We start from the raw sequence: 144,179 nt of genomic DNA, 5'->3' as shown, positions 1-144,179 counted from the left end.
CCTCCCCTCAAACAGCAGTTTTGTTAGTTTTATTTTTAATTAACAGAATTTATTTTTTAAAGCGGTTTCAGGTTTACAGAAAAATTGATTGGAAATTGCAAGTTCCCATATACCCTCGCCACCCCCCATCCTGCGCAAATACACAAACATTAGTATTAAACATTTGTTACAATTTATAAGCCACTAATGATACATTATTATTAACTAAAATCCATAGTTTACATTAGAGTATACTTTGTATTGTACACTCGGTGAGTTTTGGCAAATGTATAATGTATCCACCATTACATGTATAGAATACATTCAACATTACAGTATCATACAGAAGAGTTTCACAGTCCTAAAAATCCCTTGGGCTCTACCTATTTGTCCCTCCCTTCTTCCCTCGAAACCCTGGCAACCACTGGTTATAAATTTGCCTTTTTCAGAATGTCATATAGTTGGAATCATACATTATGTTGCCTTTTCAGATAGGCTCCTTTCACTTAGCAGTATGCACTTGAGTGTCCTCCATGTCTTCTCATGACTTAATAGCACATTAGTTTTTAACACTAAATAGTATTCCATTGTTTGGATAAACCACAATTTATTTATCCATTCATCCAGTGAAAGACATCTTGATTGCTTTCAAGTTTTAGCAATTATGAATAAGGCCACTTTAAACATGTGTGTGCAGGTTTTTATGTAAACATGTTTTCAACTCATTTGGGTAAATACCAAGGAAAGGAAATGCTAGATCATATGAAAAGAGTATGGTCAGCTTTGTGAAACACTGCCAAGTTCTTCCAAAGTGTTTGTATTATTTTGCAACTCCAGTAGCAATGAATGAGAGTTCCTGTTGCTCCAGAACTTCACTAGCATTTACTGTTGTCAGTGTTTTGGATTTTAACCAGCTCAAAACTGTATAGTAGTAACTCATTGTTTCAAATAGCTGTATTCTACTTTAGCCAAAATTTTAATTGTTCTCAGTTTAGAAGTATTGCTAAAGCAAGCTTCTCCAACATATGAAACAAGAATTTGAGACTTGCCCTCTCAGATCCTAGGGTCAAAATTTTCAGAGAAGAGCACTGATGGGCCCTAGTAGACTCCAGTGCCCACTTCTTTCCAACAGTGAAAAAGATGATAATCAATTCAAACCATGTGGTCAAAGTGGACTAAAGCACTTCCTGGAAGAAAGGAAGGGAGCATTTCCAAAAAGTGAGAAAGAAAGTTGATCACTCAAAACAACAGCTATCTAAATACTATAATAATATGCTTAAGAGGCTTTTTATTTTTGTTTTGTTTTTTAAGATTATTTATTTATTTGATAGAGATCACAAGGCTGGCAGAGAGGGGGGCGGGAAGCAGGCTCCCCGCTGAGCAGAGAGCCAGATACAGGGCTCCATCCCAGGATCCTGGGATCATGACCTGAGCCAAAGGCAGAGGCTTTAACCCACTGACCCTCACATGCTGAAGAGTTTAAACTTTATCAGCTTCACCCTTAACCTGCTAATATACCCTTAAGACAGTGTATTGGAATTTTCCTGAATGAAACAAAGAAATAATCATTCTTTTGAACATTATCTGACAATTCTAGATGGCTTGCACCATAAGTTACTTATAAAAATATTTTTAAAACATCCATGTTTTTAAGCATAATGTCATATGCATTTTTTCACTTGTGAATGTTTTAATTGGTATTTATTGTTCTATGAGTTTGTAACCATTTTCCTTAATAATCGTGTGTATACTATGGAAATTAAGGACAGTCTTTAGAGCCAAACTGTCTGGGGTCAACATTTTTGGTCTCAGGTAAGTTACTTAATTTTCTATGTCTCAGCTTCCCCATTATAAGTCAGGATACTACTACTACTTGCTGCATAAGGTCATTATAAGAAGTTAATATATGTAAGGAGCTTAGAACAACACCTGTAAGTCCAAAATAATATTTATTCATATTTTCCAATTATTAGATACACATTTTTTGGACCCTATGTTAATCAGTTCTGTTTTTATTTTCCTAATTTACACTTTAAAAAGTTTTCCTTTTCCTGATTTCCTTAAATTTATTTCCTTTTTGTCTTTTGAACTTCCTGGAACAAATATCTAGTTAATTGATTTGCTTTCCTCCTGTTTGAAAATGGGAAATCAACATTATTATTTTAATTTATCTCTGATTACTGCAGGTCTTTCATTATTAATCTTCAAATATCTTATAACTGAAGATTTGTTTCACTGACTGGAGTCATTTAGTAAAATAGTTTTGTTTTATTTTAATTTCTACATGCTTTTCATCATTATTAATTTGTATCTTTGGAGACCAGTTTCTAGTTTTATTTTGTGTAGTCTAGGAGTATTTTCTGTACATTTTCTATTTTGCAGAATGTATTAAATTTGCTTTGTGGCCTAGCATATGATTTATTTGTTAAATTTTCATAAGGAAGTAAGTGATTTTCTATTCAAATACATATGATTTTTATACATAACTATTAAGTCAAATCTGTTATATAAGATACTTAAATCTTCTGTACCCTAACTGATTTGTCACTTGCTTGATCTGATAAGAAATGAAAGGCAGGGTACTTGGGTGGCTTAGTCAGTAGGGCATCTGACTCTTGGTTTCAGCTCACATCATGATCTCAGGGTTATGGGATCAAGCCCTGTGTGGGTCTCTGCACTCAGCAGGAAGTCTGCTTTAGATTTCTCTCCTTTCCCCTTCCCCCTCATTCGCTCTCTCTCTAAAATAAATAAATCTTTAAAAAAATGAAATTAAAGGTGTTACTATTTTCTATTGCGTTGTGATGTTTCTCCTTGCATGAAAGCTATGTTGTTTGACATATACTTTCACAATGTCACATCTTCTTGTGAATTTTGCTTTTATGGATATAAAATGAGCTTTGAGTCCTTTTTAGTGCTTTGTGATTTGAATTCCTCTATCTAAAATACAAATGCAAACTCTTTTTTCTATGATTGTATTTGCTCTTTCCAGCCTTTTATAATTAGACTTTATTTTTTACATAGGCCATTATAAGTAACCTTTTTAATGTGGGAATTTAAGTCCTTAAAATTAGCTCTTATGATGATATGTATGGTCTTATACTTGTTATAATGTTTATTTTTCTTTGTGACTTCCTTCATTATTTTTTACACAAATTTTCCTCCAATAATTTGAAAGGCACATACAGTGTTTTAAAATTATGTCTTCAGTTATTTTTTAATATGTCCAAAACATATTTGAGTCAACTTTCATCTCCCAGCTTCAAGAATAAAACAAAATCTTTCAAATATCCTTCCATGTAAAAGGAGATAATTAGCACACATTTTTTTCACATCACGTCACATTTTTTCTCCTCCTCCTGCCTCTTACTTCTCTCATATTTATCAGATATTAAACCCAAGTCTTTACCTTCACTGATGCACATTTTCCCATTTTACTTCCATTTCCTGAAACACTCTTGTCAGGATTCATAGTGGGAGAAAAGTTAGAATACAGTGTGAATCTTTTCCCAAAGGGCTCAATAATACTTTATCTGAAAATAATTACTTTACATACATAAGTTTCAAAGGATGTGTGATGTTTCTGTGATAGGTTTTCATTGCATCCTAGCATTTAATGTTTTGTTTTGTTTTGTTTCCATGTATAAGATATACCTCCAATGAAAGAGATGATGAAAGCACTTTAAATGTCAAATTATAAATCTTCTTAAGTTGTCAGTTTAAGAACGTTATTCAAAATTTAATGGTGTGATAGGAATGTAAGCTTTTTAGAAATCTGTTCTAAGAATCTCCCAGAGGCCAGCATAAAAGGAAGCTATGCTCATATTATTGCTAGAGCTCTATATTTAAATTTCAAACAACAGCAGTCCGAAAGCTATGAAAAGCATGAGATTCTCTTTCTTCTTAAAAAGGGAAGAGGGCATTGCCTACTTTTGATTTGAAGGAAAAACGGACAATAGAGAGGCCAAAAGGCAAACAATAGAAAGGCTAGTCCACATCTCTCCTCAGATTGGCTAGAAACAGATGAAGAAGACTTTCTTTAAAAAGCAGGCAAGCTCTGGGGGTAAAAATTGACATCAGCTTAATTCAAACAGGATGACTTATGAAGAATCCTTCCAATTAAGGCTGAGGATCCACTTAGAAATAAGTCGATAAGAACAAAGCCTTTTTTTTTTTTTTTTAAGTTTTAAATTGTGCCTAGAAGCATATGTCTTTAAAATGAATTCCAGGGGATTTTTTCCTGTTAAATGATCCATTCATCTGTCTTTTCCAACAAAAGTTTTCCCAGTCTTTTTTTTTTTTTTTTTTTTTTTTTAAATGAGTCACAACTGAGTGGATTCTGAGAACTTTGAATGCAGGAAACTTATTAGGGAATGCTCAGGATGAAGAGAGGGAGGGAAGCAGGATTGACCAGAGGGAGAACTTGAACTGTGATACGATCTCAACAAAGCCCTCAGACAATCTCACAAGTACCTGTGAAGCCAGGATGAACTTTCTTAGTTGTTTTGAATTCAATTGCAGGTGGACACCCTTCTCCAAGAGAGAAGGAACTTGGGCAAGGGGGCTCTTCAGCCAAGGGCAATTCCTGGAGAGGGCTAATAGCTAAGGCTGTCACCCAACACGCAAGGGGCAAAAGACCTTCAGTCCTGTAGGGGGACATAACTGGACAGCACAGCACCCACCACAGGCTTTATCAGCGTGAGGCTGTCCTCATGCTCCCTCTCTTGACAGTCACACCTGTGACTTTAAATACTGTTCCTATACTGGTAACTCCTAAATTTATGTCCCAAGCACAGAGATTTGTTCTGGACTCCACACCCATATATATAACTGTTCCCTGGACATATCCATTCCAATGGATGGGCACTTGAATCTGAGCATGTCCAAAACTGAACTCCTGATCTCTCATCTCAAATAGTCACCTCCTCTGGCTTTGCCTCTTGGTGAATTGTGCCATTATCTACCCATTATCCAACGAGAAAACTGACAGGAATTCTTGACATCTTATTCCTCACTCCTATATCTAATCACCAAGTCCCGATTATTCTCCCTCCCACATTTCTCTCACATCAGCCCACCCCTCTCTCTCCATGACTCCTGAGTCCACTCAGTCACCCCATCTAACAATTCTCCTTACAACTGTGTTTTCCTCCCCACCAAGCTATTCTTTATACAGTAGTCCGAGCAATTTCTGTAAAACAGAAAGTCTAGTAATGTTATTTCCTTGCTTACAATTCCTTAGAAGGTTTTCCTCTTCTTCTTCTTCTTCACCCCGCCTCCTTCTTTTTCAAGATAAAGACCAAAATCTCAAACTCAGTCTGAAAGGCTCTTTATAGTTTGTCCCCTGCCTATTCCACAAATTTCACCTCCTGCCACCCTTCCCCTTACAGCTATGCTCCAGCTTCCCCGACCTCTCAAACACACTCCTTCCCAAGCCAGCGACTTTTCACATGTTTCCTTTGTGACTCCCTCTTCAGGGAGTGCTCTTTCCTAGTCCTATAATAATTTCTTATTATTCTTCAGAGTCACTTTAATATTACCATCTCAGAGAAGTCTCCCTGAAACCCCAGACTATATTTTACTCCCCCTTGTACTTCCTGAAAAATAGGACTCTGTTTTCCTATGTTGAAATACCTATCAGTCTTAAAAATTATATGATTATTTGTGTAATCATGGTTTAATGAGAGTAGGGATTTAGTTCTCCCAACCTAAACATCAACAACAAGGAGGTAGATGGGTAAATTTTAGTTCACATCATATAATGAAATCTTATGCAGTCGTTAAAATAATGTCATATAATTTTAGGTAACATGGGAAGTGTTTATTATGTTGAATAAAGAGAGGAAATCAAAATTGAAGAGACATTATGATTTTGACTATGTGAAAATATAAAGACTGAATACCAACTAGAAAGAGAAACAACCAGGGCATCAGTTAAGTATCTGACTCTCTTGATTTCACCTCAGGTCATGATCTCAGGGTTGTGAGATCAAGCCCCATGTGGAATTCTGTGCTGGGCACAGAGCCTGCTTAAGATTCTCTTTCAGGACACCTGGGTAGCTCAGTTGGTTAAGCATCTGACTTCAGCTTGGGTTGTGATCTCACGGTCCTGAGATCAAGCCCTGCATCAGAGTCCCCAGTGTGCAGGGTGTCTGCTTGTCCCTCTCCTGTTGCCCCTCCCCCTGCTTGTGCTCACTCTCTCTCTGAAATAAATAAAATCTTAAAAAAAATTGTCTCTCTCCCTCTCCTTTTGCCCCTCCCTCCTCTTTCTCTAAAACGAAAAATAAAAAAAAGAAAGAATAATTGCAAAATGTGACAGAGGTGCTAATATTTCTACAATGGCGATCATATTACAATATATGAATGTATCCAATTAGCATGTTGTATACCTTAAATTTACACAACGTTGTATGTCAAATTATATTTTAAGAAAAAAGATTGAAAGACATAAAAATGTTTATAGGGTTTTTCTGCAGGATTTTTGGCTGATTTTCATTCTCTTCCTAACTCTCCCTTCTTTGTTCGTCTCCCCCAAAACATTACTTATTTTTAAATCAATAAGGAAAAATGAATACTCTTCTGCTAAAGAAAAAAATCTACTGAGTCTAAAAAAAAAAGGCTTAAAAAAAGTAATTTATAAGAGATAAGTAAGTTAACATGGTGAAATCAGATAGTTGAGTATAAGTTCACTAGATGTTACGAACACCTTTGGAAAATTCTTTTTATTCCTCTCTGACACACCAGAAAGGATTAACAGGTTGTAAACATCTATTGTTATTTGTCTTCCAACCTTATTGAAATATAATTAATAAGCATTATAAATATTTAAGGTGTACACTGTGTTAATATGGGTATACACCGTGAAATAATCACCACAATCAAACTAAAAGACCCATCACCTCATATAGTTACCACTTTTTTCTATGTGTGGTGAAGACATATAAGATCTATTTTCAGGGCACCTGGGTAGATCAGTCAGTTAAGCATCTGTCTTTGGCTCAGGTCATGATCCCAGAGTCCTGGGGTTGAGCTCCTCTGCAGGGAGCCTGCTTTCTCCTCTTACTCTGCCTCTCTCCTCCACTTGTGCTCTCTTTCTCTCTCTCTCAAATGAATAAATAAAATCTTCAAAAAAAAATCTACCCTCACCAAATTTCAAATATATGGTATGGTATTATTAACTACAGTCAGCACACTGTATATTAGATTTCCAAAACACATTTATTTTGCATAACTGCAAACTGCATCATTTTGCAAACTTTGTATCCTTTGAACAGCATCTCTCCATTTCCCCCACTCCCCTGCCCCTGGACAGCATCATTCTACTCTCTGCTTCCATGAGTTCAACTCCTATAGATTTCACATATAAATGAGATCAGGTATATTTGTTTTTCTGGGCCCGGCTTAATAACTTAGCATAATGTCCTCTAGGTTTAATCATGTTGCTATAAATAACAGGATTTCCTTCTTTTTTTAAGATTTTTTATTTATTTGACAGAGAGAGATCATAAGTAGGCAGAGAGAGTAGGGGAAGCAGGCTCCCCACTGAGCAGAAAGTCCGATGCGGGCCTTGATCCCAGGACCCTGGGATCATGACCTGAGCTGAAGGCAGAGGCTTTAACCCACTGAGCCACCCAGGCACCCCAGGATTTCCTTCTTAAGACTGAATAATATTCCATGTATGTGTATGCATATATACAGCTGACCGTTGGACAATTCAGGGATTAGGGGCACTGATCTCCCACACAGTCAAAAATCTATGTATAACTTTGACTCCCCCAAAACTTAATTACTGTACTAACAGTCTACTATTGACCAGAAGGCTTACGGGTAACATAAATAGTTAATTAACATATATTTTTATGCTATATGTATTATATACTGTATTCTCACAATAAAGAAATGTTAGAGAATGTTAGAGAAAATTTCAGGAAAATCATAAGAAAAAGAAAATAAACTTATAGTACTATCCTGTACCTCCCTCCTTCTTTGGCCTTAGGACATTGACCTCTGCAGAATGTTCTTACAGTTTTTTTAATGTATCTGCATGTCTGACTTCCTTACTTCAGGTTTGTAATTATATATTACCTTCTACGTGAGACCTTCACTTCACCTCCCTACTTAAGACTGCATCCCTTGATACACCTTCATCTCCTTTATTTTTCTCCATTGTATTTTTTAGCATTGATTTATTTTATTATCTGTTTTACCCCAAGGACAGATATTTTTGCATGTTTTGTTCACTTCTGTTCCTCCAGAGCCTGGAACAGAATCTGGAACATAGGTACTCAATAACTATTACATAAATAGAGTGAATGAATGAATGTCCCACTAAAACCTGACTCAGAAAGGCAGAAGACTTCTGACTAGATGTCACTGCACCTCCACAACCTCTGCCCTGGGCTGTTACATAATTGAAGACTCCCACCTTCAGGCAGGAGTGGGTAGTACACATTTGTTAACTGCACTACCTTTTGTTCGGATAATTCCAGTTTTCATCTGGTCTCTGTCTCTTGACATCCAGAAGATCCCATTTCAGGGTGATTGTTTAAAACAAAAACAAAAAATTGCATAAAATATTGGGACTAATAGTCACCCAAAAAAATATTGGGACTAATAGTAACCCAAAGTCAATTAGGTTATTTCAGGTTGTTTGAAAAATATATCTGAACTTCACAAGATTCCTGAAATAATAAGGTCCAATGAGGACACATTAGGGTCACAGAAAGGCCAACATGACAACTGACATTTAAATGGAGTCATTTGAGATTCTACTGGAGCACTTTCACAAATATAAAAAACCTCCCCATACTCAGATTCTTAGAAAGTATAGAATAAGGTAAATGATATTTCTGAGGCAGCACCGGGTCCTTCAATTTGATAATTGGTTGATTAATTGGATTTTATTCTGTAACTTTTCTAGGAATATAAAGTATTTTTATATACACAATCAGGTTTCTGAAAGCATAGAAACCAGAGAACTCACTTAGGATTATTATAATTTATCATCAATAAAATTAAGCAGATTGAGCAAGTGGCCAATGTATTTATAAAAAGGCAAAATAAAAAAATCTAGGCTCAAAATGTGTTATTCCCAGAAATGTGGATATTTTTCCCACTTTACTTAACTTTTTAAAAGGTACAGAATAAAACAAACCACAATGAAAGTCAACAATATACATGAATATTAGCAATGTGTTAAAAAGTAATATCAATATAATATTAAAAGTCCAAAAAAGATTATATGCAGCATGTCCTCATTAGAAAATTAAATAATTAGATTTATAATACAAGTTTTAGGGGATATGATTATAATAAAACTATAAAAAGGAAAGTAGTCCTAGGATCATAGACACAGGAACAGTAAGATGGTTATCTTGAATAGGAAAGATAGGGAGGATGGGTTGAAGGTATTGAACAATGTGATTAGATATAACTAAATTTCAAGATACTGTTGTGGGGGTATGTTCACAGTTGCTTATTGTATTATTTAAAATAACTAAAAGCAGACCATGCACTGATCAATGAGAATGACATGAATCAAAGATTAGTCATTAATGAAATGTATATCCTTGAAATCCATAAATTTGATAGGGGACAGACATGGTGATCAAAATTTCATGATGGCATAAAATTAAATATAGTCAAGAAATAGTCAATGGCCCAAATTTCTGGATTCAGCTTAGTATGTACTAGAAAGAGCATCACTCCCATCTCAACCACCACAACAACAAAACAAAAGCTGAATATCTATAAAAATCACAATTTTTCTTTAACCCATCAGAGTGCTGAGGTTACAGTGCAACCAACTTACCTGAAAGCTAAGGAAAGACAGGCATGTGAGCACTTGATTACCTGGGATAGATGCCAGACACTGCACAAGTTGCTAAGAATAATTAAAATTTAAATGGATTGCTAAAAGCTGAATTTGAGGCAGTATGAAAGTATGGAATCCCCAGGAACAACAGACATGAGAATTTTCACCCACTCACAGGTACTCTCCACATGTTTTACCATGTGCTCACAAGAAAGAGTGTGGAAAGAGCAAAAAGCTAGAGAAAGCCTCCTTCATGGTGTAGAACTTGGATAGGAAAATAACAGCACTACAGAAAAGGCACAAACTTATGTTCATGTCTCTTTTCCCTATCTCTAGTAGGAAAGGTTGACAACATGCATAACCAAATGAGAAATTTCATCAGAAAAATTAAACATTTAGAAAAAAATCAAATGAAAATATTAGGAACAACAAGAACAAAAAAGTTAGAATACGAAAATGTTAATGCTAGTAAACAGAGATGAAGAATATCCTCTGAAGGCTCATCAGCAGACTTGAAACAATGGTGGAAAGAATTAATGAACTTGAAGATATATCAACAAAAATTGCCCAAACTGAAACAAAAGATACAGAAGAATGCAAAAAATAGAACATTCATAAGCTGTAGGACAATATGAAACATCTAATAAATGTGTAACTGGAATACTAAAAGGAGAAGAAAGAAAACATGAAATGGAAGAAATATTTGAACAGATAATGGCAATTTTTTCAAAAGTAATAAAATACACCAAACCAAATATCCAAAAAGTTCAAAAGACACCAGGAATAAAAACAAAAACAAACCAACTGAAACAACTTAGGTCAGATTCAAACTGCTGAAGAACAAAAAGAGGGAAACTCTTAAAGGCATCCAGAGACAAAAGAAACTTCACATACAAAGAAGTATGTCAGAAATAACAACAGACTTCTCATCAGAAACTATGCAAGCCAGAAGACAATGGAGTGTCGTCCTTAACATTTTTTTTTTTTTTTTTTTTTTTTTTTTTTTTTTTTTTTTTTTTGTCCTTAACATTCTTAAAAAGAAAAAGTGCTATGCAGGGAAAAGACTCTCCAAAAATAAAGACAAAATAAAGATTTTTTTTTTTCAGAGATACAAAATAAGAGTAATCATTACCAGCAGACATGCACTGTAAGAGATGCTAAAGGAAGTTCTCCAATCAGGATGATAGCAGATAAAAACTTGAGTCTACACAAATAAATGATCAATGGATATGGCATAAATTAAGGTAAATATAGAATTCATTTTAAAATTATTTTTAATTGTTCTAAAAGATTATTTGAAGGCAGACCAAATAATTTAAGATGTATACTGAAAACATGAAAGAGACCACTATTTTTTTTAAATTTTTATTTAAATTCTAGTAGTTAGTTAACATACAGTGTAATATTCATTTTGGGACTACGATTCAAAACAACACCCAGCACTGATCACAAGTTCCCTCCTTACTACCTATCACCCAATCTAGGCCATCTTCCACCTTTCTTCCTCCATCTACCCTCAGTTTATTCTCTATTGTTGAGTCTCTTATGGTTCGTTTCCCTCTCTCTCTCTTTCTACCCCCATTTGTTCATCTGTTTGATTTCTTAAATTCCAAATATAACTGAAATCATATATTATTTGTCTCTCTCTGACTTACTCATTTCACTTAGTATGATATACTCTAGCTCTATCCATGTCATTGCAAATGGCAAGATTTCATTCTTTTTGATGGCTGAGTTATATTCCTGTGTGTGTGTGTGTGTGTGTGTGTGTGTGTGTTATCTATTCATCAGTTGATGGATATTTTCATCTCTTTCCATAGTTTGATTATTATGAATGGTTATATACATTGGGGTGTGTGTACCCCTTCAAGTCTGTATTTTGGTATTCTTTGGGTAAATACCTCATAATGTAATTACTGGATCATAGAGTATTTCTATTTTTAACTTTTTGAGGGACTTCCATATTGTTTTTCAGAGTGGCTACATCAGTATGCATTTCCACCAGTAGTGCAAGAGGGTTTCCCTTTTTCCATATTCTTGCCAACACGTGTTGTTTCTCATATTGCTAATTTTAATCATTCTGACAGGTGTGAGGTGGTTTCAATATGTATTTCCCTGATGATGAATGACATTGAGCATCTCTTCATGTGTCTATTAGCTATCTGGCTATCTTCTTTGGGAAAATGTCTATTTATGTCTTCTGCTCATTTCTTAACTGGATTATTTTTGTGTGTGTTTGTGTTGAGTTTGATAAGTCTTTAGATTTTAGATACTAACTCTTTATCAAATATGTCATTTGCAATTCCATTCAGTAGGCTACCTTTTAGTTTTGTCAACTGTTTCCTTTGCTGTGCAAAAGCTTTTTATCTTGAAGTCCCAATAGCTCATTTTTGCCTTTGTTTCCCTTGCCTTTGGAGATGTAATCTAGACAGAAGTTGCTGTGGTCAAGGTTGAAGAGATTGCTGTTTGTGTTTTCCTCTGGGATTTTGATGGATTCCTTTCTCATATTAGGTCTTTTATCTACTTTGAATTTACTTTTGTGTATGGGATAAGAAAGTGGTCCAGGTTCATTCTTCTGCATGTGGCTGTCCAGTTTTCAACACCATTTGTTAAACAGACTGTCTTTTCTCTGTGGCACAGTCTTTTTTGCTTTGTTGAAGATTAGTTAACCATATAGTTATGGGTCCATTTCTGGGTTTTCTCTTCTGTTCCACTGATCTATGTGTCCACTGCTCTATGTGTTTGTGCCCATACCATACTGTCTTGATGACTGTAGCTTTGCAATATAGCTTGAAATCCAGAATTGTGATGCCTCCAGTTTTGCTTTGCTTTTTCAGGATTGCTTTGGCTATCTGGGATCTTTTGTGATTCCATACAAAATTTAGGATTGTTTGTCCTAGTGAAAAACTGTTAGTATTTTGATAGAGATTGTATTAAATGTGTAGATTGCTTTGGGTAGTATGGACATTTTAACCACTAAATTCTTTTAAAGAGGTAATACAAAATAAGCTATGGTAGGCAGACTTCTAAGACAAGCCCCTAATGATCTCCTCTTCTGTAATCACTTCTTCATGTAATTGCTTCCCCTTGAATATGGGAGGAAACTAATGACATGTTTCAAACAAATTTCTCAAAATATAATTTTATAAAAGTAATGTAATATCACTTGTGTGATTTGTTTATAAAAGACCGTAACTTCCACATTGCTACAGACTCTATTTTGGAGAAGCCCAAATGGCAAGAAACAGAGGGTGGACATAAGCCAACAGCTAGCAAGAAACTTAATGTTGTCCATAACCAATAAATAAACTTGAAAGTAGATCTTTCTCCAGTTGAGACTTCATACTAGACAAGAAATACTAAGCTGATACTTGGAACACTTGGAAAAGACCAGGAAGCAGAGGATTCAGTTCAGTTGTGTCTATATTTGACTTGTAGAAATTGTGATAATAAATGTATGTGGTTTTAAATTACTAAGATTTGGTATGCAGCAGTAGATAAATAATACTTAAGCTAAGAGTTTAGATTAAAAGGAGTAATAAAAAATACCCAATCCAAAAGAAAACAGAAAAAAAGAACCAAAAGAGACAGAATCAACATAATATAGATATCTAGGTGTCAGAATTTAATCCAACTGTATCAATAACTGCATATACTGTAAATAATCTAACCATACCAATTAAAAAACAAAACTTACCAAATTGGATTTTTAAAATGATAGGCTTTCTACAATAAATGGACCTTGAATATAAACACAGACATATTAAAAGTAATAGGATGGAAAAGGATACACCATGCAGTGCTAATCAAATGGATGACAATACCTATGTTAACATCAAAGTAGACCTCAGAACAAGGAATATTACCAAGAATACAGAAAGACATTATGTAACGATAAAGTTGCCAATTTGACCTTTATCATAGGTCACAACAATGATTTATGTCTATATGTGTATGCACCTAATAACACTGCATGAAAATATCATTACCTTGATACTAAAACCAAACAAAAATTACAATAAAACTATAAACCAATATCCTTCATAAATATAAAATATGAATATAAAAAATCCTCAACAGAATAACAAATCAATTCTGATCATACATATATATGATCAGAATATATTTTATACACACACACACACACACACACACACACACAGTCACAACCAAGCAGGGTTTACTTCAGGAATGCAAGGCTTACTTAAAGTTTTATAATCAATCAATATCATTCACCTTATTATAGCTTCATGCACTTCTTTCAAGCCTCATCCACTCCTTAAAACCTAGAACCCACTAATTTGTTCTTTATTTCTATAATTTTTCCATTTCAAGAATGCTACATAAATGGAATACAGTATTTTGTGATTGGCTTTTTTCATTCAGCACAATTCTCTGGAGATTCATTTAGGTTTTTGTGTGTATCAGTAGTTTGCTTCTTTTTATTGCTGAGTAGTATGCAATGGTTTCGTGACCATGGTTTAATTATTCATCCACTGAAAGACACCTGAGTTGTTTTCAATTTTTGGCTATTACGAATAAAGATGAGGGATGCCTCTATAGCTCAGTCGTTAAGCGTCTGCCTTCTGCTCAGGTCATGATCCCAGGGTCCTGGGATCGAGTCCTGATTTGGGCTCCCTGCTCTGGGGGAGCCTGCTTCTCCCTCTCCCACTCCCCCTGTCAAATAAATAAAATAAAATCTTTTTTTTTTAAGATATTTTAAGTATTTATGTACCTTATTTGATGAAATAAAACTTACCCACTTTGAACTCTTTCCTTAATTCTAGATCATTAAGAATTTCTCCTATATTTTCTTCTAAACGTTTTTTGGTTTTATACTTTGCATTTACATGCATGATCCATTTTGAGTTATTCTTTTATATAAGGTATGAGGTTTAGATAGAGGTTCATGTTTTTCACATGGATATCCAGTTGTTTCAGCACTGTTTAATGAAATGACTACTTGTCTTCATAGAACTGTCTGTAAATTTCCTTTGTAAAGTTTGAATTGAGACTTATGTTTCTAGGAAAATAAAATAGATATACTTTTCCCTATTCCTCCCACTAAGTATTAAAAACTAAAAACCTTGGATATTATATATAAAACAAACAGAATACAAATATGTAAAGAAGAAGAAATATCAGCTAAGGACCTCAAGGCCCAAATAACAACACAGTGGTAAGTTTCTGGAGTTTTACTTTGTTTTTTGGTCTCAAATATATATCCTGGACTTGCAGCAGACTGGAAATGCCAATGGGCACAAACAAAAAAGTCCCAATAAACACCTGCTCCATCTGGAAAAGGATAGCCTAGAAAGACAGAAAATTTTACTAACTTCTCTTCACCAGCCAAACACCACAGAAAAAAACTGGATCCTAAACAACACTCATAGCAACAAAGGCTGAGTGGGGAACCCAGACTTCCAACTTTCCCCCAAATCAAAGTGCCCCCATAACCCAATGAGATTATGTGAGAAAAGGCCAAATAGGGAGCCAGAATTCTCCACCCTATTGGCAAGTAATGAGCCGTATCTTTCTTCCCCCACTCCCTGACCACCCCTACCATTACTGACTCAAGTGTCAATGGAGATCACATGAGAAGCAGGACGGCAGGAAAAAGAAAACAGAGAAATGAAGAAAAATTAGAAAACATAAAATGAAATGGAAGAGTTAAACCCTTATATATCAATATCAAATATAATGAATGATACAGACAAATTGAAAGTGAGAGGGTGGAAAAAATATATTAAAACAAAGCAGAAATAGTTATATAAAGATCCTATCAAGTAGACTTAAGAGCAAAGAAAATTACCAGAGACAAAGAGGAACACTATATAATTATAAGGGGTCAATCTACCAAGAACACATAGCAAAACTAAATATGTGTGTACCAAATAATATACAAGATATGTGAAGATAAAGCTGATAGAACTTAAAGAACAGACAAATTTACAATTAAATTTAAAAAAAAAACAAAAGTGCAACATATCAAAATCCGTGGGGTAGTTAAAACAGTGCTGAGAGGAGAAATTATGGCACTAAATACATAAGAAGAGAGGAAAAGTCTCAAATCAATAATCTAAGTCTCCAGTTTAAGAATCAAGAAATCAATCAATAAATAAACAAGCAAACACAAAGCAGGCATAAGGAAAAAAATAATAACTGAAATTTAAAAACTGAAAACAGAAAGACAATCAAGTTCCTGGGTAGCCAATGATGACAGGTAGCTAACATCAACTGGTTATTATTCTTAGTTGTTCAGTGTCTCTTCTCATGAGTATTAGCATGTGAAACAAAAATCTTCACACTTTGTCCCTCCCCGTATGTCCATCCATATACCTCTAATCTATACCTTACCTTCTTGTCTCCAATATTCATCTTTCTTACCAAGCTCTAGATAAAATGGCCAGGCCACTGAAATTCCCAAAGATTTTCACCTTGAGACACTCCCCCTATACTACAAAGTGGATGACTAGGTGTGTGGCTTGCAACACCACACGTGTCCCTTTCCAATGTCTTTCAGGGCCACTCTGGAACATGGTCATAGTATTGCCACCATCTCTATTGCTTTGTATGCACAATTGAGCCAATCCATTCATAAACCAAAGCTCGGACTTTTCCTCCTCTTTCATCCGATTATATGGGACTTCTCATATTGGCCATAGGTGCAAGCAAGGGGAGGCGAGCTAGTATAGCAGATGTGGGTAACCTGAGGATTGGACTATCACCTCACATAGCCTACTTGTGTTCTCTGGTCCTACTTAGGAACCTCTTGCTGGGAAGGTTTCCTTCCCAGATGTACTATTTTCACTTTATGGCAGTCTGCTGCTGGTTATTTTGTTGTTTGTTTGCCTCGTGGCCAAGTAAATTTCTCTCCACCAGAGCCCCAAAACATGTCAAAACTGTCTCTCTAACGGCATTTAATTTTATGTTGTGAACAGCATAGCCTTGATTTGTAATTCCATTATGGGGTCTGTGGTTGGCTTTCTTTATATAAGCTTCATACTACATCTGTTCCTCTTAATGGTATCTCCAACACCATAGGGTCTTCCCAATTCATATGACTCAAGCAGCAGGACTTATACCCCAGGATGAACCTACTGCAGAGCCCTTTCCTGCACTGCATCCCACTCAAAGTTGGCAACGTTCTGTGTCACCTAACATAAGGACCTGGCCAATATTTCTAGGTGAGGAATCTATTGCCTCTAGAACCAAAGAGATCTACTATACATGTGCTTCAATTTTTGTGGTAAAAGAATTCAGTATGCATGTGAGGTTTCTTTTTGTTTTGTTTTATTTGCCTTTTTCATGGGCAAACCTCTTTTTGACTTCTCTTCCTAAGTTTTCAGTTCTACTTAAGCCTTTAATACAATTTACGGAGAGAGACTGCATCAACAAAAAGCAGAAAAAAATGGTCTAGGCAATAATTGACTACTACTTAATACTGAGTAGAAAATAATGGGGCTCCACTAAGAAACATTTCTAAATTATTTTCAAAATATTAAATCTCTCATTTATTGACTGAAAAAAAAATAATGTGTCTAATAATTAGGGGCTTGGAAAGGAAAAGAATGTTTCCTCTGATCTTTGCCTCCAAATTTTCCTAAAATACTCCATATTACAATTGAGAATTTGCACAAATTTTCTATTTTCCTTAGGATGAAAAGATGGTTTAAATAACCATTAGTTTTAACACCCAAAATAATCATCACTATGTAAATTGTAGATTTTTATGATAAAACAACTGAGAAATTTAGAAAAAGGAAGCCAAAAACAATTTAAATGGAATCCAAGTTTAATTTAAATCATTTACATCTAAATGAAGAATGAATAAAGTGGTGGTTGCAGACTCATTAATAAAAGGGAAAAGTTGGCAACTGTAAATGCCTGCAATTATACTACTATTTAAATTTAAATTTATAGTAAAATTTAAATTTAATGTATAAAATTAATTTTAAAAGATATGGAATAAGTATTAATTCACACTTGAATAAGATCTACGTAACACTTGTGTGCATATGATAATAATATTTAACAAAAATTTGTATTAACTTGCAAGGAAATACATAATTTACTTATAATGAAGGTAATTTTTCTATTCAATTATGAATTTATAATGAAGGTAGTTTTTCTATTCAACTATGAAAGTCCCAATTCCAACAAAACATGCCAAAATTAACATATAATTATGATTCAATTTAAAGTTCCATCTTTAAACTCTTCACAGTCTTCTTAGGTAAACAGATCCAAAGATAGGTTAATCCTAAATAAAAGATGACAAAATTGAATCTCATTAAGATAAAATGTTATGGTCAATAGTCACTGAAATATTTTAACATTTCTAAGACTACTAAGCAACAATTAGCCACATCCTGTATTTACTGTTTTGATAAATTTTACTTTCTCTAGTTGACCATAAAAAGCTTCTAATGCACTCAGTATATAACTCGTAATTTTCTTCTCCATTCCAGCTCCTGCCAAAAACCTTGATGACTTCAATAGCTCCATTTACAGAAACTGTCACAAAAATACTGTATCATAGTCCTCTATCTCCAGGTCACTTCAAGCCACTCACACATGGGTTATTGTTTTGGACAATGTCATCCGTTGGCACTTTTGCTTAACTTCTAGGTGCAGACTCTTAAATTGTTCCTAGCTGAAGTATTTCTATACTCCCACTTTTTGTATCCCTACGCTCTCACTGAACAAGGACTTTGCAACCCTTTAAACTGCCAAGCCCCTTCTTCTGTAAGCTTTGTTTGTATCCCTATCATGACTTCTGATTAAGCTCCTACAATCACTCTTTGAAACTAAGAATTCCTTTTTATCTTAGACATCACCAACATTGCGTTCTCAATCCTCTACTCCCCCAGCATTCTCACATTGAGGTTTCCATGCACATCTATTGCCACAACTACCTATGACCTTCACGCAACATAGATTGTACAATAGCTCCAAAAGGGCACTTCCAGCTGTGCACCTGGAATTTTCACCTGAATATATCACTACAGCTAGAATTCAACACACCAAAATAAAATTCAGTAGCTTCACAAAACCTGTTCTTCTCCTGACTTCCTTCTTTCTTATCTACTCATTTGCAGAACTTGGGATCCTCTCTCTTATCCCCCACAGCAAATCCTTTGTCTCCTCTCCACCTACTCTGCTACTCCCATTTAAGTGCATTTCACTTTCACTTGGACCTTATCAGAATTCCCAGTTTTTTCACTTCCTGTCTTGCCTCCATTCTAAACCTTTCTACAAAATAACATCAGATTCTTTCTAAAATGCAGATATAATCAATCCACTGCTTTAAAATGTTCCATACGGATGATGTACAAGGTATTTGCAAGGTATTTGCATAATCTTTTATTATGTTTCTATAAAATACTTATTAATTACAAAGGAAAAATAAATTTTCTGAATTTGATTGTTGTGTGGTTATATAAAAGATACCTTTGTCCTTAGGATATAGACACTAAAGTATTAAGGGATTTACATATATATATATATATGTATATATATATATATATATATACATAATTATATATTTTTTTTTTTTTAAAGATAAAGAGCTTGCAGGGAGGGGCAAAGGGAGAGGGAGGGAGGGAAGAAATTTCAAGCAGACTCCATGCTCAGCATAAATACAGACACAGGGCTTGATCTCACCACCCTGAGACCATGACCTAAGCCAAAATTAAACCTCAGATGCTTTACTAAGCTGCCTAGGCACTCCTTAAGGAGTGATATTTTATACACACACATATATATATACACAGAGAAAGACAGTGTATTTTTTCTTAGAAAGTGTCTAAGAATGAAAAAGCAAATGTGACAAGATGTTAAAAATCAGTGGAACTAGGTAAAGGGTGTGCTGGAGTTCTTTGTATTATTCTTGCAACTTTTCCGCTCATTTGTAATCATTTAGAATAAAGGGTTAAGAAGATGTTTCATGTTTTTTTTATTGCCTATTTAATGGAATACAAATATTACTCACATGAGACCCTCTGAAATACAGTCTCAGTATACTTTTATACCTTTCTTCACAATGAATACCATAAACAAGTCTTGATCAAACTACATTCCTGAACATTTTCTTAGACTCCATGAACTTGCTCATGGCCATATCTAAAATATACACCCCCTCCCCCACATTCCCATGTAGAAAATTCTGATTTCTCTTTCTCAACACCCAGCTTATTTTTCTAGTATTTCCCAAACCCCACCAAACTGGATATAATCTCTCCCTAGAAATTCAATGAATCCAGGAAATTAGCAAATCAAGGCACAATTAAAATGAAAGGAGAGATGATTCACTGATTCAAAACATGTAATTTTTAAAAAATAACTGTAGAATCGCCTAAAGACATTCAGAGGTCAAAGGTAGAAGAAAGATTTAAGGGTCATACACACAGAGTAACTGAAGCTATAAAAATGGTATATTGGAGCACCTGGGTGGCTCAATTGGTTAAGCCTCTGCCTTTGGCTTAGGTCAGGATCCCAGGATCCTGGGCTAGAGCCCCAGGTCTGGCTGCCTGCTCTGTGGGGAGCCTGCTTCTCTCTCTGCCTCTGCCTGCCACTCCCCCTGCCTGTGCTTTCTCTCTTTCTGCCAAATAAGTAAGTAAGTAAATAAATAAATAAATAAATAATTTTTTTTTTTTAGATGTGTATGTTAACTCAGAATAAATATGTAAAGAGAGAGCAGAACCAAAAATTACTCTCAGGGCAGCATTTGTTATTCAGTGGTAGCAAAAGGGACAATTAAAAAAGACACAAAAAATATGGTCAGAAAAGCAGAAAGAAAACCATGTCATATCCTTCAGGACACTAAGAAAGAAGAAGAATTGAAAGTAGTAATAAGATAATATTAAATGTGACAAGTTCAGAAAGAAAAGTGAACCAGGAAATATAAACAAACAAACCCACAAAAACAAAAACCATGGATCATGGAAAGAGTAGTTTCAATAGCACTATGAATATAGGGCTCAAATGAAGTTTATCAAGTTTCAACAAATATTTAATGAGTGCTTACTATGTGCCAAACACTGGGTTAAAGGAAGGAAACAGGCTGGAATCAGCAATGGCATACACTAAAGTTTGCAAAAGGTAAGTGTAAAGGGGAAGTAAATAAAACCTATATTTTATAACTGTTATATAAATGAATTCTTACCAGAAGATAAGATTTCATCTTGTGTAATTTGAGTCTAGGAACAACATAAAATATACAGAAAATTCAAGTTGGCCTTTAACACTGGTATTACCATTAATAAATACATATTATTAAGAAATAAGAATTATAATACATTTCTAAAACAATATTATCAGTTTTTGTAATCTGGTTGAAAATTGTAATGCAAAATAATAAATTACAAGGGTTCTTGTTTATAACAAGCTATTTCTGGAAAACACAGAATATTATTTTAATTTGCCAAATAAGCCTTATAAGATTACTTGATGGTTAGTAGTAAACGTCACAAGAGAACTGACAAGTTCGAGGTATGGCCAGAGCAGAATTAGATGTAATCTGTCTATTAAAGTAACTGGATCTGGATTAACACTTAGAACAATGTCCAGGGTTTGTGTGCATTGCTCTATCTATTCAAACATCCTTTTCACCTAAAAAACCACAGACTATTGTTTTCTTCCTAATCCTGCCTCATTCTCCTTCTTAACTGAATAAATAGAGTATCACTAATCTGAACATTGGTTTATATGTCATCATTGCAAACAATTTATGCCATTATTAATGCAGTATTACACAAACAGTAATGATTTTCCAGTGTAACGCTGTGTACAAAATGGCATTCTATTCTAATTATCATCTTATGAAAATGATCTTCACAAAACTCAATTATGCAGATTTACTGTCAAAATAGTAGCTGTCATTGAGTGACAGTACTAAAAACCTATAAGTGTTCAGCATGGTGACATGAATATTAGAACAAGTATGTGAAGAAAAGGAACTATATGATCTATCAATTCATGTGGCATTATTAGTTACATAAATTTAATCCAAGTTGAGAATCCAGAACTTCCTATTACTTCAGTAAGTATACAAGATTACATCTAATTTTGCTCTGCCCACAATATCAATTCAATATTGATGCAGCTTTAGAACCTGGTTTAATTTATGAGTTGTTTTCCAGGAATGAATTAATGACATCAAGGCCATAATTCAAGGGCAGTTTTGTCAAATGCATTAGACTGCAGCATCCATGGAAGGAAGTAACAAAGTGACACAGAATATATCATTTTATATTGCAGTTAAAATGTTTTTCTTCATCAATATGGATGAGTTTTGTAATCGTATTAAAAAGCTGACATTAAAATACAGATTTAACAGATAAGTGTGTTCCTTTTGCTCAGTATATTTAGTCAACATTTACCTTCTACGCCCCTCCACACACACCTACGCCTGTGGTCTAGTCTATAGCTCAGCTTAAAACGTTTTGTACTTTTAATTATGATGAACAGTGATAATATGGTAGCCACATTTCTGTAGTCCTGTACACTGAATGTGACAATTAGGAGAAGTACTAGACTAATGTGACCCAAGGGTGACTAAATAGTTAGGGAAGCCAGTCTTCTTTAATACAATCAAAAACTGTGTTAACTTACTTTCACAGGATAGTTGTTGGTATTTCAGCCTGAGTCTATATTTTTCATTTTCTTCAAGCATTCTAGAAATGACTTTGTACACTCTATTCCATACTGAAACCTTTAAAAAGTAAGCAGAGTTAAGGAACACTTAGCAGAGAAGCAGGAATACATTTTGACAAAGGCAACTGGCAGTGACTCAACCGTGTTGCCTTGTCAACGGGTATCATTGAAAAACAAGAACAGCACTTAGAGACCTAAAACTTAAATGTAATTGTTTTCCTACAATCAGTCATCTCTTCTGGTAACTTCCTAGCATTTCCTCTCTGTAGTATTTACATTAACTCTCCTGGATGAAGGCAAGATCTATAAAGTCCTACCTAAGTTGTTCCAACACATCCAATTTTGTTTTTAATGGTATTTTTTTAAATTTTCTTGCAGTTTTTAATGTATTTTATTCTAGTTAAGAATTAAACATTTCTCCTAGGACACACCAAAGCAAAAATACCAGACAGTTCTCCAATGAGAACTATGGAAGCAAACAAATCTAGGCTCAGATTCTGGCTTTGCCACTTAACAGTTGCTTGACGTTGGGAAGTATTTTACATCTCATCTAATAATAACTTCATATATTGAATTATTAGAATTAATTAAAAACATATATAAACATATGAAATATATATAAAGCACATACCCCAGTGTGTGACATATAGTAGTTATAAGTAAACATTGGCTAGCGCTCTGTTCTCCTCACCCAAGGGGAATTGGTTCTTGGAAGAAATAGTTCTTAGTATAGTGGGAAGATGAGATGTACACTCAAAATACATTTAGGGTGAATCTCCTTGAATGTTATTTTATACAATGCATGGGTTGTAACTCATACAGAGTCAAAGTGCAGAAATAATACGATTTTATATGTCATTATCACTAATAGTTTCTTTAAACCAAAGTGTAAAATATATGGTAGAAAACAAAGATTTGTAGAGCTAGTGATCTTGAATATGTTTAAAACACTCTAATTACCATGATATGTGGACAACTAGAGGTGAAAATGGTTCAGTAGTAAAGGGTCATCACTGTTAGCTTTTCTTCTACAAACTAAATGTATATCCCTTGTCTTTTAAAGAACAATATGACACCAATACAGATGTTATTCTTTTCTGTTAAATCCATGATTTTCTCTTTATATTATACTAACTATTGAAGTTTGCTATATTCTATGAGAGATACATTTTCATGCTTTCAAAAATCTCCCATTACATTTTGATTAAAATGTGTTTATATCTCTAAACACTGGAAGGACTGTTCTCTAAAGTTAATAAATATTTCTAAACCCAATTCCATTTCTGCTAAATTAATTCTATTTTCTCACTTCAGTAAATTAAACTTTCAAAAAGATGGAACTATTTTTACTGTTGAGTATCTTCACACATTTGTATTTAGAAAGGTTAATCTAGAATTCAAACACTGCTCATTCTCCTTTATAATATACCTTTTTCTTTTTCTTCGCTACTTTGGAAGCTTCTTTCAAAGGGATGGGGAAATCAAACTTTTTAGCTAAATTCTTCTGGGTTAAAGCTAATTTTAAAAAAAGAGAGAGAGAGAGAGTGAAAAGGTAAGAGATCAAGGCTGGCACATATTTTACAGGATTCACTATCCTGATAACAGGCACAATTATACATGTCTCTTGAGCTGTCTTTGAGGATTTTTATACTTGTTAGTATATTTCTATTCACTAGATAATACCAGGTTACAAATAAGCTAGTAATATGCTGGAGGAGAAAACCAAGAAACTACCTTGGAAATGCCTAGAAAATCTCCTTTCTTTACTGATTTCACAGATGAGTCCCAAAAATTCAGCAACACCAAACAAATACCAGAAGCCACATCTTGACCCAGTGCATCTCTATATTCTCCTTTCTTCTCCATTAAACTCCAGACACACATTATGATTTCAACTGTCCCAAATACCTTTGGTTCCTCAAGTGCCTTTGGTTCCTCAAATGCCTTGTTCTTATACTTCCCAGCCTTCGCATATGCTGTTCTATGTGGCTAAAACACTCTGTGTACATGCATGCGTGTACACACACACACACACACACACTCCGGCCAGGCAAATTTCTACGTGCTATTCAAGACTCAGCTCACACCATCACCTCTCTACAGTGCCTTGCACAGCACTAGCTCCAGGAACACCAAAGCCACATCACTTAGCACACTTTTATATCACATATTTATAATGTGTTTCCTCCACTAGGCTGTGACCTCCCTAAGGGCAAAGCTATGTATATATTTGTCATTTTTCTACCCACACTACCAAACACATAGTAGGTACTAATAAAGGTTTGTCAGAGTGAGTAAGTTTCCTTCCTCTACTCACTAAACCATGCTGCCTTCCCAAATATTAACTGTTAGAAAAAAACACAAGGACTTGTGTGTCCAAAAACAAAGGCATAAAACAGTGAGCATGTGCTCCCTGAAAGCCTTTATATTTGTCTGTAATCTGCCCACCCAAACCCTTACCCACCTTATCCCTGCCCTACCACTACCACTCTATACCTGGCTTTCTTCCCCCCATTCAATATTTAGCTTTCCAGGAACTTTCTCTGATTTCAGAAAGCACCCTATGCTCAATTACCATGAGATTTTTCATGTTGTTAACTTGGGAAGTGTGTTTTATTCTTTATTAGAGATCCAGTATCTAATACCATAAATATTAGATAGGCAATAAGTACTACTTTTGCTAGTGAATTAGACTATTCTAAAATGGCATTTCCCAATTTGTGAGAAGCGTGCCACTGATTCTAGGTGGGGCACAGACCTGGCACTAAAGAACTTAAATCATACAGTGAGAAACTCATTATCTGTCCCATTATTTTTTAATCTGATTACATCAGGGAGAAAGTCTGAGTTTGGAACTAGTATGTCATTATGATTTCTCTGAAATTTGCTTCTCTCTCTTTATGACTACAGACAACATTTGTTAGACAAGCTATTTGGCTAGAATTTAATAATATTGCTTTGTCTTTATTAGATTGCTTTTAATTAATTTCTATTTGTGGCAAGCTGTACAGGTTTGTCACTGAGATAATGATGTAAAGTGTTCTCAAAAGAAAATTAGTTGAGAGGAAAAAATGCAAATATTTAAATAAATATATTAAGTAAATGATAGTGCAGATGATATGCAGATATAGGGTAGGAAAACAACTCAAGTCTAAGAATCTCTGTTCTTCATATACCCAGATGTACCTTTTTCTCTAAATGCCAACACCTTTGGAATACTGTACTTGCATCATTCTCAAATGCTTTCCATTTATAAGTCTTGCCTAACCTAGACATTACCCCTTAAGGTCAGGATAGGAGCCATCAAGTCTACCTGTAATTACTGGGGATCTAAAATATGTCAAGGAGTAGAGAGGATATAAGAAAGAAAAAAGACAAAATCATTTCTCCTACTTGTTTTGCAAACTTCACTAAGGGGAGCTCCAGTCTACACCAAAGACTTTGTCCCAACTTAATGTTTCCAGTCTTTCTCTAGCCTTCTTTCTACACACTCAAAATACACTCCTACTTCTTCCCTAATCACTCTCTGTTACAGATCTATACACAGGGCTATGCTCACACAATTTTTCCCACCAGTAATTCCCTCCTGGCTTAGCAACATGTGCGACTCTCAGGGAGCTTCAATCACCATAAAACCTTCCCTGATTCCCTCACCCTCAAATTATTCACCACTTCCAAAGCAATTTTTTGTACTTCCACAAGAGCACTTGTCATCCTCTATTGTATATAAATTATGAATATATTCCCAAGTTCTGTGAGAATTGATTTATTAGTCTTGCTTAAAATGTTAAAAGAGTTTCCTGATTTTCCTGCTCCTGGATTTCTAAACTCCACTACACTTTACAAAAACAACTTCAAGTATATCTTACAGAAGTGTACCTGTCTCTGATCACTTTACTCCACCATTCAAAAATCTTCAGTGACTATTAAATTACAGTCTCCAAGGCATTCTACAATCTGGTCCAAAACTTCATTTTCATTCATTCAATATTATTCAGGCTTACTATATACTACTCACTGGGATAATCCCTCCCTTTCCTCCAAACCATCTCTGTACATTTATTCTATATCAAACACTGTGCTGGGTACTCTGCATGCATTCTGTACTTCTCCTAGTCTTTGCAATAACCTGTTATGGTAAGAACTATTATTCCCATTTTACATATAAGGAAACAGAGAATCAGAATAGTTAAGTTGGCCAATATTACACTACTAGTAAATGACAGAGCCAAGATTATATCTTTCTGATTTCAAAGCCAATGCTCTTGATAATCTCAACCTTCCACTAGCAATTTCTCCATTTGTGTCCCTTTATTTCCTACCTTTATGTCTTTCCTTTCCCTAAACTATTAAAGCCTTTGTAAGATCTCTCTCTTGCAGCATTCCTATCTACTAGCTTGTATTCATATTATTCATTTAGAAGTTCCCTGACAGCAGAATATTCTGATTCATCTATGTCACTAGCACCAAATCTAGTTCCCACAGTGCTGAGTGTTCAATGTTGTTTAATGGATACATAATTTGCCTACTCCCCATAGAGTACCAAGCATAAGTATTTAATAAACATCCCCTTAATATTAATATTAAATATACCAAAAACAGAGAAAAACTTAAGCACTTCTGGCTTGGTTTAAATATAAATCTATGACCCTATTCCTGGTCTCACAAGCACAGCAAGGGGGCTCTGAAGTTAATGGCTCCATCATCTGCCCAGCGGCCTAGTGCATAAACTTCAGAGTTGGCATCAAAACTTCCTTCTCCATATTTTAGTCAGTCATTGATCCTGTGCATTCTATATGGTCGCTACCTTAGGTGAGACCTTTTATCTTTGCATTGGACTACTGTGACTATCCTCTAACAGGACTCTGGCCTCCAATCTCTCCCAGCCCAAATCCGTACTCCATATCAGATCATGTTACCCCTACTACAAAGGAGCAGCAAAAATCCCAAAATTTCAAAACCAAAATTCAGGGCAAACTGCCCTATTTTCTTTTCCCACCCCAGCAGAGAAACCAAGCATAAGAAAGTGATCCTAGGTCTGCACCGCATAAAGTTACAACAACACAACACTAGTTTTATAATCTCAGCTACCCAGTTACTCCTAACTGGCGTAGGTGGTGATCTCAAGCACGAATTCATGCACCCCTTCCATTCCACCCCTCTTTCTTCCAGAAGCTTCTTCATCCACTTTCAGTGTTCTTCACTTTTTAATCTGCTATCTTGCTGATGGACTATTATTTGTCCTTTGATTTGTGGCACTAAAGCAATATAGGCTCTCAATCAAATCCACTGTATTTTTTCCTGGTTTCTTGCCTAAGCTGTAGAGCTCCTCACCACCACTACCACCACCACCATCATCATACTCTCTTCTTTTCCTAGAGTAAACCTTTTATCCTGTTTTGACTATTCAGAGAAGCTGGAAACCCAGGGCTAAAGAGTCTTATACTACCCCTGGATTTTTCTGATCCTTGGCAGAGGGGCCAGAATAAAACAAAACAAACCAAAAACCTGAGGGCCTTTTAACACTAAGGCCATTAGAGGGGCTTGGAGTCCAAAATCATGGCCCTGCTTAGTATATCTGAAGGCTTCCTGCCACAGCTCATTCTCAGGAATCAAACATGTCAGACAGAGTACCATCTTATACATCTAAATTATCAAAGTGAATTTAGTCTGGAAGGCTAACAAACAAAATATTTATACATTCCTCAACTTGGGCTTCAGTCTTGCCTGCCTCCAATTCAATCTCCCTTATATAGCATGAACCAAGTAAATCTAACCCTATCACTTCTCTCTTTTTAAAATTTATTTACTTGAGAGAGAGAGAGGGAGAGAGGAAGAGGAGAAACAGAGGGAGAGGGGCATGCAGATTTTGCAGAGCACAGACCCGATGTGGGGCTCAATCTCACAACCTTGAAGTCATGACTTGAGCTGAAACCAAGAATCGGTCCATTAACCAACTGAGGCACCAAAGTGCCCCTTACTTCTCTTGTTCAGAAACCTTCAGTTTGGGACTTTCTGAGTCACTGAAGACCATGGGAGATGTAGAGTAACTGCATTCCCAAAATTTCACACCAAACAACTTCACATTTTGAAAATTCTACACAAAACCACACCCTCAGCATTACTTAAGGACAGAAAACACTGAAACTGCAAAATAACATTGAAGTAAAATAAGAAAAATCATTCAATTACAGAGCTATGATCCTATATGCTCCAGCTCCACCCAAGCAGGGCTTTGTGGCCACCAGGGAAGAGAAGAGGGACATCAGAAAAAGTACCTGCAGGAGAGCTGTAGCAACCAACAGAAAGATTAAATCCACCCTAAATATGAAAATACTAAAATAACACCAGAAAGATTAGAGCACAAATGACAGAGAAGGGATTTCAATGTGCAATTTAAAAGGCCAGACATCACATAAAGTACGAAACATGTCATTTAATGGAACTGACTGAGTTTAAAGGGCAAGCTGATTTAAAGGGACAGTCTTCCAATTGCATGGGTTCCAGGGGAGAAAAAAGAACAAAACGGAAGGATCATAAATTAGGTCACAAAGAAAACATCAGTAGCACCCGTAAAAATGGAGACCTTACAAACACTCAGATCGAAATGCAACAAAATAGGGGCAGCTGGGTGGCTCAGTAGGTTGTGTCTGCCTTCGGCTCAGGCCATGATCTCAGGGTCCTGGGATGGAGTACCACATCGGGCTCCCTTGCTCAGCAAGAGCCTGCATCTCCCTTTGTCTGCCACTCCCCCTGCTTGTGCTCTCTGACGAATAAATAAAAAAAAATATTTTTTAAAAAAAATAATGCAATAAAACAGTGCACTAACGAAAACAAAACAGAAAATTCCCAGACATTAAAAAAAAAAAAAACCTTGACTCTATTAAGTAACTCTAGAATGAGAAGGGTAATACAAACTGAAATTATACTTTTAAAGAATAGTGACAATGGAAACACTGTGTATTAGAATCTATGGGACTTAAAGTAGTAGTTAGAAGAAAATGCATCACACTAAACACTTATCAAGAAAAAGGAAGAATAAAAATAAATGAATGAAATGTCCTGCTGAAAAAAAAGTATAAAAAGAACAAAGTAAACCAAAAGAAAGTACATGCAAGGAGATAATAAAGTTTCATCTTTTTTATTTTTTAATGAGAAAGAGACTAGAAAAACAAGATGTCTCATTAATAAATTGAAATCTTGTTTTTAAAAATTTAAAACAAAACAGTAGCTAACTTGATCAAGAAAAGGGGGGAATACACATATATACAGAAAAAAAATGACAACTGGGAAATAACTATTGAAACACAACAAATTTTTTTAAAATTATAAGACACTACTTCACGCACACTACTTCGCGTACTTCTACGCAAATAGATTTAGAAACACTGATGAAACAGATAATTTCCTAGGGAAATATAGATTACCAAAATTCACCCATTAGAATTAGAAAGCTTAAAAAGAGCAATTTCATAGAAGACAGAGAAAAAGTTGTTAAGGAATTATTCCACAAAAAGCACTAGACCCAGATGATTTCACAGAATTCTACAAAACCTTCAAACACCAGGTAGTCCCACTGTTCTACAAATTTTTCCAGAGCATTGAAAAAGAAGAAAAACTTTGTAATTCCTTGTATTAAGTAAATATAACTTTAACACCTAAACCAGATGAGTACAAAAAAAGAAAAACTATAGATCACGATGTAAAATTCTAAACAAATTATTAGCAGAGTTCAAGCTACTTTAAGAAAATAACATATCATAACCAAGTAGGATTTACTGCAAGAATGCAAGGTTGGTTCAATATTGAAAATCCATTTATATTATATACCACACTAATAAATCTAACAGTAAAATGTGTTTATCTCCATAGGTCTGAGAAAGCCTTTGACAAAATTCGATACCCATTTATGATTTGAAAAAAAAACTGAAGAAAATAAAAATTGAGGAATACTTTTTAAGATTTTAAATATGTATGCCTTGGTCCTAAACCAGTACCTTATTTAGTGATGAATACTAGAGGCATTTCCTCTAAGGTCAGGAATAAGGCAAGGATGCCCACAATCTCCACTACTATTCAACACTGTACATGAGGTAGTAGCTAATGGATGCAGTAAGACAAATCTACTTCAGGCATAGAAATGGGTAAAAAAAAGAAATGAAATTTTCTCTATTTGCAAATAACATCATCATATACCTGGACAATCAATATCAATGAGAAAACTAACTCTAATAATAAAAGAATACCCTGAAGTGCTAGGATCTAAAGTTAACACACAAAAACCAATATGCTAATCCAAAGAAGATAATCAGGAAAGCTCACATATTGTATGATGTAATTTATATGCGATGTCCAAATCTATCGAGACAGAGAGTTTAGAATTTGCTTAGCAGTAGGGTTAGGGTTAGGGGTGAGCAGTCAGAGGGAATCCTGAGCGTTAATGGGTACAGGGTATGGTACAAATTACAGGTTTCTCTTTTGGGGCATTAGAAATGTTCCAAAATCGAGTATGGTGATGGTCGCACATTTCTGCGAAAAGCACAATTGGGCGCTTTTAATAGATGAGCTGAATGAACTCTTAAAAAGCACAGGTGGGGGGGGGGGGGCGCCTGGGTGGCTCAGTGGGCTAAGCCTCTGCCTTCAGCTTAGGTCATGATCCCGGGGTGCTGGAATCAAGCCCCGCATCGGGCTCTCTGCTCAGCGGGGAGCCTGCTTCCTCCTCTCTCTTTGCCTGCCTCTCTGCATACTTGTGATCTCTGTCAAATAAATAAATAAAATCTTAAAAAAAATAAATAAATAAAGCACAGGTGGTGGGATAAGCTCTCAAAAAAGAGGAAGGGCTTTTCCAGGAAATAGAAAGGCTCTGTATCTTCATTGTGGTGGTGTGTTACTAGAGATATAACTTTATCGAACCCCCTCAAAATGTATATAAAACCAATCCTAAATACAGTTGAATTTTTTTTTTTAAGAGATCAAGAAGTGGGGCTCCCGGGTGATACGCTGCCTGAGCTTCTCAGTCTTGATTTCAGCTCAGGTCATGATGTCGGGCTCCTGAGGTCTAGCCTCACCGCAGCAGAGTCTGCTTGTCCCCTCTGTCTCAAGGACCTTCCTATATACAAACAATAAACAGAGGGGATTACGGAGGAGGAGACCCCATTTTCAACAGAAAATCAAACACCTAGGAATAAATTTAACAAAGAAATACACAAACCCTATGGGAAAATTTCAAATCTAGAACATTCCGAAAAGACAGAAAAGCAGTCTGAACAAATGGAAAGTCGTTCCCATTTTGAGAGAGGAAGTGCCTGGTAAAGACGTCAGTCCTCCTTAAGCTAATATATAAATTCAGTGGCCAATAAGAATACCAACTGGGGATAATAAAAAATAAAAAATTAAAAAAAAAATACCAACAAGCACGCCACGGGCCCCCTCATTGTGCAGGACGCAAGTGGCTCCAAGCAGTGACCCTTCCTGTCAGTCTGGCGGATCTTACGTGGGCAGCACGTGCCCTTCGGCGCCCTTTCCAGGACCCATGTAAAGCCAGGGACATGTGGGGGGCTCCTGTTTGGCCCTGCACACGCCGGGCTGACGGGAAGCCGAGAGTGGCCGCCCGCGGCCCCCAAGCCGCGGGTGGCGCGGGATTACCGAAGCTGGGAAGGCTGACAGAACGCGGAAGGGAGGCTGAGACGCCCACCGCTCTGAGACAAGAGGCTCGCTCCCGCCCGCCCGTCCGCCGCCCACTAGGCGCCACCTGCTCCCGCCGCCGGCTGGGGACAGCTCCGCGCGCTCGACGCCGGAGGGGAAGCAGCCGGGGTCCGGGACCTAGGGCCGGGGGCCAGCTCCGCGCCGGCTGGGGCCGCCGCCCACGGCTCCTCAGGGCTGCAGCCCACCCCGCGCCTGGTGCTCCCGCGGCCCTGAGCCCGGCGGCTGCCCAGCTGCAACACGCCGCCGCACCGGTACGAGCCGAAGCGTGTCACGTAAACGAAGCGCGCCACGTCCCGTTTGGGCTCCCGGCCAGCCGCCGCCATCGCCGCCCTGGTAGCAGAACCGCCGCGGAGTTTCCTCAGGACCCGCGAAGCGCACAGCCGGGACCGCCCAGCGGGGGCGGGGGCGGGGGCGGGGGCGGGGCCATGGTGCACGTGCGGAGGGGAGGGGCGCGCGCTGCCGCGGGACCCTGGGGCGGGGCTTGAGCGGTAGGTGGGCGGGGCGTGGGCAATGGGGTAAGCGAGGCAGGAGGGACGCCCTGTGGTCAGGGGACAGACAGCGTCTGGGGTTGACCACGCAGCAGTCAACCGGGGGGCGGGAAGCGTTCGGTTGGGGAGATGGTGGACCACTCAGCTGGAAAGTGGCCGTGCGGTTTGGGAACCGGATCACTGGGGATAGAGAGCAGACTATGGGGCACAGCCCTTTGAAGAAACGAGCTGAACCAAGAAGGGGTGGGAGGAAAGGGAGCAGGCCATTGGGACACCCCTCCCCGTGGCTGGGTATGAGGAAGGTTTCAGAGTGAGCGGCTGACCCTGGATTTGACCAACGTGGAGTGTCAGTCAATGAAGTTGGGGGCCTGAGGGAGGGGAGAGGAGACAGCACCTTTTGCTGCCAGAGCGTTCCAGCGGGACGCTGGTATATGTTGTGCTGGGCCATCAGCCTGAGGCCAGCTTCTTACTCACACCTATTTGAGGCCCATCATGTTTCCCAGCTGGATTATTTGGGCAAGCTACTTTTCTTCTCTAAGCTTCCAGTTTCCTCAGAAGTAAATTCAGGGTAACTGGGTTGTTAAATCAAAATAAGGCATGTCGGGCATCTGGCACACAGAGAGAGTTCCCTTAGACTTAACTTTCATGTCACCTTTATTGAGTACATACCCTATGAAGTATATGTGGCACTATCTTTATATTTATACTTTACAGATGGTTTTCCCATAGACCATCCTTTTAAATCCATGCAGCATTTTACAGCAGAGGAACTGAGGCTCCAAAACGAATAACTTCCCTCAAACAGGCAGTGACAGAGACATATTTTCTTAAAATGAATCTTTTTAATTGAATTATAAATATGTGCAGGAAAGTGCCCTGATCATCACTATACAGATGGATGAATTTTCACACCCTGAATATATCCATGTAAGATCCACCCAGGTGAAGAAATGGTGCACTGCCGAAGCTCTTCATGTCGTCGCCCAAGTTCAATCCCTGTGCTTTCTTCCTATTCAAACAGCATCAGTGAGGTTTGCCCACGGTTCGACTTCCTTCACTCAAGCTATGATTGTGAGATACAAGTTATTATATGAATTTCTACATCATTTGATTATAATACCATTCATTCATCTATTCCGCTGTTGATGGACATTTGGTTGTCTCCAGTCTAAGGCCATCATGAATAGTGCTGCTAGGAACATTAATGTATATCTTTTGATGAACATTTATTAGCAGGTTTGTGCTTTATTGTGGAATTGCTTAGGGTATTCACAGGTTCAGCTTTGGTAGCCACTGAAAAACAAAAAGCCACTGAAGGGGTCGTACAAATTTCCACTTCTGCTAGCAAAGCACGCGAATTCCAGTTACTCCATGTGTTCAACACCACTTGGCCTTGTCAGTGGTTTTCATTTTAGCCCTTGTGATGGATATGTGTATTAGGGCTTTCCAGAGAAAGAGAGACAATAAAGATGTGGGTGTGTGTGTGGGTGGGGGTGTATGTATGTGTGGAGAGAGAGGGAGAGGTTTTAAAGAATTGGCTTACAAAAATATGGAGGTTGCCAAGTCCAAAATCTTCAGGATAGGCAGAAGGTTGAAGAACCAGGGAAAAGTTGATGTTGCAGTTCAAGTCTGCAGACCATCTGCTGGCAGAATTCCCCCTTCTTCAAGAGAGGTCATTCTTTTTCTGTTAAGTCCTTCAAGTGATTGGATGAGGTCCAACCATACTATAGAGGGTAATCTGCTATATTCAGAGTCTACCCATCTAAATGTTAATGTCATCAAGAAATACCTTCACAGAAACATCTACAGTGATGTTTGACCAAATATCTGGGTACTGTGGCCAAGGCAATTTGACATATAAAATTGACCAACACACTGTGGTGTTGCTTTCTTATAATTTGCATTTCCTTCATGACTTAGGAAGTTGGGCTTATTGTCTATTGGGATATCATCCTTTGTGTTTAAATCTCTTGTCTAGGTGCACCTGGGTGGCTTGGTTGGTTAAGCATCTGACCTTGGCTAAGGTCATTGTCCCGGGGTTCTGGGATGTAGCCCCACATTGGGCTCCCTGCTCAGTAGGAAGTCTGCTTCTCCTTCTCCCTCAGCCCCTTTCCCCCACTCTGCTCTCCTTCTCACTTGGTCTCTCTCTCTCTTTCTCAAATAAATGAAATCTTTTTAAAAACTTTAAAAGCTCTTGTCTATTTCTATATGGGGTTTTCATTCTGTTCTCAATCATTAAGAGGAGGTTTTTTAATATATTCTATATATTAACTATTTGTTAGTTGTATGTATTACAATTTTTTTTTCTAATCTGTGACTTACCTTTTATTCTATGAACTCTTAAAAGTTTTTTTTAACTTTAAAGTAGTCCAGGGGCACCTGGGTGCCTCAGTCGTTAAGTGTTTGCCTTCGGCTCAGGTCATGATCCCAGGGTTCTGGGATGGAGCCCCACATCAGGCTCCCTGCCCTGCAGCAAGCCTGCTTCTCCCTCTTCCACTCCCCTGCTTGTGTTCCCTCTCTCAATGTGTGTCACTCTGTCAAATAAATAAATAAATAAAATCTTATAAAGTAGTCCAATATATCAATATTTTTCTTTAGAATTATACTTTATGAATTTGGTTTAACAAATCTTTGTGTATTCGTAGATATTCTCCTGTTGTTTTCTAGAAGCTTTATTGTTTTATCTTCACATTTAAATATTTAATTCACCTGGAATTGATTTTTATGAATAGTATGATGTAGAGAGTCAAGATTAATTATTTGTTTATATGGATATCCAGTCCACTTTGGCTAAAATCTCCAATATAATTTGTGAATACAAATGATGATAGTAAATATCCTTATTTCCTATCTCAAAGGGAAGTTTTAGTGTTTTATTATTAAGTATAATATTTTCTGTAAATTTGTTTTTTATCATAATATTTATCAGATTAAGGTAGTTTCCTTCTATTTTGAGTTTAGTTTGGTGTTAAATTTTATCCAGTACTTTAGCTATAATCTATTGAGATGATTATATAATTTTACTCCCTTATTCTGTAAATGTGATGAATTGCATTGATCAAATCCTAATGTTAAACCAACCCTCTGTCTGGGATAAATCCTACTTACTTGTGACATACTATCATACTATATGATTGTTATACCTCTAAATATGGTTTTTCAAGATTGTTTTCTTTAGACTTTTCACTTCTATGTTTATGAGAGAGAATGGCTTACAACTTCTTATGTATTTGATAGTACTTACTGATGAAGACATCTGGGCATGGGGTTTTCTTTGTAAGAACATCTTTAGTTGTTATAGGATTATTCAGATTTTCTATTTCTTTTTGGGTCAGTTTAGTAAACTGTGTTCTTCTAGGATTTGTTCGTTCCTTCTATCATTTAAAACTGAGTAACAAAAATTGTTCAAATATTTCTTCATTTATCTCCTTAATGTCTCTAAAAGCATTGGGATATCTCCTTTTTCATTCCTGATATTGATAACTTATGTACCGCTTTTTATCTGATTAGTTCTCAACAGTAAGTTACCAATTTTATTAATCTGTTCAAAGAATCAACTTTTGACTTTGTCAATTCCCTCTATTATTCACTAATTCCCTTTATAACATCCTAAGATAGATATTTAAATCATTGATGTTGAGACCTTTTTTTCTAATGCAGGTTGTAAAGCTATACATTTTCCTCTGAGCATAGCTTTAGCTGCATGCCACAAGTTTTATATGAGAAATTTTTATTATTCAATTCAAAATATTTTAATTGTAATTTTTTAGGCCTGTGGATTTTGTATAAGTATACTGTTTCATTTCCAAACTTTTGGGAGCTTTTCAACTTTGTTATTTATTTTTAGCTTAATTACATAGTGGTCAGTGACCACACTCTGAATGAATTTCAGTCCTTTGAAATTTTCTGAGACTTGTATTAGAATGCAGCATATGGTCTACTTTTGGGAACTAACTGTGTGCAATTGAAAAGTATGTTGGGACCAGTAATTGTTGGGACCAGTGTTCTATATATGCCAATTTGATCAGATTTGTGAAGTGTCTTATCTAGATTTCTAAATTAATGTATCTTGTTGATTTATTTTTATCTAGGTTGTATTTTCAACTAAATTAGGTCAGACTGTTCTATCAGTTACTGACAGAGGTGTGCTGACAATCATCCTCTGTAGCTCTGAATTTTTATTTGTTCTTTTAGTTCTGTCAATATTGCTTAGTATATCTTTAACTGCTATTAGGTGACTACACATTAAGAATTGTTATATCTCCCGGGAACTTGACCCTTTGAGTTTTATGAAGAGTTTCTCTTTATTGCTAATGATACTTCTTGGCATATATTCTGGTGGTTTTTGTTTCATGGTATGTCTTTTTCATTATTTTACTTTCAACCATTCTTCCTTCTTCTGTTTATAATATCTGTTGTAAGCAGCATATAGATTATTTTGGTAATTCTACAATGTATTTTAAGCATCGTGAGACATTAAGTTTATTACTGCTTTAAACAGTCACTATTCATTTGGATTTACTGATTATGGATGTATTTACCATTTCCATTGTGTTTTTATTCATTCCTATGTATCCATTTTTCCAAATGGGATTATCTTCCCCCTACCTAGAGGACAACCTTTACATTTTACATCAGTATGTTGTAGTGGTGATGAATTCACTTAGTACTTGTTTCTCTGATGTGTCTTTTTGTAACAATATTTAAAGAACGCTTTTGCTGGGAATCAAATTCAAGGCTGCCAGCCATTTTCTTTCAGCACTACGAAGAAATTCCATTGTTTCACAATTTCTATCTCCTTTGAGAAGTCAACTGTCAGTCATATTACTGCCCCTTTAAAAGTAACACATCTTTTCCCTTTGCTTGTTTTTCAGGTTTTCTTTTTGTCTTTGCTTTTTAGTAGTTTTATCATGAAATGACTCAGTATGATGGTCGTTGCATCCATCCTGCTTCTTGAATGTGTGCTTTGATATCATTTATCAGATTTGATCAATTCTAGGCTATTCTTTCTTCTGGTATTGCTTCTGTTTCATTCTTTCCCTTTTCCTGTGACCACTACATGTTAAATCTTTTTACTCTGCTTCGTTTATCTCTTTTGCTCTTTTCTGTGGTTTCTGTTCTTTTTTCTCTAGATGTTTCTGTCCAGTTCTTTTCTACTCATCTGTAAGCCAATCCACTACTCCTCTTTTCAGTACTATCTAATCCTCTTTCCTCAGGTGTCCCAGCTTAACATCTAGGGCATTTACGAGGGCCTTCTGGGTAACCCTGAACACTAGGCTACCACTCATACACTGGGTGGCATCTGTGGGTGGAGGAAAACTATAGAGCCACCTTAGAGCTTTTCTTGTCCCTGGAATCTTGACAACCTTGAGGTCCTCTCACTTCAGCCCAAGCTCTCCAGTCCTTTTGAACAGGCTTATTTCTCCTCTTTAATCCAGTGTTTGAGGATTTTATTGGCAGGAGAAACAATGGATCTGATACAAAGTAATGCCCTCTGGCAACAGCAGGAATGGGGCAGATGCAGGGAACAGAGGAGACCAAGGCTGCTGTACTTCATGGGCATATTTTGGCCCACTCACATGCAACAAACACGGATTTCACTCTCGCTGCCCCTGTCCCCTGAAGCCCACCCAGTGCTCCACTAGCAGTCAGTGGGAATGGCCACTGACAGGACAACAAGGGGGGATGTCAGGAGAGCCTAGCAGGTGCAAGGAGTTCACAAAGCCAGAACCTTCTCAGAGTTCAGATCTCATCCCAAAGGACCTTCCTGAGAGCAGCCCTGGGTCCCTGACTCCCTGTCCCTAGTCCCTTCCTTACACATTATCTTCACTGCAATCTGAAAGTATCTAATTTAGTGGCTTACTTCTTGTCACGCCACAAACCCTACAGCTGCTACATGAACGCAGGACTTTGACCTTTTTGTTCCCGCAGCATGTACCCAGGCACTTAACACAGTGTCTGACACACACAGGGCATTCCATACTCGTGTTGTAACTGTAAAGAAATAAGTAAATGAATGATTAGACACATTAGAAAAGGCCAGGAACAGAAGGAAGTTGCTCAGCTAACATCATCCACCAGGTGGCAGTCACAGCTCCCTTATAAAAAAGAATCTCTTTTCCACACCCTTCAAAAAACGACTCAATTTTTATTTTTACCAAGAGTTAGTAGCCTGAATTCATTTGGGATTTTTGAAAATAACACTTGGAGAAAATGCATTTCCAGTCCCTTTGCCCTTGTGGGGTGAGTGGCCCTGGCAGCAGGTGTGGGACGGTGGGGGGCGGGGGGGGGGGGGGTGCGCTGCGTAGAAAGACCAAGAACAGTTGTATAAGATGTCATCTCAGCCCACAAAAGAGATGATTTGCTCCTCCCTCCCTCACCCCTTCATCAAACAGCTGCAGGAACTGAGAGAAAAACCAACGGATGCATATTACTAGTCATGAATTTCATTTGGCCAGCTGTAGGCATGGGACATATGGTCCCCCAAGGAGACAGCCGCAGATGACTGTCAGAAAAGGGCCTTCCCACCTCATCTGTGCCTGAAGTGCTGTTCCTTCACTCTCCCCTGGTTCTGACAAGTCCTTCCTGCCGCTTCTACAATGTTCCCGGGAATATAAAGTGTGGGGATCTGGAACCAACCCTGCTGCTAAGCCAGCCCCAGCTTTCAAAAAGCTAACCCCAGGGCTTCTTGAGAAAGAAAGGGGCCCAGGCAATTTCATTTCAGGGGGAAAGAAGCATGAGGGAAGGTACATTTTTTTCACATGAAGAAATTATGATATATTTAAAAATGCTTGCAGTAAAGAAATAGAGCTTTTACTCCCAAAATACAACATAACAGAATTATGTGTTTCTCAAGAAATTATAGGTGTTCTTTTTAAAGACTGGATTCTTTATGCGTTACAGACGGAGGTTGTGATAATGGTGCCCAAGCTTAAATGGGTATGATGGTTCTATTCTCACACCCATCAGCGGATCTCTATGGCCATCGTTTAATCTCAAGATAATGTCAACTGACTCCATTTTACAGACCCTTTGTGAATGAGAGAATTTAGGGCCCCAGGGGAATGAATGGATGGGAGGACCCTGCCCTGTGGGGAAGGTAGAGGAATTTCTCTAGACTTGGTCACAGGAAAATTGAGCATTCCCTCCCTCTATTGCTGCCTCTCCACCACCAAAACACACATTCTCACATGTACACACACGTGCACACATGCCTCATCCCCTGGTTATTAAGCCCATCTCTAAGATTAATTACATTGTCTGTGTCAGCCATCTATCTCATCTTCCTTCCATACAACCCCTCCAAATTAAAATAATGCTTAATCAGAATTAGCGCCTGCTCAAGGCATCTAAGTGCCACTTGCTCTTATTAAAGATGGATCTCTCGTGCTCTTTCAAACAAGCAACAAATTTCAATGAGATGTCCAAAGACAGGGAGGGGAATGTGGTAAAAATTTCCCCTTCTAATCAATCGATATCCTCCTTTTGAAGCGTCTGTGTGTCTAGGTAGGATTGGAACTGCCTTGTTTCCTCCTGTGGTTCCACGGAGGTTTTGCTTTTGCCCCAGTGTTCCAAGGGAGTAGGATTAGTACGGCCTGGTAAATTGTGTTTCCTCCAATAACAGCACAGCATGTGGGATTTTGCCAAAACCTAGGTCATTCTCCTGTATCTGTGCCTCCAACCTGAAGCCCTAACGTGCTTACCTCTCTCTGTTCTGCCATCATCTTGGCCCATGCCATCGGCATCTACCAACATCCACCGTCCTCACTCCCAAACACGTGGCCATCACTTCTGAAGTGTTCTTCTGTTCCCACTCTTGCTCCCCATAAGCTCTTTTCCACACCATCATGGCGATCCTAACTCAGTTCCCGTCCTCCCCCTGTGGCTGCTGAATCTTCAGCAGCTCTCCATCTACTTTAAAACCCAGAGCCTCTACTGTGGCTAACAGGCCTCTGCCTTCTCTGGCCCTTTGGCCTCTCTGAGCTCATGTCATGACCTCTTCCTCTTGTCACTGTCTAGCTGACCTGCTCTTCCTTTCCTAAATACGCCAAGCTTGGACCTGCCTCAGGACTCCTGCATGGGCTATTTTTTCTGCCCAAAGTACTTTTCCCTCAGATTTCACCATGGCTTTTTTTCCCTCATTCCTAGGGTCTCGACTTAAATCTCAACTGTCAGATATGTCTTTTCTAACCTCCCAATTAAAGTAGCCGCACTTCTAGTCTCACCAAATTATCCTGTTTTATTTTCCTCATAACTCTCAGAACACTTTGTTGTTTATATATGTGTTTTCTTGTTGATTATGTGATTTCTCCCTCCAAATGTGAATGACAACAGGACAGAGACTTCGCTGGCTTTGCCCCCACAATATGCCCAGAGCCCAGAACAATACAAACACTTGGATGAATGATTGAATGAACAAGAAACCCCTTCAATGTAATTCTCTTTTGCTGATTTCTACCTTTGGTTAACAGAGAGCAAGTTCACAATTCACATGAGTGGTTCTGTACATAATAAGAATGCATGATCTTTGTCAGAGGCTATCCCCCAGCAACTCCCTATGTTGGGAACTGGCATCATATTTTACCAGGGCTTGAAAGTCCAAAGGACTTACCCAAATTTCTCTCTCTCTCTCTCTCTCTCTCTCTCTCTCTCTCTCACACACACACACACACACACACACACACACGGTCTCAAATCCAGGTCGTTTCCAGGATGTTCATGACAAGAGGACAGAGACTTTACCTGTCCTGTCCCCACAGTATCCTCAGGATAAATAATGTGCAGATATTTGCTGAAGAAATGAGTGGATAAATGAATGAGCAAATTCTGGGATAAAAATATCTCTCTGGGACTAAAGGCACATCCTAAATAACAAGATTCCAGTCTCTCAACCCCATCTTGCTGGTCTGCTCTGGCATTGGGAGGATACTCTTCCCCTCCTGGCCCTGGGTCCTGGGTCCCAGCAGCTTCCAGTTCCGGAGATGCACTCTCAACCCAGTCCAGTTCTGCTTTCCCAGCCACTACGCTGCCCCTGTCCTCGGTACTCCAAGGTTTAAAAATCCCAGGTTTTCATGGGGACTAAGTTCTTGCTTCTCCTCGTGGTCTGAGAAGCAGCAGCATGGGGTTCCCCTGAGAGCTTGTTAGAAAGGTAGAGTCTCAGGACCCCAGATGCGCAGAATCAGACCCTGCATTGGAACAGTATCCCCAGATGAACTTGGCGCCCACGAGCACAGCAGGGCTCCCAGCTACTTTTATCTGGCATTCCGATCTCTATTCTACTTGTGAAATACCTGAGCCTTGGGGCCCCATTAGCTGTCAGCCTCCCCCCTTCCCTTTCTGAGGCACAGATCCTTTAGTGGCTGTTTTGAGAACAGGTCTAGGAAAGAGAACTAACATCTGGATCCTATGAGTCACTTGTTCAGTAAACATTTATTAAACACTTATGATGTGCACCACGCATGACTGGTCCTGAGGACCCAAATATGCCTAAGACAATATTTATCTCCTATACCCAGGAAAACCAGGTAAACAAATTATATATAATGCTAATTACACATTGTAAGAAGTACTAGTCAGAAGGACTGCTTCTGATAACAAAGTGTGATGCGGGGGTGGGGTGGGAGGGGGTGTTTTAGAAAGAATGACCCAGGAAGTTCTCAGACGTGATGTCTAAGCTAAGTCCTACAGGGCAAAAGGGGAGTTGAGCTGAAGCCTGAAGTCGGGGAAACAGGGCTGAGAATTTCTCACTGAGGAAACAATCTGGGGAGGGGGATAAAGACGCTGCCCTAGGAGAGGGGCTTTGTGTCAGAGGACAGAGAGGGCCACAGTGTGGCTGGAGGGCACAGTGGGGAGGAGGGCGGGGGGAGGGGGGATGGAGGCCAGGGCAGATACTGCAGGGCCTGTGGACTTGAGAAAACGGATGGAGATTTCTCTCCAGGGCCATGGGAGGGTGTTGGAGAGTTTGGCAAGGCAAGGGTTTGGCAAAGCCAGATTTATGTTCCACTCCAGCTAAGGACTGGCAAGCAGAGAGCACATGGCACAGCGTGGGGGCAGCTGGGGGAAGGAGAGGTGGGGTGACAGCAGGGAGGCTCTGCGGAGTCTGGGCAGGCCAGGGGCACTCCCCTGACTCGGTTCTCATCCCACTTCTGGGAGATGGGTATCACTGACTCCTCTGTACAGAGACAGTGAGTGTGGCATCTCAGGAAGAGAAGGGAAGGGACATTCCCAGGGATGCTGTGGCCTGCAGTGGCTGGATCTGGGACAACAATGGTGATGATGATAGTCTCCACAATGGCCTCATTGAAGCCTTATGGCAACCTGATGATGGAGATATTATTTTCTGCCCCTTCTGACTAGTGAGACAACGCATATTCAGAGGTTACCTAATGTAGCCAAATTCACTCGCTCAGGGGTGACAATGGGACATAAATCCTGGGGGCTCGCCCTAGAACTATGTCCCTAGCCCCAGAGACCCCTGATTTCAAAATCCAAGTCACCTCTTCTCTCTCTTGCCATGCCTGGGTCCACCTTTGCCTGCATTTTGCCATTTATAAAGGCAGAGGGGAAATAACCGAGAAACTAAAAAATCAGATTTCCTCGAAGGCAGTATAATTGAACTGTCAGCTGACAACCTCCAGGTTGAATCTCTAGCTCTTACCTCTCTCTTCCTGCTTCTTTGCCTAAAGAGATTCTCTGCTCATCTGAAACTCTGCAGAACTGAAACTGACCAGGGTTCCAGGGCACAGTCCCTGGGAGTTAGTGTTCAGATCAATAGCCCAGACACCTGACCCTCTGCTGCGGTGTATGGTCTCCCACTGTGGGAGGAATCCCATCCCCAAAGAGCAAGGGAGACAGCAAGAACAGGGCGCAGCCCAGGCAGGCACTTGGCCTGAAGCCTCCACACTTCCACCGTCACCATGGCAACTCTTACAGGCTGGATGGGGCAGAACCCAGAGAAGACATGGAGGGGAAATGACGTAGGATGGCAGCAGCAGAGGACTTCTGCCAGCCACACGCATGGTCACCCTGAAACCTGCTCCTGCCTCCAACCCAGCGCAGGGACCGGCACTTTGTGTCAGAGAACAGCAACAAGAATCGTTAGGATGCTCATAGTAATAGTTAACATATGCCAAGGGCACTAACTGCTATCAGAAACAGATTAAGACATGCACAGACCCCACTTCTGAAGGTCATGGAGCTGCGCCCTCCCTATTAACTCAGAGGGGAAAGTACTATAAAATAAGCATAATGAAAGCCAAAAAAAAAGATTCCAATTTTCTGCCATCGTGGGTGACTACTGCCATCATGGCAAAATTTCCTCATTCTGGGAAAGAGAGGAGACAGTGTGGAAGGTTCTGGCCCCAGCTGCTGGCTCTGTGTATGGAGGGAGAGCTACAGATTTCTGGCACAGAACTGTATTTGATAACTGAGTCCCACTCCCCCTCTCCTGTCCTTCCCATTCCCCCTACTGTCCACCTTCACCCGCCCTCATTCCCTGGACCCTGGGACACCCCTCAGGGAGGGCTACTGATTCTGACTTAAGTAGGACACCTTAGGGGACCAAATTTGAGTCCCCCATTGTATGTCTTCCAATTTTAGAATGTCGTGTTTGGTCTTTGTTAGACTTGAATTCTTTGGGTGGCAAAGAAAAAGGAAGTTGCTGACAACTGTATTTGACTGTGGCCTTATTATTTCCCTCAGAAGGGCATTTTGCTGCAAATCTATGTTCAAACATTCTAAGTTGGTTCTTCTAGGCTCTATAGCATCACATCTGATCAGGAGCAGCAGTCTGGGCTGCAGCAATGATCAAAGCTCTGCACTCTGGAGCTCCAGAACTCTAAAAATGGCAAATACTTCTCTTTCTCTTTCTATATATATATATATATATATATACACACACACACATATATATGTATGTAAATACATATATATTTATATAAAATCAGGAAATATGTATAAATATATATTCTCTGCAGAAATCTGTTTTAATGATTCTGACATCTCAGTCCAAAAGCAAAATATTCAAGTGCTGTTTAAAAATTCACCAGGAAAGTTCAGCAGTAAGAAAGTCTCTCCCTGCTCTTTTAGATTTCAGAAACTGCCTTTGCAAGATGACAGCGACTTTGCAGCGTCTCAAAGAATGAGATGCGTGAGGGAAGGCTTGATTTCTATACAAAGAACGTGTTCATTTATAGCTCTATAGGAAGAAATAAAACCCTTTCTCCCGGCTGGGATTTTCCTTGAATTCCAGCCCCCCCCCCTGCAAAAAATGGGATGTATAGATATATTAATATGTATGTCAATCTGTCAGTCTATCTGCCTACCTACCTACTGATCCACCCACCCATTCGTCCATCCATCTCGCTAGATATCCTTTCTTGGCACCCATGTGATTCGGTTGGTCGCACCACTCCTTGGTTCTCTCAATTTAGGAGATGACATAACTACCACACAAAAAAACAAAGAAAAGCTATCATGTTATTGTTGAAGCCATCCTCGTCAGACAAAATAAAGACAAATGATTTTTCAACTTGTAAAATGGTATCCTTTCAGTATAATGTCTTGGTAAAATTTTAATGAAATTCTTCTTTGGTTGGGTGGAAATTCAAACGGGCCAAGGTAAAATAGGACCTAATATCTGTGTGCCTAGGCTTCAATCCTGGATTTGCGGGTTAAACTTTCTGAAGTTTAGCCACCTGAAAGTGACCACGCTAAAGGCACCTATCACATGAAGTAGTGGGATGGTGGAGATAGAAACGAAACACCTCTAGTGAGCAAAATGGCTGGCACTTGGTAAACATGGTGTCCATGCCAGCTGTTTTGTCATTGTTCTTCTCCCTCCCAGAACTGCTTGTGGTTGTGGGATTTGATGGTTCATAGTACTAGAGAAAATCGTCCTTTTTATTTGTTTCCTGCTTTAGACTGATTTGTCTTTCACTGGTGGTCAAAGAGAAAAGATATGCATTAAGAAGTTCCTCAAAGTTTAAAGAAATGACACTTCCACTCCCTTGCCCCTACTCCTGGAATGATCGGTACACCAAGTCTGGCCGCTGAAACACAGACACGCACATAAGCCAAGCCAGCAGACAGACAAGATCCACAGAGGTAGGCAAAGCCATCCAGTCTTAATGATGGAAGAAGAGCTTCCATCTGGCCTTTCTACCTGGTCTCCACTACCCAACTCCATGACTTTGAGTGAATCCCTCAAGCAAGAGTCAGTTCTTTGGAAGCAAGTAGCCTCATGTTAGCACTCACAATCCAAACTCCCATTCTCTCCTGCAACTTTTGTTTCATCTTCCTGTCTCTATACTTTCAAACGTGATACCTAGCACCCAGATTCGTTTTAAGAATGAAGCTTCTGTTTTAAAAGTAAATAGAAGGGTTCCCCTTTCTCCACATCCTCTTCAACACATGTTGTTTCCTGTCTTGTTAATATTAGAGAGGGCATGTATTGCCTGGAGCACTGGGTGTGGTGCAAAAACAATGAAAACTGTTATGCTGAAAAAAATAAATTAATTAAAAAAAAAAGTAAATAGAAGGGGGCACCTAGGTGGCTCAAGTCAGTTAAGCATCTGCCTTTGGCTCAGGTCATTATCCCAGGGTCCTGAGACTGAGTTGGCCTCCCAGGGAGCCTGCCTCTCCTTCTGCCACTCCCCCTCCCTCTGCTCAGGAGCACTCTTTCTCAAATAAAAAAGCTCTTTAAAAAAAAAAAAAAAAAAAAAACAAAAACCAAACTGAAAAAAAAAAATCTGTCCATTGCTATTCCCCTGGCAGTGAGGTTTATAGAAAAAAAAAAAAAAATGTGGGGTTTGATGGGTGAGGACTAAATCCAGCCTTTACCACTTACTAGCTGTGTAACCTTGCAAGCCACCCAACTTTTCCCAGAGATCTGTATTCTGTTCAGTACCTCACGCGGGTGCTAACTATGCTAATGTATGTAACTGCCTGCCCAACCAAGGTGGTCACCAATGACTGGTTTCCTCTTCCAGAACCAAACCAAACTCTCAGGAGAGCTGAGAGTCACCTGATAGATGAAGCCATTCCATAACGCCATCCCCACCGCGGGCAGGTCTTCAGAATCCCATCTTCAACCAGTGGTTAAACACACAGCAGCTGCTTCCCTTTTCCCTCAACTGTGAGAGGTGAAGGACACCTCCATGCATTCAACTAAGGAGGCTCAGGTCCGTACTGGACCCTGCCTAGAACCTTCGTGCGGCTTCACAGATTTCTTTTTTTTTAAGTTTTTTTTTTAGATTTTTATTTATTTATTTATTTGACAGACAAATCACAAGTAGGCAGAGAGGCAGGCAGAGAGAGAGAGAGAGAGAGAGAGAGAGAGAGGAGGAGGCAGACTCCCTGCCAAGCAGAGAGCCCGACGAGGGGCTCGATCCCAGGACCCTGGGATCATGACCCCAGCCGAAGGCAGAGGCTTTAACCACTGAGCCACCCAGGTGCCCCGGCTTCACAGATTTTTAATACCCCCAGTTCTCATCTTGGGTAACTCATTTCAGAACAAATTTTAAATGCCCTGTGTTGCCCTTAGTAAAGGTTTGCAGCAAGGTGGGGGATGGAAGGGTCATCCCCTTCCACTGGGTGTGTTTGGTTCTTTTCTCTCTCTTTTGGTGTTGGAGGCAGGATGAGAGAGGAGCTGAAAATAATCGCTTTAGAATGGTGACATTTGCTTAATCACATTGACATTTTTTATGGTATCAAAGCCCCGCTTACTGAAATAGAACTCCAGTGAAGAGGATAAAGAAAGCTCAAGCTTGGCTTTTGCCATTTGTATTCACTGATTCACCACTTTCCAGGCCCCCATCTACCCACCAGCAGTGTTTCTCTGACACTTAATCACACTATACCTAATAGAACGCACTGGTGGCTGGCGCATGCACTGGATTTGAACGCCACTGTTCATTTTTAACTTCCTTCAGACAAACTGTACTTTTCCACCTCTGGTCACCACACTGAATCACAATATGATACTTGTCCCAGCCAGTCAACAATGACACCCAAACTGACTAGAAACAGACTCGAACTTAAAATATCCCAACAAGATTCAGGGATGCCAAAGCAAAATGTTCTTTAATAAGAGAGGCTGCATTGGTGCTGCTGAAGAATTCACAGTAGGGCACAAATGTTCATTTTCTGAATTCTTAGATTTATTCAAAGCCAGCAGTCCCTGTTCTCAGAGCATCAGCAGGGGTACAGGGGGACAATTTGCAAGGGAAAATTTTCCAAGGAGGGAAATGATATGTGTGATCAGAAAGATAGCATGTCATTGAAGGGCAAATTCAAACAAGTAGTTTGTCTGAAGGTGTACCTGGATTGGCCCTCATGAGAAATAAAGGCTGATCTGAGCCAGGGAATGGCACAATCCAAACAGCTTTGCAAGGTGATGGTTCATTCCGTAAAGCAATGTCTCTCTTCTAGAGCTGGGAGCAGAGGGAGGGGAATTATGGAGCTGAGCTGGAAATGGTGCAGGGGTTAGAAGCAAGGCAACTATGTCGAAACCCTGTAAAATTAAATGTAGACAATGACAACAGCCTTGGGTATGACTAGGGAGGGACAGGATCAAGAGCCCTTGTAGAACAAAAAACCAGAGAGAGATTCTCTGACTTCCTGACACCAGTAAACATACCAAAATGTAGAGCAATGTATCCCAAGTATGTCTCATGGGACCCACATTATCTGCAATCAGAGACTATGGGCAAAGTAATTTGGTGGTGGTAGGGGAAACACTTCAAACAAAGAAAAACAGATTTCTTCAACCTTTAAAAGCCTTAACGAGCTAGTTGCATATTTTGATTCTTTCTGAGCTTACTTAATGACAGAACTTTAATTTTTTTTCTCTGTTTCTTATAAAGGACCACATTAGTCCTCTGAAGATCACAATCTGTGAAATATTAAGAGTTTCTTGTTTCTCATTCCATCATTACATACTTCAAAAAAAAAAAAAGAATTACCCTTTAAATGTTTTTAATTTATTAACATCTTCACAGTTCTTAAATTTTAAAATCAGGAGTTTACTTTCCCCCACGACTTCTGACCACACATTAAGGGAATATTTATCAAACTTAAAAAAAAAAACCTCCTAAAAAAATGATTTTCCTTTTGAACTGAATGTTAATACAAAGCCATTACCAAAAGAGGTTATGAAATAACTCGATTGTTACGAATGGCTAAGAGTGGGGTGGAGAACTTTCCTTTTTAGGCAAGTTTGGGTGAACTACCAGGGAATAAGGAAACACAGCCTAGATGGCCTCTCACACCCTTTTCAGATTCACTGTTCTGTGATTTAAAATACCAAAGTAGTGTATCTACATATTATTTCAAGATTCAGTTGTTGCATCATTTACAGCTGATAAGCACTTGCTTAAAATAAATACTTCTAAAATAAAGAAACACAATCTACTCATGTGTGTGTGTGTGTGTGTGTATTTTCTCCTCAAATGCTTAAACGAACCCAGAATGCCAAGAGATGTTATAGAAGGTAGCAACCAAATGGCACCCACATGTCCAATGTCCCCGGGGCTTCCTTAGGGTCCGTCCACTGAATTCATGGGCTGCTGGTTCAGCCCTCAGGTACTCCCTACAGTTTACAGAGCTATATTAAGGAAAAAACAATTTAGAAGCAAAAGACCTCTACAGTCCATTGGTCTCAGGAGAACTGCTTCTTCCAGGCTTAAGAATACTATACTCAAGGTATGAAAGAACAGAAATCAAATCTGACAAAACAGAATATCCTCCATGTCATACTTTATGTCATAATAAATCATTAAGTTAAAGTTTGAAAATGCAGTTTAAAATGTAAATAATAATACATCACAGACCCGGTAGTCCACATAATGAATGGACCAAATCAAAGAAAACACTTTCAATTCTTGGGCTATAGAGATTATTATCCCAGAGGCCATACCCTATGTTAGCAACTGGCTCAAGTCAGTTAAGCACTGAAAGTCAATGGGTTGAAAATCAAGGCTTGATAACCATGATCCTCTTATACGATGGCCAAAAATCAAGGGTTGAAAGTCAAGACTTGCTAACCGTGATCCTCTTATACAATGGCCAAAAATCAAGGCTCTTCATTAGCAAAGACCACAAACTAAACCTCCAGATAGTGACCTTCTCTATGAAGATGCATGTTCCCTTACTTTTGCTGGACATCTGGACTTAAGCAGGTGACTTGGCCTTTAGCTTAGATCCTGACTGAGGCCTCACACACATGTACTGAAGGCTACAAAAAAAAAAAAAAAAGAAAGAAAAAAGAAAAAGAAAGAAAAGAAAAGATAAAAAAGAAAAAGAAAGAAAAAAGATTCTGCAGGGCAGTATGTGACTGAATAGTGCAGATCAAAGACAACAACCCACCAATACTTACAAACTTACGTAAACAATGCACACTTGCCACTAGTACTTAAATGACTGGACACCTTTTCATGTCAATTCGTTCTGCCTTGGCCCAAGAGTATACACCTAGTACTTTTTAAATGATACATTCCTAATCATGGAAGCATAATCTATTTATGTTCACAATAAAGAAGTATATTAAAAGAAAGCTGAGTTAAAAGTTTTATTCATTCAACATCTCACATTACAAATATTTAAAAATTATATGCATACTGGTATAAATAGTCATTTGCAAACTATTTAATAACATTAATTTTCCACTAGCACTTCAACAAATGAACTCTTTTAAAAAAGGAACTGTGTTATATAACTTAAGAGTAGAACATACAAAAATAGGAACTTAACGTGAAAATGACTTTAATAAAAAATGAATTACCCTTATTTAAAATGCTATAATAAATACTACAACCTCCCCATACACAGTAAAAACTATATGGAAATTCAGCCAAGTAGTACAATTAACTGACATACTTAAATAACTTTTCCTTCTGATAATATGAGCAATACACTGGGAAAAAAAACATTAGGGATTAGTAAAAACTAGACACCCACTTGCTAAAAGTTTCACTTCCAAAAAATATAACAAAAATCTGATGAAAATTATAAAAACTAATTATACTTTAAATTTTAAAAATATAAAAAATAAAACAGTTGAATACAATATTGTCCCAATTCTTACAATGCTATCAATCACAGTAGCTTTAAAATAAGATAATAAAATAAAGCAAATGACCAAAACCTCTTTTATTCCATTTTTAAAAATAATCTCAAATTTACATTAGTAGAAAGATTGATTTCTGATTCTTTTCTTTAGAAACACCAGCAAGAAAGAGGATTACTCTTAACAGTAGAAAATGACATTTTTAAATGTCTGCAATTAAAAACAAAGAATTACACTGCAAAGATCTTTCAAAAGTTTGAAATAAGTATTGCACATAACTTGAAGTTAACTTGCCACAATTCATCACATTCAAGTTTTAAATCACCTTTTAACAGAAGATTCAACTCTTCAAAACAAAAGGGGTGAATTATCAAGTCTTTCCAACAGCACTCTCATAAAATGCTAAATTCATTCACTGCAAGTTTTATTTTGCATTCTGCAGAGGTCTGTGTATGGAGAAGTATATATATTATACCAAAGCGTGGGGACCAGAAGGGGAAGGGAGAGGGTTCCTTTACATAGAAAATAATCAGAAACACTTTATTTTACATTGCAAAAATAACCATGTAATTACTCTGTAACTACATTGTAAGTACATGGCTGGTGCCATGCTAGTGCGCTAGAACTACATGCTTGGTAAATTGCAGTGATACTCTAAAGTCTGTAAACTAATTACATGTTAATTATGTTTTGAGTTACATGGTAACTCCCAACTACAATCCCATGTAATCTGAAGGACATGTAATCAATAAAGTTCAGAGTAATAGATAATAATTGTTTATGCCCTGTAAATTGAAGTGTAACCAAATAATCTGTAAACACGCTTGTCACACAATCACAAGTAAATATTAGTAGAATAACAATTTCTTACATTAGTCATGCATACTAACATTACACACCTGTCCCATGGCAGGCTATTTTTTTTTCTTTATATATAATTAAAAGAGCAGACATCTCTGAATCAAACACTTAACATCAATTTATTAATATTAAAAATGGCTAAACATTCACCAAGAATGTCTGCATTATGAATAATTTGAAAAACTTAGTAAGAAGCTGTAGACAATTTTGTTATTTTAAATTTCTACCCTATGCTTATGCATTTAATTTTTTTTTTTTTCTTTTTAGGAACTACAGTGTTATCTGTCATTTTCATGCGAATTTTTTTCATTAATTTGTGACTTTACATAAACTATTTCTTAAATTATAGGTACACCAATAGCTGGTGCTGGGGAAGGATGTTTAAGCAACATGCTTTCTCTTCTCTGCAGACTCTAAAATAGCATTGCCAGTGCACAACATTCATAATTTAAAATGTATGCAGAGCACTGAAATGTATAAAAAGCAGAATATAAGAAAATAAAATTTATTAAAATTATTTATATTAAAAAATGAAGTATATGAAGATCTCTCAGTAATAAAAGTACAAAAAGCTACTCTTTGCAATATGAAAAATTGAGGTATTGCATAAAGAGATATCCCGTCAGTGAAAAGTGTGCCTAAAAATGTTCACTGTTGGAAAAACAAGATATACAAAAGTAGTGCATAACAAATATACATTATGTGCATGACAAAATAAGTTAGCTACAAAAACACTGTACCGAAATTCAGCAGGTCATGTACAAAGGGAAAAATTATTATTCAAAGCTAGTTCTCAAACAGTGTTATTTCTTGTTAACTCATCACACCTGTTTACTGAGTAGGAACAGCACAATAGCACACCCCAAGCCACCTACAAGCATTTAAAAGAATAAAAAGAGGCAAATGAACATTTCAATTAGAATTATGTAGTTCAGGAGAAAAGAAAAAAAAGTCCCTGACCAGCTACACAAGAGCACCCTCCATTCGCATGACTGCTTTCAATATTTGCAGGGAATTCTTTAAAAGCAGCTCCCTATGTTTGACCATTAGACAGCATATGCCTCCATTTTGACCTTTGGAACTTAACAGGTATATACTTCATTAAAGCCTGTATTAAAAATAAAGGACTGCTTTTCCTAACGATAATCGGTAGGGGTCATCAGCCAGGTGGTTCCACCGTAGTGCTGGGGCAAGTCTTTGGTTTTGAAGGATCCAAGATGGTACTGTTAGGTAGCACAACTAGCAAGACTGACATTAGATTTTGATTTTTGTGTTTTTAACGTTTTGCACACTGGTAATAATCCTTTTAATGGTGGGTAGGGCATTTGATAAGAGAATGTCGATTAAAATAAAAGTTACTTCCATGACCAGGGCTTCAAGAGACTATTTTAAATTTACCCCTGAAGCATACTGCTCAACACATAATAACGCCTTTCAAAGCTAGAATTTTATTTATAATAAAGCATGCATTACTTGATGAAGTTGGCACTTCAAACACTGACTATGTCCCATGCTAAGTTCTGAAACGGTAATGTTATTTTATTTTATAGGAAGAGTAAGATAAACATACGTACCTTTGCACAGATTTACACAGTTACTTAGTTCAACAGTGCAAAACACTTTGCAACTACTTAACTTTTTTTTAACTTTTTTTTTTTTCATTTTCTATGTTACAACTAAATTACAGATACCCAAAGTAACTTTAAATCGAAAAGTAAGCCAATCAGCAGCCAATTTGTATATTGGTTTTCATTTTCCAGTTTTGGCTACAATTGTACTCTAACACAAAATCAAAAATTATATCCTTGAGGTATCTCTAGATCTGTTCTGTTTTGTCTCGTTTTTAACGTCAAAATGGAGAGCAAAGGCTGACACCTGATGAGTGTTAGTAAATTAGGATATAGAGTTCATATATAACATCAAAAATAAAATTTATACATTTGTTCTTCAGGAGAGGAAATGCTAGTTTTCCCACCAGTTGTCATTAATTCTAGCTTTGGTAGGTTTCCTGGGGCTGTGACCAGATAAAGAAGTTTAAAAATAAGTAAGTGCACTCCCCTCAGTAGTAAATTTACCCAATTTTTACATTCTAAAGTTTTTAAAATGGTTGAAAAGAAAATAAACCTAGCTCTGCCTACTTTACTATTTTTTTTTCTGATGCGGTAGTAACTCTGAGGCGTCATGAAATTCTATTCGGCCTCTAAACCCTTACAATTTGTTCTAATGCTGCTTCAATCTTGCTCATGCATTTGTGTTTGCTTTAACATGCTCTTTCCTGTTAATAATTGTTAACTTCCTCCACTGCTGTTAAATGAATAAAAAAGGGGGATGGAAAAAAGAGAGGAAAGGAAGGAAAGAAGGAAGGAAGGAAGGAAGGGAGGGAGGGAGGGAGGGGCAAAAGCACTTCTCTGGGGGAAAAACTGTCAGGACAGACTGATAGTGTTATTGGTGCATGGTTAATTTTAATAAAAGTATTCTTATATGTTATATTATTAACAATAATTTAATTAAAAACCCAAAATACTCTATTGTTTCATTTCTCTTTTAATATTTCTCTTTCTCCTCTAAGAAAATGTTACAGGAAGTTTGGATCCTCTTGGTCTCCAGCAAAACAAGAGAACAAAACTTCCATGCAACACGATGGCAATATGAAAAAGGAGTTCTTACATATTGTTTTCAGTGACACAAGAATCTACAAAACACCTATATTATAGGTCATTCTTTTCATTATACTATTGTTAAGTTACGGGCTGCTACAAAAGGACATGCCAGCATGAAGAGGTTGAGGAAGGGGTCAGAATTAACAGAAGAGTGCACTTATTCTGAGGCCTGAAAATGAGCACTGTAGTTACCCTTTAGTTCCAGCGGAATGAAATATGTCGCGGACGGTCACCGCCTTCCTTCACCAGGGGCTTGTGGAATTCCCTGCCAGCACGAGAATGAATAGCAGCCCAGCAATATTCACAGTAATACTGCAGACAGGTAACATTAGCACAGAAAAATGGAGCAAATTTTCCCCCACAACGGGCCCCCTGACATTCATCACACAGCTGATCATCCAAGACATATGGCTTAACTTCCACCTGCAATCAAAAAGAAAAGAAACAAGTTTACATTTTTTAGTGAATGGCCCAGGCAACTCTGACTATGGTGTGTACATTTCCATCTACTGTCCTAGTGAACATATGCCAGGGTGCTGCAAAACAAGAGTCAATAATTCTTTTATTGAAATTAAGATAATCCATCTTCTACGAACCTGGCAAGGCTTTCATGCCCATCATTTTACATTTCTGTCTAATTAAACAGCCACTTTTCAAAGGACAGTGGGATTCTACCAGAAATAAAAAAGAGAAGCCAACTGTTTAGAACATTATGAGATTAAACCCACATGTGATTATTTATAGACACAAACTGTCACTTTAACTAGTGGATCTGGATTTTTGTCATACGTGGAAATATAATTTAAACAAACCAACTAAGAGCTTCCCAGTTCCACAAAACAGCACTTCAATATTCACATCAGAGGGAAGATCTCCGGCTTCTGCGGCAGAAACTTCTAAGTTGTAATAAAGCCTGGGTCAGGGTTTCTATTTACAGTGTACATATCTTGGGTTATAATCACAAACTCAAAACTCTGAGAAAACAAGATGCAGCCATAGTATTCACAATCTAAAACCCTGCTCAGTTGTCAGTGAGAATGGTTGACTTTTATCTAAAAGTGAGAGGTGGATTTATAAAACTGGGTCTGTTCCAGTGTTCAGTAGGCCAACCTATCAATGGAGTCTCTCAAGCATTAAAAATAACCTGGCTATTAATTCACCAGTGAGAAAAGAGTTGGCTATTTTTAGTCTTGGAGAGGCTCATGGTTAAATTCCCTTATACCAGGTCATCACTACCTCTGGTGCCATCCAGCTCTTGTCAAGGAATCCTGACAAAGGTTAGCCGTGAACTAAAGAAGATGAGAGACATGAAGACAGGAAGAGCAGAGGAAACTAGAGCATCAGCCTTCTGGCCCCGAGGCCATTTTCTAACATGGAAGGAGTGGCAAGAACACTGGTCAAAGATCTGATCGCAGAGGAATACAAATGAAGTCTGCATTTCCAATAACTAACCTTACACTTCTGACACCTTTGTTGGGATGAAGCAGCGAGGCAGAAGACACTGCACATGTGGATGTAGATATTTTTTAGTGTGAACAAAAAACAAGTGGGCTTGTTTAATGTATTCTGCAACTTGTCTCGCCCTCTTCCTGTGTTTATAATAGAATCTAGACCTTTCTGTTTAAAGATTCACAATATACTATGATATCCACTATCATCTTATATTTTACACTGACACTGAAGTAGAATATACATGAAATGAAACATAAGCAATAAATGTAAACCACTATTGACTTGATAGTTTCTACATAATGAATTGAGAACAGCACAGTACAATCAATCAAAAAAGACTTTTTTGAGCACAATGCCTCAGAGTGTTGATATCAGTCAGTCCTAATGAAAGTGCCAGTCTCCCATGAAATAGGAAGCTGACACCAGAATATAAATCAATGTATTGCTTCTATCATCAAGAGGGTCTTTCTACGGGGAGGAAAAAAAAAAAAGTCAGCTGAACTAAACATTATGCTTACTAATGTAGCTGATTCACATTCTGGTGTAAATTCCTATCTTACCACAAGCTAGTAACCATTTGCTGCTGGCACACTTTGAGTAGTTTTGGTATAGGATACAGTTCTATCTATCAGAACATAAACTGAGGACAGAGACTTCTTGTCCTAGGGGCTAAAACATTTGCTGAATGCATGAAACGCGAAGATAAGAAATAATCTATGAATGCAAAGAAATAAGATGAATACAGAGTTTCAAAAACAGTACCTTAGAAAACAGAGGAGGATACTATCTCTGAGGTTTTCTTCAGCTTTTTAATTCAGAAGCTTAACCAACAAAGAGGAATTTAAAGTGCTAAAAATAATGCTAATTACTACCTAATTTCAGGTGGTAGAATACACTACAAATAAAAAGATGATTTCTTCTATTTAAACTGTTATAATGAAATATTTCAAAGATATGCAGCCCTACAAGTGAATTCATTCAGTGATTTGTTACCTAGTGCACTGGAAAAATAGGGCTTATTGAGGTATTCATGATTTTTAAAAAAAAAAAGTCAGGAGATCTCAAGGACATTGATGTTTGTACTTGATATAATGATATTTACTGAATGATTGACTAACCAAATAAATTAATGAATAGAGGTGCTAGTTTAGGAGATTAAATTGCCCCGAGTAAATTGATACAGTGTTGTGTTAGGCTACACAAAACACTAAGGGATAGAAAAAATTTGTAGGAATCCTTAGATGTATTACAAAGCACACACCTAATTGGTCATAGAGACATACTGTCAGCTGCTAATTTTACTGTCATATAAAATCCCCCCATTCCAATCTTGGTAATGACACACTGAGGGCCATTCCTAGAACTCCCCAAAATATAATCTAGGACTTACCCGTTTATCTATCTCTCCATGCTGCAGCTGAACAAAGCGGGCACTGATAGCAGCTATGTAACTCTGTTGATTAGAGAATGCGACTCGCCCAGCTCCTTTTGGGTATTTCAACTCAGGGTCGGTATCAATCCCAGCATAGCACACACCTCCATACAGACGATCCATTATCATGGCAAGCTCCACTAAATGAGATAGGAGCAAATAGGTTACTGAAATCAGGAAAATCCATCTAGTTCACCAAAGGTTTCATTTAAAGCAGTTCATCTGTATTCTGAACTCACGACCTTATAATAATTAATAAATCAATCATTAATCTTTTAAGTAAGGACAGGAACTCTACTGGATGTTTCACATATGTTCTTTTTTTTTTTTTTATTAACATATGATGTATTATTTGTTTCCAGGGTATAGGTCTCTGATTCAACAGTCTTACACAACTCCCAGCGCTCCCCATAGCACATACCCTCCCCAGTGTCCATCACCCACCCACCCCATCCGTCCCACCACGCCCCTCCAGCAACCCTCACATATGTTCTCTTTTAATTTTCACAACAACCCTAGGAAGTAGGTAATAATTTCCTGGGGAAATCGAGCCACAGATGGTTAAGTGATAGCGCTGGGCTTGGCACCCTGGTCTGTCTGCTTTATACCATGTTGCCACCATATATTTACGGTTAATAATATATTACTTAATATAAACAATCATGTGAACGCTAGAAAATGGATTTACAGACCTTGTCTGGAGGTCCTTCTAGTTGATTTCCTTCAAACCTTTGTTACCTTTCCCTAGAGTCTAGCTATTCACCAATTTTTTATGTTAAAACCTGAAATAATGAATGTATCATCTTCTCCAGAAATGTTACAATTTTAAACTGCATTCTTGTTCATTTTATGTTCTTTTTCTCACTTATACCAATAAGCCTCATTTTACTTTAAGTTTGGGATGAAATTTCACCTGTAAATACTACTCTAAAAAACACGATACACTGCTGCTAGAAAACCCTACTATATTCCAGAGCTCAGTAAAGAACTGGTAAGCAAATGAGGCCATGGGAAACAAACCCTAAAATTCTTGACATAAAATCTATTCTTGAAGGGTTTTTCCAGACGATGATGAGAGTGGTGCTCTCTAACACCACACAAAGCACTTGGCACCACTTTTTCCCACTTAATCCTCAGAACAACTCTATATGAAGCAGATACACTTACTACTCCATTTGACTGATGAGGAAATTGAAAATTAGAGGAAATAATTTGTCCAATATCACTCAACTTTTAACTGGGAGCAGAGCACATGAATTCAAACCCAGATACTTTGATTCTAGAACTCTCGCTCTTGGACATTAACTCAAATGCTTGTGGAGAATTTTTCTTAAAAACCTTTATAAGGTATTTCTTATGCTAAAAGGTGAAGAGGGTAGTTCTGTTTGTTTCTTACCAGCTCGTAATGGTCGAGGAACACCACCGACAAATATAGTTTTTCGTGGGTCAAGAGGCTGTGAACCATCCATCACGAAGTCACTGTCACTGAGATTCCAAGGCCGAATCTGTACCTAGAGAGCAGATAAACCTTAATGTCTCATTCTTAATGCAGACAGTTTATGAGGAAATAAGTTAAAAATTATTGTAGAGTATTTTATTCTAAGAGCAACAATAATCCACACCATTATAAATCAATAAAAATTAGAAGACTTACATATAGCATAGCCTAACCCTTCATCTCATTTTTTATTTTAAAGATTTTATTTATTTATTTGAGAGAGAGACAGTGATAGCATGAGTGAGGAGCAAGGAGAAGGTCAGAGGGAGAAGCAGACTCCCCATGGAGCTGGGAGCCCGATGTAGGACTCGATCCCAGGACTCTGGGACCATGACCTGAGCCGAAGGCAGTCGTCCAACCAACTGAGCCACCCAGGCGTCCCCCTTCATCTCATTTTTAAGAGCAAGTGATTTTTTTAAATGAACCATTTTTAAGTGAATGAAAGTTGAAAATTCAATTTTTATTATCTATTATAAGCTAAATCACTAATATGTCCTTAATTACTAGTAAGTTAATTAGCTGTTTCTCAAATTATTTGGGCTTCTATCCTACTCAATCCTCCAATATCCACATAATTTAAGTTATCACCGTATTTAATGCTGATCAGAATACAGTGCTAGGATTATGTGCCCAATCCTACAAGTGCAAACTACTCCTGATACTAATAAATCTGCTGCATTATTTCAAAAAGCATTTCAAAGTAAAAATTTTGATATCTACACTAAACTTATGATAAAACACTTCAATGTGTCCACTGCTTTAGTCAACCAAGAATCGTGTACCTTATTTTAATTGTTTGCATTTACTATTACAAATGCCCAAACCGAAGGCTACAGATGGGCTCGTAGTAGGATATTCTTAATATGCACAACAACAAAATCCTAAGCCAGAGGTCCCACACTCAAATACCTATGGCGACTGCAAGGGAACATAAACAGGTCAAATATAATTACCATCTAGGCCATGGGAACTCTGGGAAAAGCATTCCAGACTTAGACAATCCCAAGACACCAAGAGGAACTCCATTAATTATTGTGTGAGCTGAACCCACAGGCACCTCCATTCTGAACTGTACCCCATTACTAGATCTGGCTGAGTGATAATAAATTGTTGATTTGTCAGATTTGAAAAAACAGGCTGGTTGCTACTATTCCTAAAGACTAAATTTTATGATAAAGAAAAACATTTTTGGGGACGCCTGGGTGGCTCAGTTGGTTGGGCAGCTGCCTTCGGCTCAGGTCATGGTCCCAGAGTCCCGCATCCGGCTCCTTGCTCCGCAGGGAGCCTGCTTCTCCCTCTGCCTCTGCCTTCCACTCTGTCTGCCTGTGCTCGCTCTCGCTCTCTCTAACAAATAAATAAATAAAATCTTAAAAAAAAAAAAAAAGAAAAACATTTTTGGGGCGCCTGGGTGGCTCAGTAGCCTTTGGCTCAGGTCATGATCCCAGGGTCCTGGGATCGAGCCCCGCACTGGGCTCACTGCTCAGCAGGGAGCCTGCTTCCTCCTCTCTCTCTCTGCCTGCCTCTCTGCCTACTTGTGATCTCTGTCAAATAAATAAAATCTTTAAAAAAAAAAAAACTTTTTCAAGAATAAAAAAGAGTATGCCATGTACATTTCTGTATATGCATAATTCACTTTATTTTGGGAGAGTACCAAGTGCAAAAAGTTAAGGATAGTTATTGGGTAAGATCTTGATCAAAGAGAAGAAGAAGACAAACAAATATCTATTTGTGATTTGGGGGTTCTATTATTCAAGGAAATTCAGCTACTTTATCAAATGCGTTATCAAGTTAAATTTTTTAATGGTAAAGACTTACCAATATCTTAATTAACCAAAAAATTCAAAGTAAGATAATGTGTGTAAATAACATAGAATGTCAATGTTAGGTTGACAACAATAGCAGTTTGTAAGTAGGTTACGAACATGTCAATTAAAAGATACATCAAGATGTCTGTGGGTTTTCAAACAAAGCAGAGATGACAGCAAAAAACAAAAAGCTATTTTCATGTTAGACAGCACTCACTGGCTTATCTTTGATAGTGGGACTTGACACACACAGGTAGAGTTTTCCATCTTCTTCAATACATGCATCAATCAGAGCCTGAACAGAGCTTTCATCTTGAAAGAGCAGGAATGCATAGCCTGATAAAAAGGAGAAAAAAAGGCTTATTTGTTCCCTAATTTTTTTTTTAATTCTTCAACAGAAAGGAAGTATATAAGCTGAAACTAAGGAAGTATATAAGCTGAAACTAAGGGAAAGAGTAAAAAAAGGTTAAGAAAACTTACATCTTCCTACCTGATGTAGGAATAATGTTGATAGGATCAACATTAAGTTCAGTTTGGTATCTTGGAACATCTTTTGAAGTCAAATTAAATTTGAACCAAAAGTATGTATTAGGTATAAATTTCAAGGGCACATTTGGGAAAATATAAGTTTAACAATGAAAAATCTTACAGCGAAAGTAAACATTTATGAAAAGGCTAAACACTAAACAATATCAGGACACACTGTACATGTATATTGAATCATGAGGATTACCTTTAGGAGGAAAATAGGATTTGCTCTCTGCTTTATGAGGCCAATCCACAATCAAAGGGCCAAAGCGACGAAAACTAGCTGTGATCTCATCTAACGAACAACAAAGCAAAGCAAAAAAAATAAATAAATTTAAATATTTTTATAATCATTTTGGAAAGTAGTTTAGAAAAAACAGTTTCAAAACCACTATTTACAAGAGTAATATAAAGAACTCCTAAATCCCTTTCACCGAGATCCCCCAACTATTACTATTTTACACACTGGCCGGCCTTCCCCTTCTTCCTTCTTTCTTGCCCTTCTTTCTATCTCTATGCATGCATGAATCAACCTACCTATCTACCTATCATTTTTTTTTTCTTACATGACACTCTATAATCCAGAAATACAACCACTGGCACCTGCTCAAAGCAAGATCACTTCCTCATACACTATCATGTAACCCTCCCAATCAGGAAACCAGTATTCATACACTATTACCCCCCAATTCACAGACTCTATCCAAATTTCAAACTATCCCAACAGTATCTCTTTCTCCTTTCTCAATCAGAATCCTATCCAGAACACATGATACACTTAGATGTTCTGTCCCTAAGGTATCCGTATTCTTCGGTTTTGGAACAGCCTCTCATTTTTTCCTATCTTTTGTATCTTTGACAGTCCTAAAAGTATAGAGACCATTCATTCCGTAGGACAACTCCCAGCCTGTACCATTTCCTCATGACCGGATTCATGAGTAGACTATAGGAAAAATAAATTTCCGAAGAACTTCTGGAAGGAGTAGGTAAGCATGTATAGATAGGACCTGGGAGGAGGGAAGGACAGAGGAAAAGAAGAGATCGTAATGTGTTCAAGTCCCAAGATGGTAGAACTGTTTGTCTCTCCTCCAGATTGTGAAACAGTACAGTCTGCTCTGCTCTGCTGCCCATTTCTGTAATATCATCTGGCTCATGTAAGAGAGACTGGTAAATAGTGGAATGAAATCACCATAATCTGGAAGTTGTACTGGTTTGCAAATCACTGTTCCTGGGGAAGGTGAACTAGTGGGAGTAGAATTTTAACATTCATCAAGAAAAGAAAAAGCCCCTAGGCTTGTCTGATATGCAGGCAGCCATGCTCCTACTCTCCCAAAAGAAAATGAAAAATGAGCACAACAACCAGGGCTCCCACACTAGAGAGGCACAATCCCACCTGTGCAGGGCTCTCATCTCCTGGGAGTGTGCACTTCCTCACATGCTCCCAGGTCCAGTTATATCTGCACTGCCTCCAAGCCTGTAAGCCAGCATTTCTGCTCTGTTGGTTTTGTGTATTTTCAGTATTCCTTAAGGCAGCCTCTAACCACACTGAGCCACTTGCTTAAATTGTCCAAGTCATTTCCAAGGTATTAATTCTTTTTGTTAATGCTTCCAGTACAAAGGTAATTGGGTTCTGAATTATTTGCTTCCTACCCTATTTCTCCAGAAACCTTATAATCTTTAGTGTATAATTCTTCAGAACACAACATTCTCCAGGAATACATCTTGCACATTATAGTAGAAAGATCTGTCTACTTAAATTGCTACTGACTTATCAATATGCTTGATGATTATCATTTTTCCCATTAATTTTGCTGTTTAAACCATCTTCTTTGCCAGACTAGTCATATTTACCTGTGCCTCTAAAAATTTTAGAAATTGCACATTTAAGATTGCTCAGTAATTTTCCAAAAAGATAGAGACTATCTGGGCCAGAGAAGGACTTTACTCCAGGCAAGGTCAGACAAAATTCAGTCTTTGCTCTCTTTTTGTGTGTAAGCATATAATTCATTCACTAAACACCATCTGTGCTAAAGATTTGACTTTCAAGGGTCAAAGACCCAAGAATCCATAGCACTAAGGAAAATGAGGATTCCAGGCAAAGAAAAGAATAGGCCGCACACAGGAGCTTATTAGAGAGGCCAATACTGTGATCACATGGTCAGCCCAGCATGAACACTTTGGAAAGCTAGATCTTCTGAGAACAGGATGAAGACTGATTCAGTCTAGCCTGAAATCCCAATACAACTTCCACCCAAGATAATTTTTCATAGATTAGACAAAAGAGAGCTGTGTTTAGTTCAATCTTTGATTTTTGAAACCTTTTTTTGAATTAGTCTTCCAAAAGATTGACCCTTTTAAGGAAAATGAAGTGACTCAATACATTTAATCTAAATTGGAGCTTATTAAACATTATTATTAGACCTTATAGATTTTTAGAGAAAACTATTCTATTCTCCGTAACATTAACTGGTTTATTGTCATTTCCATTTAGGAAACCAAGGCAGAAGAGATTAGGAAAACAACCATTACCACCAACAGTAAGGATATATGGTTCCTATACGGTCTGCTACTTGAATTTTAGTCTGAACTTGAACTGGGGTCACTTAGACCCACAGACGAAGAAAATATTGCTGAACAACTAATCCTCTAAATCTCTGGCTGGCTCCTAATGCAGGCCTCAGCTCAAATACTACTTCCTTAAAGAGGATATCCTTGGGACACCTGGGTGGCTCAGTTAGACATCCAACTCTTGGTATCAGCTCAGGTCCTGATTTCAGGGTAATGGCCTCAAGCCCCACGCTGGGCTCCATACTTGGCATGAAGCCTACTTTATCAAAAAAAAAAAAAAAAAAGAGGCTTTCCTTAATCACCTTATCTGAGAAGATACCCTGAATCGTTATATTTGTTATATCACAAAATAGTGCAATATCACACTATTTTCTTTTCAATACTTACTCTCTGATATTTTCTTGCATGATTACATACTTTTTATCTGCCTTCCACTACTAGAATTGAAACTCTATGCACACAAATACTTTCTATCTTGGTTATACTGTAAACAAGCCTAAGAACAGTGTGTGACTTTTTAAAAGCCTGTAAATATTTGACAAGTGAAAACAAACTCAGAAAATGATAAAACTCTTAAGATTTCCTTTCTTGTGGTACAACTTAAGGGTTTATTTTTCCAAAGTTCATCTTTAAGATTTCAAAATTCAATTAACTACATTTCTGCAGCAGGTAGGAAACAAGAAAACATACTGAATGGGGCTAAGGCAGCACCCACAGACAAAACCACAGTAAGCACTACGTGTTTGGCCACAACAGGTCCCTTGAGACGGTTTCCCAAGGACAGTTACTCTTTTCATTTAGTCTAATCACTAGCTACAGCAGGTTCCCCAAATCCCAAAATCCTGCGCCCCATCGTAAACGAATCTTACCTGCCGGGATAGAAAGATAAGACAAGCTAACAATGCTATCAAAACTGGATACTTGGAGTCAGATCAGATTGTTATTTTAACAGCAACCACCATCTATGAGTTAGGACTGTGCGCCATAGTCCAGGCGTTATGTAATTATTGGGTCTTTGTAAATATACCTTCATCGATGTCAGGAGGTAATCCGCCCACAAACACCTTTCGAGAATATCGTTCCACTCTTTCTCCATTCTGGTGAGTGAAGCAGTGAGGTGAACCCAGGCCACTATGAAGAGGTTGATCCCCACGGCCATCATCCAAGAATCCATCTTCCATTGGAAACAGTGAAGACTGACCTGGAATAGAAAGCAGAAAAAAAAAGCTAACAGCAAATGTTCCTTGCCACTGCTGAGCAGACACAAGAAACAAGGAAAACGGCAGATTCAATAAGACTGCTTTTATTTTTCTCACTGAATAACAAATCACTTAGATATGCTCTTGAATTCCCATCACTTTAAAGTCTCCGTGGAGTCAGAGAGAAAGTGCATGGTTAAATAGAAGGCTGCTCAACTATCCCCCTGGGATCCAGACACTTCAGTGAGGTGAAATGGAAGTATAGGAGGAGGGAGCATTCTCTGGAAAGCAGCTGGCAGGAGACTCCATTGCCTTGGCAGGGCCCCCTGGCCAAGGGGCAACCTAGACATGTACACTAAGCATTAAATTCAGATGTTAGATCACTTAATTTTTTTTAAAACACAAAATAATATAGTCTACCCAATTTACTCTAAGACTGTCCTTAAAATAAACAAGTCAATTTTTAAAGTGAGCACTCATCTTGGTCTACCTTAATGGAATATAATCAAAACCCATTTAATGCTGTTATCCAACTTCACAATCTAGTCTTACAGAATTTAAGATTTTTAGGCATGGCAAAGATATATTTTCTTTTAGTTGAGTAATTAACAGCTGCCACTGGTGCTATCTAATTCTAAAAATGAGACATTAAGTTTGCTGTCTGAAAATCCTATCATACAAAATATATAAGCGAAAAAGACCAGAGATGCCAATGTGGTTCATATTATTCCTGTATTTACCTGACAACAAAACATGAACTTTGGAAATCATAAGCAAAACACTGAGCTACAAATAACTAGAATTTCTCAAGCACTGTTTTGTCACTTTTCAGACGGCCAATTTAATTCTAGGTACTACATAAGGAGTTTGTTAATGGCTCCTATAGAAATAGAGCTTCAGTGCTCTTCCTTTACTGAAATACTCCAATATCCTTTGTTGCCACACTTGTTTTCCTTTCAACTTTCTGAACTAAACACAAATAATAACAATATATTTGTTATGAATTTACCCTACAAAACTACACTCAAGAGTTATAAAATGAAGATAAAAAATACCTACAAAATTAGAAGTTATTCCCGAAATAATATTTAAAAATCACTTGCATTTGAAAGTTAAGCTATTTGACTATCTAGCTGACTTGCCTGTAAAAAGGCAAAGCTATCACAGTTGGTAAAAATCAGGTTTATTCAGGAACCTCTAAGAAATGATTCTTTAAAATTCTCTAAAATTTCTAGAGCTTTCCCCCCCCAGTGTTTGAAATTTATAGGAGTAGTCATTTGTTTAGCTAATCTCATTTTAAACCAAATGTATTATGCTGACTTAGTAGAAAAAAATAGACATAAGGTATTCAAGTATAATTGAGCTTCCAATATAATCAAGTATTTGAGACTAGTCACACCGTATTTTCCCTTTTAAAGATCCTTAATTTTTTTTTTTCTTCCAAGAAATTCCTTTCAGAAAGAAAAAGGTAAAATAAATCTTCAGATATAATTAAGCTGAGTTTGAGTTTATAATACAGGGACATTATCAATTCAAATTCAAATCCTACCATTCTGACTCCTTCAACTTAGAAAGTCTATAATCTTAACTATGACATATAAAGTATGTATGGATCAAAGCTACATTGCATTCCCCCCTCCCCTTCTTCCCCACAAGGGTAAGAAATTGAGCAATCTTGGGTCCTCTCCAAATACAACTGGTACATTCAAAAGTTAGAAACAGTAATGTTACCTCTCCTTCGCCCATATGTCCTTGCTGCATGTCAAATGAGAAAAAAAAAAAAAAAAACAACCTTTCAAACATTGTCAGAAGAATCAACTGTGATCTTTCATCTACCAGTTTTTGAAACTGAAAAAAAATAATTGACTATATTCCTCATTTCCTAGTAAATGTCTCAAAAACAAGGAATTTGGATGGTGAGAGGTCAATTTAACGCACTTTTTTTTTTTTAAGTTCTTCGAGGACACTGTAAAGCTGTACTGAATTTTACTTGTGGTAAGAGAAGTAGTTGCCTGTAACTGTCACCCAGGATCCAGACTAGTATGATACTAAGGTAATATGTAATATGATCTAAACCAATTCCAATCATACCGATCTTAAATGCTCCCAGAATTCCCTGCCAACTAGCATTTCAGTAAATATTTCAATACTTAATTCATGACTCTTTCAACACTACAAGATAAACAGCAATTTTATACCATGGCTTTATGATTAATACCTAACAAAAGAAATCATAACAAATGAAATCTTTAGGCAATTTATCAATTTCCTTTTAGCCAGAGAAAGTTTCTTATTCCTTGCCAAATTTTCCACCACATCCCAAATGCTGAAAAGTAAAAGTTTGGCATTTTATTGCCAAGTAGGTTACAGCTAAGAAGAGAAGTATATAATGTACTTATATGTATTTCCCTCGATACTTGACAAGTGGCAGCACAAACTTGAAATCAAGAAACTTTTGAGAAAATGTCTTCCCCGAAACAAACTGGCACTTAAAAGCCCAGCTTGTCCAATTACCTCGACCCTATTCAATAAACATTGCTTAAATGCCTGATCTTGCTAGGGACTATGGATGAACAGTACAGGGCCCTGACTACATGGAACTAGCAACCTGAAACGCCAGACAGCCACATAAGCAAACAATGACAATGCAGCATACCTACTGCTATTGGTGTTAGGTACAACAAGAACAGAGGAGAAGAAACTGGCTCAGATAAAAGAATCAGAGAGGGGGGTGTGGCATTTGAGGAGAAGATCAGATGGCATTTAAGACTTTAAGGAAAAACCAGAGGAAAGGGCATTGCAGGCCTGGCAATGTAGCAAATTGGGGTGCTGTAATGTTCAGGGAAAGATGCCTAGAAAAGAAGCACATGGGACAAGTGAGGGCTTGGCCAGTGTGTTCTAACAGGAAGCTGGGATAGATTCCTGAGTTAGAAGGTGTAGCACCTTTAAGAAGTCATTATACAGATTGCTCAGGGTTTTAATTCTTAGCCCACTAGATAAATGCTCAATATGTGCAACTCAGTTACAACTGAATTTATAACTTAGAAATACCATACAGGTATTTTCCAAAATGAAATTGTCTCATACCAAAATACATTTCTCCCATTACTAGATACATTGGATTTCACCAAAGTACTTGAACAAATGGATTAAAACCACACAAAATTTCCTTCAGCTAGGATTTCACTTTGCTAGAGGTCTTAAATTTGGGGTTGGGGGGAGGTATTTTCTCAGTCAACCTGACATAGGCTAAAAAGACAAAGATATCATAAAAGCAGATGCTTAAGAACATTCTATTACTATGACTGCTTCAATGATAATGGAGTTTGGGAAAATTAATGATTTGAAAATCTTGGTTCTGTCAATCTTAAAAAGTTGATTGATGCTGCTTAGATTTCCAAGAAAAGAGATATTTGAAGAGAGCAGACTTCTAAAATCTACAAAATTAACATAAAATTCTCATAGCTTCCATTTATCAAAAATAAATATAGTTTCAGTAAGGGTAAGTGCTACAGATTAAAGGCAAAAATCAAATAAATCTCAAAATCTTTAAATGTGTACTTTCAATCTTTGATCTTGTACCACAAAATTAAGCTGGTTAATATAAAAGAATTCATGGTTAAATTCTGAAAACTACCTAGAAATGTTTTCCCACATTAAGAGAAAATAAGTTACAGGTGTACAATGCTTACAACATAAAAATTGCCGAATCAGAAAGGGAAATTAGGGGCGCTGGGATGGCTCAGTGGGTTAAAGCCTCTGCCTTTGGCTCAGGTTATGATCCCAGAGTCCTGGGATTGAGCCCCACATCAGCTCTCTGCTCAGCAGGGAGCCTGCTTCCATTCCTCTCTCTCTGCCTACTTGTGATCTCTGCCTGTCAAATAAATAAATAAAATCTTTAAAAAAAAAAAAAACAGTAATATTCTGGAACACAGAAAAGAGTGTTTAATTTTTTTACTTCTACTTATTATAATGCTGTTAATAATTATATATTATTTTTAACATAGATTTTGACATGACATGCATACAGAAAAGTACACAAACCATAAGTATAGAATTCAATGAATTTCCGATAACATGAAGCTGCCTATGTAACCAGAACCCAGACAGTAACAAAATGGTAAATGGTGCCCCTTCATCCTACCCGTGAAAAATGTACTAACCACCTTTTTCCCAACTGTTTCAAATTATATTTGGCTTAAGATTATTATGATGCCGTACCTGTAACACAGATCTTTACCACTTTACTGAGGAAAATGTCAGACAGATTTCCAATCTCATGATTATCAACTGTCTCATTATTATTTGATAGTTCTCAAACATCCAAAGAAGTAGAAAGTTAAAAAAATAATTCCCTTTAAATATGTTTTAAGAAATCACATTTTGGAAAACTTCTAGCTAAGTTGCTGAAATAAACCCTGCCCATATTTTCCCTTTAATTACCAAAGAGTATACTGTTAAAAACATTTCCAAAAAATGCATGCTGTTATTAAATACAAATCTTCTAGTACCCATAGGGTTTTAAACGACTACTATTTATACCTTTATCTATTTTTATTTTTATTTCTTGGTTTTTACTTATAAGTCCTGAATAACTTCATGATTAGTACTAGTATGATTCAAGAAGGTTCTAAATGGGCTAGAAACATTCTAGCTATAAATTTTATAATTTCTGGATGCATGTTGTTATTAGATCTATTGAAAAGCACTTTATTTCCAAAATATCTTTAAAGGATTGCTTACAAATGCCCTATATTCATCATTAAATTCCCTCAAGCAAAACATTTTACTACTCTGGGACACTAGATTTGCAAAGAAGGTACAGAAAGACTTTAGCATGCAGCCATTTTCAGACTGGCACATAGTCATGTGCTGATATCTAAAGCTCTCTAAGACGTAGTTTCCATGAGTACTGTACTTCCGTGTGTACTGCACGATTCTTATTGTGTACGTGTAAAAATAAAGAAAACATAAGCAGGTATGTGGAAATATGATGAAATCTTTTTTCTAAAAACAACCACAAGAACCTTAGAGAGAAAAACTGGCATGGGGAAGGAAAGAAGGATTTCACTTCTTGATTTATCCCTTTCTGTACTATTTACATTTATTAACTATGTTACTATGCTTGTGGACATACCCCTTTTTTGTTTTCTTCTTGGTACTTATGTTAAAAACAAATTCTATATTAAAGAAAAACATCCTTTCCTCCATGAGAAGACCTAAACATTTTTATAAAGAAGATGAAGGATAAAATATTACTAGATTTTAGTAGGCAATGAAAGACTGCTCATACTCAGGCTAATCTGGCCCACCTTCTACCTCTACCATCTCCCTCTCATTGCCCCCAAGGTGAGAAACAGATAGCAATTCTATTTAGAAAAAACAGGCGTAGAGGACTCAGATTCAAAGATGTTATATAACTGATTTTTTTAGTAGGACTGAAAAAAAAAAGTATGTAGGGAAATTAGTTAAGTTAGTAAATCATTTAAAAAAGATAAAAGTCGGGGTGCCTGGGTGGCTCAGTGGGTTAAGCCGCTGCCTTCGGTTCAGGTCATGATCTCAGGGTCCTAGGGTCGAGTCCCGCATCGGGCTCTCTGCTCAGCAGGGAGCTGTTTCCCTCTCTCTCTCTGCCTGCCTCTCCATCTACTTGTGATTTCTCTCTGTCAAATAAATACATAAAATCTTTAAAAAAAAAAAAAGATAAAAGTCAAAGGCTTGAAGCTAAAAGGAATTAATCTGTTAACAAAAGAATAAAGTTGATAGAACCAAAAAGCAGACAATCATCATAAAGACCAGGGCATACAATCCAACAAAGATGCAAAGAATTATTTTAAATGATCTTATAAATCAACCCCTAATGTAATGGACTGACTCCCTGTCACAAAATTATTTTAAATATATGCCTAGTAGTTGGAATTTCACATGTCACATTGGCTTGTGTTTATACTAACTTATTCGTACAATAGTCAAAGAATGCTGATACGATACAATAAAGAAGAGACAAAGATATTATTTGTAAAGAGCTATTTTAGAAAAGGGTAGAGAATGGCACTCTAGTTTCTCTACATCCCTAACCCTCAGTTTTCTACAAAAATGGAGAGCTGAAGAGTGAATAACAAAAGATACCCTATATACACATGATGACCACACAGTCATGATCTTCAGTAAGTAGTAATTTCTTCCTTTCTGCAAAAATAAACCGTGTCTATATTCTGAGGTTGTCTTCAATAATTACTCTAAGCTTTTCATTACTATTCTAAGGCTAACAACTGCAGAGCACTTTAGAATTTACAATATATTTTTTCACCAAGGCATCTTTCAACATTCTTCTTATTGTAGCAACTAGAACCACATTATATACATTTTCAGTAAGTAACTATAATCTACATTTCTTGTGGGTAAATTATACCCTCCCCACTTTCATGGATTTCTGTGTACTACACCCCCCTTAAGCAAACAATCTTCCTCCTTTCATTCCAAAGAACTATAATTAAGAATTGTTCTATGCTAACCTTTTTAAAAAAGATCTCTTAACTAATCTCCTCTGGGACAAGCAAATATTTTAGTGGATGCTGCCAAGTGAAAGAAATCCACAAAGAAAAGGAAATACATACATGAATTTATTAAAATCTAATATATTTTACAGTTGTTCTTTAACTTTCCCTGCCAGAATTTCATTTCTGAAGCAGTTAATCCTATGAACTAATGGAATGGAATGGAAGGTTGGAGAAAAAAAGCACCAAGCACAAGCACTTTCATAAAGAGGTGGTTGCAAATGCATGTTTGTTGTCTAAGGCAAAAAAGTTTTCAAGATGGGTAAAAGGAAAATTAACCTTCCAATCTGGTGTCTGTATCAAAGCTACACCAAGATAGACCACAGGAATGTGAGGTAAGTCTGGCCCAAATTTAGAACTCCTTTCTGACTTGGCTGAGAAACTGAGTCAGTTGCTTTTCATAACCATAAAATGGATGTTCTAACTATATACCTATTACATAAAATTTACTACGAAAAAGTATCTGTTCTGGGATAAATTGTGTTCCCTCCTCAAAATTCATATGCTAAAGTCCTAACCTCCAGAAACTCAGAGTAGGTCTGTATTTGACATCAGGGCCTTTAAAGAGGTAATTAAGGTTGAATGAGGTCACTGAGGTAGGCCCTAATCCAGTATGACTGATGTCCTTAAAAGAAGAGATTAGGACACCATTCATGCACAGAGGGAAAATCATGTGAACACAGAGAGAAGATAGCCATCTACAAACCAAGGAGGCCTCAGAAGAAATCAACCTTGCTGGCACTTTGATTTTAAACTTGTAACCTCTAGAACCAGAAGCTCTGAGGAAATAAATTTCTGATTAAGCCACCAGTCTGTGGTACTTGTTAAGGTAGTTCCAGCAAACTAATACAGTATGCAGAAAGTAGCTACGAAGTTTGGTTTTTTAATATACTTAACATCCAAGGATTTTGCCCAAGAATGTCCTCTTAAAAAAAAAAAAAAAATCTCTACAACTAATAACAGAGATTGATTGAATAATTTTTCCACAATGTGCACCACAACATTCTTAGTACAGTTATTAATTATTATTTGTTGCATTATGGTGGCAGGGTCTCTTAAAAGTCATGAGTGGTATATGAAGGTTACTGCATAGTATAAAAACTGACGATTGAGCATGGCCAAAGGGGAAAAAAAGTAATTTGATCCACTCGATGAGTAAGCTCTTTTTATCTTTGTACATGCAAATCCCAACATTACTTCAATATAAACTGCTGAAGCTGGTAGACTACTCTGAATCTTTTTGTCTTTTTATTTATTCAGGATTTAAACCCTACTTCTTTTCCAAAAAGCATTGAGATTACTTGAAAAATTCAAAACAAGTTATACAATGAAAATCATAGTCAAAAAAAAAAAAAAAGAAAATCATAGTCAAAATTCAGATGTTCAAGTGAAGAGAGTAAACAGTTCTCACACGCTTTTTATCTAAACAAAAAAGAAATGGCTTTCAACTCAACAGCGGCTTGGAAGAAAAAGCTCTGAAAGTTACAGTTGAGACAAAGTAGAGTAGCTATATAAATAATCACCTTTCTAAAGGTTCTTAAGCCTGAATAGATAATTTATGGTGGACAGGGAAGAAGAGCTCCTTACAGTTCCTTAAAGTCTTAAAGTTGAATAATGAATGTAAATCAACACAATGTACTAGGCTTTTATTTTCAGCTTTAAGGAGAGACTGCATGGATATGAGATACAAAAGGACTGCATTTTAAAACGAATACAGTAATTTTTATGTTATCTATTTTAATAATCAGCCAAAAAAAGCATGTTAAACAATAGATGATTTTTACACTTATCTTAATCCCATTTTGTTTTTTCCTTATAAATTTTTAGCGCTAATGTTCCTAACCAAAATATGTATGTGTATATTAGCACTAATATTCCTAGCCACAAATATTCCTAACCATTCTATTATTTTAACTACCTAGCAGCTCTATGCTAAATGATTTACATGCATTTCATCTTCATCACAATTCTGTGAAATGGATAGTAGTTATGAGTCCAAAGTTTATCTTCGTTAAATACAAATAGCGCTTTACACTAGATTTATAAGATGGGTACCCTCAAAACATGAACTAAATTGTCAGTAAAGTCACTAAAACATCAACACACAAATGAGATTAATTTATCTATAGAAGCAATCCACCATAGAAGAGGTTTCATAAATCTGACTGAAGAGAATGGGCAATGCCTACACCCACACCAAAATGATTAAAAATTGTCTCAACCTTCCTCCACCCCCACCTTGCTTTAATTTTATGATTTTAAAGTAATCTGCTATAATCTGCACTTTGCTATTGGAGAAACAACTCTGTCAGTCACCTACAGCATCTGGTCTACCTAGTTTTATTCCTTATTGAGAATGTATAAACTGGCATCTGGTCCTAGTTGGTTGATTATTAAGAACTAACACTTGAACAAATCTGATAAAATCAAGTTCTATGACCTTCTGAGGTAAACACTAGATCTGAGACCATGGCAGTCATAAACCCGCTAGGATTATACTTAAGGAACCAGCAGGTTCTCCCTCTTTGACAACTCTTTGTTCTTTATCTTCCTATCTTTCAGTTTGAGACAATTTTTAAACTCAGCCTGTATACCTTTCTAATAAACACAGTTTCCATGTATGCAACAGCAAAAACCACCCAGTCCCTTTCTAGAGTCTATGGACTAATAACATTTCAAAAAGTAATTATTTTTTACCTTTATTTTTCTTTGCCAAGAAAGGGTCACAAAAAATAATCTATTCATAAAAGAAAGGATATTAACGGCAAGGGCAGAGGAGGCAATCTCACAATAATAGACTCTCAAAAAATGAAGTGAATTTTAGCTTTAAGGAAAACCCATTAGAGAGTTCAGAGAGTCTCACCTCAACAAAGATGGACTCCAGAGGGAATGGATCTAATTTAGCAACTGCATGAGGAAATTGAGACAAAGAAGAGTTGACCACTTTGCCCATGATCGCACATCAGCATCTCAAATCCTGGGTTCACTGCCATTTCCAGCATGCAGACTCAGAAACTTGTTCCACAGGAAAAGCTAAAGTCTTGCTAGAATGGCAACCCTTACATTATTCCCGCTTATCTTGATGCCATTATCACCACTGGGTTTGGTTTTTGGTCTACCCACACTTATACTGAAATATTATATTTTGGTATTATTTCTGGTAGCTGTAACATGAAAAGGCCAAAGTCTGATGAATAAATGAGATTTTATAAATCATACAGTCTTCAGAGGATCTAATGCACCCATGGCAACTCTTATAAATCAAATTTCCTTTTAACTTTTACTGGCTCGACAATCTTATGTTCTACAGAATACTGATACCAAATATTAACCAAAAGTAGATTCAGTCATAAAAATAATTTTTTCCTAAAACTAATTTTTAATCCTCCATTCACAATATACCATAGACATGGAGTACAAAATTTGTTGTTTTTTTTGTTTTGTTTTGTTTTATCTTTGGAATAATGAGAATACAGCTATTCAGCCAAGAACATGTCTTCGAGATGGTGGGACTTACAATGAGCTTTGACAGATGGAAGGCACTGTGAGCACAATTAAAAATCCATATTCAATAGTGAATAAGTATAAAAGAAGTAAATAAGACTTTGGTATTTCACCTAATTAAACTATAGTAGTACAAAACAGACATTTTTTGACTCAATTCCTTCTAGGAGGAGATGCCCCTTCCTTGTTAAATTTAATCTGCTGCAGCATATGCACATAAAAGAGACTCAACAGCCCACTGGCAATATTTAGAACCAGAAAGGAGAATTTACCAAGGGCACTGTGAAGGTCAATAAAACTTCATTTTTCTTGTTCTCATTAGACAGCAAATAGTGAATGACCTTGTCCTCTACAATGTCAAGACCTGTGGTCTCAGGCTGCATTTTCTGGTTTCAGATCTCTGATTACCCTCCCTTTCTCCTGGAACATTTTTCTAACTACATGGAAATGGTTTTCATGTTGACATTTCAAAGGTCACTCTACAGAATCTAATGGTAGATTAAACCATTCTTTATGTATCATTAGAGATTCTCATTTATTCTGTCACCAATTTCAAGACAGAGAACAAGTTAGTTCTCAACGTTTAAAAAAGTTAATGCCACAATTTGGAGGAAAATAATTATTCATTATACAGCTAACAAATTAATAGCAACTTACAATTATCATTACAGAACAAACTAATGTCATTTTTCCACTTGTCAAAGCATACCTATTATATTTTCTCATCTAGAACTAACTTGTTTCATTTCTGTGCACTTCACTAGGGTAAATCAATTATCACTTACCATTAATAAGCAGAGAGCTATCGGATCCTGGATATGAATAGTTTAGACGACCTGAAGGTAAAAGAAGGCCGTTACTAAATTTATTTTTTTCATAGATGGTTTAAATGTATTCAGTAACAAAGCTGAATTAATAGCTTTAATTAAGGTAAGGTATTTTTAAAAAGCTTTATTATGGGATAAAACTTTGCTGTGCTGATGAACACAATGAGTCAGAGGACATATCAATCAGCATGTTAACAAACATCCAAAAAGAAGGGTAAGTTTGAAAGTGGGAAAATAAAATATCCCTCATATTTAACTATTTGGTCTCTAATTTCCAAAGTAATTTTCTTTATAACATTATATTCTAATAGAAACTCATAATAATAGGGTTTTTTTGCCCCATAAATATAAAAATGTTTTCATGTGTGTAGTTTCTTTGTTTTTTAAAAGTACGTAATTAGCAGGAAGATTTCTCTATATAATTCATAACAAAAGTGCCAGACTTATGCCTACATGTACAGACACACTAATGGTTTTAAATTCTCACTTCGGAGGAAGAGTAGAGAGAATAAAGAAAAACATATTATTGTACTTACATGTGACAGAAAATATCAAAGCACATAGCACAATGCCCAGAGCACAGTAGGTACTCACAAAATGGTGGGTTAGTTTCCTTCTAATTTTGAAGTAGTTCAAAATCTAGTTTTGAACCTAAAATGGACACCCAAGATGTCCATCAAAAAAGAATCTGTGACAGTACTAAAATTTTTGGAAGATGCAACATCTTTCCAAATTGGTAGCCTCAAATAAAGGGGGGAAATTGCACTGGGATCTCTCCCTTTAACAGGAATTACATTTCTGTTCTGGAAGAGTTTCTACATACTGAGTTGAGGTATCCAGACCATACACCATATACCTACTTCTGAGTACCATACCATATACCTAGTTCTATGCTGTTATAAAAAAATCATTAGGGCAACATTTTTGAGTCTCCATATTTGACATCTACATCCACCTTCATAAAAATGATGGAAAACCCTCTACAAGTCTTGTCTTGCTCATTTAGAGAATGAATAGAAGAATGTGATTGTTAATTATCTACCAAAGTCAGCACTCTATAAATCAGGTATTATGAGAATTTAGAATTGGTTCATAATTACAAACATTCCACTAGGAAAACAGGAGCCTGAACTCTAATCCCACAGAATCACAGCAGACTCTCCAAAGCTATGGAAAAAGTGAGGAAGCAGCCTTAAGGCTGAGGCAAGCCTTCCAAGAGGCCAGGAAACTTCTATCTAGTTTCACTGAACAACACTATGGGAAGCAGAGCTAATATGTGGTCCTATCAATCCATCAGCCATATATTAACAACCCTTTAGAAAGAACTTTAGGCCTTAACTATCCTTCAACTTGTCAAAATTATGTTTCTTTGAAATGGTCTCTAAAGGAATGAACTTATATCATCAAGGAAAAAACATGTCCTCTATTGCTAATAGCTTTTTTTTTTTTTTAAGATTTTATTTATTTGACAGAGAGAGACCACAAGCAGGCAGAGAGGCAGGCAGAGAGAGAGAGAGAGAGAGGAGGAAGCAGGCTCCCCGCTGAGCAGAGTCTCCGATGCGGGGCTCGATCCCAGGACCCTGAGATCATGACCTGAGCCGAAGGCAGGGAGCGGCCCAACTCACCGAGCCACCCAGGCGCCCTGCTAATAGCTTTAATTAACCCATATCCAAAGCTTGGGAATCTAATATGAAATAAAATCTGAACTTAATAATTTTCCTATAATTTAAAATCAAATACAAGGGTTACTAAGTTGTTAAACAGTTTACTTCAATTTCAGCTTGTTCCTATTTAGAGTGTCGGGTGGAGATGGGGAAGGAGGTGGCAAAAATTAATTTTGATATTTCAATTCCTTCCTAAAAATTGGCTCAGTTACTGAAGGCTAATTAATATACAAAGCCAAGTATCCAAATCCAGTGAAGTCCATCTGAAACTGCTTTTAACTATAAATCTGGAGCATATGACCTGTCACAAGCACATTTTTTTTTTTTAAAGAACAGACTGGAGATACTGGAAAAAGAACATGACCTTAACTGTTAACAAAAGTTTGGAGGGGGTGAGTAGTGTTTCCGAATCAGTTAACTCAAAGCAGCAGCTGATTTTCTGGAATGGAACACGTGTACATTTTATAGCTGTAAAAACCCTCTAGTAAATAAACTAACAAAAGCATCATATGTACCATTTTTATTTACCATAAAACATTTTTTTAAGTTGATGTAGGTCAACACACAAACAAAATATTTAACTATATTAAACAAAGTTCAAGAGGAAATATTTTATTTCGAAGAAGATATTCAAATTTCTTTAATGCTAACATTTCAGCTGAAACCAGAACTGTTCCATATGAACTAAATGCTTCTCATTTGATGCCAAGAAGGGATAATCAACAATGAGAATACAAAAGACAAATTACCAAACCGGCTGGCCCAGTTTAAACAAACCAAGTTCTACCTTATCAGAAACTCAACTTTTGGGTTATCTGTTTTAAGGAGAGAGAGATAAGAAGAATATTTCAACTTGACAGGCACAAAAATGTCCCTTAACTCAGTTCTCAGAATTTTCCTCAACGCACAGCTCCTTAAAAGCCCACCCTCTATTGCCAAGGTAGGTGACCTTTGATACTTCAGGCTTCTGAATGCAGTAATTCTACCCTTCAGGTAAGACAACAGGGCACTGAAGAATCACTGGCAAAGTTCATAGTTTAACTCTGAAAGTGATACTTGTTTTTAATTTTCTACCCTGGTCTTGTTATTTGAGTCTTGTCAGGCTGGAATCAATTTTGGCTTCTGGGTAACAAATACACCTGTGACATTTTGTTGACCGATCAGTAATACTTTCTATTTCAATTTTTAAAATATAAGCAATGACATTTTTTAAAAAAACCTTTTAACTTCATGATGCTTTCTTAACCTGCCAGTTCTTTCTGTAAATTTTTATCTACAACTAAAATATCTCAAGTCATCCATTCATAACATCTATTATGGATAACCCGTATTACTTCCTTTCTGGAAATCTTCCGTAAACTCTCATAAACGTAGTGGGACTTTCAAGCTTTCCTTTCATTCTCCTGTACACCTTTTCATTCTGCTTGTACACCCTTCATTTCTGCTCTAAGATCCTCTCTGTTTTACAGATGCCAGTTTAAATAGGCATTTCTACATCTTCTATCCCACAACTAGATCACTTATGGTCCCCTCTCTTGTCTGAGACAGTGAGCTCTTCCTTTGTTCCCATTGGAGGGTATTTTTCAAATCTTTTTTCTTTCCCCCTTCAGATTCACCTCTTTCTGGGGTAACTTTCCCAAAAAGGAAACCCCCTTTTTAGATTAATTCACCAACTTTTCTTTCTAGCTATGTTGCAAGAGTCAACCTTCTTAGGTAAATCATTATAGCTATTAATTTTTTCTCTCTTCTACCATAATAGCCCCCTTTAAGAATTAGAGCTTTCTTTACCTAGGTACCTTGAGTTTACTGCTTAAGTACCAGGAAAGCACCCAATGAGTTCATTCCACTGAACTTAAAATACCAGCATTTCACAAATGAATAAAATGAAGTAAAATAAAAATAAACTACTATCTGACGCTGAATATAATCCAGTGTTTGTGGGTTTTGTTTTGTTTTGTTTTGTTTTTGATAACTCTTCTATCTATAAATATAACTGGGTTTTGGTACATCTAGAACTGAATTTCTCAAGGGAGAAGGAGGGGTTGGGATTTCAGGCAAGTGAACCCTATTTGGTGGATAAAATTCAACCTTTGAAGGCTCTTGGTATTGATTGTGTTATAAATATGAAGAAATACTGCCTGGTCAGCAGTCCTAATCTTATGACAGGAAAGCAGGAGTCTCTGGAGGCCAGCGGTGGCATTTGGAGCCAGAAGCCTGGCATACATCATGCAGAAGGCATAGGCTATATTTGGTGATATGACTCAACCTAGCCAAATATAGGCAACTGATACAGTGGGACTCTGGGGAACTATACTCTGGGGTAGTTCTACAGCCCAGAAAAGATTTGCACTTCAACTAGGCAATTCTATGCCAGGCATCTGCAAGTTGAAGAACCAATATTTACCAACCAGACTAAGAACTGCTCAGGTGAGTAAGTGCCCAAAAGAACACTACGTACTATCCTAATTCTCTAAAGACTGAAACTAAAGTAACTTAGTCAATGAGATAAAAGAAGAAAGGACCAGAAGGAAATATTCTCATACATTAGAGTATATAAATGTATGTATTCTTGTCAAAATTAGAGAAAGTTACTTTCTAAAATGTAATCCAGATATTATGGCTACTGATGATTCAGCAGGAATTGATATAATAAATGCTACTTCAAATATACAAAAACCAAAAAATATCAAATGTTCTACAGAGCTATTAGATTTCATGGTATGACCTTCTCTTTTTCTGTCATACTAGAATTGTTGGTGATATGTGTAGGCTAAGGAATAATAATACAGAATAACTGCAAAGTTACCCAAAATACAGCATGCAGTCCTATAAAGTGACAGTAATGTGAAATTCTAAGTTAGTTTTTTTGATTGACTTACACTATAAAAACCTGGATACTCCAAAGAAAAGGGAAGGATTTTCAGTTGACACCATTAAAAATTTCTAACAGAGAAGTGTAAGTATGGGCTTAGGCCCATTTTTAAGGTAGAGCCAAGATTTACACACACCACACAAATATATACGTAGCACACACACACATTTGTTGTTATTTAGCTAGAATGTTCCTCCTGATTCTGTTCCTGCTTATTTTCGTTAGTTCGCATTTAAGTATGTTGAACCTATACCTCCACAAATAATTGTTTAAAGGAGGTGCTGTTCCACCTGCCTTTCTCTATCTGCTGTTCTTACCAACACTGCCTGAGACTTGCAGCAAGATGGCGCTGTGGGGACCCGGACGATGCAGAGCAAGGCTCAAGAAATGTGTAATAAATTCAGTTTCTGAACACTAGGTTTATACTTCTCCAGATGCAGAACACATATCAATATGAACTAATAAAATATGTTCAATATATTCTATCACTTAATGATATAAAGATAATTATTTTTAATAATTTATTCTATTGACCTAAAAATAACTCCCCAAATCAAAATCAGTACCTTACTTTACTTATGTATGATACAACCAACTTCCAGTAAAGATGTTTCCATGCAAAATCACAAACAAAGGAGGAGCTGGCTGGGACTGACATCAGCTGAAGAATCTTGCCTCTCACCCACTCAAAGAGCCGTTTAAATCACAAAGATATATACATTTTAAGCTAAATAAAACCACTCTCCCAGAAAGCTTGGCTTTCAGTTTTTTAAAAGCCAGGGCTTATTAAAAATTCTTGGCTCCACTTGCCTATCTCTCCAGGTTCATCTCTCCACACCGCCATTTCCCTTCCCTCATTAGGTACTCCAGACATTCAGAACTACTTGTCCATTAATTTTTACTTCTGGGTTCCTCCCTCGGTCTGGAATGCCCTCCTCTCTCTGTTCCCAATGTTTCACCACTCAGGCCACCATCCTTTTGCCCAGGTACCATCTATCTCTCGCCTCACATCCTATGGGAAGTCCTCCCAGCCCCAAACCACCTATTCTCTGGTTCAGATGACCTCATACATTCCACAGAACATCTTTTATACCTACTACACTATATTTAAATTATCTATTTCTAAACACTCTTTTTCTAAGGCAACAAAATCTTTAAGGATAAATTTTGGGCTTTGCGTTCCAGAGTTTTGAGCAAAGATGTTCAATAAATAGCTGTAGAATGAATAAATTAAATAAAGCCAGCAACTGGTGGTCTCTCTGCCATGGAAAGGGTAGAGAGTCAGACCAATCCCATCTTGTAAGCCAGGTCAAATTACTTAGTTTCTATGAACCTCAGTAAAATAAGTATTTCTATTTACTTCCCAAGGCTGTTGAGAAATTCATGAGACCATTTTTGCAGAATGCTCAGAAAATTCCCCTGGCATAGAAGAGGTATGTTATTAATATTAAAACTTTTCCCCTCTCAGAATATAATCCAGAGATAACCAATGATTTTCCACTTGTGAAAGAAAGAGGAAGGATTCATTTTAGCCAAATAAGATCCAAACTGAAAACTTGGGAGAAGGGAGTGGCCATCTGGGGGATTTTTCAGCTTCAGAAAAATCAGAGTTTGCTACTGTTCTTTACAAATGCGTGTAATTCTTCTTTGGGGTAAGCAAGAGGAAAAAAAAAAATCGAACTCCTTACTTTTATAATAGCCAAATTGGCAGAGTAGCAAAAGTACTTAGGAAATGAAAACTGAAAATTCAACTGAACAATGTTCCTTTAAAAAAAAAAACAACAATTAAGGAGGTCTTCTTTTTGTACCAATGGCTCAAATTTACTTTTTCAATTGTAATAAGAAACTATAATAGTGGCAAAAGAAATAAATAAATAACATTTATCCATAAGACAAGGAAAGTCAATGGGTAAATTTCTATAGATTACAGAAGGATGGCTTTGACTGTAACTCAGGGCAGGTACAAAGTTGCAAGATTCAAAGCATCCAAGAATTTTAGGCAGAAGGGAATGTCTACAGAGAAACCAGCAAAGAGCTGACCCAATTAAGGAATTCAAAAGATTTCCTACTGCCAGTAAACCAACAACAAGCCGGCAAGCAGGAAGGCTATTTTTATCCCTGCCAGAGGCCTTCTGACTCTGGGTGCTACATTTAGAGGACAGAGCAACAAGATAACTTGCCTTAAGAGGATGTGATGATACCAGTGATTAACGACGATTTTTTAAGCTTAAAAAATGAGGCATACTTTCTGTCCAAATTTAAATTAACAAAAGCCAGTTTTAAAAAAAAAAGGTACTATAATGGAAAGAAAAGTGGGAAAACAGACCAACGGGTAGTAGAAAACTTTTAAGTAATCTAGAAAAAAGTCAAGGCAGTAAGTTAAAATTCTCCTACCGTGCAAAAAAGGTTGATAAAAAAAAGGCATGTGTTACAAGAGACACATCTGAAAAGAACCAGTGAATAAACATAAAGAAAGAGTTGTAGATCTGGCCCCAAGGTAAAAATGATTTTGAGAAATGGCTCTCTGTACTGACAGAACATAAAAGATCAAGACAAAGTTACAAAATCTCTAGGGACCTAAGCCAAGAAGCTTGCAAAAGATTGAGAACTTGAGAGAGAGTGATAAACTGCTCTTAAAACTGGTTACTGAAGTCCAACCCCCAAAAAGCAATCAGTAAAGTCACTAGTTGGCTTTCTGCATACATACCTATCATCAACTCTAATCACTTATTTAAGATAAATTCTGGTGACTTTACTGAACCTTAATGAAGAATGTGCTTGAATTTCATACCTGTTGTAATTTCACCTTTTGTTATTTCTGAGAAGGCCTAGTTTCTATTTTCTCCTGTCTATATCCGAGGCACAGAGTCTTCCTCTTATTTATTAGCCTTCAAAACTAAATAATAAGCCATTCAAAGATACCTGCTAATTATTTGAAGGATAAGGTGCATGAGGCCAGGAGTCTTTGTTTTTATTCCCTGATATATCCCAACAGTCTAAACTAGTGCCGGGCACAGCTGATTCTTTTTTTTTTTTTTTTAAAGATTTTATTTATTTATTTGACAGAGAGATTACAAGTAGGCAGAGAAGCAGGCAGAGAGAGAGAGGAGGAAGCAGGCTCCCTGCTGAGCAGAGAGCCCGATGCGGGACTCGATCCCAGGACCCTGAGATCATGACCTGAGCCGAAGGCTTAACCCACTGAGCCACCCAGGCGCCCCTGATTCTTGATATGTATTTGCTGTATGAATGGCCTCCCAGGGCTTTATATCAAAGTGGTTCACAAAGGGAGTGAAGATGGGGGTGGGGCAGAAGAACAGTGTATTTGAGTCACTTGGAGAATACCCATGCTTAAGTCTCATGACAGACCTGGTGAATCAGAATCAGGGAAAAGAATAAGCCGTTCCTTCAGTGATTCTCTTTTGACCTCCACCCCCAATAATGTACCCTTCAATAAGCCAGCAGATGTAAGAGAGAGCTGAATCTTTTACAGACTATGATAATATACAGATCTTAAATTCTACACCCAGTCTCCTAAGTAGAAATTAGGAAACTTGAATGCTTACTCTCTGTCTAAAGCATACTAGCAAAAAAAAAAAAAAATCTTTTAGTTCTTTAACCCTACCCAATAAACACCCAAGTAAATGAACCAGGAGTCAGAAGCTGTGTGTTCCTATCTTGATACTCTAGCTACCCGTTAGTTGACTGACTACAGAAGCTGTTGTGTCTCTCTGAACTTCAATTTCTCCAGCTGTAGGATGGAGATAAAAAAACTCACATAAAAGATTATTGTGGATTTAAGTTATATAAATCTTAGAAGGGGTGCAAAGTAAAAGTCAGAGAAATAGTATCAGGAGTAAGTGCTCTTTCACTTGGAAGTGGTTGTTAACACTGCTTCCTATTCACAATGTCCAGGTCTATCTCAAGAAAGAAAAATGTAGACTGGCACCAAACGTGTCCTTTGATCTACTACTACCTGGCACACAGAGCGTGCTCGAATATTTGTGGAACTGGAATATAAGCAGAAGCTAAAACGTAACATACTTCCAAACCATGTGACTTCAAGAACACTGTCTGTCCCTAACAGCCAACTCCAAGGTGCATTCCTCTGGTCATATGGCTCTCCCTGCGCCCCAGTATCGTGCCAGATACAGCCTAAACAGCCCACACTCCTAGCCCTGCCTCATAGGGCAAATAGACTGTTCCAGATGTCAGAGACAAAGTTCCAAAACACTGTTTGGTGGAGATAGGGTAAGTGACCCCCTCTCCCCTGTCTTCATCCTCACCATTTCCTCTACTAAATTCCTTCTTACACTATGTTCTTGATGGTAATGGGGGGTTACATTGTAATGGCAGTTTAAAGCAGAACAATTAGATAAGATCTCTAGGGCAGTTTCATAAACTTCTGTAATTACTAAGATTGACTTGAATCAACATATTTCAGACAGCCTCCCCACCATGCTAAAACTGAGGTCCCCAACCCCCACTCCAGTGAATACTACAAGTAAAACGACAAACAACCTTAATACAAGCCTTCTGTGAATTTAGCAACACCGTTAAATGTATTTTAATTGCATTATGTCAGCATCCACATGGTTTTGAAAAATAATCCTGTATATGTAAATGACATACCTATCACCTAACTGGAATGCTTCCTCAGAATGGATTCACAGGCCCCATCAAATCATTCCCATGGATGAAGAGGCCTGTGGTCCACAGACTGAGAGCAAAAACATTTCGTGAGGCCAAGTTTAAACAACTGCTTCTTAAACATATTTTTAGGCGTATCTCAAAAAGAAAAGATGCTATCTAAAAACAAAGCCTTCATTCAACTGACTACATTGACTGATTCCTGATATACCCTTTCTATAACTACTCAATATTAAATACTGCCACACCCAAACTCAAATGAAGTTCATACACTACTTTTTGTCATTAAACTACAAAAACCTTCAATTTTGTCACTCAGGAGTACCATGTCAAGAGACTGTATAGAATTGCTAATAGTAATTTATAAGTTCAATCCTTCCATTTCTAGGTGAGGAAACCAAGATCTAGAGAGAAGTGATGGACCCAAGACCATTTAACCGCTAATGGCAGAGCCAGGTTCAAACACAATCCTAAATGCTTCTTTTCACCTCTTACAATTTGGGAAAGTCTGTTATAAGCTAACAACTACTGATCACTTACAACAAAGAGGCTGCGTGGCTAATTTAAATATCTGTATTTAATTAACCATACCAGGCATTTATTATTTGGAATATTAGAGCCAGTAGAAGTTAGATTTTTTTTTAAGTTCTTTATACTTCAATTAATCATGGCTGCTCTTCAGAATTCAGATTTGCACTTATTGTTGGTTTCTTGAGAATTAAAAAAGGGTCCTCTAATTGGTTGATTCCTCCCCTTTCCCAATGTATAGCAACTGGCACCAGCCCAACTAGATTCCAAAGAGATTATAGAACTGCTTTCCCTTCAGAGTTCTACTAATGTTCTTAATTGACTGGTTACCAGGTAATACCCGGAATAAAACAAAGCCTTGCTTTTAGAACAGAGTGCACTGGCATGGGACTGAATTCAGAATCAGCCAATTAGACAAAATAACAAAGCCCAGAGGCAGCCTGGCCATCTCAATACCTGATTGAAAAAGTAGTAACTAGTTCAAATTAGTTAAAAAGTATTCCTTTTGCATAATTTTTACTGCTGAACAACAACAAATTCACTGAGTTTTCGCTCTTTTCCATCTTTTAAACTTAGTAGCAAGGACAGTGGTAACATGAGGGGGGAGAAAATAAGGAATGCTGGGGTAGAGAAAGTCACTGTATGAAGCATACACAGGTGATAAATGAATCAACTGCATAGAATATTCAGGTAGAAATTCCAGGCATATAAAGGAAGAAATAATTTTGTGCCACAATTGAGCAATGGTTCTGTCCTTCCTGTTATTAAACTGAATGCAGAGAGAATCTTGGATATTTTTATGACAGCTATGTCATAAAGGTGGCACTGCTTCCCTCCCTCAAAGTCAGCAAATAACAATCAAAGATTATATAACAGTATCAAGGGAAGTCTTAAGACCTTCACTATTGTTGTGAAGCCACTATTATATTACTCCATTATCAAAAGAGCTTTCCTTATGTAGATAAGAGTATACAGGTCTGGTTTAGTACCTGTCACAAAATGAGAGAACAAGTTACCACTCCACAGAATTTTATAATACAGAAGGGGAAAACAGAAAAATAAGTGACGGTACCAAAAGGTGCACATATACTATTATTAAATTGGATGCAGAGCAGAAGCAAAAGAGACCTCTGTAAATACTCTGGGCCTCTTTCTACGAATTTTATGGTGTAGGGAGGGCACAAATATTTAACACTGACAAACTCTTAACAAAGTCTGAAAACCTTACTACTGAAATGTCATCCTGATTTCATTTCTGAATGGAAAATAGTATTAATTTCTATCCATATCGTAAAACGTTTACTTATTAAGTTGTACACAACACTGTGAAAGGGTAAAAGATTATGGAAAAGCATTTGTCAATTTGTTACCTGACTACTGCTTGCTTTCTAAGTTATTATTTTCTTCTTATTTCTAAGCGTCATCACATGTAGTTGATTCCTTTACCAGTCCCTGTCCTGAATGTGTATCCAACAAAATTGAGTCACAACAGCCTTAAAACATGCGGGCCTTAACACAATTTGTAAAGGAAAAAACAAGTTACTAAGTTAAAAGCTTCTTTTAAGAAATGTTTAGGATCCTGAACCTTCTAGTATCACAAAAAGTTCACTCTCACTTACCACCCCACCCTCTCACACTCCCCCACGCCCCTTTACCCTCACCTCTCACCCAGGTAAAATCAGAGATTAACAATGTTTTAAGAGGTCCACTCAATTTTCATGGACTCAAAACGAGATTCTTTGTGCCCCATGTTCAGGATTAAGAGGACTGCTTTAGTAATTATGGACCCACATCATGGATGACATAAGACAAACTCTCCCTTTGTGACAACTGCTTATATGACTTTCAGAACAAATAAAAACAAGGGTCAATATTCTGTCAGAAATGTGGGGAGGAGAGAGGGCAAAGGATCACTACTTTTTTACTTACCAGTACATGTTAAGTCAGTAACTTGGGCAGAGAAGGACCTGGACACCACACAAGGAGTGTTTAGTATAAAATGAGCTGTTTTCAGTTCGGAGGCCACAGTGAGGACTTCAGTCCAATGCTACGAGCCCATCAGTGTTCACACACGTATCACATTTTGTTCTCCCAGGCACTCCCCTCCCCCACTTAAAACAAAACAACAAAACCAAAAACAACCGCAATCCCCAATCCAAAAAAGTGTAATCACACTGTTCAAAATCCGCACCTTTGTAAGCTATGCCTACGCAGAGCTGTGAGGAATCCAACAAATCCTGACCAGCAGGAAACCAGAAAGGAGACGGTGATTCAAAATTAAGAATACACCCTGCATCCGTAATACAAAGAAAACCATGCCCCACTACTTTGTCCTCTCCTTGCTCACAAAAGAATTACCTCAACACAGAAGCCCAGGTCCCATCCTGCCGCACAACTAAGCCAAGCAAAAGAGAAAGACTGTTTAGGATGTTCCATTTCAGCAGTCATAAAAGGGAGAGTGCTAAAGGAGTAGAAACCGCTTCATTTCTAAACAGCCACACAAGAAGTTCACAGTAGCCGAGTTTTAACTGTCTTCTTTGTTATGTACCTTACTCTATTACTCATGAAGCTTCTAGAAATAAGGCAACTGTCTACTCTACGGAGGCCTCTCCCACTCCCCTGCTATGCTGCTTTGAGTTACTTGGTATCATCCAAACAGAGCTAGAAGGAACCAGCGGAGTTCAGGAAGGCTCCAGCAGGGCTTTCAGAGCCTGGCGGATTCTCAGGAAGGGTAATATTTAAAGATCCCCCAATTCACCAGAAGACATCTGACTTCAAGTAATGGTAATTTACTTGGAAGGTGGAATTTGATTAAGAATCACAAGTAAGGGGTGCCTGGGTGGCTCAGTGGGTTAAGCCTCTGCCTTCCGCTCAGGTCATGATCTCGAGGTCATAGGATCAAGCCCTGCATCAGGCTCTCTGCTCAGCAGAAAGCTTGCTTCCCCCTCTCTGCCTGCTTCTCTGCCTACTTGTGATCTCTCTCTCTGTCAAATAAATAAATAAAATCTTAAAAAAGAGAGAGAGAGAGAGAGAGAGAGAATCACAAGTTAAATTAGCTGTTTTCCATTACCCATTTCTTCTTTATGATACTTTGTATCCTGCTCCATTACATGTCCCTTAAAGGAAAATGGCCATCTGGTCCTGTATAAAGGTGATGGAGGACTGGGGTTCAGAATAATGCATAGCAGTCTTTTCTCAAATTGCCAGAGGCAAACTGATTCAACTAGGAAAAGGTTAAATACTTTAAGAAATAATAACCCTCACCACCAATTGAAATAAATCATTTTAATATTATAGCAATGAAACTTCTTTTAGTAAGAGCTCCTTTTGTTTTTATATTTTTATTTACTCCAAAATTCAAATCTATGACAATGGTATTAAAGTTAGTCCTATTTTCAGCAACTCTCATCCAAAGTTTTTGGAGCTATCTTGGTCTACATAAAGTCGGTATGCGATAAATGTTCTAAAACATCTGTATCAGTCTGCAACATCTGCTCTTTAAACAGAGAATTGCGTGCCTGCAATCTGGAATATAGAAATATTTTAAAAATTCTTTTAAAGGAAAATTTAAGGTTTCCTGGTTATTTTTTACCTTATCTTTTTTTAAGTAGAACTTTCTCCTCACCCTACTGTAAAGATAAAGAATTTAAATTATCCCAATGGTCATTCTCTTATAGTGACATTAAAAAAAAAAAATCTTATACAGAATAAATGAAACAGGCTTTGTGTACTAAACTTTCAACAGAGTTTCATGATTTTCTTCTAGAGAGATCATTATAAATTCTTTTGCTTAGCAACAAAGAAAAGAGGCACAGATGGAATCATCACTTGCCTACTCATTTAAGCATTTGTTTCAAACAAATCCACAGCAATGAAAACTAGTGGGGGAAGGGCCCCCAAATTTAATGTGAGTAAAAAAGGAAAAACATATATATCAAAAATATTATAACGCAAGGTCACAATACCTTCAGCAGTCAGAAATTAAATACATAGTATCTTTGGAGTAGATCCAGCTCTTAAAATAAATTTGTATTAAATGAATGCATGAAACAAGTGTGGCAGTAATGTCTAACTGTACAACATACTCCCACTACTTACTCTCCATATGCAATAGGTTTCTTGGGCACCATGGGATATGCAAAAGACTGGCACTCGAAACTACTTGCATTTCTGAATGCAACCATTATTGCTTACATTCAAATCAAGTATTTAAATGCCTGAAACTCAGGGGGATGGGGTAGATATGTTGAGTTCCCTCTTCCAAAAGATGAAAGCAAGATACATCCTATTACAATATAAAGAGAAAAAGATTCCAATTTCACAATATTCTGAGGAAAAATGACATTCTGACTCATAATTTAGTTAATTAATATCTGAAGAACAATTATAATGTTTTGACAACTTACAAATGGCCTTTTTTCTCTCAATTTTGCTGTCTCATTTGGCGTTCTAGTGAAATGAAGCAAACTAGATACGAAATTGTTTTCATATATTGGATTTAAAATACCCAACCCAACCAGGATGAAATCCCAGATTATTCTACTCCATCGGACATCTGATAATTTTCAAGAGCTGTTTTTTTTTTTCCCCCTCTTTATTCCAGTGTGGTCTCCCGCTGCTTCAACTCCATAAGTGCTACTTCTTGGTTTATGTCTGTAGTCTTTTATTTCCTTCCCACACAGAAAAGAAAAAAAAAAAAAGGCTCCTTAATTTTCCAAGGTCTTTCCTCCTATACACTGAATATAATACCATTTCATGAATCTTTATTACACTGTGTCCAACCTATACTTCAGAAGGCTGAAAACAGATGTATTTGCATGTGGTTTTCACGTTATTTTCAGCTGCTCCATTTCTAAACAGTAAGTACCAATTTCACAGGTAAGCAAAGGCACAAATAACTGTAAGATACAATATTCCCCAAATGATCAGCTGACTACCTGTAATAGTAGGTATACCTATAATAGTAGAAGATTCTTCTGTCCAGGTGAAGAAAATACTTGATAAGCCTAATAATTTTACAGCAATGAGCAAGCTGCCACCTGGGATATCAAAATTCCAACTCTGTCTATAGCTTAGGCTCTTAGCTTATGAGACTGGGTGTGCAGTAAAGAAATAAAATCAGTCTCGGGGGAAGAGCTTCTGTGGACTGTTACCGACATTGGTTATGGAGAAGGCAATATACAATTTCGGGGATAAAAATAACATACAGACATGCCAGCTGATCAGAGAAAAAACATGGAGATAAGGTAGGGGGAGGATACTTTTCATCCCAAAGAGCTGTATATGGAGAAAATTATAGTAGCCTTAAAATTCTTCAAGAAACTATTTAAACAGGAAGCAATAGTAATATAAATCATGAAATGAAACCCAGATACTCCTCTTCCACATTGATTAAAATGATAAAAAAAAAAAAAGAAAGGTTTTCAAAGCCAGTTGGAATCAATAACACATTCATAAAGAAACTCAAAAGCTATATTTGAGGGTCCCTAGGTATATTAAGCATTTTGTCTGTTGACTGCAAAAATATAATTTTAAACTGCACTACAGGAAGGCAGTGTTTTTTAATTGTTTTTGTTTTTGTTTTTGTTTTTTGCCCATAAGGAAGAACAAAATTCAGTTTTCGGTTTGTATTTTAAACTTAAATAAATAATACAGCTGTATCAGAATTGATACGACATGTAGTTCCTGTATCAACTCTTGGCTTTATTATTTGAACACATATGACAAATCACATTTCTATGAGGAACTGCAAAAGAAGGATAAAAGTAAGAGGTCATTTGCAATATACTTTATGAAATTTTTTTAATATAAAATAAACCCAAATATAAAATTTGCCTCCCAGTGATGGGCCTTTTTAAAAAACAGTTCTAAAATTAATTCTTTTAATTGAATTTTTTTTTTGTGAGAGGCATATTATATTCTACTAGTCTCACAGAAAATATGTCCATTTTCTATTTCCTCCATTTCTAAGGTAGCAGAGCATATGGAGGGGTTTTTATTTTCAAAATGGATTGGCAAGTTTTATATACTTATTTTAAAAAGATAACAAGTTGTTGTTTTTAAGATATTCAGCTTTTGATATCACCTTTAAACAAAATCTCACAATAGAATCACTGTTAAAACCAAGCACAGCCTTTCTTTAGCTATCTCAATCAAAAGAAGAATTTGACCAGAAATGAAGTATTCCCTTATGCCAAACTACATTTTGGTAGTGACAGCCTACAGTGATAAAGTTCATCACTGTGGTTTACAAAAAAAGTACGCATAACTATAATTTGGCATTTTAGGATCATGAACTCACCTATGAATTCTTTACTGCTCTTTGAAGAAAAAAGGGACAGAGTTCATTTAATACATTTAAGTTACTTTCGGGCGCCTGAGAGGCTCAGTCGGTTAATATACTTAAGTCACTCTGGCACTTAAACTTACCTCGAAACTGACTTTCTCATTTAATAAGCATAAAAATAGACTTAATAGATACTTAGTAATAATCCATACCATTTACTGAGTGTTTCCTATGAAATGCGGTATGCTGCATTTCACAAATACATCGTACCAATTAATCCTCACAACCACCACAAACTGTAGTGGCAGAATGGCAATTTAAAACCAGATCTATCTGACTCCAAAACCCATGGCCTTTTCACTCTGCCACACTTCCTTTTATAAATAAGTATTTTACAAAACTTTTATGTTCCCAGACTAGGCCAATCAGATTTAATGTTTTCTGTCATCAGACTTAACTTTTCATTATCCTTACTGAATCAGCTTAAAGAAATTTAATTTAAGTAAAAGTTGATAGAAGAAATTAAAAAGGGAATACAGAATAAAAGCAGAACTTTACATAATGATTTAGCAAACTACAAGAAGAAACAGAAATAAACCTGTGATATGTCCTGGCTATATCTGATAAATCTGTTAATTTTATTAGAATAATGTGTGCAACTCTTACATCTAACCTAAGTACTAGGTAGAGGCTTGCTTCTTAGAAGCAATACATAATAGATAGTTTATATCTGCTACAGCTTGTAAACTGTTTTCTCTGAAAGGCCCTTATCATGAAACAAAATAAAATATCATGAAATAAAAAGAAATAGGCACTTATCATGAAAATGAGTTCTAATTATTTATTATCTGTAGTATCAAGTACATAAGAGGCTCTCCAAGAAAGAAAGAAAGAAAAGAAAAGAAAAGGAAAAAAAAAAGAAAGAAAGTTAGTTGCTGAAGGCATCTAATACATTAATAAACAAATGTCCTTTACCTTTAACTATTTTTTCAGTACTTAGCTTTTAATTTTGAAATAATTGCAGGTTCAAAGCAAGTTGCAAAAAAACAGTACAGAGAGATCCTATATACCCCTTACCCCCGTGTCTTCAAGTGGTGACATCTTACATAACTATAGTACAAACCAGGAAACTGACACTGGTACAATCAATGCACAGACCATATTCAAATTTCTCCTTTAGCTACTTTTTAAGAGTGTACAGTTTTTCTGGTGCTAGAAAGGGCCTTACATTCTCCTCACTTTTCTGATGAAAATACAAAAAGAAGGGTGAAAGAGGCTGAGATACCACTCAAAGTCAGAGTACTAAGAAATGGCAAAAATAAAGCCCACTCTGAATGAGAGATCATCTTTCCTCAGAACCAGATTGTGTATTCGGATTAAAGTCACCCATCAGAATTCCATGAGGAATTCAGTAAGGATCTTCAAAATATTTTTATTTCAAAGTTATCTCAACAGCTGGATGCATACTTTTATCATATGTTATTTTTCATCTCTCCAAACTTCAAACAGCTCCCCTCATTAAAAAATTTACCATTGTTGGTCCGTTGAAAAACACTTAAAAGTTTCACTCCATTAGTAATGTAATAAACCAAACTCAAAGGAAAACCAGGCCAGGCTAGTCACCATTTAAAGTACAGGCTGTTTTGCTACCTTTGACCCCAGTGCAAAGCTATGTCTGGCACAAAGCAGGATCATAAACACCAAATGAATGAATGAACAAATGAATGAACAAATAAACAAGTGGGATGACCAAATACATCAAACATTCCAAATTTCTTTACAAAAACAAGCAAAGAAAAAAGAAATCTCCTTTCTAATTGAAAGATTTTTGTGCAGAAAAATATTTTATTCTGTGCGGTAGTTTTCACAAAATCAGAGCCAGAAAGGCCCTTAAAGAATACCTCCTCTGGTAATTCTCAATCCTGGATACCCAAGCACATGAGACATTAAAAACAAACATGCAAGCCCTACCCCACACCTGGAATATGGCCTACACATCTATATTTTTTTTTAGAAGATTTTATTTATTTATTTGACAGACAAAAATCACAAGTAGGCAGAGAGGCAGGAAGAGAGAGAGGGTGAAACAGACTTCCCGCTGAGCAGAGAGCCCGATGCAGGGCTCAATCCTAGGACACCGAGATCATGACCTGAGCCCAAGGCAGAGGCTTAACCCACTGAGCCACCAAGGTGCCCCTCCATATTTTATTTTGAAAGCTCCCCATTATAAGTCCCTTACTGCAACAGTAATTATAAAGATTAGAAACTGAGGCCTTGGGGCCTGGGTGGCTCAGTAGGTTAAGCATCTGCCTTCCACCCAGGTCTTGACCTCAGGGTCCTGGGATCTCAGCATGGAGTCTGCTTTTCCCTCTCTGTCTGCCCCTCCCTGCACGTGTGTTCACCTGTACTCTCTCTCTCACTCAAAATAAATAAGTAAAATCTTAAAAAAAAAAAAAAAAAAGAGAGAGAGAGAAAGAAAGAGAGACAGAGGAAAGAAATTGAGGCCTAGTCAAAATGAATGTCTTATTCAAGATAACACAGCTAGTTAGTATTAGAATTGAGACCAGAATCCAAGTAGAAATAGCACTATTTTTTCTTAACAGGATCCACAGAAAATATTTCAAGCACACAACTTCATCTCAACTTTGAAACTACTGGCCATTTCTTTAAAAATGTGAAACTAGACCAAAACTCTATCAACATTTGAACTCTTATGGGTGTATAGTCACTGTCATGGGTGGAGAGACATAAGAGGTTTGAGGCACTGAGCATTCTTTTTTGCCTCAGATATTGAAAAAATGAGGTATATGGTTCATGTCTTTCCCATTAACTGCCCACCCTTAGCAATCAGTACTCTTGTAGTTCTCTTAATTGGTATTTTGATGGGCATACAGTGATGCCCATCAAATATGTCTGAGTTTTTAATGAGAGGTACATGTATGAAATTGATGGAACTGACTACATACAAAGTATGAATCCATAATATTTGCCATACTGTTCATGAGAATATATAAATAAAACAACATTTTATCTACTTCACTAAAAATCAAATCGATTTTTTAAATTACCTTTAATGGAATCATTTTCAGCTCTCATAATGTCAATGAGTGAACTCTCCAGTGAGTGCATATCAAACGTTCTGGGGCGATCCTGTAAACACAAACAGCCACAAGTCACTTTTACAATAGCTTTTAATTACAAAAGGAGATAATAATAAGCTGCATTCGATGGAACACAGATCAAAAGGGGCAATTTTACTCCCCCTGTGTATGAGGTACATTATTACTGCATTTTATTTTTATTTTTTAAATATTTTATTTTTTTATTTTATTACATTATATGTAATGTATTATTAGCTCCAGGGGTACAGGTCTATGAATTGCCAGGTTTACACACTTCACAGCACTCACCATAGCACATACCTTCCCCAATGTCCATAACCCCACCCCCCTCTCCCTACCCACCTCTCCCCGGGAACCCTCAGTTTGTTTTATGAGATTAAGAGTCTCTAATGGTTTTTCTCCCTTCTGATCCAGTCTTGTTTCATTTATTCTTGCATTTTATTTTTTAACACTTAAAAAAAAAACAAACCACAAAAGTAACCAGGGCTCAGCAAAGAGTGATCCGATTTCTAATAATTATTTCAATAAAAGCATTATTTTTACTAACAAAGCAGAAGCAACTAAAACCAATTTCCATATAGCCAACAACATGAAACAAATGTAAAATAAAATTTATAACCTTTGTCTGCCACTTAAGATTGCAGTAACATGGCAAAAGTTTCCAAACTTGTTACAGCAGTTATGAACTTTGCTGACATTCAGCAGATACTGCTACCGAATGGCAATATTCAGAACAGTTATTCAAAATAGTTGTATTTTCTCATAAACCAAAGTGTGAAAATAGTTATCCAAGGTCTGTAAGACCACTAAGTGGCAAAGCAGTCTTGATTTTGTGGCCATTAAAATTAAAGGGAAGACAGAATGTCAACATGTTGATCTAAAACATGGCTTAACAAAATGCATTTCAAGAGTAGGTGAGGAATCTTAAAATATACAACGACCCAACTGCTCTGGCATTCTTCCGGAGGAAAAGTACCAGTAATAACTAAAATTAAAGTGTGGCCTGATAAGTGAGAAATAGATGAAAACATTTTAAAATTAAACTCTGAAAGGAAGCAGTAATACAGATTCCTGACCCACCTGAAGAATAAAACTGGTACACACATGGATACAACCACAAGAATATGAAAGAAAAGGGGCTTCCACAGGAACTGGACAAGCAGAATTCTATAATCTCCTTTTCAGCTTTCTTTTATATTATTTTTTAACTCAAAGCCCCAGCTTTTTAAAAAAGTTCACCTGATTTTATCCCCCACCCCTTTTTTTAAACTTGTTGAATCTCACATTCCCTCTTTCCTAGCTAATTTCTAGAGCCTTAAGACTGACAGAGCACGCTCTCCACTGGAGAGCACTTTGTGATCAACCTGACATTTCTCTTCTGTCCTTCAATAACACTATTTGTCTTATCCCGTGAATCAGGGATCACGTCTCCTGACCCCACCACACCGTGTAGATAATCAGAGTGTTCACTGAATGAATTGTTATAGGATACCAGTTTTTTTTTTTTTTCAACTCTGCAACTTTAGGAGTCCAAAGATAGTTATATTTGGATATAATCCAATAATTAAAAGAGAGTATTACAGGATTTTTCCTGGGGCAGAGGTGGTATGGAGAGGATGAAGATGGGGATGGGGAGCAGGTGCCTTAACATGCTATTCTGCTCTGAACTGGTATGACTCCCTCCAGAACATCTTTCCCATTTTTTTTTTCTTGATTCTTTCCTCATCATCTTCATCTACTCAACATGGTCAATAGAGAAGCAGGAGGACACATGGTCAGAATCAGAATTTTTAAAGGTTAGTGTTCACAAAAAGGAAAACACTGTTCTGTTTTTCTTATCCTTCTTCATCTTATGCACTGAATTAACTCAAAACTTGTATTGCATATTCTTTTGGAAGCAAAGTGGATTTGAGGCAAAATCTGAGAAAGAAGTTAATTTAAAATTCCACTATCTCATTCTACAGTTACTAGATTTGTCCTCTGTTCTGAAATCTATGAACCACACCCATAACCCCACCAGCCACTGTCTCTACTATCTCCAGTACAAAACCTATCTTGGAGGCAATAATTCTCAGTATCTAGTAACTTGCTTATATCTTTAGCCAGTTTCCCAAGAGTAGGAAGTTATGTCTTACATCAAATGTTCTCAATGTATACAAACCCAAAGGGTGACAATATGCCAAGATATCCATTTCCTAAGCCCACAGGACTGACAGCTAGGGCAGGAACTCTCTAGCAGATGATTTCTGTTTCAGTATTATGTTTTCTAGGTGTGCCATGAGGTGACACAGGTTGAGAAGCCTTGTCCTACATTTCTGTAACACTGTGCCTCACACAGGACCTGACAGGTAGAAGGCACACGTGTTTGCTAAAGCAATGAATAAATGAATTCCTTCAAGTAATTTTTAAATGTTTAAAACGTTTCTTTCCTTCTGCTTCTTTAAGGTTTGTTTTTACATTTTCCCTTTTCTGCCGTAGAGTTATAGGTTTTCTTCTGCCAAAATAACTATAATGGGTAGTGGGGTAGGGGGTACTCAGCTATTTTTTTTTTTAATGCAACTAAAGCATTAAGCAACCTTGTGAATTTCCAGAACTTACATTTTGCCAATCACTAAATAACAAGAACACTGAAGAGAAGCAGCTGATAAAGACATACACATCCACAGTATGTTTTGGTTTATGACAGCTGTGTCCATTAAAGAAAGAAATTACTTTTTTACCTGTACATTTCTAAATGTACATTTCTAAATGAATTTTAGCAAAGCAACTTCGTTACCTCCTGCCCAGCTATCACATACTGCCTGAAACAGAAGATTTTTTGTAAGATAACCCCTCACTTCTAATTGGTGGAATACATTAAAATTAAAATCCTTAATGAAATTTTTAAATTTTCAAGTAATGCTTTATGGGATTAAAAACAAACCCTCTATCCTTTTTACACTTTGTCATGATTTAATACAAGGGTGACAAATAAACACCAATATACAAACTCTCATCAACTGGTATCGCCCCTCAGATGCAATGTGTTGGGAAGGATTTTTAGGCTCGGTATGGATTCAGAAGGGAACAGTGTCTGGACAGATTGCTAATGATTTAAGTGCAAGGTACAGGACCCAATGGCACAGTTACCACATTCTTGCCAACCCTTGCCTAATCTGTATTCTTTCCCACAGTCCAATCTTATTATAATTATTATAAATGACTACATTTGTATAACATTTTACTTCTTATGATTCTTTTGCAATTCAAAGAGTTCAAAAGCCACATATTTTGTCAAGTAAACATTCTATTCTCAGAGAGGGTCTAAAGTTATCCTTCTCACTATCCTCTCACTGATCTTCTCCATCTACTTTTAACCCCGAATTAAAAACAAAAACAAAAATCTAGAATGTAAGTATGCCATCAGGAAGTAGGTGGAAGTAGGTCCAAACAAATAAACCCAAGGAAGTAGATCCAAACAAATAAACCCAAGGAATAAGAACAGTAGCACAAACAATGTTGGTTTTCTTACCCGATAAAGTATCAAATCAAGAGGGCTTTGGTTTCCATATTTCATTCTTTGATTTTACCCTTTTGATTGCTAATTGGGCCAAATATCATAACCACTTATCTATTTTCTTGGATCCATTTCCAGAAAGTAAACTAACTATAAAATAGAAACCCTGCTAAGTGAAAACTCTTCTTGATTGATTATGAGCTGATAACCAAAATATGAATATCAGCGTCAATCAGAAGAATGAGCATTAGACACTAGGAAGCCCCAACTCCACCACTGGTGTGTCATGTGAGCTTGGACTCTTTCATCTTCTAGACCTCTTTACTGATCTGAAAAAGGAAAGAGTTTTATTAGACCTCTAATGTCCTTTTCCTAAGTCCAAAATATATTTGTATTCTAGCTTTCCGACATCCTTAGCTTGTGCTCTCCCAAGATTTGGCTTAAATTATGGTGATGAGTATGGCAGGAAGCAAAGCATAAAGGAGAATGGCTAATGAAAACTCATCACTTTGTGCCCTTTGTGCCCACAAACAGGTGAGGATCAATAATGTTAATAAGAAAATGAACCCTTAGCAACTTAGGACATTTGCTGCATCTTCTTACGCTATACACAATGCAAAATAACAAGATTTTTAATAAAAAAAAATTTACTTAAAACAATTGATTGATGTGGGATGTCCTGATTTAAGATAATAGGGCAAAGAATCTACCATGAAACAAAAAACACCAGCAACCAAATCTGCTTCAGCCCACCACCAGCCAGTTTCTCCTGGCAACGTAAAGGGAGAAAAGGTAAAAAAAGAGAACTACCTTTTATTGAGCATCTACTAAGAAATCTGACATTATTTTAGGTACTTTATTAATACTGTCTTAATACCTCTTTATAAGTTAGATGGCATTATTCCTGTTTTAATGATTAAAACTAAGACCAAGAAAAATTCTGTAATTACTGCACAGACAGGTTACTGCATAGTTCAGCAGCTTAGTCAGGATTCAAGCCTAAGTCTCCCTCCAAAGCAGGCGATAATTCCTTGGATAACGTAATGATCATGGGAGTCAAAGGACCACACTAATTAAGGCATACATTTGAATGAATAAGACATTCTGCTGTAAAGGTTCTGGGAGCAGGAACATGCTGGCAAGTGCCCAGCAAACAGGAGGCACTCAAGTATTTCTCAATAACTCAAAAGAAGAACAAAATGTATGTATAAGAATAATACAGGAATAATATCAGACATACTAAAAAGATAAGAAGCCTTATCTTCCTTCTTCCCACTGAGGTGACAAAGAGACATGGTACGCAAATTAGAAAGCTACCACAGATGCCTCTCGTAGTTATCTACTGCTAACCACAGAAGTAGAAGTGGTAGAAACAGTAATAATCATCATAATAACAGCAGCTGACCCTTATCAAGATCTAATGCTTTCCATGTGGGATCTTATTAATTCTTCACAAAAATCCTACACAATTAGGTATGTTCAGCAGTTATCCCATTTCACAGATGAAGAAATGGAGGTTGAGAGTGATTAGACAACTCTATCAATGCAAAGTAAGTGGAGAGGCAGAATTTGAACCTAGACCTTCTGACTCTACAACATGTGAGATTATAAATCATGAATGAAAATAGAAGAGCACCAATTATCTTCAAGGCTCAGCAATACAAACTTGATTACCATACTTAGACCTCATTTTATTTTGTAATCTTAATTGTTGTATTTAATATATTGACTTGTATGTTAGTAACTGGTTGGCTTTGGTTTCTGTCATCTCTACAGGACAATTTCCAAAGGAAAAACCATACAAATCAATATAAAAATCAAAGTTGGAAAAAAAATAATGTTCTTATAAAACAAGTATTTCAAAAATACCCATCCTTTTAATTTACACCTGAGTAATCCTGACTGCCATGGCAAAATAGGAAGACTTGCATCAGCAAATAACTGATGACATGACTTTGCATAACATTCTAGAAGTAGCCAAAATAAACACGTGAACCTGTTGGTCTATTACCAACAGGAAGAACAACTACACTGCAATTATACCACAAACCAAAATCATCATTCGTGGCTTTTTTTTTTTTTTTTTTTAAAGACACTCAGATGGCTACTCTAAGCCAGTGTTTCTCATACTTGGGAGCATATCAGAATCATCTGGAGATCTTGTCAAATCACAGATTACCCATAAAGTGTCTCAATCGGTAGTTCTGGGTAGGGTCCAAGAATTCACACTTCTAATAAGTTTCTAAGTGATAACAGGGACCACACTTTGAGAAGCACTGAGTTAAGCAATTATATTCAACAGGTTAACTTCCTTAGATACGTTGCATTGTGACTTGTAGCAGACTGGCCATGATACAGTCAAGTTTAAATATTCTACATCAACCATTTTAAGGTATCTGCATGAAGAGGCAGCCTTTGCTCTCAGACCCCCAAAAAACGACCCCCCCCAAAAAAGCCTTCTCCAAGCTCTGAGATGCCTAACTTGGAAAAAGATTACAATCAAGTTCAATTTCAACAGATCAACCACCATGACCATTCTATTACTGGTCTTGTCTTTTTATATTTGAGTTAGTATGTTTTTGCATCACTAGACTGGGTCTAAAACACAAAAAGTACTTAACTGAATGTAACCACGTTATTAAGAACCAAAGCCAAAAGTCAGCTACTCCCTTTACTCACTCTCTCCCTATAATATAGACAGACACTACTATGATTCACTTCCCAGACAACTATGTATCTGTATCAGCCGATGAGGTTTCTCTTCTTGGCTTAAAGTTTCCCTAATGAAGAAGGGAAAAGAAAATATTTTGGTTTGAAAGGAAAGTATATGCCAGTATGTCAGCTGCCAAAATAAACAGGAAGTTTGAAGTGCCAGTGAGCCCATAATTAATCAAAGGTACTATGGGAGTTTTAATCTGAGATTTGCCAAAATATAAATGTTCTTCTTGGATTAAACATTTAAGCCCACAGGCATCAAAAACTGACTACATAGTCAACCTTCATGATTCCACTTCCAGATGACCCTTACATCCCAGTGCAGGCCCAAGTCCCTTTTCCCCCACCTCACTAGCATAATGCCATTCCATAGGATGTTGACAAGTTCCCTTATAGCTATCCCCCCGGCAGGCTGTAAGCACCACGCACATAATCTCTCCATAGCCACAGACTGTAGCATAGGTGTAGCATGCTGTAGTCCATCATCAACACCACCATTATTAAAGAGTGGCTAACATGTTCTTCCTGGTTCCATGTTGGGCATCTTATATGAATTATATACGATTTACATACATTCATTCCTCACAACCATCACGTAAAGTGTATATAAGTATCATCCCCATTTTAGGCAAATAATGCTATGAGAAGTTAACTAATAACTCTCAAAGTCATATAGTAGTGGAGGAGTCTGACCTCAGAGCAGAAGCTCAGAAAAGTGGCTCATTTCATAAGCCTCATTAGGACCTAGAAATTTCAATGTATAAACAAACACCTGGCAGGTATGACATCCTTCACTATGCAGAGAACCTGAATGTTGAGAACGAGGTCAGAGGTTAAAGTCAAAGAGGTAATCATCTACACTAATCACCTTCAGTCAGTACTTTCTCATTATGATGGCATAATAGTGAAGGCAGAATCTTACAGGCTACCAGATGCTCCCTTAAAAAACTATAACTAAAAAATTAATGTCTTTAGTGTATTACCCTGTTTGAAGCAACAAGTCCATTTGCTCCCATGTGAACTGACGAATCAGATTTCTTCAGAAAGCCTCTGAGGAAACTTTCTTTAATTCCACCTTTATTAAATAAACCATACTCATTTTGAGCATGAGAAATCCTTAAAATGGTAAACATTTCTTATCACCACTTAACTGAATTTAAAAAACAAACTGCCATTCCAGACTTGATCAGTCAATTCCTGGATCAACAGACTACTTCTTCTCTTGACTGTGTGTAGATTCTCACCTTGCCTGGCAGAAAGAAATAATTAAAATCTATTCTATTCTAAAGGATACCTGGGTGGCTCAGTTGGTTAAGCATCCAACTCTTGATAACAGCTCAGGTTATGATCTCACAGTCATGAGATCAAGCCCCACATCAAGCTCTTACACCCAGTAGAATAAATGAATACAACCCTCTCCCTCTGTCCTCCCCAACATGGACTCTCATGCTCTCTAAAAAAAACAAAACAAAACAAAACAACAATAAAAAACTACTCTATTCCAAGACCTGAGTTTAAATTACCACTTACTAGACAAGTGATCTTGACACCACAGCATCTCTGAACCTTGGTTTCATCAACAAAATGAGGAGACCTTATAAAGCTGGTGAGGAGTAATGGGATAAGGTATCTGACAGATTGCACAAAATGTGCAGCAGTTAGCAGACCCATTCAATAAACATTCCTTCTGCCCCTTCTTTCTGGTGAAATGGCAAAAGAGCCTGAAACTAACATATTAAATTAGATATTGTTATATCTGAATAATTCAGCTGTTCTGTGCTATTTCCTGTAGCCTGTTTTCATAGGAAAATGAAATAGAAAAAATATTAATAAGCTACTCAGGGCCAAGAAGTCACTAGTTTCAGGAAAATACTTAAATATTACTAACACTCAACCCTAAAGAATGAAGTCATTTAGACCCTTCTGACCCTTCCTCCATCTTTGGCTGCTTACTGGCTTTTAGAGTTCCTCTGCTCCATGTCTACTGGGCCTGATCAGGGTCAAGAATCAGCAAAGAAAATGGTCACCCAAAAGCACAATCTTTATTTCTAAACTGAGGCTTGCCTGTGTCCTGTAATCAATGAAATCTCTCTTGCGAGCCCGAGACCAAAGTCAAAAAGCAGCCTATAGGAAAAAAGAGCCATTCTGGGCTCTCACAATTCCCACCCTCATATCCTTAGCTCTCCAGAGTTTCCCCGAATAGAAGGCACTTCTAAACACTCAGGTACAAAGAGGTCACCAGACTATACACGTCACAAGAAGGAGCATGCTCGCCTTGGTCATGTGTTGCCAGCATATGGTCCACTGAAAGTATCAAACATTTGTAGATTGAAAGTGAGCAAGAAGTGAAAAAATTTGATGCAGTGCAAAGGCCAGCAAAAGGCCCCAAACCTCGAAATTCCTCTTTAAAAATAAAAGCAGACGAACAAACAAAAACACAACCAAAGAGTTCCCAGTCCTGTCTTAATCACTCTCCTTTCAGAGAACCTTCCCACAAGTCCCTGGGAGTCCAAATGGGGCTAAAAAGGTAAGAATAAGCTGGAGAAAGGAAAACTGGAGAATCTCCTCCCAAATTTTCAGCCACCAATTGATGCTTTGTCGCTTTTGATGGATCTCTCACCCCTCCTTTATTTTTTTTATGGCCATGTGACCACCAGCATACTTCTCTGCCCAGAAGGGAGGAGATGAGGCCAGCAGCGATTTCCTTAGAGATTAGTACCAGCTTGAATGGGGAAACAAGCTGAGCAAGTGCAACAGAAATGTGGGCCTTGCTTCAGTTTCTCACTATCTTTTCTTAAAAACCACTAGAAAATTTCTTTGTAGTTGTTTTTACGGGGGTGGGGGGGTGGGGGGGAGACTCCTAATCTTTTAGAGACACATACTAAAGCACTTACACTGGAATGATACAATATCTGGGAACTGCTTGAAAATAACATGCAAGGGGAGAAGGTTAGGAAGAAGACAGAGGAGTTGGTCCAGGAGTCGGTCATTACTGAAGCCAGATGACATGCACATGGGGGGGTTTATACTATTTTGTCTATTATTGAATATGCTTAAATTTTTCCCTAATAAAAAACGTAAAAGACATGAGGTTAAACACTTTACCAAAATAGAGACAGGGAATATAAAGAAAAAAAAAAAAAAAAAACGGTTGGTCACTAAATTTTTTAGCAGTGTTCAAGAAAATAAGGACATCATCTAGCTTGATTCCCGCTATTATTTACGTACAATGACTTTATTTTAAGGAATCATAGTTTGATTTATGAAATTCTTCTTTAAAATTAAGCTCAAATTAACATACACAAATTATACCATATTTCACATTTCGTATTTTAAGAATATGTGCTATTTTCAAGATTTTTAATTAATATTTCTATTTGATAACCAGTCAAAACAAAGGAGAAAATGAAGGATCAGGAAGGTTGCTTGCCCCAGGTCTTATAGTTAGTAAGTGGAGGACCATATTTGGAACCCAGATCTGACTTCCATACTACAATTAGGAGATTTTTCTGAACAGCAATATTCTTATGCTGACTTTTTTTTTTTTAAGGTTCTTACAGATTAAGATGACAACTACTTCACTGACTAGCACTATATGCATCCCTCAAAAACACCTGGAAGGACTACTATGAAAAGTATGTTATATAATATTTAAATATAAATATGGCTTTAGAATGTATAATCCTGGAGGATTAACTATAATTTAGTTTGGATGTATAAAAAAATAATGATTAGGATATTTCTGGTAAATACTCAACAAACAAAAATTGCCCAACCTAAATATTCTACAATATGAAAAGTACTTGAACAGCCTAAGACTTTGACCTTTAATAATTCAGTTTGCAAACATGAGAGAGGACTTGTGAGTGGCTGATGGAGTTTCTTCCTTGACATGTAATGAGACCCGAACTCCACTCCCATAGGTTAAAGTTTGCCTTTTGTGTTACCATTTTGCCACAAAACTTAAATAAGCACATGCTGCATATAAGTATACAAGTAATACATTTATAAATGTGACCATTAATAAAATATTTGAAAATACCACATTGTTTTTGTTATACCTTAAGTGGGATCTGCTAATTTGTCTTAAAGTTTGTAACAGCTCCTGGATTAAAATGACACGAAACTATCAGTTGCTAATTTGTTTATAATGAGAAAAAAAGTATGTTTAGTATCATTCAGGGGTTAGCACAGGTCGGAAATACATTATAAATCAAACCAAAACAACTTTTATGAGATATCTAGCCTTGTCCCTAGTCCATAACATAGGAGGTGTTTAATAAATAATGTACTAAATAAGTTAACTAAAATATAAAAAACAAAACTGAAATCCAGGATAAAAGATAAAATATACTCAATTCAAATATATGGTACCCTTTCCTATCTCTTCTCCAAAAAAAAAAAAAAAAAAAAAATCACAAATTCTCCTTTGAAATAGTCTCCTTTAATGTAAGGAGAATGTAAAAACAATCAAATGTTCTAAATTAAATGTTCTAAATTTCTTAAAATAACCGTAGGCAAAATCTTTCAAGATATTGAATGATGTGGTCTGCCAATACTAATGAAAGTTTAGATATATACAATTATAAAACTTCTCAAGAAAACTGATAATTTGGCTAAATGTTTTATCTGTCTTAAGCTGCATCTAGTTTATTCAAAAGGAGTACTCTAAGAAGTAAAGCATGTATAATAAGATAAGCAATACAAAGAACTGTTCAAAAATACTGTATTTGTAATTAATTTCATTATTTTACAAATTTTAGAGAGCCATATTTTAAATTTAAAAAAAAATTAAGCTACCTACTATGGCCCTTAAGGTACTCACAAAAAGCCTTCACTACTGGGTATTAAAACGTTGATGAGGTTTTCTTCCTGAACTTAAGCAATTTGTTCAAGGTCACACAGCTAATTAGAGTGCAGAGTCAAACTCAAGTCTACTTGGATCCAGAGGTTATGCTTCATTCTACTACATGTTTGGCCTCATAAAATAGCCTATCTCAGTAATTATTTAAGTCTCACCTTCAGAAACTGATTAAAAATAACATTTTTATTATTCTACCTACTAAGAATTTTCTGAAAACCTGAAAGTAGAACTCCTTTTGTTTCAATAATATAAGATGTGATGAGAAACTATACTAAATTTGAAGTAAAAAAATTACATATTGCCATAGATTTATCATGGTAAAAATACACTTTAATTTCTGCAAGAGGAATTTTCTTTGTACAATTAAATATAAAATGAGTTTGTCAGAAAATATTAAAACAGGGGCGCCTGGGTGGCTCAGTGGGTTAAAGCCTCTGCCTTCAGCTCAGGTCATGATCCCAGGGTCCTGGAATGGAGCCCCGCACCAAGATCTCTGCTCAGTGGGGAGCTTGCTTCCTCCTCTCTCTCTGCCTGCTTCTCTTCCTACTTGTGATCTCTGTCTGTCAAATAAATAAATATTTTTTTAAAAAAGAAAATATTAAAACAAATACTCATGTTATGGGCTCCCTGCCTTAAAGAGAAATGCATTATACACATTATCTTATTTGTGATGGAACCAAAAACTGAGATACAATGTAGTGCTGAAAAAATGTGATAATGGATCTTCAAGCTAATTTTCCTTATAGCAAGATAAAGTCATAAAAAAATAAATATAGGCTATAAAATTTAAACTAGGCATACATTAACTTTAAGATTACTTTTCCACTTCTTTCTCATGAATACAATAAGGATTATTCTCAAAAACATAAACCCATGAACTAAGAGCATCCTTCTAGTTGCAACTAGCAACAACCACGCTCACTAAGCTTGCTATAAATAGGTTTTTCCTGAAAGATGTGGAACAATGTGTTGATCATATTCCATGGCTTCTGTGAAGACAACAAAAAGTAATCAAAAAACTCTACCCCGCCCAAGTTTTGATTCCATCAGAAAAGCAATTAAACCTAGTTCAAAGGCTTTCTACAAAAAGGCATAATATAGCTGGTATGCTTTCCCAAAGCTTTTCCAATATCTCAGTTCTGCTGGAGCCAAAACCATCCAACCCATACTTTATTGTGAAGAAATTAATCTCCGTTCTTCTAATATAAATAAATACAAAGTCAAAGAAAACGTTTCCCATACAAAGATCCCTCCTGGGACTATTATTAAAAAACAAAAAGTGTAACAAGGTTACAGTTAAGACAATTGTAATAATTCATCATGACTTTCAGAACTGAAGCAATGCAGTAACTGTTTTCAAATACAAGATGCTATATATAATTTGAAGGATCAATAAACTGACAACATAAGCAGAGTTATTAAAGTGACATGAATTATTTGCCTGGTTAAGGCAACTCAACAAATCCATGGTGACTGTGTCTAAAGTAAGAGCAAATGGGCTCTAAATCCTAAAATGTCTCCCTATTAAGTTTTAGATGGTCTTTGTGAAAGATTCTATCCACTCTCTTCCTTTTTATTTTTCGTTTTTTATTTTTTTGCCTACTTCTGGTTTTTACCTAATGGAGGTGTGAGCATACCTGAGCTGAAGATAAGAGACTATCAGAATATATGCTACACATTTCTCCTTTACTTTCCTGTAAGGACAGAAGATCTAGGCACCCCTCCAAAGAGGTGCTGTAGTCAAATAAAATTACTGGCAAGTGCTCCAATGTATTATTTGGTTTAGACATTGGAATTCCAGGATGTGTTTGGCAGGACAAGGAGAATTTTTTTCTCCTTAATATAAGGGTCAAATCATGCCTTTAGTCACATGAATATTGACCTTGTTTCTTCATTTTGAAATTGGGACAATAAAATCAAACATGTGAAAGCACCTAGTTCAGTGCCTGGTATATACTAAAACTACACAAGAAAATTTTTTTGACTTGAGTATTATCTAAGTTTAGCATTTTAAAGTTGATAGGTATATTCTATTATTTTCTATTCTTTTCCATTTTCAAATCTGTAATCATCTTTTAATTATCATGCATCAATCATTCAAACCATAAAATTTTTCCTCTCATCTTGTTTCTGGGAGGTGTTCCCTCCTCCCCACAACACACCTGTACTATGTTTATGTGAAGAGGCACTGTAGTATATTGGTTGAAAGCCAAGACTTGTATATGAATAGTAATAATAACTTTTACCTCATAGGATTGTTGGATAAATTAAATGAGTTAATAAATGTAAAACATTTAGAAACCGTAAGCATGTTAGTTATTAGTCAATGTATATTCATTTAGTTTTATCTGAAAACAGGATTTGAGGCATGTCATTTGAGTTCATATAATGAGAGCTTTAAAAAAGAAAAAAAGAAAAAAAAACTAGAAGAATACCCTTTTTCAATATAAAAAATATTTCCAAAATACACTGCCTTGCCATATCAATTATTAAGGGGACTAGTCACATATTTGAAATCTGTTTTTGCTCCACAAGCTTAGATAAAAGAGAATGTTAAGACTGGACAACAAAACAAACTAAAAATGTTATCATTAATTTTAATTCACTATATGTACCCAAATCTGCATTAAACAAATGTAAAAACCATTCTGATTAATTTTAAAATAAAACAAACATTGTCCAATATTAGTTACATAGCAGGTAAACTCTTTCCTTTCAATAATACTAATATTATAATATAATCACGTAAGCTGGATTCTGTCATTTCTGTGATATATTTCCAGAGCTCTCTATAACACCTAAGGAATTCTTAACAATAGCCATTAAAACTGAATTACTAATATCTGTAAAATTTCTTTCCTAAAATTAATAGTGCTTAGGGTAATACATTTAAATAAGATGGCAGCGGTTTGGAAAGAGTATGGTTGTGGTTGCAGCAATTTCAATTCCACAACAGCTCACATCAGGACCATAAGGAACTTAGACATCACCTCTGTCACCCCCCACCCCCCACATTTTATGGAGAAACTGAGGTCCCCAAATGCCAAGAGCCACCTAGGTCTCCAGCCTCCCAGTCAAATAAATATTCCTTCAAGTTATTCATATCAAATCTAACCAAGTAATTCATACCAATCCAAAATTGTATTTCTTCTTTTTGCCAAAAACCAATTCAAAAGAGAACTGTTAAAACGCACAAAGACACACACACACAGAGAACTACATTCATTTAAGTAAGCATACAGTAATCAGTTTACTAACTTCTTGTGTATTCTTTTTCAAAACCCAAAATGCTGTGACTTTCAAATCACCCCCACATTTGTTCCTGGCCCCCTGAACCCTCCTCCCATTCCTAAAAATGGTAGGGAGTGATGAGCAGAAATCAACCATTTACTTTTTCATCCTACCATATTTCAGCCAGGTATATGGACTCATCCTTTTCCATCCTCAGCATGATAGACAACAATTCTAAGGGAAGAGTTTAGTTTCTAACACTATTTTTTAGTGTCAAGCTTAGTTAACTTTATTATTTCATAAATTAGCTTAATCTCCAACTGATCCAAAAGATTTCATTAGTCCCCCAAAATATTGGTAATATGCATGTATACAGTTTATTCATTTCCTGAAATTTTTATTTTTCCCAAAGCAAACTTTCAAACGTTGGTAAACTGACCACAGAAAATAAACCATGAGGTCATATAAGTTCAGTCCTATAAGTTTGTTCTGTCAGTGTACTCTAACAAAATAAAGTGTATTCAATTCTAAGCCAATCTTAATCCAATTAAAATGTACAGAATGCCACCTTAGATTTAAAAATTAGCAACATATGACTAATTCAAAATAGTCACCTTTGCACTAAATTTTCTTTAAATTTATGTTCAAAGAATATTAAAAGCAACTTTTTAAAAAATAGACTTCGTGAAATCACCAATGTCTAAAAGCCTTTTACCTAGCCACTAACACAAGATAATTGCTCTTCAGTTTGAGTAAAGGCCTTTCTAAAACAAAAAGTCAACAGCTTTCTAATACTCAGGCAAAAAAATTATTTTTAAATATCTAAAACTAAACTTAATCAAATATTTTATGATACATCCTAACTATTCCACCTGAAACCTTGAAGGAAGGGACATTTAATTCCTTGGAATGACACAGGATTCTCTTAGCAAACTTGCCCTCCCACTAAGCAAATTATTAATCAAAACATATAGTTCTGCTTTGTGCTGACATCATATCTGGGGACATTGAAACTGTTTTGTAATGTGTCTTAGCCCTTGCAGAAACATCTCTAAAATAACCCTCTATCTGTGGTACATGTATATTTGTATACACATGTATACATGTTTTTTCAACCTAGGGTTTGTACTCTTATTAGTTGTGCACTTTTGGGCAAGTTATAGTTTTCTGATACTCAATTTTCTCATCCACAGAATGGGGATAATAACAGAACTTACCTTGAAGGGTCACTGTGAGGACTGATTCAATGTTAACTTATTATCCCATATAAATTTTCCAAACACATATAAACAATCATACCCTCAAATATACAAACTCAGTGGGGCATCTGATGTTCAATTAACTATGAAATTCTCTTTATTTCTATCAACTAGAATGGCTGCTCATTAATTCAAAAACATCAAACCATGTGACTCTTACAGAATAAGGAAACACTGGTGGCAAGAAAGACAAGTGATCTTTGCCTGGATCTATTTTTAGGAATGGCTTATCTACACCCCTAGTGTTAACCCTGGAAAATAAACAAATGGATGAAAGGCATCATAAAAGAGTCACTCTGAGATCAACAGTTCCATGGTATTTGAAAATAAAAGGAGATGAAGAAAACATTTAGATCATTTCTGTACCAGTCCTTTCTGACACAGGGCAGGCTGGAATTTGCAAAGAGGTTTAAGTGGAATTGCTGAATTGATGAATTCAGACTGTTCAGACTGCAAGGTTCAGAGAAGTTCCAGGTTTAAAGTGCAACCAGTGAGAAAACTATAATTCAATAGTTGGCTTTCAGTGAATAATTGCTAGCCTACAGTGGAGGGAAAAAAATGAATTTTTTGGTTATACGGTTACTTCATCCGGGCAGAAAATGATCATCAGTTTCCACAATGAAGTATACTTATATCTATATATTATTTATTCTCACCTAAAAAAGTAGGGAAAAACCAACCCTGATGATCCTGTCCGGCTAGAAAGCTATTATAGTTAATAATTACAACATCTCTAGCTACCTGGTATTCATAATTATGCCAATTCACACTATTATCTGTGGGGAAGATTACAATTAGAAATTTATCAAAGAAACAGCTGAATATTTTATTCCAAATCATACTCCTGTCCTGGCAAAATAACATCTGATAATTAATTCATTTTCTAAGAAGAGTTCTGCTATATACATGGACCAGTCAAACTCTTTTAGTTAAATAGATATTAAACCATGCAACTTCCTTGTTCATCTTAATCTATTAATGGAACATAATCTTACCGGAAAAGGAAAAATGTTGTCAGCCCTGTTCAAGCTATCTTCCATCCAGGATTTAGGAGCAAAGGCAGAGCTGGGGCGAGCGTACTTCTGCAGCTGAATATGATTGCTTGCAAAATTTTTCTTCAGAGGCGAGATAGAATTCAGGGGCGTTATTCCTCCATTCAGCCCTCTGCGGTGATCTCGGCCTTGGGAACCTCCCCAGCCCCCATATCCACCACCTCCCGGGCTCCACGAAGAAGATGGTGTAGGAGAGGGACTCTGGTAGCTGCTCCATGGAGAGGGGGGTTTGTTAAGATTATTTGCCAAATGAGGCAGCTGGTTAAAAGCAGCATTTCTATGTGTGAAAGGTGGGGGATGGGGACTGGCAGGAGACCTCCTCTGCTGCTGATGCTGGCTGTGATGATGCTGGAAATGAGGGTGATGAGGGTGGTGCTGTGAGAGAGGCCCGATCTGAGGGGAGAAGCTGCCTCCAAAGCCAGGGCTGACATGATGGGGAAAATTTTGAAACAACAGAGCACCGTTATTAGCCGAAGCAGCCGGGACCCCTCCCTGGTGAAAGAAACTTGCATCTTCATTGATGATTGTAGAGGAAGAAGGTGCTATCGCTGCTGACCAGTTACTGAAACCAGTAAGAGACGAAGCACTAGACGTCAAGGGTTGGGTCGAAGTACCTAGCCCCGTGGCTTCTTGATAATCAAACCCTGTCAACACTGGTGACTCGATTCTTATTTTCTCCTTCCCATTGCCATTTTCTGAAGAATTGTCCCCTTGATTTTCTTCTGATTTTGCCTTCTCAGGTTCAGGCAGTATTCCAGCTTCCTGACCTGGACTGGGTGAGAGCTGCTGCTTTTCTAAAGGGTCTTGCTGTTCCTGTTGCTGACTTTTTGCTTTTTCCGACCCCAAGATCTCATCCTGAATGTTATGGGTAGCGGGAGCAGGAAAGAGCCAAGCTGACCCGGCACTGCTGCCATTGGCAGCTGTGTTATTATTTATAAAAGCAGCAGGGCTGGGGGTGGCATTTTGGTGATGGTGTGGAGGCTGCAGATGTGGATGGAATCTGACTGGAAAAGCAGATTTATTCCCAGTATTGCTTTGCACTAGCACTCCAAACCCGTAATCCCCCATTTATTATTTTTAGGATCAGATTCTTACGATAAAAAATGACAACCTAATGTCTCACGTCTTTGTAGCCTCTACCCAAAATTTAAGTTGTTTGTTTGAAATGTCTTATTTATAGCTAGCTCAAAGATCGCAGCTTATCACTTGAAATAGTTCTGATTTGGAATTCTGGTCTCTGAAAGAAAAAAAAAAAACTAAAAAAAAATCTCTTAAAACATTGACATGAATCCAACTGGGCTTATTTCTAGGAGGGAATAAAAACGAAGAGGGTAAAAATCAAGTCTTTGGTTAGTAAAATAGGCGCTTTCTTTTTCCAAAGGAAAATGTACATGAATGACAAAAACACAGCTTCTCAAGCATCTATGGATGTAGAAGAATAAGCATTGCGCGGAGTAAAAATATATATATATATATAATTTAACAATCACATATGATCTTCCTCAGCAGGTTTAGATTCACTCACATAAAAATTAGAATAGGGCTAAGAGGAGAATACGTTCTTTTCTTGGCAGCTTGGTTAAAAAAAATCAGGAATAATTTAAGAACATTATATATTATATATTTATATATATAGATTATATTAGGTTATCTGGGGTGGGAGGTGAATTCCTGGTTGCGGGAGAGGAAATCAGCATTGACTAATGGAAAGATGATTGCAGGGAGGTTTCTGCTGTTCCTGGTCCTGTTTCTGCTCTTTCACGGGGTGCAGTCTTGGCCTCTGGGGCTGTTCCTGAGGCTTTGGGTGCAGATCTTGCTGAGGTCGCTGTTCTTGGGCTCCCCCCCGGCCTCCTTTCCCCCATGAAATGGGTTGAAAACACCCGTTTCTCCCTCTTGAGGGGATCGCGATCAGGAAGGATTAGCGAGACTCGAGGAGGGTGAGCTGGCGGCCCGGGGGTGCGGGGACCAACGGGGCGACCTGGAAGGTCCTGCGGTTTCGGCCTCTTCCCCTCTCTGCGGCTCCGGGGTTTTTTTCCCTCATGGGACCCAGGGGCGGTTTGTTCAGTTCTCTCAGTTCGATTCTCCGCAGGGGGGAAAAAAAGAGGAAAAAAAGGGAAAACCCACTAGTGTAGTTATTCTAAAAGAGAAGGGCCTCCCCCCTTTGTGCTCTCTCTCTTTTTTCCCCCAGATTTTAGAAAAATCTATAATTTAGAAGGCTTTTGTTTCTCCTCACGGTTGCTGGGCCGTCGTCGTCGCCGCCGCCGCCGCCGCCGTCGCTTTACCCCAGTCCCGCAGTCCCCGGGGTCGTTGTTGCGGACTCCGCCTGGCTCTGCTGCTTCTCTCCTTCTTCCTCCTCTTCCTCCTCTGCTGTCGCCGATGCCGCCGCCGCCGCCGCCGCCACCGCCTCCCGGTGCCCGGGTCCCGCAGCCGCGGCTGAGTCCTTCTCCTCAGGACCGAGCCGAGTGAAATGACAACCAGCTGGAAAGACCGAGAGACACTTCCGGTTCGAAGAGGGAGGGGTGGGGTACCGAGGGCACTCCGCCCACCTGTCGAAATACCAATCAGCTGTTAGAATTTAGAGGAGGCCACGCCCCCGGCTCTGGTCCCCTCCTAGGAAGGTCGAAAGCATACCTCGAGAGACGCCTCTTCCGTCTGAGCCTCGCCCAGTGAGGCCTGGAGCCTGGAACCCGCTCCCCTACCCAGAGAGAACGCAGCAGGTTGCCATCTTTAGTGTGGGCAAAGGTTTCCTTCTCTGTTTCTCTCCCCTCACCACGCTTTGCAGGAGTTGCATATAGGGATGCACGGAAGAGAACGGATCCCTCTAGCACTAAGAAAAAGAGTCAGAGTCTTGGGGATCCAAGGGACGACGCGGATGACCGGGAGATCTGCCCACAGTAAAGGTGGGTCCCCAGGCGTCACGTGCTTTGGCCCGAGCTCCGCCCCAGAGGGATCTGGAAGGGGAGGCGGGTCTCCCCCGGCCGCTGGGCCGTGCCTAGAACTGCGTATGTTCTTATCCTGCCTGTAGCCTTCACGCGGGACTCTCCCTTCACCTTCCACTCCCCCACCCCCACTCCCCAGCTTGGCTTAGTTACCCGTCTGGTGCAGTTTCTCAGGCACAAAGATACAGTTGCTGTAAGCGTACGTAGTTGAGCGCTCTTCTCCATCCTATTCTAGTCTGCCGAACAGGCTGTACTAGAGGGACATTTCCAACACGAAAATCGTGGTCCTCACCTGTTCAGATCGCTTTCCATGAAAAAGGCCAAACTCGTTAGTCTGGTATTCAAGGCCTTTCCGCTCTGTGGACAGTGCACCTTAACGCCTCATCTCCGAACAAGTGCCCCACATCAACCTGCTACAAACATACCAAGCTGCTATCGGTGCCTTTTAACATGTCCTTTCCTTCTTCTCCACTTGTTAGACTCCTGTTTCATTTTAGCAATCCGTTCGAAAGCTACCAGCTCTGCCTTCTGAATTCTCTCCTGCGAGCATACATGGCTCGTAAGTCCTGTGTATGTCTCTCATGCTCATTTATCACACTGTCGTTATGGCCGCTTATGTCTGCCATACCTGGGCTCCACGGTGGGCTCGTTGAGGAGAGGATCTTGTGGATTGAAAGCATTGCTGAATGAATGCTGGAAAAAACGAGTCAACAAACCATCTATGGTGAATGACAGTCCCTTTTCCAAGTTTATGAATTATTTCATTTCTTCTGCTGTTTGATTTGGAGTTCACCTCTCTCAAACTTTCATCCTTCAGGGTTTTCATTAGCTGCTCTTGTTAATCTCTGTGCATTCCCACTTACCACGACCATCAAGGACTAGGGTAATGCCTTGCTCTCAGCATATGCTCTAAAGACTTTGAATAAGTGTTTTCCTTTAGTAGGAAATGAGAAGTGAAAAATGAAGAGAAGGAATCACAATAGAGCCAGAAAAGTAGGAAAACAAAGAAAGATCAAAGACTTTTAAAAAGAATCTTATGAACAAAGGTGGCTTCCATTTCATTTCTATGGCCCTCCATGATTGGCCCTAGTTTCTGCTGCCTCAGTTTCTCAATCTGCCAACACTTCCATGTAGAATACCTGTTTAGAGCCTTAAGAAGTGATTTTTACTGTCCTTCCTTATATCATGACCATGAGTCTTCCTTCTACAACTCTACTCCGAGTTCTTTGAGCATAGGGACTGGGTCTTACTCTGCTGTCTATTCCCCACAACTGGACATACCTCGAGACTTGCTGGTTTGGTTAGGTGTCATTTCCTCCAGAATGATTTCCTCTCTCTAAAATCTTGCAGATTCCTCTCTTTAAATTACTGCTAATTGTCAGTGGGCTGGTTTCCAAAGGGCAGAGGTTTTTATCTGACTTAACTTTGTATCCCTAGTGGCCGGCATAGTGTCTGGCACAAAGCGGACTCAGAAAATCATTGAGTGAATGAATGAATGAAAGCTCAATATCCAGTAGATGGGTCAGTCCTTTGCAGCTACCAGCTCTCAGTGGCTAAAATGGCAGCCAGGACTTAAAAGAAAAAGGACTATCTTTGGAACCCAACATTGTAATTTGAATCCTACCTCTGCTACTTCCTACTTGTACTGCCCTGGGCTTTACCTCAACCAAGCCCTAGTTCCTCATGGGAAAAATGTGAATGATATTTCCTCTCTCACCAAGTTGCTGAGTGACATGAGCTATATGTGAAGTGCTGGGCCGAGGTTTTAAAAAAAAAAAAAATTAGTTCCTTAACACATGAAGTATAGAGAACTTTTACTTCACAGGTGTCTTTTGTCTAGAAGCAGCTGTGGTGCATGACTGAATCCATGAAACTTGTGTTGATTTGTAGACAAGGAGGCACACCCGAGCCACAGTCAGCATGCTACTAGGTCAGCCTGATCTTTTAAGAAATCAAACGGGGGCAGTAGGTTTGGGCTGGACTGAAACTAAGATGATCACCATAGACGTCAGGCTCCTGGTTAGGAGCATGGGAGAGGGAAAGGGGAAACAATTCTCTTGGGTCAACTGTCTGCTCAGAAACCCAGGATACCCAACTCAGGGCTGCCCTCCTTAAAAATATTCTGGCCTCAGAAACTGGCCGAGGTAACCATGACAACAATTCAGCAGCTCCATTTAGGATCTCCAAAGGGATCTGCAGTCGCAGATAAGTGCTGGCTGGAACACTCTGCTGGCAAAAGAGAGCTCCTCCAAGAAGCATGTTCACTAAGACCTTTAAGAGAAAACAAGCTCTGTCCAAACATTAAGTTGCTACCAGATAAAAACAACAGCTAAAAACAAAACAAAACAAAACTTCCCTCCCTGTCCAGCAAAAGGTTGACACACCTTCAGAGAACTTGTAGACTAGTGAATGCATGTACCCTGTTGGACACTGCCCAGCCCCCTCTGGGGTTTGAAGTCCACCACACCCCCAAACCCAAGTCTCCTAGGAAACATGGTCCTAATATCTCCTTCACCAGCCTCTTTTTAAAGTCTGGGAGATGATATAAATCTCCCCTTATAATCACACAAGATGAACTCTGCCCCTTTCCAATTCTGAGGTCCTTCACCTCTGTCCTTGAAGCATCTGTCAGCCTTCTCCCAAGAGCACACACTCAGCTCCCCAGGGGCCTGCCTGGTGACTTTAGTAACCAGGGTTGCCACCCCAGGCCGCTCATGTTGTGCACTGTACAACTCCATAGGGCACCTTAGACTATTATGTGAATGCCACCCCCTAGAGTTGTACAATGTGGCAGCCCTGCTTCAGTTCATCGGAGTGAAACAGAGGCACCTTATGGAAATACGACACCTGTACAAGAAAGCAACTAGATACTAGCATAAATTACATGAGTACATGCTCATTGCATGCAGAAATATTTAAAACAGTTCATCCATTTTTATTTTAGAGTTGTTGGCCCAGGAGCTTTCTGTGATGGAATTGAAGGACACACTGTCCTTGGTGGTGTTGAGTAGTAAGCTGTAGCAAGAAGACAAGTCTGGGCAGGTCCATGGTCCTGTCCCCTAAGAGATTAATACCCAGCAGTTACTCTGCTTAGCTTTGTTAATAAGTCTTCTCATGTAGTAGTGGACTATATATTTTACTGAAATTAAAAAAAAATAACAATAATATTTAAAGGCTGGTCCTATGAAGGTAGAGGAAGAGAATAGAGTGGAATTACCTTCAGAATATCTTCTTTTCCAAAAGTATCTGGATGCTCACTCCCAAAAGGCAAGCTGGACAGAAACAAAGCCAAGTCCTGAAAGCAGGTTTTATTAAACCCCACCTCTGGTCTTCACCCTGTTTTATTATTGAAAAGTGTGCACATTTACTTAGAAAACACCACTGTGTTTTGTGTTTTCTTTTACAGTTAATTGCTGGGTTATATTTTCCCTTCTTGTTTGTTGTTTTATAATCTGCACAAACCCTCTGCATTTTAAACACTGTTTTCCTCCTGCTTTCCCATTTAAGGTATTATCATTCACGTAGAGTCCATAGTTAACAAGCCATTTTGGTGGGGGTGGTGAAACCAGTTCCTCCAATGCATTGTTACTGAATAAATGGCTTGGAAAGGTCCAAGACACAGACATGCTTCACTTGAAATTGCCTTATCCTGGCAGATTTAGGTGAGCAGGAACAGGGGGTTGACCTTCCAGACTGTGACATGCATCACATGGGATGACTTAGATTCTTTCGTGGCCTCAGCCACCTATGTGGATGGGCTGCTGACCTAGATTACCCCTTGCTGTTTTGATTGGACACACTTCGCTTCCCTGAACCCACCCCCAGCCAGCCGTGCTGTTGAACAGCTGCCATCTCACACCCTGTGGATAGGCTGGAGGATTTTCACCTGTGATACTGGAAAAAGGAATAGCTTTTCAAAGTTTGCAGGAAAGCTTCAGGGGGCAGAGCTCAGAGAGCTAGGAGACAGAGACCAAAATTCTAGCCCCAACAGAGACATAAACTCTTAGAGACTAGTTCAATTTGTCTGATGATTTCCTTTCAGCCAGAGTTTTTACTACCTAAACAATTTCACTTTGAAACCCATAAGCAATAAACGTTCAAAGGAAGGCATCTATTTAAGAAAATTCTTTTATGTCCAAATTTCCTGGTCCCCAATTCTTGGAGTATATATATTCCAAAAGAACAGTTGTAAGAGTTGATTCATAAGTATCCAACCGCACACTTCAGTGTGCATCCGTCCCCATAGGAGCCCATCAAATGTACATATCCAGACCTTCCCCGCCCCCAAGATATTCTGATTAAGTTTTCTCATACTATTTTCTCATAAGTTTTTTTTTTTTGAAGATTATTTATTTTACAGAGAGAGAGAGAGAGAGAGAGAGAGAGCAGGAGAGCACAAGCAGGGGGAGAAGGAGAGGAAAAAACAGGCTCCTGGCTGAGAAGGGAGCCCAACATGCGGCTTGATCCCAGGACCCCAGGATCATGATCTGACCTGAAGGCAGATGCTTAACCAACTGAGTCACCTAGGCTCCCCTCTCATAAAATTCTAAACTTCAAGAGAGTCTCTCAAAATAATATAATAGCATAGAAAAACCAAAATGAGAATGGCTAAAACGAAAAGTTCCTTTCTTACATAAAAAGGGTTTGGGAGAGTCAATATAGGGCTTGTGGGGTGGTTTCAAGAAGTCACCAGAAGCCAGTTTCCTTCTCTCCCATTGCTTCCCTCCTCAAAATGGAACTTCTGCCTGTGATCCAAGATAGTTGGTCGAGCTCCAGCCATCATACGTGTGTTTTAGATTGAAAGAAGGAGAAAGATGAAGAAGGACACGACTCGACTCTTAGAGGAAACTTTTCAGAAGACATACACATCCTTCCATTCTCCTCCCACTGGCAGGAATTTGGCCATATGGGTACAACATACTTCCCAAAAGAGGTTGGGAAGTATGGCCTTTATTTCATACTCATGTACCTAGTTAAAAAGTGACATTCTATTACCAATGAAGAAAAGGGGAGATGGATACTGATGGGCGAGACACTTTGGCCTAGAGAAGTTTAGCGACTGACCTGAGTCTTATAGCCAAGTCAATGCCCTCATTTTGCAGTTAAAGAAACAGGTCCAGGGAGGGACCTTGTCTAAAATAATTCAGTTATTTTGCCCAGGTATCTTGACTCAGAACTCTTCCTCTACCCAGTGGTCCTCAAATTTTAACATGCTTCAGAATTACCTGGAGGACGAGTTAAAACAAACTAGAATTTCTGATTGAATACATATGGGGTAGAGCCAGAATCTGTTTTTCCAACAAATTTTCAGATGCTAATGCCACTGGTTTGATGAATATGCTTTGAGAACCTGTGATCCACAGAACATCCCCACCTGGGATTAAGAAGGGCCTTCAGTTGACTGTGGCCAACCTTAGTCCTCCTTCCCTTTTCTCTGGTTTACTCAATGGTGCCATGATTCATCGCAGTTGGCTAAGCCAAATGTAAGAGTCACCCTTAATTCCTCCTTTTCCTCCTCCATTCTCTTATATTTTGGTCCCCAGGTTTTCTTCATTTCTCTCTTCCTCCTTCTCTCCATCTCCTGCTTTGGTTCAAGTCTGGTCATTTCTTACCTGGGTTTTTTTGCAGCTGCTATCTTCAGGCTTAATACCTGGCCTTGCTCACTGAAGCTTTCTAAATGGGGAGTCTACTTAACAATTACTCCATTGTTCAAACATCTTCAGTGGCTTCCTGGTATATTCAATTGGACTTTTTTTTTTTTTAAGATTTATTAATTTATTGAGAGGGGAGGAGCAGAGAAAGAGGGAGAGAGAAACTCAAGCAGACACGATGGTGGGCCCAACATGGGGCTTGATCTCAGGACCCTGAGGTCACTACCTGAGCCAAACCAAGAGTTAGACTCTTAACTTACTGTGGCACCCAGGAGCCCTTCAACTATATTTTTCAAACTTCAGTGATTTCCGTTCCAGCACCACAATTTTTGCCATACTGGGTATAGTTCCTGCACTGTCACACATTTAATGTTTCTGTAAATTGGCTTAACTTCTAACAGAACTTAAAAGCTTGTTTAAGGTAACGTGATTTACCGCTTGAAATGAAAAACAGTTATCACTTACTATAACCAAGAAGTAATTATCATGTTTAAATATTGAAAACAAAACAATGGTATGAATTTCCTCTAGCTCCTGTATGCCTTTCAAAGGCTCTGATGTTGAGGGCTTCTTCCTTTTTGCCAAAAAGGAAGACTAATAAGGTTAGGAAGGTCCTAAAGACTTACTAGCCCAATCTTGAAAGGTCTTATTTACATAATTAGAGGGACTGATAGAGAATGGAAAGGGAACTAAATTTTTCTTTGAGTGATTAAAGAGTATGCACTGCCTTCTCTGGGTGCCACCTTCACCCATCTCGTGTACCCCACTGGAAAAGGACCTACTGTCTGAAAAACACTGCCAGAATCCTTAACATGTCATCCCATACACCTGACAAACTGGATGACATTTCAGCATCATTTTGTGCAACTCTCCCAGAACATTGTTTCAAGCATCCTGAAAAACTTGAGGTTCCATGAACTTGCCATCAGTCATGAATACCATTTGCTACAAGTAATAGAAGGCAAGAGTAAGAATGACCTAGCCAATAAGAGGTTCTTTTTCTTATACATCAAGGAGTCTCGAGGTGGGTGGCTGCTCATGTTGGCTGGTCAATGATGTCAGGACTCTGGGTTGGAATCTCTAGATGTTCTTGGCCTTCCCTTCAGCAACTTAAGATGTCTGCCACAGATCTGGTCATCACACTGTGGCTTTCAGAGGCAAAAAACCAAGGGCTTCAAAGAGTTCAGTTTCTTTCTAGTCACGAGCTTTCTTCGGATCAAGAGTAGCTCTTTCCCAAGGGCCCTTCAGCACACTTCCTGTTACATCTTTTGGGTCAGAACTGGGTCATGCCACATTCTAGACCAGACCTGGTTCCGCCTTCCTTGAGACTAAAGAACCCTCAACATGAAACATAACCCGGAATCAGGATTCTGTTAGCAAGGGTAAAGGGAGAGTCTTTAGAGAAGGCAAAGAGTGTGTCCTTTGCTCACCACACAACTTCCTTAGGCCTTTTCATACAGGTCTATTTGCCAAGAACACCTACTTTGTTTACCATGGGGGCTCCTACTCAAGCACCCTCACTGGTCTTCTTTGACCTTCCAGCAAAGGTAGGTGGTCTTCTCCTAAGTTGGCAGAGACACTAAACCATATAACTGACTTTTACATAAATGACCATTTAGATCCTGCTCACTAGACCTGTTCTTCTGGGTCTGATACTCTTTTTTCTTCATATCCTCTGGGCCCTGCATTATGCCAGCACACAGTAGGCTTTTACTGAGTGCGTGTTGAATTAAGGTTGAATTAACCCATTTTCTTTCCCTTCACATATACAAGTCACAAGCAAATCCGAAGTGAGAAATGTTAGGTTGAATTTAACAATAAGCGTACTTTGGAAAATCTTACAAAGAATACTCTAGATCTTGCTGTTGGTCTTTTGTGTTGTTCTATGAAAAATACAGCAATCTCCTATTAGTAACATCAAATTACTATCGGCATAACACTTCTACCACACTGCTGATCTTCTGGCAAATCAGTCACTGCAAATCCTGGAGAGTGGTTTATAAACTTAGTAAACCACTTCAGTCTTGTGTAAAACACATTATACACAGTAATAGCTTCATTTTGGTCGAGTCCGTTTAGGTACAGTTCCACGATTGCATTAAGCTGGTCTATATTGATATACCCTCAATGTTAAATAGCTTCCTAATGAAGTAGACTTCCTTGAAGCCACTGGAGAGTGCAAGCATACACACACACACATGCATACACGTAAAGTTATCACCACCCAAAACAACTGCAGGGGCTGTAATTATATAATATTGATGAACAGTATCATATACACTTGCAAGTGCCGGTTTCTAATGTAGCTGAGTTGATTCTCAATAATGGGTTTCTTGAAATGACCTGGCCCCCACAGAAGTACCTTCAGGTTCAACAGCCCATGTAAAATAAAATAAATGCATAAATAATGTAGCAAGGGAAATAGGTAGCATTATGGCCACACTTCTGGGCGGCTGTTATTTAAAAGCCTGGCAGCTTGGCAGTTAGAAACCACTATGTCCAGGGGTGTTGTAATTCACCATTTGCTTGGAGTCGAAATGAGGCAGAGGAGAGCTCCAGGCCCCTAGCTCATTTTTTATTTAGAGGCAATTTTTTTAATCCATTCGTCCATTTAAGTTCCAAAAATAGAAAAAGGAAAAAGAAATAAACATGCTTCAAATTTAGAAGTTTAGAGGCTGGTTTGGATCCCTCGTTACGCAAGGCCTGGGATGCATTTTCTAAGCAACGTTCTACAAACTTGTAAGTGCATGGTGAGAGTTTAAACATTTGTTTCGGGGTGTGTGTGTGTGTGTGTGTGTGTGTGCACGTGTGCATGTGTCTGTGTTTCTTTTGAATCCTTATGTGATGGTTTATGGAGCTGAGTTTTTCTAGTTTTCTAGTTCAGAGTTTTTTTTAGTCTTTTTTATATGCCCACGCACATGTTTTTTTGCTGTGTTATTAAATTACCTATCTTACTTTTCACCCAATGTTATTTGTAAATGGACTGAATTTTTTAGAACTTAACTAAATAAGTTTACAAGGAAAATTTTATACCACTAATATGAGCAGAAAAATCAATGTCACGTCATAAACAGATGCTGCCATTTATTTTTTTCCTAACACACACCGAAGTAAATACATACGCAAAACAAATGCCTAGTGATTCAGAGCTCCTCTGTGTGCCACCTAGAAGAGTTTCCAGGACTGTCAGTGGCCCCTTTAAGGAAATGCTCGCTTACTGGTTAAGAACACACATGTTCTAAATCAGGCAGGATTGGTTCAAATCCCATCTTTGCCATTTACCAGAGTGCCATTTGCCGTTTGCCAAGGGACTCATGAGCAGGTCTCTTTGTCTCTCTGAGCCTCAGTTTCTGCATCTGGAAAATGGGAATGAAAATTATTAAGCAGTTAGTTGAGAGGATACTATGAGGCAGTGCAGGTAAATGTCTTGGCACAGCACCTAAACAATAGCAGATGTCCAAGAAATGTCAGCTATGATTATTATTAATTTGTGACTGAGGAGATGTGGGTGATTACAGAGCACCAACCACCAACAAATTCAGTTCAGAACAAACAAAATAGATTAAGTGTCTACCATGTGACAGGCTTCATGGTAGGCTCTGCAGGCATGGAGATAATTCTCGAAGGGATAGCCATAACGAGCTAATGACAGCAGTGTATGGGAAATGCAGCGAGAGGAAGGTGCTCACGTTATTATGGCAGGCCAGAGGAGAACACGAGGAAAGCCAGCATCACAAAAGCAAAAGGTGCAAATCCATGCATCAGGCCTTTCCTGCGGGGTTACGGGAGCATTCATCTGTACTGAAAGGTACCAAGTAAATTGGATTTCTGCTGGAGAACAGAAGATGCCTGACATCCAGACACATATACAGCAATGGAGACATATCATCATTTACTTATGGGCTTAAGTGACACTAATGAATTGGTGAATATCATTGTCAAAGCCAAATAAGTGGTCAAGCAACATGTAAATGGAATTCTATCTAGTTTTCTTTCCTTCCGTCGAGGTCACAGGCAGGGGGTTCACAGATATTTTAGATTGGGCCTACAGGAAAATTTACTTTTTTTTCGAGTTGTTACTTGCTAACATGTAGAAATTATGCAATTTTATAAGAAAACCCAGATTTGTATCTTTTTTAAAAAAATGGAAGATGTGGCCATCTGGATTCCCACATATGGTGATTTGGGGCTGGAATTAAATAGTTGCTGATCTCATAAGATGGGGTGTTCATCATTGAGTTCACCATAGTCCCTACCCATCCAGCTGATGGTGCTGCCTTAGGAACCAGGCAAGTGGGGCCCTTCCTTTGGCTCCATGCCTTAGAGGCATTTCTCTGCCCCTTCTCCAAAGATGCCCTTCCCCAGGAGTTCAAGGAGCCAAGGGATGCCTGCGCTGCCTCTATTAGACAATACCGCTAGTGCCAAGGGACACTGGAGATCCCTGCCCATGAGACCTGTGCCTGCTTCCAGAGCCTGTAGAGACCTCTTTCTCAGCTCTTCCCAACGTGACTAGCACTGCTAGGATACATACCCTGGGCCTTAGGGGTGGCCAAGAGAAAGCTGGGGTGTTCTCGTGAGGAAGGAAGGGAATGAAGCTTGAATGTGCAGGCCAAGGTACCCATCCACTTGCTGTGTGAGCTGGAGTCCAGCAAAGGAGGAAAAGAAGACTGGATGGTATGATGCAGGGGAGCACCATGGGCCAGGGACTCTATTATCATCTTCAGGTAAGGAAGTCTGAGAATCTGAGAAATCTAACTTTGAACTTGGCCTTCCAGGTCATTGTAAAGTTGTATCCATCCAAGTAGACTAGACCATACTTCAGTTTGTTAATTCTATTTATAACATAAGTATTTAGACATATGGGAGATGGATGTCCATTTACACTCTTTCCCTATGCCTGCAAATGTTAGCAAATCTTAGGAGTGGGTCAGTGGGTGGATTTCACTTCTTTCTCTTTGCTGCCTGATCCCCATCAGTACTTGAGTTTGTGGCTCCCACTAGATGTGAGCGTTGCGAGGGTGGCATTTCCACTCTGCCCCTAGCACAGTCCTCCCCATATCCAGTGAATTTTGAATGAGTGACTAGGTAAGCTGAGAGCTTATAACTCAGGTTTAGTCCTGCTGGAATTATTTTCTTCTGTCATGGATGTATACACATCCCAATTATATAAAATTTTCCCTTTAAATGCCATTAATTGGGGCACCTGCATGGCTCAGTTGGTTAAGTGTGTGCCTTAGGCTCAGGTCATGATCTCAGAGTCCTGGGATGGAGCCCCACATTGCACTCCCTATTCAATGAGGAGCCTGCTTCTCCCTCTGCTGCTACCCCTGCTTGTGCACTCCCTCTCTCTGTCAAATAAATAAATAAAATCTTCAAAAAATAAAATAAAATGCCATTAATTGCTAGACTTCTTTTTTTTTTTTTTTGCTGATTTCTATTTTTCTGATTCAAAATGAATTTTTGTATGTGGCAAAATAATCCAAAAGGTTTAAAAAGGCAAAAAGAACCTCACACATTGCCCTAACTCCTCTAATGCCACCATTATTCACATTTTGATATCTTTATTTCCAGTCTTTTTTCATCCATTTCTTTTCATAGTGGAGACCCTACCCAGAGATTGATGACAGGAAGCTGCCACACTCCAACTATCTAAGCAGGTTTTCTGCTGCCATTTGTCATCCCTGCGATGCATTTTAAAAGATAAATTGCCTAAGAAACTTCTCGATTTCGTGGAGAAATATTGAAGTGAGGAGTGTTATGAACACTTTCCAGAGAGGTGAATGACACGGTTCAAAATTTGTGTGTGTGAGAGAGTTCATGATATACTGTACTTACCAATCGTTCATCATTTTTATCAACATCACGATCACCATCAAGGGTCAACTATTAACCATCTAATTGTTTACAACATTTTCCTGTGAAGGTCTATATGAAAAATGCTGCATACACTTGGCCCATTCCCTTTGGAAGCTGACACATTGCCATGAATACATGCTTGTGGTTCAGCCTTTAGTCCACACACATGTATCAGGTGATGCCCCAAAGCCAGGCACCATCGAGATCCTGAGACTCTCCAGTGCAACAGGGGAGAGATGACTAAATTCCAAACTGCAGTAAAGTGCTTGCTTCGGCAGCACATATACCAAACTGCAGTAAGCGTGACAAGTCAGTAAATAAGGGTGCCGTGGGGACATGGGAGAGAGGTTGCCTTACTCAGCCTGGGCTCCAGGGAGGGCTTCCAAGAAGAGGGGAAATTTGAGCACTGTCTGGAAAGATGAGCTAGGAGTTGGCAGGTGTGGAAAGGAATTGGGTGTCAGGTTGGGGCCCCTCAAGGGTGTGGCTGGTGAAGAGGAGAGCACCTAACCCACATTCATTGATGACTGTGTACTCTGTATTAAAGGGCCATGCTGGGTACTCAAGCTAGAGATGGGTGGGCTAATGAATGAATACACGAACAGACCTTGGGTGATACCCCACCTAATGGAACATTTCAGATCTATATACCGATAATAAAGCCCAAGTCCAAGGTGTTCTAGAAATCCATAAGAAAAGTAATTTAAAATGTCCTCTATCATTTGGCAGCGTCTATCCAAAATTGCTTGGACCATGACCCAGGAATTCTAGTTCTTGGTTTCTGCTGTAGAGAAAAATAACTTGTTCAAATATAACTTGCTTATGTAAAAGGGCAGCACTAGTTGTAAAAATGGAAAAAAATGGAATCCCCTGAAATATTTGTGCATAGATGAATGGTTGCCAAAACTATATGGAAAGTTAGAATGAGATAGATTTATATGTATCCAGTAAAGATTTCAAGACAGCCAAAGTGGGGGAGGAAATCAAGTAACCCACATAAAATATGATATCGTTTGTATAAAAAGAGATTTTTACATGTTGTGGACACAAAAAATATCATGTCTTCTATAGTTACAAAGATATACCAGGTTTTATTAGTTCATAGGTACACATTTCATATAAGTACTCAGATAATCAATTAAATGCATTACCAGAGGACATTTGCCAACTGCAAATCGTGGCTAACTGAGGGCTTCAGAGATCAGAGGAGGTAGTTGGAAGAGAATATGGCTTTAACTTTTAAATTCCTTTACAGGGAGCCTGCATTCTGTGAATTACTTCTGCAACAGATTAATTAAAACAATGAAAATATTCTAACTTTTACAGTTAATTAGTACCACCGATTTGGGAAAAAACTAAGCAACACGAAACAAGACACTACAATGTTCCTACTCTGTGACTCAGTCATTTTCCTTTCAGAGATCCATCCAGAGGAAGTCACCCGAGGGAGTCACAGAGGCTTTCCTATAAAGATGTTCAATGCATTATTAATTATCATGGCTGGGGGAGGTGAGGAATCCTCTGAACTGTTCAATAATGGGTAAGCCATCAAAACTTGGTTGCAGAAGAATTTTTTCTTTAACTTGTAAAAGTGTTCACAAAGTATGATTAAGTCAGAATAGAAAAATGTGAAAATAGTATGATTGCTAATATACTACAAGCACAAACACACATATACAAAATCCAGTGGGGTGGGATGGGGGACCCAGGAGAGCAATTGGTTGGGGTCTCGTGTTTCCTTGAGGTCTCAAATTTACCCTCTTGGCATCTCTAAATGCAGTTTTATAAATAATCGCAGGGGTACTCTGAATAGTTACACATAGTCACAGACATACTCTTGCCATTTAACAATTATGTGACTCTGATTGTCGCATGTAAACATTTAAAATACAGCACTTTTTTTTTTTTTCCCCATCCTGCTTTACAGTATTGCCTCACAAATAGAGGAAGCCCAGACTGCTCTCAGTCACCGAGAGAGCCTGGTCTGCCACAGGCACAAAGGGGCACAAGGAAAGTGGGAGTGTACGTGCTGGTTGTCTGTTGGTAGTGAGATTATAGACTTTTTTAATGGAACATTTTCTGCTTTACCTAAATTTTCTACAACGAACACGTGTATTTCTTTCTTAATTTAAAAATAGATCCTAGAGTAAAAATTAAACAAACAAACAAACAAAAAAACCAACAACCAAAAACAAAAACAAAAATGGAAGAGGAAATGTCCTTTAAAACCGAAAAGCAACGCCCGGCTCTAGAATGTGCCACATCAGGATGTCCGGGCGGAGACCGAGGCAGACTGGCACCAGGGCTGGCCAGAAAGAATGCAGCTGGACCTTGCTCCAGTATGTCCCAGAAAGGCCAGCGATGACTTCTGCCCCGACCCATCCCCACACTGCGCTTCTGTGTGAGGCCAGGGTGACTCTGCAGGCCAGAGGGCCTAGATGATTCTGCTTCAAAGCAGGACCTGACAGTTGCAGGGGGCAGGGAGTTAATCCAGGCTCCTGATAAACTGGGTGATCCTGCAGCCCTGGTTCTGTGGCTCTAAATCAGGGTGCGTGGGAGCAAGGAGGAGCCGCTCATTTGCAGGAACAAATGGGATACTCAGGTCAGGCTGATAATAAATCCCTTTATCAGGGGACTTCAGAACAGGATTTATTTGCATGACAGACAAACAGCACGTGAGAGGGCAGGCACAATAGGGTGAGAGGAGATGAGAATCACTAGATTACAGAGGAATCTCTTATTAGTGGGTTTGGGCCCTATTCTTGTCAGGTTCACGGGGTGCGTGCGTGTGTGTGCGCGTATGTGTGTGTGTGTGTGTTTTATAGCCAACAAAAGTGAACACTCTTTCCCACCACCCTCCACCCTCGTGCTCCAGGCTTTTCTCTTCCCACTAACAAAGCGGGTGTAACTGGTTCTATCAGCAGAGCAAACACACCAGTGTTCAGTATTTTCCCTTGCGAGGAAATCGCTCCTGCCTCTTGGCAGGAGAGACAGAAGCACGATAGGTCAGGGAGCAAACAGAGTGTCTAGTGGCGAGCAGCGGGGGCCGGGAGCCAGCACCCTCATTAGAGGAAGCCACTACTGTTTCCAGGCTGCTTCTATTCAGTGAAAGCAGGTCATTACAAACACAGCGCGTTTTTGCATATTAACCAAATTAAAATAATAATATGTTCTCTCCTTTCATGTGCTATGCTGATAAATCCCAATTTATGAATGAAACATGCTGATTAGTTAGTTAAAAAATAATTAGTCCCAGAATGTGTTTCTGAGTTGGGAGACTTAATGAATGCACACAAATACGTTTTTCCCGAGTCCTCAGCACATTAGTCTTTTAAAGCAAAATATTCATAAGATGCCTTCATGAGAGAAAAATGATGAAGTAGCCTGATTTTATTTTTCTTTCTTTCTCACTGCCTAGTGTAAAATTTGGATGTTATTTGCTGCCTGGCAGGCTGGTCACTTCAGAATTATGGATCCAAGCAATGGCTGGTATATTCGACAGAGTCTTGACATTCGGATAGTAAAGAGAAAAGGTCTCAGCTCTGAAGTTCTTTCTTGTCCTGGAGAAGACCTTTTCCATTCTGTTATAGAGCCTTCCTTTCTGGGGCCAAGAGGTTCATTACACAAAGACTGGGACAGTTGAGAACCAGAAGCTAGCATCCCAAGACCGCAGTGGGGTCTATTAGATTTTCATTGTGTTCCTCCATCTGGGAAAACAAGTACTGGGTTTTGGACAAAATCTAGGTATTTGGGCCACTGAGAATCAGAAGGTTCCAAACACTCCAAGGACAAAGGGGCATAAGGATGACCACCAGGCTACAGGTCTTTAACCTGAAGATCACCTGAACCATTTCTAGCCTGGAAGACTGTACCCAGCAAAACCGCACACAACTTCTCATGCATTGCATATTGTAAACCCCCACCCCTTGAAAATTCCTTGACTTGGCCATCCGATGTACGTCATACAGTTTCCATTGTTGGACCAGATCACTATTTCTTTGACTGAGCCTCCAACGAAATAGAGGCTTGGGTTTAGAAACTTTGTTGTGTTGAAATCACACACTAGACTCTCTCTCTCTTCTGCCTCTCTGCCTTGAATGTTTCTTGGGCCTAGAGTTCCCCCTCTCGCAGTCTGCCTAACCAACGTGCTCTCACAACTCAGCTCAAGCATCTCCTCCTCCAAGAAGCTCTCTCTCAGTCCACCACAGGCTGACATTCGCTCAATCCTGTGTAAAGGCTGGGATGTGTTCTGACACATTAGGCAACCACTCAGCTTTGTCTGTCTGTACCAGCCATATAATGTCTCGAAAATCCCCTGGATCCCTCCTCCCTCCTCCGTACTCTATGGTCCCACAGCACTCTGCATGTATCTCTGTCTTTATTATCCTGGATTTTCATTGTTGGTTTTTCCTTTCCTGCCTCCCTATCTGAGTGCAAGGCCCTAGAGGGCCAGGTGGAATATCATTCATCTTTGTAGCTAGCCCAGGGCTCCCATAAGGAAGGTATCAATAATGGAGAGAGAGAGAGGGCCTAGGAGAAAGGAAGATGGGTAGAAGACGAGCAAAAGGGGGTGGGGGGGAGCTGGTATATTTTGGGCCCATGTGCTGATCACCATGAGGAAGTGGCCACAGGCTATAAAGCTGTCTTTATAGACACCTCCCCCAGCCATCTGCCCCCAAAACTCTGGCACAAGAAATCTCTGCCTTTCCTATAAAAATTTCAGCTCATATGCAAATTGTATATAAGTGTTGAGTATTATCTGGGTTTTGCATTTGGAAAGGAAAAAAAAAAAATATCTTGCTCTCGCCTGTGTCTGCTTTATTGTCCAGCCCTTTGAGGCTCTGGTCTGTGAGTGCCTGTGCCAGTGTGTGTGGCTGAGAATGGGCGCTTTATGTGCAAAGGAAGCAAGGCTTTTCTTTGGCTGGTTCTCTGAACCCAGCTGCCAGTCACAGGGCTGGCCGTGTCCATCCGCATCAAGGAAGTCTCGGCCTGTGTTTGAGCTCTGTACTGAGGAGGCTGCTGCCTAGCCGAGTTGGCCTCTAGGGCATCCCGTGTGTGAGTCAGGAGTGTCTTGGGCCATGGAAGGCTCACAGCTCAAGAGCCAGGCCGCCCAGAGCAAGGGCACAGAGCCCTTCCGTGCCTTCCTCATTCGGGAAGCTACATGCTGCTATGGAAAGGAGTCAGGCAGACGGCGCACATCTGCTTCCTGATCTTCTGCTGTGTGATCTCGGTTAGGCTTTTCCACCTCTCCGTACCTCCCAGGTCCTTATCCATAAAATGGGGATAGCAGAATTGTCACCCTGACAGAGTTGCTGTAAGGAATTTATTGAGACAATGCCCCATCACATTTTGTGAACGGACAGGTTAAATGCACACGTGGGTTTATTATTCACAGGAGATCAAAATGGGACCTTTAACAGAAGCACCGAGGTACAACGCTGCTGCATTCTGTAGGCAGGGCAGGGACTGCCAAGTAAAGACTTTATAAAAGAAAAATCCCCAAACCAGTGCTGCACTTCTCAAAGCTCTTCACCACTTTGGAGGATAGAATGGGGTTGGGTGGTTGAGATTTAGCGAAGGTTTTTGTGAAAATTTCTTTGGAAAAAGAGTTTGTGCTTCAGTCTTCCTCCTTCATCATTCAGGGACTCCCAGAGAGCTTGTTTTGCAGTCGGGGATGCGGTGGGCCTGGGTGGGATGCATGCTCGGGGAAGCCACAGTGGCTGATGGCAGCAGAGGAGGGAAGGTAGTGACATGACCCTGTGATGGGCAGGTGACAGGCTGTCATCATAGGTGGTCAGGCAGGGACATCTCCAGAAAATCTGTGTGAAACTGTCAACATAAAACATTTGTCACGCTTAGAAAGGGCAAAGGCTGTCTTTGACAGTATACAAGCAATTGAGAACTTTCTATCCCCATTACCTTCCTTCTCTAGGCCCACAGGATCCTTGGAGGATCCAGAAAATAGGTTAGCAAACTAGTGGGGGAGCAGAAATGCTGGCAGCAGGCCCTATGGGGAAGAGGGGAGAAGATGTAAGTACTGATCTCGAGCAGTGTCCATGAGTTAAAGTGATTACAGGACCTTTTATTACCTAACAGTGGTTAGGAAACTCATGGGATTGACCATATTCTCATTCCAGAGCAAGGAACAGATTGCACACAATGAATAGGTATAAAGGGAAATGGTAGGCCAAAATAAAATTGCTTTTATAGGAATCCTGCTTGGTCAATGTCTTGGATGTATTATTATTATTATCTAGCACTAACTAAACATCATACAAAGCACTTTAGATTTTTTTTTTTTTAAATAACCCATGGAGGTAAATTCTATTAACATGTCCATTTTGCAAAGGAGGAAACCGAGGCTCAGAAAAGTTAGATCACCTGCCACGGGTTGCAGGACACTGGGAGGGAACCAGACTGGGAGCCAGGTAGTCGTGCTCTAGAATTACCCTCCTCACTGTCTCAGTAGGCAGATCAGACAAGGTATTTGGTGAAGGGTGAGAGTTGTCCTTCGTGCCTCCAAGTGTACTCGGCTAAAAATACTTCAAGAGTGCATAGGAATTCTCAGCAATTCCTTTAGGGAGGGACTCCAAGGAGACATGCTGTTTTGGTTAGAATGATTTGGTTTTAAATATCAAGACCCACTCAAGTTAGCTTAGGGCGAAAAGGAGACATCAAGAAGATACAGGCACATGTTCCTGTCGCCTGCCCGGACTTTCCCTGCCTCCATCCCCTTGGTTTCTGTTTCTTACTCCTCCTTTTCCCTCTGCACATTCTTCAATCCATTTTGCAGAATGTGGCTGCCTCAGATCCCAAGTTAGGACAGGCACCTCAGTGCCAGCTCTGCAGAGACCAGTCAGCAGAATCCTGATTCGAAGTGAGGAGGCAGTTTGGGTTAAATATACACGCAGTACCTACTACATTGCCAGGCATTATCGTAGGCATTTGGGATATAACAGTGCACAAAATAAGGGGAAAAAAGAAACAAAACACATCAAAACAAACCTGGGGGGGGGGGGGGGGGGGGGGGGAAAGGGGGGGGGGGGGGGGGGGGGGGGCCCCTTCTTGTGAGATTCTGATTGGTCTATCTGGGGGGGGGTCAGCTGACCTCTTCCCTTGGCCCAATCAAACGTGTCCGGAGGCGGGGCCACAGAGTACAGGCTGGTGGCTGGAAGCCCAGAGAGGAGACTGAGCTAGGTGTGGAATCCAGGGCTCCCTGTCTGGGAAGCCATCTGAGCTGAGCCAGATTTCAACCTACGGCTGAGCTAGTTCTATCTAGCAAGGTTTCAGCCCTACATAGTGACAACTGCTGACTGTTAGGTACCACTGACCGTCTCTCTCAGGAGAGTCCCCCACCTCAACAGCCTCGTCCCCAATCTCTGTCATGGCAGGTTTGACACATATTGTCCCTCATCCCACCCCTTTTTGTGGTGGATGAAGCCGGATCTTATCCGGGTCTTATCCGTTGCTTTTTGTTCTTCTTTCTCCTGTCTGAGTGAATGCCTGTCGTGGGGAAACTGGGCAGTCTCCCCCTGCGCTCATGCAGGCGGCAGGCAGAGGCAGAGCTGGAGAAGACAGCACACCCGGAGGAGGAACTCTATCCTGGGGCTCTCGTGCCCCCACACTGTCTTCTCTGAAGCAGTGACACTGCTTTGTACAACCGAGCTTAGCTGTGTGGGAGCCTGTCTGAACGGGACCTTGTCAAAGTGGCCTCATCTCTTTCATTGTCCTGCAGGTGGGGGATTATGATGACTTGGACGGTTAGGGTCCTCCCCTGCTTCCTGTTTGATGGCCGCTGGGATGGGCTTCGGTACTGCCAGCTGCTGCTTTTCAATTGGCCGGCTTCTGGGCCTCCCCCCCTTCCGACCATTTCTACAGCCATTTTCCTTCTTTCTTTCCTTTGCCTTTTTTTTTTTTTTTTTTTTTTTCAAACATGAGCTACTGCGCACTCAGTAATGGAATAGATTACATCAGATCCTGCGTTTGCCAGCCTCAGCGCTAAGCTGGCTTCTCACTGCTGCAGCCCAGGACACCGACCTGGTTTATACTGGGATGGAGCTCACAGCGCAGATCTCCTGACTCAGACAGGTTTCTGTGGGATCTCCAAGTTTTGTCGGTTGAAAAGTGTGGCACTTTGTCTTCTCCTCATGGTTATGGACTTGAATGTCTAGGTGGGGGGCACCAGAATTCCATCCAGCCAGAGTCACGAGTATGACTTAACCCTTGATGCCCCGGTTTCCTTGTGTAGAATAAGGTTGGTAATAGCTTCCTCCTTGCATAATTTTAAGTTTGAATTGGGATAGTGTCTGTCGTGAGCTTAGCAGGGTTTCTGGCACATAGTAATGACCCAACACACTGGCGGCCATTGTTAATGTATTCTTTACATCTCCTCCCCATCTCTGTTCCCCCACCTCATCGCCACAGACAGAGTGTGCTAGAAGAAGGTCAGACAGACCTGCAAAATTGAGACAATCACATACACTCTAGGGTTGTCGTGAAGATTAGAGGAGCTCATGGCCATAACCATAATAAACATGTGTGAGTGCTTTATACATTGTATTATTTTAATCCTCACAGCAACTCCAGGAGATAGGGACAATTATTACATGGGTTTTACACATGGGGAGGCTGAAGCATTAATGGGGGCCTTAAGTAGCTGGCTCAGGGTTAGAAGCTGGTCAGTGGTTAAGGCAGCAAATGGGTAGGGAATCATGTCCGTTCGCTGTGTCAGTCCCACTTCCTACCACAGGCCCCAAAGTGCCTGGAAGCCAGTAGGAGTTCAAAAAAACGTGAACTACCTTTCTCCACGCTGCAGATCTATAAATGACAAGACTACAGAACAGAGGATGTTAGGGACACTGTCTATGCGAATCATTAGGGAATAAAGTCAAGCCAATGCCATAAAACCAACTAAGGTTAAGGGTATGCATCCTTTGTGTCGGGATGGCTTTGTGAGGGCTTGGTGTGTGTAATTGAATATTAATCCTGAGAAGTTTCCTGTATGGTAGGGGAGTGTGCCTCAGTGGTTCATGTGAATTCTGTCCCCGTATACATCTGAGATTCCTGATCTCTGATTAGGCCTGAAGAACCACTTTTTCTTACAACTGGGAGGGAAAATGACTCTTGCAACTGGCCCAAACGGAGCAGCAAACAGGATGGGCAAAGATTTGGAAGGACAACCTTGTCGTGGCCAAATTTCCAGCCTATTTTCCACTGGTCCGGAAAAATATATGCACAGAGCAAAGCACTATCCAGGCTGAGAAGCAGGAGGGGTCAGTCAGCGGCTGGCAGGAAACAGATGCCACACTGAAATTAGTGATTCGAGAAGAGTTTCATAAAGGAGCTATTTACAAAGATGTGGGGAGACCACAGGGATAGTGCAGTTTGCTGGGGCCGGTAATAACTGAGTGCTGTCACCTCCCCCAGGCCTGAAGATAGAGGGGACAGAGCAGTGACCTGAACCCTGAGGCAGTACTGTATGGAGAGGCCCACCTGGCAGGAGCTGTGGCTTTTGGTAGAGGGACCCAGCCAACCTACAGTGGCCCAGCAAGGCAGAGGCAGGGGACTAAATAAATTAAAACCTTGGTCTCCTCCCTCCTTCCCATTGCTGGCTCCCTCTGTTTGAGGCTTCCCATTGTTTGAGCCCAAATAGGAACCAGAGGGCAAGGGGCTCCATTGATTCAATCCACCCAGATCAGCCTCCCCAGGGCACAGAGCGTGGTGGAAGAGGATGGAGTGTGGGACTGCATGGACAAAGGGAAGGTTTCTGAAACACTGCTTCTCAAATGGAGCTGTAGAGAGGCCATTGCCTCCCTGGGACTGGAGATTTGCGGGCAAAGAGGAAGTTTGGGATCGCAATGGTGGTGGCCTGTTTCTGGGATAATAGTATAGGCTGGTGCACTCATATGCTTGGCAGACTTGTGCAGGCTGAGCCATTAGCCTGACATCCCCCTCAGTCCCTGGATGGGATCTCTACCAATTCAAACTGAACAGAGTATTGAGTTTCATTTTTCTTTATGGTTATGCTCTTCCAAGTCAGAAATGGCCAAAGAGGACTTTGCAAGTTCAGGACCATCTCTGACTGCAAACCCATTCATGTCCTTCAAAACTGGCATAAATCTGACTACTTCTGTGACTTCTTTCCTGATGTTTGTATATGTCCCTCCCATTGTCTAAAATAAAAACCCCACGATGGCATGTTTTAGTCATCTCTGTATGCCCAGAACCTGACACAAGGCTACCTTAGAATCCTAAAAAATATTGATTCAGTCTGATTGTCCCTGTAGTCCTCAACAGATTCCAATTTAACCAGCATTTATTAAGCCCCTATTTTCTAAGCACTGTGTCAGGTCATTTTCATCTCAATTCTCTAACGTAATAGACCTGAACAGCCCTTGCTATTATCCCCATCTTTACAAATGAGGAAACTGAGGCTCAAAGAGATGAAAGAGGTAGAGCCTGGATTTGAACAGAGTTTGGCTTCCCTGATTGAACACCCTTTCCTTTCCTGATCGGAAGATGTTCCCCGACTGGTCATTGGACAGTTACTTCATGCATATGCATGAGCTGACTGCATGAATAGTTCAGTGGAGCCTGTGTGTGTGTCTGTGTGTGTGTGTGTGTGTGCACGTGCACACGCGCGTGCTTTGTGAAGCTCTGAACATCATTGATGGTGCTGACCTTCACGCAGGGTTCGCCCCATTTTGATGGTTGCAGCCCCAAAAAATGCCCCTGGATATCATCCCCTTCACGTCTACCTTAAACCCACCATGCAAGGTGAACTCAAGAGCAAGTCAGATGGGTGCTACCCTTAAACTTGGCTTTTGGAGTCAGGATCCTGACCCTCTCCTAAGTAGCTTGCTCCCGTTGATTCAAAAGTCACCTATTTCTGAGAGTTCCTCTGCTGAACATGGAAAACATACCCCTTTAGGTGTTGTAGAGCTGTCACAATTTTTTTTTTTTTAAGATTTTATTTACTTATTTGGCAGACAGAGATGACAAGCAGGCGGGGGGGGGGGTTGGGAAACAGGCTCCCTGCTGAGCAGAGACCCCGATGTGGGGCTCAATCCCAGGACCCTGGGATCATGACCTGAGCCGAAGGCAGAGGCTTTAACCCACTGAACCACCCAGGTGCCCCAAGCTGCCACAATTCCAATCGACCAGTAAAACCCACCTGTCTCAGAAGAGCCCCCAACACTTACCAGGAAGAGAAAGAAAGTTAAAAGCTGATTCTTATACAAATTCCATATGCCCTGAATTGGCATATAGGTCTCTCTGTCTTCATAACATCCCTAAATATAGGAATTGTTGTTTTTCATATTTTGTAGGTGATGGGTCTGAGGCTTTAGGATGATGGGGTATTTGTCCAAAGTCACACAGTTAGGAATGGCAGAGCCAGGCGCAGGGCAGACTTGGACTTCTGGCTCTTGGCTGTGGATGTGAGCAGCCTGAGGGAGCTTTCTCAAGTGTCTAAGCCCGCTGGCTTCAATCACAGGTAGGATCACCTCAATTCCTTCTCATTACCTTCTGCCCTATTTTACTGAGGATTTAGGGCAGATTCAGATCTGGCCTAGAAAAACATCATTCTGACCCCTCAGAGAAAGACAGAGAGAGATAGAGAAAGAGAGAGGAATGTGTTTCTAGGCTGTTCTGTAGGACCGAAGGCATTTTCATGACAAGCCTTTCTCCTTCCCGCTAATCCTCAGGACACTTTATCTTCCCCTTCCTCTGGCCCTGTCACAGCCTGCATTGTCTCTGCTCTATCTCCCTCTCTAGGCAGGGGCCTCTCCAAAGGTAAGGTCTGCAACCCATCCTCAGCCTCCTCTCACACCCACTCCTCTCACAGCGTCCATCAACACGTACCAAGCACCCATCCCATGCCAAGTTCCCTATCAGACACTTCCACAGCTGCGACGGCTTCTTTCGAGTGACCACCCATGTGGAGTACATTGCAGGATTAGCCCATTTTACAGATGGGGATACTGAGGCTGGAGGGGCGAAAGAACTAATCCAAAGCCAGAGCTAGTCAGTCAGGGGCAGTGGGCACTGGCCAGTTTTGCCCCACTACCGGTGATCTTCCCACAGCATCGCAGCCAGCAAGTGCTCAATAGATGTTGCCTGAGTGACAAAGGAAGGAAGGAAGGGAGGAGAAGAAGGAGGAATATTCAAAGACAGCAAAATAAAAGAGAAACAAGAGACTGTCTCAAAGCGGTAAATTGGTGGAAGATTAAAGAAACGGGCCTAGGTCTAACTTCCTTTCTTATGAGGTCATGAAAAAAAGAAGAGAAAAAGGCACACGGCCAAGATCAGAGAAAGAAACACAGAAGAAGCTGGAATTTTGGCTTCAGATGGATCTTTCACCAGGCGTTCTAGGGCTGTGGCAGCGCTCTGTCACATCAGGAGGAACAGCATCGCACGTGCGCCCCATGTTGAATCGGTAATATTTTTTCAGCAAACTTGAGCAATTCATACACATGGTTTACATATATGAATACACACAGTGCAGTTAGAGAGGTCATTGCCCTTGACCAAAGTCCCCATTCTAAGTCTGTCTTTCCCTAGCCGCCCAGCCTTAGGTAAAAACGTCTTCTCTCTCTTAACCTTGGTTTTCTCATCTGGGAAATACGCTTGACCAGAGTCCTCATTTCACAAGGGGTTAGTAAATCTAAGTGAAGTAGTACATAGAAGCCCCTAACAGGGATTTAGTGAAGTGATTCCTGCATTGTTCTATATAATTGATTCACTTCAAATGAGGAAAAGGAAAGCAGCCTCCTCTGCTACCAGCTCCAACACCCCTGCCTGCGATTGCATGTGGAGACAGTTCAGAGTAGCCTAGGTTTCCATGGAGTCTGAGGCCAGGCTGTTGGCATTTAAACCTGGCTTTGCCATGCCTAAGCTGGATGACCTGGGGCAACTAACTTAACCTCCTTTTGCCTCAGTTTTCTCACCTGTAAAGTGGGCATAATTATAGGACTTCCTTCTTAGACATTTCAAGAAGGGTATGGTCCCTGGGAACCTTGCCCGGCACAGAGCAAGTGTTCAGAAAACGTTCATTATTAGAGTATTAGCATCTTCATTATTATGTGCTGAGTGTTTTCCTTATGGCTGCATTCCAACTGTTGCATCCTCTTCTTCACCTCCCCTATATCCCTGCCGCTGAGCTGGAGGACCAGATCTGAAGGGCAGAGAGCCATTGCTTAAGCGAGGAGGGAGCCTCATCGTCTTTCGTGATGTCAGGAGGGCTCCTTATCAATAATTGAACAGTTTTTCCAGGAACCCAATCTAGAGAGTGCAGTGCCCTGGCTGCAGCAGGGACTGGCTGGCTGGGGCCCCCAGAAAGTTCTGGGCACAGTGGAGATTGTTATCTGCCTGCTTTGCAGGCAGAGGGGTCTGCTTGCTGCTGGAAGGGCTCCTGCTACAGGATGGGGCTTGAGATTCAGGGCTCATCGCAGGTCCCTCCATTTGCCCCCAGGCCTTGCTCTCACAGTCCTGTTCCAGCAGCCTCAATGAGATGGTCCTAGTCTTCACCTGGTATGCTCAAGGGATCCTGGGACCTGGAAGTCATTCTGAACACCAACCCCCACCGCTGCTCACTTCCAAACCATCCACAGGCCCTGATGACTTTGTTTTTAAACAGGACCCAAATCGGCTCCCTTCCTCCACTCTCATCACCACTACCCTGGTCCAGGCCTGCTGGGGACCCCACAGCAGCTTCTTTCCAGCTTATCTGACTCACACTTGCAACCCCACCTCCACCCCCAGGGTGCATGCGAGCTTGTGCACACACACGCACAGGCACACACACAGAGGCACGCACACACACAAACACACACAGAGACGTGCACGCATGCGTGCACACGACAGCTAAGAGTAATCTTTCTAAAATGCAAATTCGGGTCCTGTCACTTCCATGCCTAAAACTTTCAGTGCTTCTGTGATGCTCTTAGGAAAATATCAACCCTCCACATGTCCTCAAGGCCTTTGGCGAGCCTCTGTCCAGCTTCACCAGAAGCTCTTCGCGTCTTCCTCCATGACCTTCCCACTACACCCCCATATCTGTCCCTGTTGCAGAGACTTCACGGCTCCAGGCCCTCACCCGTCTGTTCTTCTTCTGTGTCTGCCTCCTACTTAGCCCTCAGATAACATCACCTCCTCAGAAAAGCCTCTCCTGACCTCCTTGTCTAAGTCAAGTGACCCCACACCCTTCTCCCCTCTTCAGCCCCTGAACATTTCTACCATGAGACTCATCTCAACCAGAATGATTCTGTCAACCTATTGGCTTCCTTCTTAGTAGTCTGTCTCCCCCACCACAAGGGGAGCCCATGTGGACACAGATCCTGTCTGTCTTTCTCACAGCTGTATCCAATAGCTCCTGATGCCTGGGAGGTGGGCAGTAACTATTTATTAAATGGATGGCTGGAAGCTGGGAGGTCAGTGGAGAGTTGCAGAGGGAGCACTGGACTTGGAGTCTAGAGTTCTGAGTTTGAGTCTGAGTTTGAGCTGAGTTCTGAGTTTGAGCTCTGTGACCTGCTCACCATGTGTGATCAAGCATATCCTTAGCTGCAGCTGGAGTCAGGAGCCCTGGGGTATAGCCAGGGCTCTGCCGCTTGAGGACTTTGTGAGCTCAGGCAGCTCCCCTTATCCCCCAGGGCCTCCGTTTCCTCTGCTGTCAAATGAGGGTGGTACTGTGTACCTCACAGGAAGGTTGTCAGTGGAATGTGTGAATGGAGGGTGTGGAGATGGGGTGTATGGAATCCATGCATGGAGACAGAGTCTGGGATGTTCTGTGGGTGAGGTGGGGGGGAACCTCGGGCCTGCCGGATCCTACGAGAATTCTGCACTGAGCGGGAAGACAGATCTTGCATTTACCCTACAGAAGCTACAGCTGGAGAAGCAAGAGGCAACCTTACAGCCTGAATCCTCTCAGATGGCATCCCACTTGCAAGGAACCAAGCCAAAACAACAGCCCCCCCCCCCCCGCAATGTCTGCTTCCTAAGTTTCCCTTTGGGAAGGGGCTGCCAGGGGGCTCAGAGACACCTCAGACCCTCAGCCACAGGCTGTTCTCCTGCACTGTGAGTGTCCATGATGCAAATTGGCTTTAACCCAGAAGATTATTTACCAGCTTCACAGGGTCCCCAGGGGAACCGACATAGGTGAACGGCTCTGAAGGGTTCACATTTGCTTTGAGATTTTATCACTGGCTGGAAAAAAGGATCGACAAGGTAAAAAAAAAATATGTAAGATGCTTTGCACTGAAGTGAGCGCTGCTGGCATAAGGGGGATGGCCCTTCCTCCAACGGGCCTAGAGTGACTGACATTTAAATTTTACAGCATGAACTCCAGCTATAGAACAGCTTGACTACTGGGACTCCTGTAGGAGAAAAGATTTTTATTATTGTGACTCTAAAGATCTCTAGTCCAAAGCCCCCCTCCTTTTTTTTGTTTTGGCTCCCACTGAAACCATTTCGTTCACAATTATGACCCAGAACTTGGGGTTGTGCTGGTGTTAAAGCCAGAAAGGGCCATCAAGGCTTAACAGATTCGCTCCCACCTGTTTGCCGGGGTGTTGCTTTTTTTTCCTTATCTTTGAAAAAACATTAACGTGGGTAAGTCACTGAACTCCGCACCTGGTATACAGCACACACTCTGTAAACATTGGCTGTTATCATTCCTACCCCTGTTTTATTAGCGGGAGAACATATAAACACACTTCATAGTCAACAACCTCAGATCCTTTTTTGGGAGAATGGTGTGAAGGGCGAAGAAATTCTGGGAACAGGGAGTACGTTCTAAGGTCCAGGATAGAATGAATTTTGTTCTGGTGTTGGATGACCCTTAATGCAGTCACCTTAGCACCATCAAAGGATGCCTGACTGTCTCTCACTCCCAAAGCTGACCTAGATAAAAAAGAAGCCCCTGCTTGGAAAAGAGGAGGAAACTGGCATAATGTAGATATCTACCAGGTCCCTCCAAATACCTTGTCATATTCAAGGCAAGCAGGACTTATTTTTCCCCTACTAAGGTATAGAAAAACCAAGTCAAAATACAATTCAGGAACTTACCAAAGGAATAGAGCTAGAAAGCAGCCATGTTGGATTTGAACCTAGATCTTTATGACTCTGAAGACTGCTGTCCTCCACTCTCTGGAATCAGTTCTCAGGCCCCGGCTACTTCTTTAGGAGCCTGCAGCAAGTTTTAGCTCGCCAAGTTTGCATGGTTCAAAAAGGGGCATCCTGGCTTGTGATTTATGTATGAGGGTTTATTCCTCATTTGGCAAACAGCCCAGCTCCAGACCTCTGACTTCTTGTAGTTGGTGAGACTTCTCATCTGTAACTTAACCTGCGACCCAAAGTAAGTTCTTTGCTCTCAGGGATGCTTGAATATTTCATGGCTGCCTGGGTGGTGGTAGAGGACAGATCGCTCAGCTCTGGGGGCAGGTGAGGTGGCTAATGGATCAGCCACAGGCCCCAGATGTCCAGGGGCAAGGATAGATGGCGCATCAGAGAAGGCAACCAAACGGTGATGCTTCGAGTTAAGCATCTTGCTAAGCACAGGGCTGCAAGTTTGTAAGAGGTCAAATTTTTAAATACTTGATTTAGGGAGTCCCTCAATCCAGGACTTAAAGGACAAGCTGCTTTAACATTTTTTATAACCCTTATATGAGCCCTGAAACACACACACCCTAGAGAAGGCTGGTTGAGCACCCCAATATGCAGATGGGCAAACCACAGCTCTCAGAATTTAAATGACATGCTCTGGGTTACCCTGAAGGTAATGGCAACTCTGGGATCTGATCTCAGTTCTCTCTGACTCCATCTAAGAGAAGTGACTTATTGTGGAAGAGGTCTTGGGATATGGAGAAAGAAAAGAAACTAGGTTCTGTTGCCATGTTTTCCACACACTTGCCTATGACCAGATTGCTTTCCCCCTGTGAGCTGCAATTCCATCTAACGAGGAATTCTTGGGCTCTGTGATATCATCACTAACATGGCTTTTTCCCCAACAGCAGGTAAGGTGGGAGGTATGGCAGAGAAGGCAGGGAGGGAACCAGGAGATGGAAAGGCCATTCTAATTCTGTTCCCGAGATCCCCAATCAAAGGACATGGTCGTCAGTCTTGGGCAGAGAAATGAACTGCCCACCAGGAAGCTGCTTGTGTTTTGGTTGTTTTTGTGGGATTTTTGTTGTTGTTTTTTCTTTTTAAAGACTTTATTTATTTATTTGAGAGAGAGCACAAGCAGGGGGAGCAGCAGGCAGAGGGAGAAGCAAGGAAACTGATGGGGTACTCTATCACAGGACCCTGGGATCATGACCTGAGCCAAAGGCAGACGTTCAAGGGATTGAGCCTCCAAGGTGCCCCTCTTGGCTGTTTTTTAAGAGTTCAAATGCAAAGAGAGAATGCTGATGGTTAGGGGGAGATGCCTGGGAGGCCAATCGTCTGGATGGTGCCTCTGTGGGCCATGGGTCTGTGCTGCTAGGGAAACATGAACACGAAACATGAACTTGATCCAAAAAGAGTGAAGGAAGGGTTCTGAAAGGTGGGGTCCAGCCAGGTGGAAGGTGGCTCACTTTAGAACGCCAGTGCTCCACTTCCCACTCGTCCAGAAGTGATTCAGTGCATGCCTACTATATGCCAGGCACTGAGTGAGGTCCTGGGAACACAAGATGAGCAAGACAGACACGGCCCTCTCTGGGTCTACATCCTAGTGGGGGAGGGACATGCTATCCCTAAAAAAGAGCAGTTTAAGGGGTCCCCAGGGTTCTGCGGGAAATTGAACAGGGTGGAATGGAGGGACTGACAGGAGGCATGTCCAGCAGGGAGGTGACTGGGAGTGACTTCAGAGCAGGACCTGAGGATGAGATGGAATGAGCTGGGAAGAGAAGGTCAGCAAGAATAAAAGGTTGTGTGCGTACGGTGGGATGACTTCAGCTAAAAGTAACCGAAAACCCAGATGCAAGGTGGCTAAGATGATAAGAACACTTCAGTCCTCCCTGAGCTGGGAGTTCTCAAATAGAAGGGACTCTCATGTGGGGGAGGACAAGGCAGGGCTCAACCGTGTCATCAGGGCCCAGGGTCCTTTCATGGGTCACTGCTCTGTCAGTCCTTAAAAGCAGAGCTGACATGTTTGAAACATTCGGTATAGAGTGAAAACAACCTAAGTTCGCGTATGTTTTGGGCCACTCAGCGGCGATGGGATCTTGGACGAGACCCCTGCCCTCCCTGCGTCTGCCTCCTCTTCTGTTGTGCTGGGTGCCGGGAGGATCCACAGAGGCCATGGGCAGGAACCTTCTAGCCCACCACTTAGCACGTCTGGAGGGGCCCAGCAGTGCCCTTGTTTCTCTCTGGCAACTGGGGAAAAACTTGAACATAGCTTCCTTTGGTTTCAAATCCTCTTTCCAACCCAATGAC

General features: G+C 39.0%; 2 protein-coding genes across 5 annotated transcripts; both read right to left on the bottom strand.

Annotated features, from left to right (window-relative positions):
• Window positions 1-20,971: 20,971 nt before the first annotated feature.
• Window positions 20,972-32,504, bottom strand: C12H5orf47 (chromosome 12 C5orf47 homolog). The gene is made up of 4 exons (XM_059416336.1): window positions 32,199-32,504; window positions 23,877-23,962; window positions 22,406-22,505; window positions 20,972-20,991 (listed from the first exon to the last, which is right to left on the bottom strand). Exons 1-4 carry the CDS (start codon window positions 32,473-32,475, stop codon window positions 20,972-20,974), a joined length of 483 nt encoding a protein of 160 aa, XP_059272319.1. The 5' UTR covers window positions 32,476-32,504.
• A 17,688-nt stretch (window positions 32,505-50,192) lies between these two features.
• On the bottom strand, window positions 50,193-112,809 carry CPEB4 (cytoplasmic polyadenylation element binding protein 4). 4 transcript variants are annotated; one of them, XM_059417380.1, is made up of 10 exons: window positions 111,272-112,809; window positions 94,658-94,739; window positions 75,551-75,601; window positions 66,439-66,462; window positions 64,536-64,709; window positions 61,146-61,235; window positions 60,630-60,748; window positions 58,506-58,620; window positions 57,068-57,249; window positions 50,193-54,648 (listed from the first exon to the last, which is right to left on the bottom strand). In XM_059417380.1, exons 1-10 carry the CDS (start codon window positions 112,394-112,396, stop codon window positions 54,421-54,423), a joined length of 2,190 nt encoding a protein of 729 aa, XP_059273363.1. In that variant the 5' UTR covers window positions 112,397-112,809; the 3' UTR covers window positions 50,193-54,420. The 4 variants fall into 4 exon arrangements, with proteins under 4 accessions (XP_059273363.1, XP_059273364.1, XP_059273365.1 ...); XM_059417381.1 differs by lacking the exon at window positions 66,439-66,462; XM_059417382.1 differs by lacking the exon at window positions 75,551-75,601.
• Window positions 112,810-144,179: the final 31,370 nt, after the last annotated feature.

Source organism: Mustela nigripes, chromosome 12 (genome assembly GCF_022355385.1).
Source record: "Mustela nigripes isolate SB6536 chromosome 12, MUSNIG.SB6536, whole genome shotgun sequence".
NCBI lineage: Eukaryota > Metazoa > Chordata > Mammalia > Carnivora > Mustelidae > Mustela > Mustela nigripes.
The sequence above is the reverse complement of the archived record's forward strand: the minus strand, read 5'-3'. Positions and strand labels throughout refer to the sequence as shown.

Coding starts and splice junctions, on each gene's coding strand:
- C12H5orf47 (XM_059416336.1), bottom strand. CDS start 32,475: ATGGCGGCGGCTGGCCGGGAGCCCAAACGGGACGTGGCGCGCTTCGTT. Junction 23,963..32,198: donor CCAGCCGGCGGCGGGAGCAG/GTGGCGCCTAGT, acceptor TTTTAAAATTAG/CTTTAACCCAGAAGAATTTA. Junction 20,992..22,405: donor CCAACAACTATCCTGTGAAA/GTAAGTTAACAC, acceptor TGTTGTTCCTAG/ACTCAAATTACACAAGATGA.
- CPEB4 (XM_059417380.1), bottom strand. CDS start 112,396: ATGGGGGATTACGGGTTTGGAGTGCTAGTGCAAAGCAATACTGGGAAT. Junction 75,602..94,657: donor TGAAAATGATTCCATTAAAG/GTAATTTAAAAA, acceptor TTTTACCTTCAG/GTCGTCTAAACTATTCATAT. Junction 64,710..66,438: donor GACATATGGGCGAAGGAGAG/GTAACATTACTG, acceptor TTTCTATTCCAG/GTCAGTCTTCACTGTTTCCA.